Source organism: Crinia signifera, chromosome 1, assembly GCF_055691185.1.
Source record: "Crinia signifera chromosome 1, ASM5569118v1, whole genome shotgun sequence".
In the NCBI taxonomy this organism is placed as follows: domain Eukaryota; kingdom Metazoa; phylum Chordata; class Amphibia; order Anura; family Myobatrachidae; genus Crinia; species Crinia signifera.
Window position 1 is genome coordinate 1010733 of NC_139217.1, and position 144179 is coordinate 1154911.

General features: G+C 50.8%; 1 protein-coding gene across 2 annotated transcripts; it reads right to left on the reverse strand.

Moving 5' to 3' along the window:
* Positions 1-1154: 1154 nt before the first annotated feature.
* Positions 1155-95960, reverse strand: ADISSP (adipose secreted signaling protein). 2 transcript variants are annotated; one of them, XM_083158317.1, is made up of 6 exons: positions 95818-95960; positions 57471-57553; positions 45324-45466; positions 27289-27427; positions 10483-10605; positions 1155-2316 (listed from the first exon to the last, which is right to left on the reverse strand). In XM_083158317.1, the coding sequence occupies exons 2-6, from the start codon at positions 57487-57489 to the stop codon at positions 2216-2218; spliced, it is 525 nt and encodes a 174-aa protein (XP_083014443.1). In that variant the 5' UTR covers positions 57490-57553; positions 95818-95960; the 3' UTR covers positions 1155-2215. The 2 variants fall into 2 exon arrangements, with proteins under 2 accessions (XP_083014443.1, XP_083014493.1); XM_083158367.1 differs by having other exon boundaries at positions 95858-95894.
* Positions 95961-144179: the final 48219 nt, after the last annotated feature.

Genomic DNA, 144179 nt, shown 5'->3' on the forward strand with positions numbered 1-144179 from the left:
TATATATAGCACAAACATTACGGGGTGTGGTGCACTGACCAAATCAACATATAAGCGGAGTAGGAAAGTCGTTACCACGCACTCCATGATCATTCCTTCTAGGACAGGAATATGGGAACAATGCCGTTTCCTATAGTAACTGGGCAACATGACCTCGTGTCTGCACCAGAGAACAGTCCTGAGTAATTCCATACGTGTGTTCTCATGGCCCTAGCCGCGGTACACCACACAGCGGGAGACGCCTGGCAGGAGTGAGCCGACCTCTCCAATGCGCCATCTTTGCCATTTCACAATGCCACTATAACACAGAGGTGATGTTGCCCATAGCAACCAGATTATTTTGTTTTATAGAATGTGCTAAATAAATAAATAGAATCTGATTGGTTATGAGCAACACCCCCCCATCTTCACTGCCCCACACAGATATACAACTGCTCCCCAACCTCACCACATTGGGGGCACATATGTAATAAGGTATGAGTTCCCAGGACGATTTTACATGGTTACGAGCAGGACTGGGGACACAGAGAAGTGCCAGATTGTGTACTGCAGCCCAATGCTGGAGACAGTATAATCACTCACATAATGTCCTAAGCTCTGAGTACAGCAGTGTGCTGCATTCACAGGATTATGGCTTCAACAAGATGGCCGCTCCCATGATTGTGTGACACGTCACCTGGAATGCTTGGTGATGAGGAGTTTGGTCCCACTGCATCCATGCTGCATTCTTTAGCAGCAGGTATTCTGGAGATACAGCGGGACTGCGCCCCGGATGGTGGTGGTCGGGGGGTTAGGAAGTAAATGGGCAGTAGTGGAAGGGCAAAGGTCGTATAAATCCACCTATTATGGTGTTAGGTAGTATATGTCTCTAGTGGAGCCTCGTCCACTCACCTCCCACACCACCAGATAACAGCAGGTATTCTGGGGATACAGCAGGACTGCGCCCAGGATGGTGGTGGTCGGGGGGGGGTTTAGGAAGTAAATGGGCAGCACCGGGAAGGACAACGGTCGTATAAATCCACCTATTATGGTGTTAGGTCGGAGGTGTCTCTGGTGGAGCCTCGTCCACTCACCCCCCACACCACCAGATAACAGCAGGTATTCTGGAGATACAGCAGGACTGCACCCAGGATGGTGGTGGTCGGGGGGGGGGGTTTAGGAAGTAAATGGGCAGCACCGGGAAGGACAACGGTCGTATAAATCCACCTGTTATGGTGTTAGGTCGGAGGTGTCTCTGGTGGAGCCTCGTCCACTCACCTCCCACACCACCAGATAACAGCAGGTATTCTGGAGATACAGCAGGACTGCACCCAGGATGGTGGTGGTCGGGGGGGGTTTAGGAAGTAAATGGGCAGCACCGGGAAGGACAACGGTCGTATAAATCCACCTGTTATGGTGTTAGGTCGGAGGTGTCTCTGGTGGAGCCTCGTCCACTCCACCTCCCACACGACCAGATAACAGCAGGTATTCTGGGGATACAGCAGGACTGCGCCCAGGATGGTGGTCAGGGGGGTTAGGAAGTAAATGGGCAGCACCGGGAAGGACAATGGACGTATAAATCCACCTGTTATGGTGTTAGGTCGGAGGTGTCTCTGGTGGAGCCTCGTCCACTCACCTCCCACACCACCAGATAACAGCAGAAATAAAGCATGTAACTGTGTGTATATCAGACACAGGTCACGCAGGGAGACTCACATGTAACGTGTGACTATATCCTGCAGCTACATCAGCTCCTTCACCATCTGTCACACTGAGAACCCAGAAGTATGTATTACATTGTGCACGCTACAAGCATGAGCTCACTGTCCCTCTGTGGGGAGAGTATGTCATCAGTGACCGCATATATACATTACTAAATGTCACACACATTCCTGGCTTAGGTCAGTCATGTCACACGTGTGTCACGTGTGTGCCTGTTGGAGTACTGGAACAGATAGAGCGGGCATCCGTGTGTGGAGGTTGTGGGATAGCCTGGGAACATCTAACAGCTGCATAAGGCAGAGATCAACATGGACGCAGAGCTGCACGCACGGGGGGGGGGGGGGGGGCAGATACAGGGGGCATGTGCTGCAGCGGTCTCTCACCCCACATACACTCAGGACAGACTGAGCACTCTCAGCCAAAGGCCCTAGAACCATACAGAGTCCCCACATTCTCATGGCTATTAAATCTGGTTCTCTTCGGAAGCAGAGCTGCACCACATGGAGACCGCCTGTCAGTCAAAGCCATGCCAGTCACTCTGCTCAGAGTCATACTCCAGCTCCACGCCAATACACCGTACTCCGTCCAGCAGCATCGGGGTACCATGGTGGCGGTCTGCAAATAAAGAGGAGAACAATTATAGAAGCTCAAAACATCTGTATCTTGTAGAAAGTACAACTACAGGTCCCAGCAAGGCCATCTGGTTTGAAACTTACCTGGAAAGACCTTAACATGTATAGTTTGGAGCAGAGAAGGGAAAGGGGGGACATGATAGAAATCTTCACATATATCAAGGGCTTTAACATAGTACAGGTGGGAAATTTTCTTCAAAGGAAAAGAAGTAATAGAACACGAGGACATGCACTGACACTGGAGGGAGGAAGGTACAGGTGGGAGACATTAGTCACAGGAAGAGGAGCAGCAGAACACGAGGACATGCACTGACACTAGAGGGAGGAAGGTCCAGGTGGGAGACATTAGTCACAGGAAGAGGAGCAACAGAACACGAGGACATGCACTGACACTAGGGGGAGGAAGGTACAGGTGGGAGACATTCTTCACAGAAAGAGGAGCAGCAGAACACAAGGACATGCACTGACACTAGGGGGAGGAAGGTACAGGTGGGAGACATTAGTCACAGGAAGAGGAGCAGCAGAACACGAGGACATGCACTGACACTAGAGGGAGGAAGGTACAGGTGGGAGACATAAGTCACAGGAAGAGGAGCAGCAGAACACGAGGACATGCACTGACACTAGAGGGAGGAAGGTACAGGTGGGAGACATTAGTCACAGGAAGAGGAGCAGCAGAACACGAGGACATGCACTGACACTGGGAGGAGGAAGGTACAGGTGGGAGACATTAGTCACAGGAAGAGGAGCAGCAGAACACGAGGACAGGCACTGACACTAGGGGGAGGAAGGTACAGGTGGGAGACATTAGTCACAGGAAGAGGAGCAGCAGAACACGAGGACACGCACTGACACTAGGGGGAGGAAGGTACAGGTGGGAGACAGTCACAGGAAGAGGAGCAGCAGAACACGAGGACATGCACTGACACTGGGGGGAGGAAGGTACAGGTGGGAGACATCAGTCACAGGAAGAGGAGCAGCAGAACACGGGGACATGCACTGACACTAGGGGGAGGAAGGTACAGGTGGGAGACATTAGTCACAGGAAGAGGAGCAGCAGAACACGAGGACATGCACTGACACTAGAGGGAGGAAGGTACAGGTGGGAGACAGTCACAGGAAGAGGAGCAGCAGAACACGAGGACACGCACTGACACTAGGGGGAGGAAGGTACAGGTGGGAGATATTCTTCACAGGAAGAGGAGCAACAGAACACGAGGACATGCACTGACATTAGAGGGAGGAAGGTACAGGTGGGAGACATCAGTCACAGGAAGAGGAGCAGCAGAACACGAGGACATGCACTGAAACTGGAGGGAGGAAGGTACAGGTAGGATACATTAGTCACAGGAAGAGGAGCAACAGAACACGAGGACACGCACTGACACTAGGGAGAGGAAGGTACAGGTGGGAGACATTAGTCACAGGAAGAGGAGCAACAGAACACGAGGACACGCACTGACACTAGGGGGAGGAAGGTACAGGTGGGAGACAGTGCATGTCCTTGTGTTCTGCTGCTCCTCTTCCTGTGACTGTCTCCCACCTGTACCTTCCTCCCCCTAGTGTCAGTGCGTGTCCTCGTGTTCTGTTGCTCCTCTTCCTGTGACTAATGTCTCCCACCTGTACCTTCCTCTCCCTAGTGTCAGTGCATGTCCTCGTGTTCTGTTGCTCCTCTTCCTGTGACTGATGTCTCCCACCTGTACCTTCCTCCCTCTAATGTCAGTGCATGTCCTCGTGTTCTGTTGCTCCTCTTCCTGTGAAGAATGTCTCCCACCTGTACCTTCCTCCCCCTAGTGTCAGTGCATGTCCTCGTGTTCTGCTGCTCCTCTTCCTGTGACTAATGTCTCCCACCTGGACCTTCCTCCCCCTAGTGTCAGTGCATGTCCTTGTGTTCTGCTGCTCCTCTTCCTGTGACTGACACTAGGGGGAGGAAGGTCCAGGTGGGAGACATTAGTCACAGGAAGAGGAGCAGCAGAACACGAGGACATGCACTGACACTAGGGGGAGGAAGGTACAGGTGGGAGACATTCTTCACAGGAAGAGGAGCAACAGAACACGAGGACATGCACTGACATTAGAGGGAGGAAGGTACAGGTGGGAGACATCAGTCACAGGAAGAGGAGCAGCAGAACACGAGGACATGCACTGACACTGGGGGGAGGAAGGTACAGGTGGGAGACATCAGTCACAGGAAGAGGAGCAGCAGAACACGGGGACATGCACTGACACTAGGGGGAGGAAGGTACAGGTGGGAGACATTAGTCACAGGAAGAGGAGCAGCAGAACACGAGGACATGCACTGACACTAGAGGGAGGAAGGTACAGGTGGGGGACATTAGTCACAGGAAGAGGAGCAGCAGAACACGAGGACATGCACTGACACTAGAGGGAGGAAGGTACAGGTGGGAGACATTAGTCACAGGAAGAGGAGCAGCAGAACACGAGGACATGCACTGACACTAGAGGGAGGAAGGTACAGGTGGGAGACATTAGTCACAGGAAGAGGAGCAGCAGAACACGAGGACATGCACTGAAACTGGAGGGAGGAAGGTACAGGTAGGAGACATTAGTCACAGGAAGAGGAGCAACAGAACACGAGGACACGCACTGACACTAGGGGGAGGAAGGTACAGGTGGGAGACATTAGTCACAGGAAGAGGAGCAGCAGAACACAAGGACATGCACTGACACTAGGGGGAGGAAGGTACAGGTGGGAGACATTAGTCACAGGAAGAGGAGCAACAGAACACGAGGACACGCACTGACACTAGGGGGAGGAAGGTACAGGTGGGAGACAGTCACAGGAAGAGGAGCAGCAGAACACGAGGACATGCACTGACACTAGAGGGAGGAAGGTCCAGGTGGGAGACATTAGTCACAGGAAGAGGAGCAGCAGAACACGAGGACATGCACTGACACTAGGGGGAGGAAGGTACAGGTGGGAGACATTCTTCACAGGAAGAGGAGCAACAGAACACGAGGACATGCACTGACATTAGAGGGAGGAAGGTACAGGTGGGAGACATCAGTCACAGGAAGAGGAGCAGCAGAACACGAGGACATGCACTGACACTAGAGGGAGGAAGGTACAGGTGGGAGACATCAGTCACAGGAAGAGGAGCAGCAGAACACGAGGACATGCACTGACACTGGGGGGAGGAAGGTACAGGTGGGAGACATTAGTCACAGGAAGAGGAGCAGCAGAACACGAGGACATGCACTGACACTGGGGGGAGGAAGGTACAGGTTGGAGACATTAGTCACAGGAAGAGGAGCAGCAGAACACGAGGACACGCACTGACACTGGGGGGAGGAAGGTACAGGTGGGAGACATTAGTCACAGGAAGAGGAGCAGCAGAACACGAGGACACGCACTGACACTAGAGGGAGGAAGGTACAGGTGGGAGACATTAGTCACAGGAAGAGGAGCAGTAGAACACGAGGACACGCACTGACACTAGAGGGAGGAAGGTACAGGTGGGAGACATTAGTCACAGGAAGAGGAGCAACACAAGGACACGCACTGACACTAGGGGGAGGAAGGTACAGGGGAAATGTGAGGAAGAATTACTTCACAGAAAGAGTAGTAGATAAGTGGAATAGCCTCCCATCAGAGGTGGTAGAGGCAGATACAGTAGTACAATGTAAACATGCTTGGAATAGGCATATTGATATCCTTACAAAGAAATAAGGATAAAAAAGGGGCAGACTAGATGGGCCAAATGGTTCTTATCTGCTGTCACATTCTATGTTTCATAGTACAGAAGTAATGCACATGTGGCAATCATAACAAACCTGTGACTGCTAATGCACAGAGAGCAGCCCCCTACATCACGCCACAGCCGGCGCAGAGAGCAGCAGCCCCCATCACGCCACAGCCAGCGCAGAGAGCAGCAGCCCACATCACGCCACAGCCGGCGCAGAGAGCAGCAGCCCACATCACGCCACAGCCGGCGCAGAGAGCAGCAGCCAACATCACGCCACAGCCGGCGCAAAGACTCCGTTACGCCGCAGCCGGCGCAGAGCGTAGCCGCTCACATCACGCCACAGCCGGCGCAGAGAGCAGCAGCCCACATCACGCCACAGCCGGCGCAAAGACTCCGTCACGCCACAGCCGGCGCAAAGACTCCGTCACGCCACAGCCGGCGCAGAGAGTAGCCGCCCACATCACGCCACAGCCGGCGCAGAGAGCAGCAGCCCACATCACGCCACAGCCGACGCAAAGACTCCGTCACGCCACAGCCGGCGCAGAGAGTGGCCGCCCACATCACGCCACAGCCGACGCAGAGCCGCAGCCCACATCACGCCACAGCGGGCGCAGAGACTCCGTCACGCCATAGCCGGCGCAAAGACTCCGTCACGCCGCAGCCGGCGCAGAGAGCAGCAGCCCACATCACGCCACAGCAGGCGCAGAGAGCAGCAGCCCACGGCTGGAGCACAGACCTAACGTCACAGCGCAGAGACCCAGCGTCACACCACAGCCGGTGCACAGACCTAGCATCAGGCCACAGCTGGTGCAAAGAGCAGCAGCCCACGTCACGCCACAGCAGGTGCAGAGACCCATCCCAGAGAGTAGCAGCCCACATCACACCACAGCCGGCGCACAGACCCAGAATCACGCCACAGCCGGCGCAGAGAGTAGCAGCCCACATCACGCCACTGCCGGCGCACAGACCCAGCATCATGTCACAGCCAGCATAGTGAGCAGGGGCCCAGCGTCACGACACAGACAATTGGGTGGTTGTACTATGCTCCACTCCTAAAGGTGTAAAATGGTCTATGGTGCGGATTGATAACAGGAGATAAGTGTGATGGGTTAATGGATATTTAATGGTCACGATGCCGATCACATTAACATATGCACACAATTGAACAAAGTAAGAAATAGATTATTGGTTATCGTGCAGCTCTCATAGGACTTCCATGGACAGGCCCCTGTGGGAGCCTTACTGTGCGCTGCTGGACCCCTCCTACTAGCTGCATATAGCGGCAGGTCCCAATGAGAAACGCTCATATGGTATCATAGTATCTGGTCAGCACAACGTCTTCTTACTTTTTTCAGCTGTGTGCATATATATGATAATGTGATAGGTGTAATGGATATTTAATGGTAACGATGCCAATCTCTGGTTATCAATCCACACCATAGACAGGATTACACCTTTAGGAGTGGAGCGCAGTACAACCACCCAATCTATGCTTATACAGTCAGGCTGGTCACCTGCTGGTACCGCTGCTAACTCCGACCACCCCGACTGCCTAGCTCACCAACCAATTCTACTGTACGCCGAAGCGGCAATCAGACGGTCAGCTTACTGTACGCCGAAGCGGCAATCAGACGGTCAGCCTACTGTGCGCCGAAGCGGCAATCAGACGGTCAGCCTACTGTGCGCCAAAGCGGCAATCAGCCTACTGTGCGCCAAAGCGGCAATCAGGCGGTCAGCCTACTGTACGCCGAAGCGGCAATCAGGCGGTCAGCCTACTGTGTGCCGAAGCGGCAATCAGGCGGTCAGCCTACTGTGCGTCATAGCGGCAATCAGACGGTCAGCCTACTGTACGCCGAAGCGGCAATCAGACGGTCAGCCTACCGTACGCCAAACGGCAATCAGACGGTCAGCCTACCGTGCGCCACAGCGGCAATCAGACGGTCAGCCTACTGTACGACGAAGCGGCAATCAGACGGTCAGCCTACTGTGCGCCACAGCGGCAATCAGACGGTCAGCCTACTGTGCGCCGAAGCGGCAATCAGACGGTCAGCCTACTGTGCGCCGAAGCGGCAATCAGACGGTCAGCCTACTGTACACCACAGCGGCAATCAGACGGTCAGCCTACTGTACGCCACAGCGACAATCAGACGGTCAGCCTACTGTACGCCACAGCAATCAGACGGTCAGCCTACTGTACGCCACAGCGACAATCAGACGGTCAGCCTACTGTGCGCCGAAGCGGCAATCAGACGGTCAGCCTACTGTGCGCCACAGCGGCAATCAGACGGTCAGCCTACCGTGCGCCACAGCGGCAATCAGACGGTCAGCCTACTGTGCGCCGAAGCGGCAATCAGACGGTCAGCCTACTGTACGCCACAGCGGCAATCAGACGGTCAGCCTACTGTACGCCACAGCGGCAATCAGACGGTCAGCCTACCGTACGCCATAGCGGCAATCAGACGGTCAGCCTACTGTACGCCACAGCGGCAATCAGACGGTCAGCCTACTGTACGCCGAAGCGGCAATCAGACGGTCAGCCTACTGTGCGCCAAAGCGGCAATCAGCCTACTGTGCGCCAAAGCGGCAATCAGGCGGTCAGCCTACTGTACGCCGAAGCGGCAATCAGGCGGTCAGCCTACTGTGTGCCGAAGCGGCAATCAGGCGGTCAGCCTACTGTGTGCCGAAGCGGCAATCAGGCGGTCAGCCTACTGTGCGTCATAGCGGCAATCAGACGGTCAGCCTACTGTACGCCGAAGCGGCAATCAGACGGTCAGCCTACTGTACGCCAAACGGCAATCAGACGGTCAGCCTACCGTGCGCCACAGCGGCAATCAGACGGTCAGCCTACTGTACGACGAAGCGGCAATCAGACGGTCAGCCTACTGTGCGCCACAGCGGCAATCAGACGGTCAGCCTACTGTGCGCCGAAGCGGCAATCAGACGGTCAGCCTACTGTGCGCCGAAGCGGCAATCAGACGGTCAGCCTACTGTACACCACAGCGGCAATCAGACGGTCAGCCTACTGTACGCCACAGCGACAATCAGATGGTCAGCCTACTGTACGCCACAGCAATCAGACGGTCAGCCTACTGTACGCCACAGCGACAATCAGACGGTCAGCCTACCGTGCGCCGAAGCGGCAATCAGACGGTCAGCCTACTGTGCGCCACAGCGGCAATCAGACGGTCAGCCTACCGTGCGCCACAGCGGCAATCAGACGGTCAGCCTACTGTGCGCCGAAGCGGCAATCAGACGGTCAGCCTACTGTACGCCACAGCGGCAATCAGACGGTCAGCCTACTGTACGCCACAGCGGCAATCAGACGGTCAGCCTACTGTACGCCATAGCGGCAATCAGACGGTCAGCCTACTGTACGCCACAGCGGCAATCAGACGGTCAGCCTACTGTACGCCGAAGCGGCAATCAGACAGTCAGCCTACTGTACGCCACAGCAATCAGATGGTCAGCCTACTGTACGCCACAGCGGCAATCAGACGGTCAGCCTACTGTACGCCGAAGCGGCAATCAGACGGTCAACCTACTGTACGGCCACAGCAGCAGACGATCAGCCTACTGTACGCCACAGCACTCAGACGATCAGCCTACTGTACGCCACAGCAATCAGACGGTCAGCCTACTGTACGCCACAGCAATCAGACGGTCAGCCTACTGTACGCCACAGCAGCAGACGGTCAGCCTACCGTACGACGAAGCAGCAGACGGTCAGCCTACTGTACGACGAAGCAGCAGACGGTCAGCCTACTGTACGCCACAGCAGCAGACGGTCAGCCTACTGTACGCCACAGCAACCAGACGGTCAGCCTACCGTATGACGAAGCAGCAGTCAGCCTACTGTACGCCACACCAGAGTCGTTGTCGTCCCCCCCCCCCCCGTCCCCCCCCCGTCCCTGCGCTAAGCTACACATAAATTTGGCTCTCTGTGAAAGTGTCCATATTACTGTCCGTTCTGGACGATTCTTTTGCATAAATACAAAATGAGACGAGATCTTGTTCAGATTAGCCTGTCAGGAAATGGTGCATTACAGCTGTGCAGGAGAAAGGAAATGTATAATTATACTGCAGGCATTATATATAAATGCAGCCAACGCTGAACATTTCCAGCTAAAACGCTGATCTGTTTATGAAGAGCTTCCGCCTGTAACCAGAGGAGGATGCGTCTCTGTACAGCTCCGGAATAGTACATGTGCTGAGGGGAACGGTATATACTGTAGTGGGGACAGAGACCGTGATCCCCAGGACAGCCCGGGTAATGTAACTTGTGCTGCAGTGTGAGGTACAGAGACATGCCCCACCTCCCATTACCTAACTGTCCAATGTCCAGGCATTATTATAGAACATCTACATTGTAGTGTAGGGTGTGTGTGTACAGTGAGAGGAGCAGCAGGTGGAGAACATACAGGAGGACACACATACTCTCTTACCCAGAACGCGTGCCTGGACCACCACCTTGATGAAAGTCTTATCATTCACCTCACTGGCCAGGATAATCTCTTCCTTCAACACCCCTTCTTTATGTGCTGTGTACTCACAAGTAATGCTGTGTCCTGCAGAGAGAGAGCGCAGAAGCCGGTAAACCTCTAATCAGCCTCTGCTTTTTATCAAATCATTACTTAAAACATTATTTTTTTCCTTTTTTTTTTGTAAAATAATAATATACAAGCAACAAACAATAGTCACAGCAGTGCATCACACAAAGCAGAGAAATAGAACCCATTACAATGAAAGGACACAGCACAGGGATATCTGTGTACACACGGGCACTAAGTGCATATGACAAACCAAACAAAGGGAAACATATACAGTAGGTGAAGTGACAATGGGGTCATTCCTGGCCAAATCACCATCTCAGATGTTCATGGACTTTGGTAGGATGATAGACGACACAGTTACGGTCATACGTAATATTTAGCCCTCCAACCCTTCCAACTTAATAGAGGAACACGGCAGGGCTGCCCCTTATCCCCACTCCTTTTTGCAATCGCAGTCGAGCCCTTGGCCATAGCCATACGAGCATCACCATTGATACAAGGGATTTGCATTGGGAAAACAGAAATTAAAATTGCCCTCTTTGCCGACGATACTTTAATTTTCTTATCTAACCCCTCCCACTCTCTTCCGGCTGTGCTGCGCCTCATCGATTCCTTCAGCGAGATCTCAGGATATAAAATTAACATGTCAAAATCCGAGCTTCTTCCATTAGGTACTTCTAATCTTCAAGTATATCAATCTTTGAATTCCCCGATTCCTCTGTGCCATTCCCATTTTAAGTATTTAGGAATACAAATTAGTAATGACCTCTCTAAACTATATTCTTTAAATTATAACCCGATAATTACACATATTAAAACTAAGCTAGAGGCCTGGAAAGATCTTCCCCTTTCCTTGATTGGTAGAATGGCGATTATCAGATCGATAATTCTACCCAAAATCCTTTACTGTATGCAGATGCTCCCCATTTCTCTAAAAGCTACAGATATTAATATATTAGAATCAATATTTAACAAATTTCTTTGGAGGGGTAAGCGCCCTAAAATAGCAAAAAATAAACTTAAAGCCCAAACCCCAGACGGTGGCTTAGGATACCCTGATTTGAGATGTTACTCATTAGCTATACACTTTAGATACGTAGGGGACTGGCTTTTAAATAAGTCATCCTTTACAGATATAGAATTAGATAGTGAAATTTTTTACCCTTATTCACCAGGGGCCCTGCTCCAGACAAGACAAGGAGCTATATAGGGCAGTACGGATGGTGTAATGGTTAGCATTACTGCCTCACAGCACTGAGGTCATGGGTTCAATACCCACCATGGCCCTAACTGTGCGGAGTTTGTATATTCTCCCCGTACTTGCGTGGGTTTCCTCCGGGTACTCCGGTTTCCTCCCACAATCCAAAAATATACTGGTAGGTTAATTGGCTCCCAACAAAATTAACCCTAGAATGTCTGTGTGTGCATGTACATGTGGTAGGGAATATAGATTGTAAGCTCCACTGGGGCAGGGACTGATGTGAATGGTGAAATATTCTCTGTAAAGCGCTGCGGAATCTGTGTGCGCTATATAAGAAACTGCTAATAATAATAATAATAATAATAAATAATAATATACCGCCAGACATCAGAGACACTTCAGACTGTTCAGAGACACTTATAAAGCATGGTGTCAGATGAACCGAATATGTAAGTCTAACCCCCAAGAGACTTTATATATACCCCTATGGGGAAACCCAGCCTTCCCACCCTCCCTATTAGACAAGAGATTTAACATCTGGAGACGGAAGGGACTAGATATGACTAGTAAGATGTTTGATCCGGGAGGCCAACTTTTATCCTTTTCTGATCTTTCAGAAAAGTACGACTTGGAAAAATCTCACCTATTTATGTACTATCAGGCGAGGCATTTCTCGAGCCATACCAGCCCCAATATCCCCACACATACTCAAGTAATAATTTTTTCACAGATTCACTCGATAGACACTTTGTTGAGGTTTATCACTGTAAAGAAATACAAATTGAAATGTCTATATAACCTGTTAACTAAGAATTTGTTTTCTGATATACCACATTGGGCTGGGCTACTCGAGAGATGGCACGTTGATTTACCATATATTACTAGACTAGACCAGATTACTCATCTACAAACATCCTCAATGAAAGCTTTGAAATCAGCATACTTGCAGGAAGTTTTTATTCAAACCCTACACAGAGCTTACATCACGCCTTACCAAAGAAGACATATGAACACCGAGGAGTTGGGCCACTGTTGTAAATGTGGATCTTTTAAGGCTGATTTTGCTCACTGTATGTGGGACTGCTTCAAAATTAAAAGATTTTGGTGCAAAGTCTTGAATTTTATAAACTTGATGTTTTCAGTAAAATGGCCAATGTCCCCTATAGCATTTATGGGTTTATCTTTCCATGAGTGGCAATTAGAAAGGATTGATACCAGCGCTGTCCCTCTCCTTATAACTATAGTCACAACAGCCCGCAAATGTATTTTAATTTATTGGACAAAAAAAGCCGCGCCGAATCTTGCCCATGTTCAACAGAAACTCCTGCAATTCATGTATTTCGAAAGAAAATATGCTCGCCTAGACCAAATAAATGGACTCCGCAAATTTTTCTCTAAATGGCTGTTATTTATTAATACTTTAGAGGACAAAACTAGGCAAAGTATTATTTCAGAAATGAATGATTCTTGATATCTGGTTTTGTCTAATTTGAAAGGATGGATTCATGCTTATCCTTATTTTTGAGATTTTTCCATTCCTCTTTTCTGTTTTCTGTTTTGATTATGATTTAAAATGTATTTAAATGTCTCTGATATGAACAATGATATTAATATGACAATAACAAAAGTAATATGTACATAGGACCTTGCTTCTAGATCGGAACAACTTGCATTCCCCCAACCCCCCCCCTGAGTTTTCCTACCCCCCCTCTGTCTTCGTGTATATGTTTAGATGTATATATAGAATAGAGACTAAGGTAAAGTAATAGTGTAATATTAGTAGGGTGTGCAGTTTGAGGTTAATAACAGATACCGCAAAGAAAAATATATTTGGTGGGGTCGAATTAACAGAAAAAAACTTTTGTTCTCTGTATTTGCCCTTTTTAATCGGCTACATTTTAACTGATCCCATATCAACGACTATATTAAGACTGAAAAATTTTATTAGACTACACCCTGGTTTATATTTTTATTTTTATCATTATTTTAGTTCTGATATTTGAAAAATAAGTGTCATTTGAATGTCTGGAAAAGACTTACTTGTTGATGTATATCTGTATTATCAGTACTAAGTGACATATTACTTTATACATAATATGTTATACACCGACTTTTATGTTATATGTCTGGAAAATTTCAATAAACTATTAAAAAAAAAAAAAAAAAAAAAAAAAATATTTAGCCCTCAGTGTCCGTACAACAGGGTCACAAACATGACAACAAATGTAACGTTCTTACTTGCAATGTCACCAATAAATAACTTTGCTTCTAATTGTGGTAGAACCTTCATGTTGGTCTTGTTCTGAGGGACCATAGATTTCATAACAAAAATTGTTTTAGGTTTAAATATTGACCTGTACATGTCAAGGTCAAATGATGTGACCTTTGACCTTGAATATACAAGGAAGCAGTGGAATCTAAGACCACGCCTCTTGCATATCTAGATTGTCGCCACCTGTCACGGACCCAGATAAGTCAACCTGAGCAGCTCCGGCCGTGACTGGGGTTCACTTTGGACACACGGTCCCTATATAAGATATGCCGCCACCAATGCAAGCTTGAAGGACGCTTGCATACGTCCGGATACACAATACAATATATAAAAAGGTTATAGCGTAGGCCGCCCGTTCGGCTTAAGTCCTAAGATCACAAATTCAGAACTGGAATTATGAACGATTTATTCCAAGAAATACTTCAGAGCTCAGTGATAAAAAATGGTTACAAAGAGGGTTACAAAGATTTAAAAAGTACACACAAAAGACTACAACTCACACAAAATAAATGGGAATTAAAAATGACAGAACTGTATCTTACACACAAGTACTGATTCTGTAAAAATGAGGGGGAAAGGAAGACGACAACAACAACAGCATGATTATCCCACCCCTATCCCAGATACACTCAGATTTACTTACAGCGTTACAGGAAATATTATAGAAACCACTCATGAGCTCAAGTACTAATAACTAGGGAAACCGAACTAGGAAATACCGCACCCTCATTGGTCCGCCAGGAGCGGGCAATGCACACTCTGGCTAGCATACATATTGTCTAGCACTAGCATTCATGTCATCCTCTGGCAGGATCCCCCAAAACCACTAACCCTTCTAAATATGATGTCCTACAGGTAAAAAACGGGGACAGACGCTCCTCCGCCCAACCACTGAATATGGGGCACGATAGCGGGGACAGCAGCACCTACCTCCGACCATCCCCTGTATATGGGGCGTGATACCGGTCACAGCCGCACCTCCCCTGTACATGGGGCGCGATACAGCGGGATAGCCGCTCTTCTGCCCATCACCTGCATATGCAGCGTGATACCAGGGACAGCCACTCCTCTGCCCATCACCTGTATATGGGGCGTGATAACGGGGACAGCAGCTCCTCTGCCCATCCCGTGTATATGGAGCGCGATAACGGGGACAGCAGAGCTCCTCCACCCATCACTTGTATATGGGGCATGATGCCGGGGACAGACGCTCCTCCCCTGTATATAGGGCATGATGCCGGGGACAGAAGCTCCTCAGCCCATCACCTGTATATGAGGTGTAATACCAGGGACAGCAGCACCTCCGCCCATCACCTGTATATGGTGCGTGATAACGGGGACAGCAGCACCTCCGCCCATCCCCTGTATATGGAGCGCGATACCAGGGACAGCCACTCCTCTGCCCATCCCCTGTATATGGGGCGTGATACCAGGGACAGCAGCTCCTCTGCCCATCACCTGTATATGAGGCGTGATACCAGGGACAGCAGCTCCTCTGCCCATCACCTGTATATGAGGCGTGATACCAGGGACAGCAGCTCCTCTGCCCATCACCTGTATATGGGGCGTGATACCAGGGACAGCAGCTCCTCTGCCCATCACCTGTATATAGGGCGTGATACCAGGGACAGCAGCACCTCCGCCCATCCCCTGTATATGAGGTGTAATACCAGGGACAGCAGCACCTCCGCCCATCACCTGTATATGGGGCGTGATACCAGGGACAGCAGCTCCTCTGCCCATCACCTGTATATGAGGTGTAATACCGGGGACAGCAGCTCCTCTGCCCATCACCTGTATATGAGGTGTAATACCGGGACAGCAGCACCTCCGCCCATCACCTGTATATGAGGTGTAATACCAGGGACAGCAGCTCCTCTGCCCATCACCTGTATATGAGGTGTAATACCAGGGACAGCAGCTCCTCTGCCCATCACCTGTATATGAGGTGTAATACCAGGGACAGCAGCACCTCCGCCCATCACCTGTATATGAGGTGTAATACCAGGGACAGCAGCACCTCCGCCCATCACCTGTATATGGGCGTGATAACGGGGACAGCAGCACCTCCGCCCATCCCCTGTATATGGAGCGCGATACCAGGGACAGCCACTCCTCTGCCCATCCCCTGTATATAGGGCGTGATACCAGGGACAGCAGCTCCTCTGCCCATCACCTGTATATGGAGCGCGATACCAGGGACAGCCGCTCCTCTGCCCATCCCCTGTATATGGAGCGTGATAACGGGGACAGCAGCACCTCCGCCCATCCCTGTATATGGAGCGCGATACCAGGGACAGCCACTCCTCTGCCCATCCCCTGTATATGGGGCGTGATACCAGGGACAGCAGCTCCTCTGCCCATCACCTGTACATGAGGTGTAATACCGGGGACAGCAGCTCCTCTGCCCATCACCTGTATATGAGGTGTAATACCGGGGACAGCAGCTCCTCCGCCCATCACCTGTATATGAGGTGTAATACCAGGGACAGCAGCACCTCCACCAATCACCTGTATATGGGGCGTGATGACAGGGACAGCAGCTCCTCTGCCCATCACCTGTATATGAGGTGTAATACCGGGGACAGCAGCACCTCCGCCCATCACCTGTATATGAGGTGTAATACCAGGGACAGCAGCTCCTCTGCCCATCACCTGTATATGAGGTGTAATACCAGGGACAGCAGCTCCTCTGCCCATCACCTGTATATGAGGTGTAATACCAGGGACAGCAGCACCTCCGCCCATCACCTGTATATGAGGTGTAATACCGGGGACAGCAGCACCTCCGCCCATCACCTGTATATGGGGCATGATAACGGAGACAGCAGCTCCTCTGCCCATCCCGTGTATATGGAGCGTGATACCAGGGACAGCCACTCCTCTGCCCATCACCTGTATATGGAGCGCGATAACGGGGACAGCAGAGCTCCTCCACCCATCACTTGTATATGGGGCGTGATACCGGCGACAGCTGCTCCTCCTCTGTATATAGGGCATGATGCCGGGGACAGACGCTCCTCCCCTGTATATAGGGCATGATGCCGGGGACAGACGCTCCTCCCCTGTATATGGGGCGTGATGCCGGGAACAGAAGCTCCTCAGCCCATCACCTGTATATGAGGTGTAATACAAGGGACAGCAGCACCTCCACCCATCACTTGTATATGGGGCGTGATACCGGGGACAGCCGCTCCTCTGCCCATCACCTGTATATGAGGTGTAATACAAGGGACAGCAGCACCTCCACCCATCACTTGTATATGGGGCGTGATACCGAGGACAGCCGCTCCTCTGCCCATCACCTGTATATGAGGTGTAATACCAGGGACAGCCGCTCCTCTGCCCATCACCTGTACATGGGGCGCGATACAGCGGGATAGCAGCTCTTCCGCCCATCACCTGTACATGGGGCGCGATACAGCGGGATAGCAGCTCTTCCGCCCATCACCTGTATATGGGGCGTGATACCAGGGACAGCAGCACCTCACCCATCACTTGTATATGAGGCGTGATACCGGGGACAGCCGCTCCTCTGCCCATCACCTGTATATGAGGTGCAATACCAGGGACAGCAGCACCTCCACCCATCACTTGTATATGGGGCGTGATACCGGGGACAGCCGCTCCTCTGCCCATCACCTGTATATGAGGTGTAATACCGGGGACAGCCGCTCCTCTGCCCATCACCTGTATATGGGGCGTGATACCACGGACAGCAGCACCTCCGCCCATTCCCTGTATATGGAGCGCGATACCAGGGACAGCCGCTCCTCTGCCCATCCCCTGTATATGCAGTGTGATACCAGGGACAGAACAAAGGTAATTCCCTAGGGAATGTACAGGCGCTTTGACACGAGCTGCTGCTCAAAGGTGGGGGTAGTCACTCCCCACTAAAAAGACAAGAAAGGGAGACAAGCACAAGGCAAGTCGAGCAGCGCTATGAATAATTAAACCAGATGATTGGAAAGGTACAAATAATTTTTACTCACATAAAATACACAATAAAATATACAATATTACATAACAATAAATAGTATAGGGGGGTAATAAAAGTAAATTGTAATTAAGGTATAAAAGATGACCAAGCCTCAGTGGATTTGTGCAAAAATCAATGGAGAAGAAAACACTTTTTTTTTTTTTTTAATCTTTATTAAGTTTTATATTTACAAAATACAAACATTTTTCTTGCATTTGATTTCATTCACATCAGAAACCTATATACATTCATATTACCATACTTTACATCGTCAATTATACCTACTTACATACCTACAATTTGCGTGGGTGCCTTATTCTGTTTTATCGTTTTTTTAAAGTGCCTTGTGCCATACTATATCTTTTTAAGTCTAACTGCTCTATCCTCATCCCTACGCCTAGGTGCCGTTTTCCCCTTTCTTCTTTCCTATTCTTACTCCAACCTCCATCTTCCCTCAGCTCCTCTAAATTCAATGATTATTCCCCTATTGGACCCTTCATCTATTATCCATAATGGTAGGTGGTATCTTCTTTTCTATCACATGTATCCATACATAGTTTCTAACAAGAGATAAAGAGGGATAAAAAAAAAAAGGGGGGGGGGGGGTACACCATTTAGTGTTATACATACATAAATACTTATTTACAATTATAGTGTTTATTTACTCTCTCTGAAGTGATAATATATAGCATTTTTCCTTAGTGATTAATTACCTCTTTCGGGTAAGTGTTATATTTTCCTCCTAAATTCTTATGTGTTATTCAATATTTCCGCCTCCCGTCTCCTCTCCCCCTCCTCCCTCATTATCTACACCTTTTCGGGTTTCAGATCGTTAATCTCATGCAGGAAGGGAGAAGAAGAGGGGGCGGGAAAGCAGAAGCAGCGGATCTTGATCTTTTATCTATGTGTTTACTACTTACTGTGACTTAATTTTTTGATAAAGCGGTGACTGTATCCAGTGATTCCAAATTAAATAAAATTTATTAAGTGAGTTTCGAGTATGTGCTAACTTTTTCTCTTGTTGTATTGTGATGTTCAGACGCCTTTTCCATATTTCTATGTCCGGCGCCACATCTGACATCCACCTACCACCACTTTTGCAATTGCCATTAGGTTAATAATGTATGCTTTTTCGTTCTTATTCGCATTTCCGGGCACTATTCCCAATAGACAACATTTCTGGGTCATATTTTCCATTGGTATCCCCGTCCTGGTTATATTATGTTTAACCTTATCCCAAAACTGGGAGATTATATAACATTCCCATATTAAATGGATGAAGGTACCTGGGGAGTTTCTACATTTAGGGCAGGCCGATGAGCTTCTCCCTGCAAATTTTTCTAGTCTTATTGCGGTCATGTATGATCTGTGGAGGATGAAGAGCTGCGTTTGCTGAATTCGTAATGAGACCTTTGATAAAGCTGCAGGACGCAGTGAAACGCGTAAGGTGTTTTTACCAGCCTCTGGATTCTATACAAAATTGCCCTTAAACCGTGGATTTTACACTTGATACCTCCCTTTACAGCGGCGGACACCGTGCACAGCTCTGCCAAGGACTTCTGCTACTACCATCTCCAGCACACATGTGCTCTCCAATCACTGTGCACGGAAGCCGTTTCATCCATCTTCACCAGTGATACCCCAGGCGGTGGACTGCTGAAAAGTACTCCAGTGGTGCATCCTGCTCATCTCCCTATCTGGGTAATATTCCACCAGTGGGCTACAGCGACTATCATACCCTCCAGCGGCAAAAACAGCTATTCCGCATACATCGTGAGAACTCTTTCCACCTACCTGGGACCTGGTCAATCGTGTGGTAATATATACCCAATCACTACTAAAAGTGTTTTCTTCTCCATTGATTTTTGCACAAATCCACTGAGGCTTGGTCATCTTTTATACCTTAATTCCAATTTACTTTTATTACCCCCCTATACTATTTATTGTTATGTAATATTGTATATTTTATTGTGTATTTTATGTGAGTAAAAATTATTTGTACCTTTCCAATCATCTGGTTTAATTATTCATAGCGCTGCTCGACTTTACTTGTGCTTGTCTCCCTTTCTGATACCGGGGACAGCAGCACCTCCGCCCATCACCTGTATATGGAGCGTGATAACGGGTACAGCAGCACCTCCGCCCATCCCCTGTATATGGGGCGTGATAACAGGGACAGCAGCTCCTCTGCCCATCACCTGTATATGGGGCGTGATACCAGGGACAGCGCTCCTCTGCCCATCACCTGTATATGAGGTGTGATACCAGGGATAGCAGCTCCTCTGCCCATCACCTGTATATGGGGCGTGATACCAGGGACAGCAGCACCTCCGCCCATCACCTATATATTGGGCGTGATACCAGGGACAGCAGCTTCTCTGCCCATCACCTGTATATGAGGTGTAATACCGGGGACAGCAGCTCCTCCGCCAATCACCTGTATATGGGGCGTGATACCAGGGACAGCAGCACCTCCGCCCATCACCTGTATATTGGGCGTGATACCAGGGACAGCAGCTTCTCTGCCCATCACCTGTATATGAGGTGTAATACCGGGGACAGCAGCTCCTCTGCCTATCACCTGTATATGGGGCGTGATACCAGGGACAGCCACTCCTCTGCCTATCACCTGTTTATGGGGCATGATACCGGGGACAAACGCACCTCCGCCCATCACCTGTATATGGGGCGTGATACCGGGGACAGCAGCACCTCCGCCCATCACCTGTATATGGGGCGTGATACCGGGGACAGCAGCACCTCCGCCCATCACCTGTATATGGAGCGCAATACCAGGGACCGCAGCTCCTCTGCCCATCACCTGTATATGGGGTGTAATACTGGGGACAGCTGCCCGCCACACCTGTGTATGCTGGCAGGATAAGAACTTTCCATATAACACCAGAGTGGTGGCCACTCCCAGAGTGCTCAGACCAGAACACTAGAGGAGAGCTTGGTAAGTGGGGGTCTATAGATCGGCACAAGAACCGCATTAGACAGGACTAAGCCTGGTGCCTGATGGACGTCAGCTGCTATTTCCAGCCTCCGAGCTGGCATTTCTGCTGCCAGGTAAATGACATTACATTGCTATTTGCAGCAAGTTGTAATGAGTTTGCTGATCTTAAACCAATTTTCCCTGGGCCCAGAATCATTTTAGTAAATGTAGAGCTGTGTCTGCAGCAGGAAGGCATCTATTAGTGCGCTCTCAGCTTATTAAGACACATAATGTCTGTATGACTCACAGGGTGACAGTCCTGCTATGTACTAACACTGCGGAGGAGGAGGCAGTAACCATAGAGTGCCCGCTGTAAGGGTACATAGACTGACCAATGGCATGTGCTGGGGGTGGTGGGGGTTATGTACTGATTGTGACCGCTCCTGATACCAGGCGGTACCAGCCCTGCTATGTACTAACACTGCAGAGGGAGGAGGCAGTAACCATAGAGTGCCCGCTGTAACGGTACATAGACTGACCAATGGCATGTGCTGGGGGGGGGGGGTTATGTACTGATTGTGACCGCTCCTGACACCAGCGGTACCAGCCCTGCTATGTACTAACACTGCAGAGGGAGGAGGCAGTGACCATAGAGTGCCCGCTGTAACAGTGCATAGAATGACCAATGGCATGTGCTGGGGGGGGGGGGTTATGTACTGATTGTGACCGCTCCTGACACCAGCGGTACCAGCCCTGCTATGTACTAACACTGCAGAGGGAGGAGGCAGTGACCATAGAGTGCCCGCTGTAACAGTGCATAGAATGACCAATGGCATGTGCTGGGGGGGGGGGGTTATGTACTGATTGTGACCGCTCCTGACACCAGCGGTACCAGCCCTGCTATGTACTAACACTGCAGAGGGAGGAGGCAGTAACCATAGAGTGCCCACTGTAACGGTACATAGACTGACCAATGGCATGTGCTGGGGGGGGGGGGGGGGAGGGTTATGTACTGATTGTGACCGCTCCTCACACCAGCGGTACCAGCCCTGCTATGTACTAACACTGCAGAGGGAGGAGGCAGTAACCATAGAGTGCCCGCTGTAACAGTACATAGACTGACCAATGGCATGTACTGGGGGGGGGGTTATGTACTGATTGTGACCGCTCCTCACACCAGCGGTACCAGCCCTGCTATGTACTAACACTGCAGAGGGAGGAGGCAGTAACCATAGAGTGCCCACTGTAACGGTACATAGACTGACCAATGGCATGTGCTGGGGGGGGGGGTTATGTACTGATTGTGACCGCTCCTCACACCAGCGGTACCAGCCCTGCTATGTACTAACACTGCAGAGGGAGGAGGCAGTAACCATAGAGTGCCCACTGTAACGGTACATAGACTGACCAATGGCATGTGCTGGGGGGGGGGTTATGTACTGATTGTGACCGCTCCTGACACCAGCGGTACCAGCCCTGCTATGTACTAACACTGCAGAGGGAGGAGGCAGTGACCATAGAGTGCCCACTGTAACAGTACATAGACTGACCAATGGCATGTGCTGGGGGGGGGGGGGGGTTATGTACTGATTGTGACCGCTCCTGACACCAGCGGTACCAGCCCTGCTATGTACTAACACTGCAGAGGGAGGAGGCAGTGACCATAGAGTGCCCGCTGTAACGGTACATAGACTGACCAATGGCATGTGCTGGGGGTGGGGGTTATGTACTGATTGTGACCGCTCCCGACACCAGCGGTACCAGCCCTGCTATGTACTAACACTGCAGAGGGAGGAGGCAGTAACCATAGAGTGCCCACTGTAACAGTACATAGACTGACCAATGGCATGTGCTGGGGGGGGTTATGTACTGATTGTGACCGCTCCTGACACCAGCGGTACCAGCCCTGCTATGTACTAACACTGCAGAGGGAGGAGGAAGTAACCATAGAATGCCCGCTTTAACAGTACATAGACTGACCAATGGCATGTGCTGGGGGGGGGGGAGGGTTATGTACTGATTGTGACCGCTCCTCACACCAGCGGTACCAGCCCTGCTATGTACTAACACTGCAGAGGGAGGAGGCAGTAACCATAAAGTGCCCACTGTAACAGTACATAGACTGACCAATGGCATGTGCTGGGGGTGGGGGTTATGTAGTGATTGTGACCGCTCCTGACACCAGCGGTACCAGCCCTGCTATGTACTAACACTGCAGAGGGAGGAGGCAGTAACCATAAAGTGCCCGCTGTAACAGTACATAGACCATGGGTCCTCAAACTGCGGCCCTCCAGATGTTGTGAAACTACAAATCCCAGCATGCCTTGCGACAGTTTTGCTATAAGGGAGTGTTAAAACTGTGGCAAGGCATGCTGGATTTGTTGTTTCACAACATCTGGAGGGACGCAGTTTGAGGACCCATGACATAGACTGACCAATGGCATGTGCTGGGGGTGGTGGGGGTTATGTACTGATTGTGACCGCTCCTGTCACCAGCGGTACCAGCCCTGCTATGTACTAACACTGCAGATGGAGGAGGCAGTAACCATAGAGTGCCCACTGTAACGGTACATAGACTGACCAATGGCATGTGCTGGGGGTGGTGGGGGTTATGTACTGATTGTTACCGCTCCTGACACCAGCGGTACCAGCCCTGCTATGTACTAACACTGCAGAGGGAGGAGGCAGTAACCATAGAATGCCCGCTGTAACAGTACATACAGTACATAGACTGACCAATGGCATGTGCTGAGGGGGGGGGGGGTTATGTACTGATTGTCACGGCTCCTGCCACCAGCGGTACAGCCCTGCTATGTACTAACACTGCGGAGAGAGGAGGCAGTAACCATAGAGTGCCCACTGTAACAGTACATAGACTGACCAATGGCATGTCTGGGGGTGGGGGGGGGGTTATGTACTGATTGTGATCGCTCCTGACACCAGCGGTACCAGCCCTGCTATGTACTAACACTGCAGAGGAGGAGCAGTAACTAACCATATAGTGCCCGCTGTAACGGTACATAGACTGACCAATGGCATGTGCTTGGGGGGGAGGGTTATGTACTGATGGTTACTGCTCCTGACACCAGCGGTACCAGCCCTGCTATGTACTAACACTGCAGAGGGAGGAGGCAGTAACCATAGAATGCCCGCTTTAACAGTACATAGACTGACCAATGGCATGTGCTGGGGGGGGGGGGGGGGGAGGGTTATGTACTGATTGTGACCGCTCCTCACACCAGCGGTACCAGCCCTGCTATGTACTAACACTGCAGAGGGAGGAGGCAGTAACCATAGAATGCCCGCTGTAACAGTACATAGACCATGGGTCCTCAAACTGCGGCCCTCCAGATGTTGTGAAACTACAAATCCCAGCATGCCTTGCGACAGTTTTGCTATAAGGGAGTGTTAAAACTGTGGCAAGGCATGCTGGGATTTGTTGTTTCACAACATCTGGAGGGACGCAGTTTGAGGACCCATGTCATAGACTGAACAATGACATGTGCTGGGGGGGGGGGGGGGTTATGTACTGATTGTAACCGCTCCTGACACCAGCGGTACCAGCCCTGCTATGTACTAACACTGCAGAGGGAGGAGGCAGTAACCATAGAGTGCCCGCTGTAACGGTACATAGACTGACCAATGGCATGTGCTTGGGGGGGGGGGGGGGGGGGGGGAGGGTTATGTACTGATTGTGACCGCTCCTGACACCAGCGGTACCAGCCCTGCTATGTACTAACACTGCAGAGGGAGGAGGCAGTAACCATAGAGTGCCCACTGTAACAGTACATAGACTGACCAATGGCATGTACTGGGGGGTGGGGGTTATGTACTGATTGTGACCGCTCCTGACACCAGCGGTACCAGCCCTGCTATGTACTAACACTGCAGAGGGAGGAGGCAGTAACCATAGGGTCATTACTTATGTGCCCGCTGTAACCATAGGGTCATTACTTATGTGCCCGCTGTAACAGTACATAGACTAATGGCATGTGCTGGGGGGGGGGTTATGTACTGATTGTGACCACTCCTGACACCAGCGGTACCAGCCCTGCTATGTACTAACACTGCAGAAGGAGGAGGCAGTAGCCATAGAGTGCCCGCTGTAAAAGTACATAGACTGACCAATGGCATGTGCTTTGGGGGGGGGTCACTTGCAGCTGGAGGCGGTTGTTTTCCCCCCACAGTGCACAGTCGCTCCCATCTCTCTGATCAGCAGGCGCTAACATCGGGCGTTCAGGTGATGTGCTGGTCTGCATGAGCGACACTTACTGAGGAGGCCTCTTCTTATCCCCCATCTGCCCCGTCAGAAGGACTGATGTGTTGGTCTGCATGAGGGACACTTATTGAGGAGGCCTCTTCCTATCCCCCATCTGCCCCGTCAGAAGGACTGATGTGCTGGTCTGCATGAGCGACACTTACTGAGGAGGCCTCTTCTTATCCCCCATCTGCCCCGTCAGAAGGACTGATGTGCTGGTCTGCATGAGGGACACTTATTGAGGAGGCCTCTTCCTATCCCCCATCTGCCCCGTCAGAAGGACTGATGTGCTGGTCTGCATGAGGGACACTTATTGAGGAGGCCTCTTCCTATCCTCCATCTGCCCCGTCAGAAGGACTGATGTGCTGGTCTGCATGAGCGACACTTACTGGAGGAGGCCTCTTCCTATCCCCCATCTGCCCCGTCAGAAGGACTGATGTGCTGGTCTGCATGAGCGACACTTACTGGAGGAGGCCTCTTCCTATCCCCCATCTGCCCCATCAGAAGGACTGATGTGCTGGTCTGCATGAGCGACACTTACTGGAGGAGGCCTCTTCCTATCCCCCATCTGCCCCATCAGAAGGACTGATGCGCTGGTCTGCATGAGGGACACTTACTGAGGAGGCCTCTTCCTATCCCCCATCTGCCCCGTCAGAAGGACTGATGCGCTGGTCTGCATGAGGGACACTTACTGAGGAGGCCTCTTCCTATCCCCCATCTGCCCCGTCAGAAGGACTGATGCGCTGGTCTGCATGAGCGACACTTACTGAGGAGGTCTCTTCCTATCCCCCATCTGCCCCATCAGAAGGACTGATGCGCTGGTCTGCATGAGGGACACTTACTGAGGAGGCCTCTTCCTATCCCCCCATCTGCCCCGTCAGAAGGACTGATGCGCTGGTCTGCATGAGCGACACTTACTGAGGAGGTCTCTTCCTATCCCCATCTGCCCCATCAGAAGGACTGATGCGCTGGTCTGCATGACCGACACTTACTGAGGAGGCCTCTTCCTATCCCCCCATCTGCCCCGTCAGAAGGACTGATGTGCTGGTCTGCATGAGGGACACTTACTGAGGAGGCCTCTTCCTATCCCCCATCTGCCCCATCAGAAGGACTGATGTGCTGGTCTGCATGAGGGACACTTACTGAGGAGGCCTCTTCCTATCCCCCATCTGCCCCATCAGAAAGACTGATGTGCTGGTCTGCATGAGGGACACTTACTGAGGAGGCCTCTTCCTATCCCCCATCTGCCCCGTCAGAAGGACTGATGTGCTGGTCTGCATGAGGGACACTTACTGAGGAGGCCTCTTCCTATCCACCTGTGCAGCAGTCTCTAATCTAAACCACTTTGTAGACAGAGTAATGTAAACAAACACCAGGCACCAAGTGATCATAACCAGCGCACAGGCTGGAGAAACCTTATCCCCTAATATAGACAGGACCATCCACTGCTTATATGATGTATTCTGCCTGCAGATCACGAGTCCTGTGCCAGCTACAAACCAGTACATTGTAACGGGCATTACTCCAAACAGATCACAGAACCACAGTCACCATTTATGGAGGCAGAACTGGCGGGCAGCCTTGGCTCGTCACGCATCAGCTGCACATAGTGTGAGGGGATAACGGATCCAGACGAGTAAATGATTGGTGGATGCATTAGGACATTACACAGCCCGTCCCATCTCACTATGGTGGCAGATGCGGGATGCAGTTAAAATCCCAGGGGTCGGGATCCCGGCGTTCAGAATCCCGACACTTTCTCCCTCCGTGGGTGTCCACGACACCCCTGGAGGGAGAATAAATTAGCGTGCCGAGCGTAGCGAGGCACCGGGCCCGCTGCGTGGCGAGCGCAGCGAGACCGCAAGGGGGGCGATTCACATCCCCCCCTTGTCGGGATTTCGGCGGTCAGGATTCCGGTGTCGGGATTTTGAACGCCGGGATCCCGACCGCCGGGATTTCATACTGAATCCGCAGATTCCTATGGTGAGCGGGAGCCAGACACCAGCCCCAGCGAGACAGGACAGGTACTCATGTGGCGTCATGCCAGTCTCACCTTCAGGCAGCGCGGTGATCTTGGTTGCTCGGAGGTTCAGGTTAGGTAGAGGAACCACGGAAATGTTCTTTCCAAGTCGCTGCATTGAAGGCAAAGTAAAAGAAATCTCATATTTGTGCAGGATCTTCAGGAACCCGACCTGGAACACAGAAGGATTCCCTCATTATGAATACAATGTCCTATCAGGGGGGACAGTACAGAGCGTCAGACACACAGCATTAACTATGCAGGAGAACTACAGAACCTACGCATTACTATATAGTATACACACCATCATGCAGGTGAGGCTGTATAACCTGGGCCTCCTGCTCCGTCACCCTTATACATAATGTGGTACTTGTTTCCTAGCACGGCGCCCACATTTTCTACGTACGGTACCTTACATTCATTACTGTATTTTTCAACACACCCTGTACGTTACCTTGTGTTTTTTGTTTGCTATGTGCGGCGCTGCGGACACTTTGCGGCACCTTATAAATAAACGTACTACTACTTACAGATATCGCATGCCGCGTTATAGTGGCGTTCCCGCCCCTGTTGGATTCTCTCAGAAATCACTCTGGGGTGATTTTCTGTGACTAGTGGACGCATCACTCAGCTCCTGCTGCATTATTGATATACGAGATAGATATATATATTGATATGGCAGCATCAATGGATATATTCACGTTGCCTCAGTCCGAGGAGGAGGCGATTACGTTTTTTCAGGACCGTTGACTTCTCCCAGTCACACAGAATTGCGCAAATGGCCACATGATGCGCCTTGCAGTTAAGGAGGCGATGTGGCGGTGCCACGTGAAGGCGTGCCGACTTAAGGTCAGCTTGCGAGTGGCGCAATGGTTCCCTGGCTGCCGCTTACCGTTTCTCACATTGCTACGGTTCCTGTGCTCGTGGGCACAGGAGATGACGTCTGTGGAGTATTGTGCGCAGCAGCTCCACATCTCCAAGAAGACCACAGTGCTGTACAGCCGCTGGGTCAGGGAGGCGTGTGCCCTAGATGTAATGACGCAGCCACAGCGGCGCATCGGTGGGCCAGGGACTGCTCCCAAAGGCCGATTAGCTGTGTGTGAAAGTGTCCATTAATATTGTCTTTTTAATAGTTAGTTTTCTTAAGGTTATCGGGGGGGTTGCGGAATACATGTAAAGTAATCCGCGTGCGCTCGCCACACTATTTAAATTACACTCCACGCCGACGTGGATAGTGGGGGTATGAAAAGGTCAGAGGACGCGTTCCGCCGCCGCTCGCCGTGCTTCAGGGTGGCGTTGATACTGGGGTTGACGCTAAACAATGGCATAGGTGCATGTGCTTACAATTGTAAGCACCCATCACATCTCGTGGCATGGGTGCTTGTACAATGAAATATCGCATCGCATTTGGTGCCATGCGATCCCATGCAATATTTAATTGTATAAGCACTCCTGTGCACTTACTATGGACATCGCACATCACTATACACGCTACGCAATGCGATTTTCCTACGCAGAATAGCCCACTATCACAGCTATTTGCTTAGTGGGCGCCATGCTAGGAAACAAGTATCCATAAAGTCACCATGGTAATATGGAGGTGCTACTCTGTACTATAATCACCCAATGTGTGGGACCAGCAGGTCTCTTCTACACTGCATGGACTACTGTATGCGGGGAGACAGTGACTACCTACACAGAGCGCGGGACATGCTACTGTACGCGGGGAGACAGTGACTACCTACACAGAGCCCGGGACACGCTACTGTACGCGGGGAGACAGTGACTAGCTACACAGAGCCCGAGACACGCTACTGTACGCGGGGAGACAGTGACTACCTACACAGAGCCCGGGACACGCTACTGTACGCGGGGAGACAGTGACTAGCTACACAGAGCCCGGGACACGCTACTGTACGCGGGGAGACAGTGACTACCTACACAGAGCCCGGGACACGCTACTGTACGCGGGGAGACAGTGACTACCTACACAGAGCCCGGGACACGCTACTGTAAGCAGGGAGACAGTGACTACCTACACAGAGCCCGGGACACGCTACTGTACGCAAGGAGACAGTGACTACCTACACAGAGCCCGGGACACACTACTGTACGCGGGGAGACAGTGACTACCTACACAGAGCGCGGGACACGCTACTGTACACGGGGAGACAGTGACTACCTACACAGAGCCCGGGACACGCTACTGTACGCGGGGAGACAGTGACTACCTACACAGAGCCCGGGACACGCTACTGTATGCGGGGAGACAGTGACTACCTACACAGAGCCCGGGATATGCTACTGTACGCGGGGAGACAGTGACTACCTACACAGAGCCCGGGACACGCTACTGTACACAAGGAGACAGTGACTACCTACACAGAGCGCGGGACACGCTACTGTACGCGGGGAGACAGTGACTACCTACACAGAGCCCGGGACACGCTACTGTACGCGGGGAGACAGTGACTACCTACACAGAGCCCGGGACACGCTACTGTACGCGGGGAGACAGTGACTAGCTACACAGAGCCCGGGACACGCTACTGTACGCGGGGAGACAGTGACTACCTACACAGAGCCCGGGACACGCTACTGTACGCGGGGAGACAGTGACTACCTACACAGAGCCCGGGACACGCTACTGTATGCGGGGAGACAGTGACTACCTACACAGAGCCCGGGATATGCTACTGTACGCGGGGAGACAGTGACTACCTACACAGAGCCCGGGACACGCTACTGTACACAAGGAGACAGTGACTACCTACACAGAGCGCGGGACACGCTACTGTACGCGGGGAGACAGTGACTACCTACACAGAGCCCGGGACACGCTACTGTACGCGGGGAGACAGTGACTACCTACACAGAGCCCGGGATACACTACTGTACGCGGGGAGACAGTGACTACCTACACAGAGCCTGGGATACGCTACTGTACACAAGGAGACAGTGACTACCTACACAGAGCCTGGGATACGCTACTGTACACAAGGAGACAGTGACTACCTACACAGAGCCCGGGACACACTACTGTACACAAGGAGACAGTGACTACCTACACAGAGCGCGGGACACGCTACTGTACACAAGGAGACAGTGACTACCTACACAGAGCCCGGGACACGCTACTGTACACAAGGAGACAGTGACTACCTACACAGAGCCCGGGACACACTACTGTACACAAGGAGACAGTGACTACCTACACAGAGCCCGGGACACGCTACTGTACACAAGGAGACAGTGACTACCTACACAGAGCCCGGGACATGCTACTGTACACAAGGAGACAGTGACTACCTACACAGAGCCCGGGACACACTACTGTACACAAGGAGACAGTGACTACCTACACAGAGCCCGGGACACGCTACTGTACACAAGGAGACAGTGACTACCTACACAGAGCGCGGGACACGCTACTGTACACAAGGAGACAGTGACTACCTACACAGAGCCCGGGACACGCTACTGTACGCGGGGAGACAGTGACTACCTACACAGAGCCCGGGACACGCTACTGTACGCGGGGAGATAGTGACTAGCTACACAGAGCCCGGGACATGCTACTGTACGCGGGGAGACAGTGACTACCTACACAGAGCCCGGGATACGCTACTGTACACAAGGAGACAGTGACTACCTACACAGAGCCCGGGATACGCTACTGTACACAAGGAGACAGTGACTACCTACACAGAGCCCGGGACACGCTACTGTATGCGGGGAGACAGTGACTACCTACACAGAGCCCGGGACACGCTACTGTATGCGGGGAGACAGTGACTACCTACACAGAGCCTGGGATACGCTACTGTACACAAGGAGACAGTGACTACCTACACAGAGCCCGGGATACGCTACTGTACACAAGGAGACAGTGACTACCTACACAGAGCCCGGGACACGCTACTGTACGCGGGGAGACAGTGACAGAGCCCGGGACACGCTACTGTACGCGGGGAGACCGTGACTACCTACACAGAGCCCGGGATACACTACTGTACGCGGGAAGACAGTGACTAGCTACACAGAGCCCGGGACACGCTACTGTACACAAGGAGACCGTGACTACCTACACAGAGCCCGGGACATGCTACTGTACGCAGGGAGACAGTGACTACCTACACAGAGCCCGGGACACGCTACTGTACGCGGGGAGACAGTGACTAGCTACACAGAGCCCGGGACACGCTACTGTACGCGGGGAGACAGGGACTAGCTACATAGAGCCCGGGACATGCTACTGTACACAAGGAGACAGTGACTACCTACACAGAGCCCGGGACACGCTACTGTACACAAGGAGACAGTGACTACCTACACAGAGCCCGGGACACGCTACTGTACACAAGGAGACAGTGACTACCTACACAGAGCCCGGGATACACTACTGTACACAAGGAGACAGTGACTAGCTACATAGAGCCCGGGACATGCTACTGTACGCGGGGAGACAGTGACTACCTACACAGAGCCCGGGATACACTACTGTACACAAGGAGACAGTGACTACCTACATAGAGCCCGGGACATGCTACTGTACGCAGGGAGACAGTGACTACCTACACAGAGCCCGGGATACACTACTGTACACAAGGAGACAGTGACTACCTACACAGAGCCCGGGACACGCTACTGTACGCGGGGAGACAGTGACTACCTACACAGAGCCCGGGACACGCTACTGTACGCGGGGAGACCGTGACTACCTACACAGAGCCCGGGATACACTACTGTACGCGGGAAGACAGTGACTAGCTACACAGAGCCCGGGACACGCTACTGTACACAAGGAGACCGTGACTACCTACACAGAGCCCGGGACATGCTACTGTACGCAGGGAGACAGTGACTACCTACACAGAGCCCGGGACACGCTACTGTACGCGGGGAGACAGTGACTAGCTACACAGAGCCCGGGACACGCTACTGTACGCGGGGAGACAGTGACTAGCTACATAGAGCCCGGGACATGCTACTGTACGCAGGGAGACAGGGACTACCTACACAGAGCCCGGGATACACTACTGTACACAAGGAGACAGTGACTAGCTACATAGAGCCTGGGACATGCTACTGTACGCGGGGAGACAGTGACTAGCTACATAGAGCCCAGGATACACTACTGTACACAAGGAGACAGTGACTAGCTACACAGAGCCCGGGATACGCTACTGTACGCGGGAAGACAGTGACTAGCTACACAGAGCCCGGGACACGCTACTGTACACAAGGAGACAGTGACTACCTACACAGAGTCCGGGACATGCTACTGTACGCAGGGAGACAGTGACTACCTACACAGAGCCCGGGACACGCTACTGTACGCGGGGAGACCGTGACTAGCTACACAGAGCCCGGGACACGCTACTGTACGCGGGGAGACAGTGACTAGCTACATAGAGCCCGGGACATGCTACTGTACACGCAGGGAGACAGTGACTACCTACACAGAGCCCGGGACACGCTACTGTACGCGGGGAGACAGTGACTAGCTACACAGAGCCCGGGACACGCTACTGTACGCGGGGAGACCGTGACTAGCTACATAGAGCCCGGGACATGCTACTGTACGCAGGGAGACAGGGACTACCTACACAGAGCCCGGGATACACTACTGTACACAAGGAGACAGTGACTAGCTACATAGAGCCCGGGACATGCTACTGTACGCGGGGAGACAGTGACTACCTACACAGAGCCCGGGATACACTACTGTACACAAGGAGACAGTGACTACCTACATAGAGCCCGGGACATGCTACTGTACGCAGGGAGACAGGGACTACCTACACAGAGCCCGGGATACACTACTGTACGCGGGGAGACAGTGACTAGCTACATAGAGCCCGGGACATGCTACTGTACGCGGGGAGACAGTGACTAGCTACATAGAGCCCGGGACATGCTACTGTACGCGGGGAGACAGTGACTAGCTACATAGAGCCCGGGATACACTACTGTACGCGGGGAGACAGTGACTACCTACACAGAGCCCGGGACACGCTACTGTACGCGGGGAGACAGTGACTACCTACACAGAGCCCGGGATACACTACTGTACGCGGGGAGACAGTGACTACCTACACAGAGCCCGGGACACGCTACTGTACGCGGGGAGACAGTGACTACCTACACAGAGCCCGGGATACACTACTGTACGCGGGGAGACAGTGACTACCTACACAGAGCCCGGGACACGCTACTGTACGCGAGGAGACAGTGACTAGCTACATAGAGCCCGGGACATGCTACTGTACGCAGGGAGACAGGGACTACCTACACCAGGGGTGGGCAATTAGCTTCTGTCGGGGGCCGTATGAAAAATCTGAAGTGTGTCGGAGGGCCAAACCAATGATAACTTGAACTTAATATTATATGACTACCATTATAAAAAAGGGCATGTGACACGCATGTGACCAGACTCCACATGGAAGATGGCACCTGTCCTATGTCCTGATAATGGAATCAGCTGTGCGATATAAGATGCTGTAAATAAAAAAAAAGATCTCTTATATATTTAGCCAGATCCGTCACTCACAATCAGTGTAGGTAACGGTGGGCGGGCTTCCATGGGTAATTGACAGGCCCGTCCACGGGTAGCCACAATGCAAAACCTGGCCACTTCCGTTCTACACATCACCCCCTTGCCCTCCGTCCTACACAGCAGCTCCCACACTATCCGCCGCCACTCCCCATGACCTCCCAAAGCCCGCCCCACGGCTATACACCGCCCCCCACCCCCCAACACATCCCTTCCTACACACAACCTCCCAACACTTCCCATGCCCACCCATCCTCGCCCAAACCCCAGTCGCTCCTCCTCCCAGTATCAGTACAGCCATGCTAACCACTGCGTAACCTGAACGTCGCTGATCACCAGTCGCTCCTCCTCCCAGTATCAGTACAGCAATGCTAACCACAGCGTAACCTGAACGTCGCTGATCACCAGTCGCTCCTCCTCCCAGTATCAGTACAGCCATGCTAACCACTGCGTAACCTGAACGTCGCTGATCACCAGTCGCTCCTCCTCCCAGTATCAGTACAGCAATGCTAACCACTGCGTAACCTGAACGTCGCTGATCACCAGTCGCTCCTCCTCCCAGTATCAGTCCAGCAATGCTAACCACTGCGTAACCTGAACGTCGCTGATCACCAGTCGCTCCTCCTCCCAGCATCAGTACAGCCATGCTAACCACTGCGTAACCTGAACGTCGCTGATCACCAGTCGCTCCTCCTCCCAGTATCAGTACAGCAATGCTAACCACTGCGTAACCTGAACGTCGCTGATCAGTCACTCCTCCTCCCAGCATCAGTACAGCCATGCTAACCACTGCGTAACCTGAACGTCGCTGATCACCAGTCGCTCCTCCCAGCATCAGTACAGCCATGCTAACCACTGCGTAACCTGAACGTCGCTGATCACCAGTCGCTCCTCCTCCCAGCATCAGTACAGCAATGCTAACCACTGCGTAACCTGAACGTCGCTGAACACCAGTCGCTCCTCCTCCCAGTATCAGTACAGCAATGCTAACCACTGCGTAACCTGAACGTCGCTGATCACCAGTCGCTCCTCCTCCCAGTATCAGTACAGCAATGCTAACCACTGCGTAACCTGAACGTCGCTGATCACCAGTCGCCGCTCCTCCCAGTATCAGTACAGCAATGCTAACCACTGCGTAACCTGAACGTTGCTGATCACCAGTCGCTCCTCCTCCTCCTCCAAGTATCAGTACAGCAATGCTAACCACTGCGTCACCTGAACGTCGCTGATCACCAGTCGCTCCTCCTCCCAGTATCAGTACAGCAATGCTAACCACTGCGCAACCTGCACGTCGCTGATCACCAGTCGCTCCTCCTCCCAGTATCAGTACAGCAATGCTAACCACTGCGTAACCTGAACATCGCTGATCACCAGTCGCTCCTCCTCCCAGCATCAGTACAGCAATACTAACCACTGCGTAAACAGAACGTTGCTGATCACCAGTCGCTCCTCCTCCCAGTATCAGTACAGCAATGCTAACTAGTGCGTAACCTGAACGTCGCTGCTCCTCCCAGTATCAGTACAGCAATGCTAACCACTGCGTAACCTGAACGTCGCTGATCACCAGTCGCTCCTCCTCCCAGTATCAGTACAGCAATGCTAACCACTGTGTAACCTGAACATTGCTGATCACCAGTCGCTCCTCATCCCAGTATCAGTACAGCCATGCTAACCACTGCGTAACCTGAACGTCGCTGATCACCAGTCGCTCCTCCTCCCAGCATCAGTACAGCAATGCTAACCACTGCGTAACCTGAACATTGCTGATCACCAGTCACTCCTCCTCCCAGCATCAGTACAGCAACGCTAACCACTGCATAACCTGAACGTCACTGATCACCAGTCGCTCCTCCTCCCAGCATCAGTACAGCAATGCTAACCACTGCGTAACCTGAACATCGCTGATCACCAGTCGCTCCTCCTCCCAGCATCAGTACAGCAATACTAACCACTGCGTAAACAGAACGTTGCTGATCACCAGTCGCTCCTCCTCCCAGTATCAGTACAGCAATGCTAACCAGTGCGTAACCTGAACGTCGCTGCTCCTCCCAGTATCAGTACAGCAATGCTAACCACTGCGTAACCTGAACGTCGCTGATCACCAGTCGCTCCTCCTCCCAGTATCAGTACAGCAATGCTAACCACTGTGTAACCTGAACGTTGCTGATCACCAGTCGCTCCTCCTCCCAGTATCAGTACAGCAATGCTAACCACTGCGTAACCTGAACGTCGCTGATCACCAGTCACCGCTCCTCCCAGTATCAGTACAGCCATGCTAACCACTGCGTAACCTGAACGTCGCTGATCAGTCACTCCTCCTCCCAGTATCAGTACAGCAATGCTAACCACTGTGTAACCTGAACATTGCTGATCACCAGTCGCTCCTCCTCCAAGTATCAGTACAGCAATGCTAACCACTGCGCAACCTGCACGTCGCTGATCACCAGTCGCTCCTCCTCCAAGTATCAGTACAGCAATGCTAACCACTGCGCAACCTGCACGTCGCTGATCACCAGTCGCTCCTCCTCCCAGTATCAGTACAGCAATGCTAACCACTGCGCAACCTGCACGTTGCTGATCACCAGTCGCTCCTCCTCCCAGCATCAGTACAGCAATGCTAACCACTGCGTAACCTGAACGTCGCTGATCAGCAGTCGCTCCTCCTCCCAGTATCAGTACAGCAATTCTAACCACTGCGCAACCTGAACGTCGCTGATCACCAGTCGCTCCTCCTCCCAGCATCAGTACAGCAATGCTAACCACTGCGTAACCTGAACGTCGCTGATCAGCAGTCGCTCCTCCCAGTATCAGTACAGCAATGCTAACCACTGGGTAACCTGAACGTCGCTGATCACCAGTCGCTCCTCCTCCCAGTATCAGTACAGCCATGCTAACCACTGCGTAACCTGAACATCGCTGATCACCAGTCGCCCCTCCTCCCAGTATCAGTACAGCAATGCTAACCACTGAGTAACCTGAACGTTGCTGATCACCAGTCGCCGCTCCTCCCAGTATCAGTACAGCCATGCTAACCACTGCGTAACCTGAACGTCGCTGATCACCAGTCGCCGCTCCTCCCAGTATCAGTACAGCCATGCTAACCACTGCGTAACCTGAACGTCGCTGATCACCAGTCGCCGCTCCTCCCAGTATCAGTACAGCCATGCTAACCACTGCGTAACCAGAACATTGCTGATCACCAGTCGCTCCTCCTCCCAGTATCAGTACAGCCATGCTAACCACTGCGTAACCTGAACGTCGCTAATCACCAGTCGCCGCTCCTCCCAGTATCAGTACAGCCATGCTAACCACTGAGTAACCTGAACGTTGCTGATCACCAGTCGCCGCTCCTCCCAGCATCAGTACAGCAATGCTAACCACTGCGTAACCTGAACGTTGCCGATCACCAGTCGCTCCTCCTCCCAGCATCAGTACAGCAATGCTAACCACTGCGTAACCTGAACGTTGCTGATCACCAGTCGCTCCTCCTCCCAGTATCAGTACAGCAATGCTAACCACTGAGTAACCTGAACGTCGCTAATCACCAGTCGCTCCTCCTCCCAGTATCAGTACAGCCATGCTAACCACTGCGTAACCTGAACATTGCTGATCACCAGTCGCTCCTCCTCCCAGTATCAGTACAGCCATGCTAACCACTGCGTAATCTGAACATTGCTGATCACCAATCGCTCCTCCTCCCAGTATCAGTACAGCAATGCTAACCACTGCGTAACCAGAACGTCGCCGATCACCAGTCGCTCCTCCTCCCAGTATCAGTACAGCAATGCTAACCACTGCGTAACCTGAACATTGCTGATCACCAGTCGCTCCTCCTCCCAGTATCAGTACAGCAATGCTAACCACTGCGTAACCTGCACGTCGCCGATCACCAGTCGCTCCTCCTCCTCCCAGTATCAGTACAGCAATGCTAACCACTGCGTAACCAGAACGTCGCCGATCACCAGTCGCTCCTCCTCCCAGTATCAGTACAGCAATGCTAACCACTGGGTAACCTGAACATTGCTGATCACCAGTCGCTCCTCCTCCCAGTATCAGTACAGCAATGCTAACCACTGCGTAACCTGAATGTCGCTGATCACCAGTCGCTCCTCCTCCCAGTATCAGTACAGCAATGCTAACCACTGTGTAACCTGAACGTCGCTGATCACCAGTCGCTCCTCCTCCCAGTATCAGTACAGCAATGCTAACCACTGCGTAACCTGAACATTGCTGATCACCAGTCGCTCCTCCTCCCAGTATCAGTACAGCAATGCTAACCACTGCGTAACCTGCACGTCGCCGATCACCAGTCGCTCCTCCTCCTCCCAGTATCAGTACAGCAATGCTATCCACTGCGTAAGCTGAACGTCGCTGATCAGTCACTCCTCCTCCCAGTATCAGTACAGCAATGCTAACCTCTGTGTAACCTGCACGTCGCCGATCACCAGTCACTCCTCCTCCCAGTATCAGTACAGCAATGCTAACCACTGCGTAACCAGAACGTCGCCGATCACCAGTCGCTCCTCCTCCCAGTATCAGTACAGCAATGCTAACCACTGGGTAACCTGAACATTGCTGATCACCAGTCGCTCCTCCTCCCAGTATCAGTACAGCAATGCTAACCACTGCGTAACCAGAACATTGCTGATCACCAGTCGCTCCTCCTCCCAGTATCAGTACAGCAATGCTAACCACTGCGTAACCTGAACGTCGCTGATCACCAGTCGCTCCTCCTCCTCCCAGTATCCGTACAGCAATGCTAACCACTGGGTAACCTGAACATTGCTGATCACCAGTCGCTCCTCCTCCCAGTATCAGTACAGCAATGCTAACCACTGGGTAACCTGAACATTGCCGATCACCAGTCGCTCCTCCTCCTCCCAGTATCCGTACAGCAATGCTAACCACTGTGTAACCTGAACGTCGCTGATCACCAGTCACTCCTCCTCCCAGCATCAGTACAGCAATGCTAACCACTGCGTAACCTGAACGTCGCTGATCACCAGTCGCTCCTCCTCCCAGTATCAGTACAGCAATGCTAACCACTGCGTAACCTGAACAGTGCCGATCACCAGTCGCTCCTCCTCCCAGTATCAGTACAGCAATAAGAGGCTTCCTTCCAGATGAGCTCAGCTCCAATACATCACTAATGGGCTTTCTGGTCCTCATCCAACACTTCTAACAGTGCCTGGAATCACACAGGGGGGCGCTTCCAATGTGTGTGCGGGGGTTCCTCTGCTGGCTGACTTCTAATTAAAATGATAATATCATAGAGATCGTACCTATAACGGTCATCATTAACTGTATCAGGTCATTGTGATTTGTGTCATGAAACCTTAAGGAACAGATGTACAGTGTCATTACTGCTTGCTAATTAGAAGGATTTCATGCTAAGGAATATATCAGGACAGGCACACAATGCAGGAACCCCCCCCCCCCCCCCAAAAAAAAAAATTAGCAGCTCTGATAATCTATCAAACTTCCCCCATATCCCGCTCCCGAGAAATGCTGGATTACATGGACAGTGTTCTCCCCTCTCTGCTCAGTCAGAAGGACTAATGTGCTGGTCTGCATGAGCAACACTTACTGAGGAGGCCTCATCCTATCCCCGTCAGAAGGACTGATGTGCTAGTCTGCATGAGCAACACTTACTGAGGAGGTCTCTTCCTATCCCCGTCAGAAGGACTGATGTGCTAGTCTGCATGAGCAACACTTACTGAGGAGGCCTCATCCTATCCCCGTCAGAAGGACTGATGTGCTAGTCTGCATGAGGGACACTTACTGAGGAGGTCTCTTCCTATCCCCGTCAGAAGGACTGATGTGCTAGTCTGCATGAGCAACACTTACTGAGGAGACCTCATCCTATCCCCGTCAGAAGGACTGATGTGCTGGTCTGCATGAGCAACACTTACTGAGGAGGCCTCATCCTATCCCCGTCAGAAGGACTGATGTGCTAGTCTGCATGAGGGACACTTACTGAGGAGACCTCCTCTTCCTATCCCCGTCAGAAGGACTGATGTGCTGGTCTGCATGAGCGACACTTACTGAGGAGGCCTCATCCTATCCCCGTCAGAAGGACTGATGTGCTAGTCTGCATGAGGGACACTTACTGAGGAGACCTCTTCCTATCCCCGTCAGAAGGACTGATGTGCTAGTCTGCATGAGGGACACTTACTGAGGAGACCTCTTCCTATCCCCGTCAGAAGGACTGATGTGCTGGTCTGCATGAGCAACACTTACTAAGGAGGTCTCTTCCTATCCCAGTCAGAAGGACTGATGTGCTAGTCTGCATGAGGGACACTTACTGAGGAGGTCTCTTCCTATCCCAGTCAGAAGGACTGATGTGCTAGTCTGCATGAGGGACACTTACTGAGGAGGTCTCTTCCTATCCCCGTCAGAAGGACTGATGTGCTAGTCTGCATGAGCAACACTTTCTGAGGAGGCCTCATCCTATCCCCGTCAGAAGGACTGATGTGCTAGTCTGCATGAGGGACACTTACTGAGGAGACCTCTTCCTATCCCCGTCAGAAGGACTGATGTGCTGGTCTGCATGAGCAACACTTACTGAGGAGGTCTCTTCCTATCCCAGTCAGAAGGACTGATGTGCTAGTCTGCATGAGGGACACTTACTGAGGAGGCCTCATCCTATCCCCGTCAGAAGGACTAATGTGCTGGTCTGCATGAGGGACACTTACTGAGGAGACCTCATCCTATCCCCGTCAGAAGGACTGATGTGCTGGTCTGCATGAGCGACACTTACTGAGGAGGCCTCATCCTATCCCCGTCAGAAGGACTGATGTGCTAGTCTGCATGAGGGACACTTACTGAGGAGACCTCTTCCTATCCCCGTCAGAAGGACCCATGTGTTGGTCTGCATGAGCAACACTTACTGAGGAGGTCTCTTCCTATCCCCGTCAGAAGGACCGATGTGCTGGTCTGCATGAGCAACACTTACTGAGGTCTCTTCCTATCCCCGTCAGAAGGACCGATGTGCTAGTCTGCATGAGGGACACTTACTGAGGAGGCCTCATCCTATCCCCGTCAGAAGGACCGATGTGCTGGTCTGCATGAGCAACACTTACTGAGGAGGCCTCATCCTATCCCCATCAGAAGGACTGATGTGCTAGTCTGCATGAGGGACACTTACTGAGGAGACCTCTTCCTATCCCCGTCAGAAGGACTGATGTGCTGGTCTGCATGAGGGACACTTAATGAGGAGACCTCTTCCTATCCCCGTCAGAAGGACTGATGTGCTGGTCTGCATGAGCAACACATTCTGAGGAGGCCTCATCCTATCCCCGTCAGAAGGACCCATGTGCTGGTCTGCATGAGCAACACTTACTGAGGAGGTCTCTTCCTATCCCCGTCAGAAGGACCGATGTGCTGGTCTGCATGAGCAACACTTTCTGAGGAGGCCTCATCCTATCCCCATCAGAAGGACCGATGCGCTGGTCTGCATGAGCAACACTTACTGAGGAGGCCTCATCCTATCCCCGTCAGAAGGACTGATGTGCTGGTCTGCATGAGCAACACATTCTGAGGAGGCCTCATCCTATCCCCGTCAGAAGGACTGATGTGCTAGTCTGCATGAGGGACACTTACTGAGGAGACCTCTTCCTATCCCCGTCAGAAGGACTGATGTGCTGGTCTGCATGAGCAACACATTCTGAGGAGGCCTCATCCTATCCCCGTCAGAAGGACCGATGTGCTGGTCTGCATGAGCAACACTTACTGAGGAGGTCTCTTCCTATCCCCGTCAGAAGGACCGATGTGCTGGTCTGCATGAGCAACACTTACTGAGGAGGTCTCTTCCTTTCCCCATCAGAAGGACTGATGTGCTGGTCTGCATGAGTGACACTTACTGAGGAGGTCTCATCCTTTCCCCGTCAGAAGGACAGATGTGCTGGTCTGCATGAGCAACACTTACTGAGGAGGTCTCTTCCTATCCCCGTCAGAAGGACAGATGTGCTGGTCTGCATGAGCGACACTTACTGAGGAGGTCTCTTCCTTTCCCCGTCAGAAGGACAGATGTGCTGGTCTGCATGAGCGACACTTACTGAGGAGGTATCTTCCTAGCCCCCTTCTGCCCAGTCAGAAGGACCGATGTGCTTGTCTGCATGAGCAACACTTACTAAGGAGGCCTCTTCCTATCCCCCATCTGCCCCATCAGAAGGACCGATGTGCTGGTCTGCATGAACAACACTTACTGAGGAGGCCTCTTCCTATCCCCTGTCTACCCCATCAGAAGGACTGATGTGCTGGTCTGCATGAGCAACACTTACTGAGGAGGCCTCTTCCTATCCCTGTCAGAAGGACCGATGTGCTTGTCTGCATGAGCGACACTTACTGAGGAGGCCTCTTCCTATCCCCCTTCTGCCCCATCAGAAGGACTGATGTGCTGGTCTGCATGAGGGACACTTACTGAGGAGGCCTCTTCCTATCCCCATCAGAAGGACCGATGTGCTGGTCTGCATGAGCAACACTTACTGAGGAGGCCTCTTCCTATCCCCGTCAGAAGGACCGATGTGCTGGTCTGCATGAGCAACACTTACTGAGGAGGCCTCTTCCTATCCCAGTCAGAAGGACCGATGTGCTAGTCTGCATAAGCGACACTTACTGAGGAGGCATCTTCCTAGCCCCCCTTCTGCCCCATCAGAAGGACCGATGTGCTTGTCTGCATGAGCGACACTTACTGAGGAGGCCTCTTCCTATCCCCCTTCTGCCCCATCAGAAGGATTGATGTGCTGGTCTGCATGAGGGACAGTTACTGAGGAGGCCTCTTCCTATCCCCCGTCAGAAGGACTGAGGTGCTGATCTGCATGAACAACACTTACTGAGTAGGCATCTTCCTATCCCCTGTATGCCACATCAGAAGGACTAATGTGCTGGTCTGTATGAGCGACACTTACTGAGGAGGTCTCTTCCTCTCCCCGGCAGAAGGACCGATGTGTTGTTCATGCAGACCAGCACTTACTGAGGAGGCCTCTTCCTATCCCCGTTCTGCCCCATCAGAAGGACTGATGTGCTGGTCTGCATGAACAACACTTACTGAGGAGACCTCTTCCTATCCCCCTTCTGCCCCATAAGAAGGACTGATGTGCTGGTCTGCATGAGCAACACTTACTGAGGAGGCCTCTTCCTATCCCAGTCAGAAGGACCAATGTGCTAATCTGCATGAGCAACACTTACTGAGGAGGCCTCATCCTATCCCCGTCAGAAGGACCGATGTGCTGGTCTGCATGAGCAACACTTACTGAGGAGGCCTCTTCCTATCCCAGTCAGAAGGACGGATGTGCTGGTCTGCATGAACAACACTTACTGAGGAGGCCTCTTCCTATCCCCGTCAGAAGAACCGATGTGCTGGTCTGCATGAACAACACTTACTGAGGAGGCCTCTTCCTACCCCCTGTCAGAAGGACTGATGTGCTGGTCTGCATGAGCGACACTTACTGAGGAGGCCTCTTCCTAGCTCCCTTCTGCCCCGTCAGAAGGACCGATGTGCTGGTCTGCATGAGGGACATTTACTGAGGAGGCCTCTTCCTATCCCCATCAGAAGGCCTGATGTGCTAGTCTGCATGAGGGACACTTACTGAGGAGGCCTCTTCCTATCCCCCTTCTGCCCCATCAGAAGGACCGATGTGCTGGTCTGCATGAGGGACAGTTACTGAGGAGGCCTCTTCTTATCCCCCGTCAGAAGGACTGAGGTGCTGATCTGCATGAACAACACTTACTGAGTAGGCATCTTCCTATCCCCTGTATGCCACATCAGAAGGACTAATGTGCTGGTCTGTATGAGCGACACTTACTGAGGAGGTCTCTTCCTCTCCCCGGCAGAAGGACCGATGTGTTGTTCATGCAGACCAGCACTTACTGAGGAGGCCTCTTCCTATCCCCGTTTTGCCCCATCAGAAGGACTGATGTGCTGGTCTGCATGAGCAACACTTACTGAGGAGACCTCTTCCTATCCCCCTTCTGCCCCATAAGAAGGACTGATGTGCTGGTCTGCATGAGCAACACTTACTGAGGAGGCCTCTTCCTATCCCAGTCAGAAGGACCGATGTGCTGGTCTGCATGAGCAACACTTACTGAGGAGGCCTCTTCCTATCCCCGTCAGAAGAACCGATGTGCTGGTCTGCATGAACAACACTTACTGAGGAGGCCTCTTCCTACTCCGTCAGAAGGACTGATGTGCTGGTCTGCATGAGCGACACTTACTGAGGAGGCCTCTTCCTAGCTCCCTTCTGCCCCGTCAGAAGGACCGATGTGCTGGTCTGCATGAGGGACATTTACTGAGGAGGCCTCTTCCTATCCCCATCAGAAGGCCTGATGTGCTGGTCTGCATGAGTGACACTTACTGAGGAGGCATCTTCTTATCCCCTGTCTGCCTCATCAGAAGGACTGATGTGCTAGTCTGCATGAGGGACACTTACTGAGGAGGCCTCTTCCTATCCCCCTTCTGCCCCATCAGAAGGACTGATGTGCTGGTCTGCATGAGGGACACTTACTGAGGAGGTCTCTTCCTATCCCCGTCAGAAGGACTAATGTGCTGGTCTGCATGAGCGACACTTAGGGGATAGGAAGAGGCCTCCTCAGTAAGTGTCCCTCATGCAGACTAGCACATCAGTCCTTCTGATGAGGCAGACAGGGGATAGGAAGAGGCCTCCTCAGTAAGTGTCACTCATGCAGACCAGCACATTAGTCCTTCTGACGGGGATAGAAAGAGGCCTCCTCAGTGTCTGCCACATCAGAAGGACTGATGTGCTGGTCTGTATGAGCGACACTTACTAAGGAGGCCTCTTCCTATCCCCATCACAAGGACTGATGTGCTGGTCTGCATAGGAATGCATTTGCTCACACTGCATCAGACCTATACATCTTCCCTAATGGTGAGAGGTTTGTGCTCCCACAGATCAGATTAGTTGCTGCTAACATATAATAATTCTGACATCTCTCCATGTTCCTGTGTTTGGTGTTTATGTGGAAGCTTAAAAGTAAAAAGCTGTTTCAACATATCAAAGTCCAAGCAAAACCGTCTCCGTGGCCATAGCAACTACCGACATTCACCGGATATTAATGCAGGAGAGCGAGAGAGGGTTGTTTTCTCCAGCTCTGGCCAATACCCAGCTATGCTTTATACTTTACCCAGGACATGGAGGGACTAATTAACCTCATCCCCAGCCGAGGGGCTACAGTACGTTGGATGTCCCACGCCTCCTCCCCAGCCGAGGAGCTATGGCGGAGGTCCCACGCCTCCTCCCCAGCCGAGAGGCTATGGCGGAGGTCCCATGCCTCCTCCCCAGCCGAGGGTCTACAGTATGTTGGGTGGTCAGCCCTGTTAATCTATATGTCCCACACCTTCTCCACAGATAAGAAGTTATGGTGGATGGGCAGCCTGGTAACCTACAAGTCCCATACCCAGAACCTTCCTTCAGACTATGGTGGAGGCCTAGTACACAGTCACACAATAAATAACATTGATGGTTAATATTCTGGACACGGCCTATGCATTTACCTTGACTAAAAACAGTCCATCTTCTTCCTGAGAGACCATAACCACAGAGTCATGTAACTTCTCATCAAAGTGCACGTGGTTGTGAGCCCCCACCTCTGGGAAGTCTGCAGCAAATCGGACACCAGCCACTTTAGGTTTCACACCTGCAGAGGTAAAGGACACATTACGAGGAGGAGAATAACCCTCCAATCACTCACAGACAACAGGTAGGGAGAGAAACCAGGGGGAAACTCGTTCTTATACAGGAATCAGATAAATAAAATGACAAAAAGCAGCGCTAAATAATTGAATCAATGAGAATATTTAATAACAGTGATATACATAAACCACACAATTTAAAAACAATAAATTGAATAATAATGGACCCAATGGTTATAATCACCAATATATGTTAGATTTGACCTACACTGATCCAAGTTGATGTAAGAGATGGACTCCTTAATAGCCACTTTATGGTATCCTGATACGAGTTGTAATGGACTCAACCAAAGGCACAAGATGTAATTGGCCAACTCGAGAGTCCTCACTGCTGTGAGTGGTCAGGTGTCCATGTCAATTCAGGCAAGGGACTTCCAAAGATGAACAATGTCCGACCAGATTTGATAAGCAGGTAAGGAAAGATCCTCTCCTCAGGGGGTAACAGCCCGGTATGATAACCCTCAGATACAGACAGACCGAGCCATGCTGCCAGGTAACAGAACCACAGTGTGCTGCAGTAGATGCAGGAGGCTCCCTGGCTGCAGTGTAAGGTCAGACACCTCCTCAGGGGATAAGAGCCCGGTATGATAACCCTCAGATACAGACAGACCGGGCCATGCTGCCAGGTAACAGAACCACGGTGTGCTGCAGCAGATGCAGGAGGCTCCCTGGCTGCAGTGTAAGGTCAGACACCTCCTCAGGGGGTAAGAGCCCGGTATGATAACCCTCAGATACAGACAGACCAGGCCATGCTGCCAGGTAACAGAACCACGGTGTGCTGCAGCAGATGCAGGCGGCTCCCTGGCTGCAGTGTAAGGTCAGACACCTCCTCAGGGGATAAGAGCCCGGTATGATAACCCTCAGATACAGACAGACCAGGCCATGCTGCCAGGTAACAGAAACACGGTGTGCTGCAGCAGATGCAGGCGGCTCCCTGGCTGCAGTGTAAGGTCAGACACCTCCTCAGGGGATAAGAGCCCGGTATGATAACCCTCAGATACAGACAGACCGGGCCATGCTGCCAGGTAACAGAACCACGGTGTGCTGCAGCAGATGCAGGAGGCTCCCTGGCTGCAGTGTAAGGTCAGACACCTCCTCAGGGGATAAGAGCCCGGTATGATAATCCTCAGATACAGACAGACCGGGCCATGCTGCCAGGTAACAGAACCACGGTGTGCTGCAGCAGATGCAGGAGGCTCCCTGGCTGCAGTGTAAGGTCAGACACCTCCTCAGGGGATAAGAGCCCGGTATGATAATCCTCAGATACAGACAGACCAGGCCATGCTGCCAGGTAACAGAACCACGGTGTGCTGCAGCAGATGCAGGAGGCTCCCTGGCTGCAGTGTAAGGTCAGACACCTCCTCAGGGGATAAGAGCCCGGTATGATAACCCTCAGATACAGACAGACCAGGCCATGCTGCCAGGTAACAGAACCACGGTGTGCTGCAGCAGATGCAGGAGGCTCCCTGGCTGCAGTGTAAGGTCAGACACCTCCTCAGGGGATAAGAGCCCGGTATGATAACCCTCAGATACAGACAGACCAGGCCGTGCTGCCAGGTAACAGAACCACGGTGTGCTGCAGCAGATGCAGGCGGCTCCCTGGCTGCAGTGTAAGGTCAGACACCTCCTCAGGGGATAAGAGCCCGGTATGATAACCCTCAGATACAGACAGACCAGGCCGTGCTGCCAGGTAACAGAACCACGGTGTGCTGCAGCAGATGCAGGAGGCTCCCTGGCTGCAGGGTAAGGTCAGACACCTCCTCAGGGGATAACAGCCCGGTATGATAACCCTCAGATACAGACAGACCAGGCCATGCTGCCAGGTAACAGAACCACGGTGTGCTGCAGCAGATGCAGGTGGCTCCCTGGCTGCAGTGTAAGGTCAGACACCTCCTCAGGGGATAAGAGCCCGGTATGATAATCCTCAGATACAGACAGACCAGGCCGTGCTGCCAGGTAACAGAACCACGGTGTGCTGCAGCAGATGCGGGAGGCTCCCTGGCTGCAGTGTAAGGTCAGACGCCTCCTCAGGGGATAAGAGCCCGGTATGATAACCCTCAGATACAGACAGACCGGGCCATGCTGCCAGGTAACAGAACCACAATGTGCTGCAGCAGATGCAGGAGGCTCCCTGGCTGCAGTGTAAGGTCAGACACATCCTCAGGGGATAAGAGCCGGGTATGATAATCCTCAGATACAGACAGACCAGGCCATGCTGCCAGGTAACAGAACCACGGTGTGCTGCAGCAGATGCAGGCGGCTCCCTGGCTGCAGTGTAAGGTCAGACACCTCCTCAGGGGATAAGAGCCCGGTATGATAACCCTCAGATACAGACAGACCAGGCCATGCTGCCAGGTAACAGAACCACGGTGTGCTGCAGCAGATGCAGGAGGCTCCCTGGCTGCAGTGAAAGGTCAGACACCTCCTCAGGGGATAAGAGCCCGGTATGATAACCCTCAGATACAGACAGACCGAGCCATGCTGCCAGGTAACAGAACCACGGTGTGCTGCAGCAGATGCAGGAGGCTCCCTGGCTGCAGTGTAAGGTCAGACACCTCCTCAGGGGATAAGAGCCCGGTATGATAACCCTCAGATACAGACAGACCGAGCCATGCTGCCAGGTAACAGAACCACGGTGTGCTGCAGCAGATGCAGGAGGCTCCCTGGCTGCAGTGTAAGGTCAGACACCTCCTCAGGGGATAAGAGCCCGGTATGATAACCCTCAGATACAGACAGACCGAGCCATGCTGCCAGGTAACAGAACCACGGTGTGCTGCAGCAGATGCAGGCGGCTCCCTGGCTGCAGTGTAAGGTCAGACACCTCCTCAGGGGATAAGAGCCCGGTATGATAACCCTCAGATACAGACAGACCAGGCCATGCTGCCAGGTAACAGAACCACGGTGTGCTGCAGCAGATGCAGGCGGCTCCCTGGCTGCAGTGTAAGGTCAGACACCTCCTCAGGGGATAAGAGCCCGGTATGATAATCCTCAGATACAGACAGACCAGGCCATGCTGCCAGGTAACAGAACCACGGTGTGCTGCAGCAGATGCAGGAGGCTCCCTGGCTGCAGCGTAAGGTCAGACACCTCCTCAGGGGATAAGAGCCCGGTATGATAACCCTCAGATACAGACAGACCAGGCCATGCTGCCAGGTAACAGAACCACGGTGTGCTGCAGCAGATGCAGGCGGCTCCCTGGCTGCAGCGTAAGGTCAGACACCTCCTCAGGGGATAAGAGCCCGGTATGATAACCCTCAGATACAGACAGACCAGGCCATGCTGCCAGGTAACAGAACCACGGTGTGCTGCAGCAGATGCAGGCGGCTCCCTGGCTGCAGCGTAAGGTCAGACACCTCCTCAGGGGATAAGAGCCCGGTATGATAACCCTCAGATACAGACAGACCAGGCCATGCTGCCAGGTAACAGAACCACGGTGTGCTGCAGCAGATGCAGGCGGCTCCCTGGCTGCAGTGTAAGGTCAGACACCTCCTCAGGGGGTAACAGCCCGGTATGATAACCCTCAGATACAGACAGACCAGGCCATGCTGCCAGGTAACAGAACCACGGTGTGCTGCAGCAGATGCAGGCGGCTCCCTGGCTGCAGTGTAAGGTCAGACACCTCCTCAGGGGGTAACAGCCCGGTATGATAACCCTCAGATACAGACAGACCAGGCCATGCTGCCAGGTAACAGAACCACGGTGTGCTGCAGCAGATGCAGGCGGCTCCCTGGCTGCAGTGTAAGGTCAGACACCTCCTCAGGGGATAAGAGCCCGGTATGATAACCCTCAGATACAGACAGACCGGGCCATGCTGCCAGGTAACAGAACCACGGTGTGCTGCAGCAGATGCAGGCGGCTCCCTGGCTGCAGTGTAAGGTCAGACACATCCTCAGGGGATAAGAGCCCGGTATGATAACCCTCAGATACAGACAGACCGGGCCATGCTGCCAGGTAACAGAACCACGGTGTGCTGCAGCAGATGCAGGAGGCTCCCTGGCTGCAGTTTAAGGTCAGACACCTCCTCAGGGGATAAGAGCCCGGTATGATAACCCTCAGATACAGACAGACCAGGCCATGCTGCCAGGTAACAGAACCACGGTGTGCTGTAGCAGATGCAGGAGGCTCCCTGGCTGCAGTTTAAGGTCAGACACCTCCTCAGGGGATAAGAGCCCGGTATGATAACCCTCAGATACAGACAGACCGGGCCATGCTGCCAGGTAACAGAACCACGGTGTGCTGCAGCAGATGCAGGAGGCTCCCTGGCTGCAGTGTAAGGTCAGACACATCCTCAGGGGATAAGAGCCCGGTATGATAACCCTCAGATACAGACAGACCGGGCCATGCTGCCAGGTAACAGAACCACTGTGTGCTGCAGCAGATGCAGGCGGCTCCCTGGCTGCAGTGTAAGGTCAGACACCTCCTCAGGGGATAAGAGCCCGGTATGATAATCCTCAGATACAGACAGACCGGGCCATGCTGCCAGGTAACAGAACCACAGTGTGCTGCAGCAGATGCAGGAGGCTCCCTGGCTGCAGTGTAAGGTCAGACACATCCTCAGGGGATAAGAGCCCGGTATGATAACCCTCAGATACAGACAGACCAGGCCATGCTGCCAGGTAACAGAACCACGGTGTGCTGCAGCAGATGCAGGCGGCTCCCTGGCTGCAGTGTAAGGTCAGACACCTCCTCAGGGGATAAGAGCCCAGTATGATAACCCTCAGATACAGACAGACCGGGCCATGCTGCCAGGTAACAGAACCACAGTGTGCTGCAGCAGATGCAGGAGGCTCCCTGGCTGCAGTGTAAGGTCAGACACCTCCTCAGGGGATAAGAGCCCGGTATGATAACCCTCAGATACAGACAGACCGGGCCATGCTGCCAGGTAACAGAACCACGGTGTGCTGCAGCAGATGCAGGAGGCTCCCTGGCTGCAGTGTAAGGTCAGACACATCCTCAGGGGATAAGAGCCCGGTATGATAACCCTCAGATACAGACAGACCGGGCCATGCTGCCAGGTAACAGAACCACGGTGTGCTGCAGCAGATGCAGGCGGCTCCCTGGCTGCAGTGTAAGGTCAGACACCTCCTCAGGGGATAAGAGCCCGGTATGATAACCCTCAGATACAGACAGACCAGGCCATGCTGCCAGGTAACAGAACCACGGTGTGCTGTAACAGATGCAGGCGGCTCCCTGGCTGCAGTGTAAGGTCAGACACCTCCTCAGGGGATAAGAGCCCGGTATGATAACCCTCAGATACAGACAGACCAGGCCATGCTGCCAGGTAACAGAACCACAGTGTGCTGCAGCAGATGCAGGCGGCTCCCTGGTTGCAGTGTAAGGTCAGACACCAGGGGATAAGAGCCTGGTATGATAACCCTCAGATACAGACAGACCGGGCCATGCTGCCAGGTAACAGAACCACGGTGTGCTGCAGCAGATGCAGGAGGCTCCCTGGCTGCAGTGTAAGGTCAGACACCTCCTCAGGGGATAAGAACCCATGATAACCCTCAGATACAGACAGACCAGGCCATGCTGCCAGGTAACAGAACCACGGTGTGCTGCAGCAGATGCAGGCAGCTCCCTGGCTGCAGTGTAAGGTCAGACACCTCCTCAGGGGATAAGAGCCCGGTATGATAACCCTCAGATACAGACAGACCGGGCCATGCTGCCAGGTAACAGAACCACGGTGTGCTGCAGCAGATGCAGGAGGCTCCCTGGCTGCAGTGTAAGGTCAGACACCTCCTCAGGGGATAAGAGCCCAGTATGATAACCCTCAGATACAGACAGACCGAGCCATGCTGCCAGGTAACAGAACCACGGTGTGCTGCAGCAGATGCAGGCGGCTCCCTGGCTGCAGTGTAAGGTCAGACACCTCCTCAGGGGATAAGAGCCCGGTATGATAACCCTCAGATACAGACAGACCAGGCCATGCTGCCAGGTAACATAACCACGGTGTGCTGCAGCAGATGCAGGCGGCTCCCTGGCTGCAGTGTAAGGTCAGACACCTCCTCAGGGGATAAGAGCCCAGTATGATAACCCTCAGATACAGACAGACCGGGCCATGCTGCCAGGTAACAGAACCACGGTGTGCTGCAGCAGATGCAGGAGGCTCCCTGGCTGCAGGGTAAGGTCAGACACCTCCTCAGGGGATAACAGCCCAGTATGATAACCCTCAGATACAGACAGACCGGGCCATGCTGCCAGGTAACAGAACCACGGTGTGCTGCAGCGGATGCAGGAGGCTCCCTGGCTGCAGTGTAAGGTCAGACGCCTCCTCAGGGGATAAGAGCCCGGTATGATAACCCTCAGATACAGACAGACCGGGCCATGCTGCCAGGTAACAGAACCACGGTGTGCTGCAGCAGATGCAGGAGGCTCCCTGGCTGCAGTGTAGGGTCAGACACATCCTCAGGGAATAAGAGCCCGGTATGATAACCCTCAGATACTGACAGACCAGGCCATGCTGCCAGGTAACAGAACCACGGTGTGCTGCAGTAGATGCAGGCGGCTCCCTGGCTGCAGTGTAAGGTCAGACACCTCCTCAGGGGATAAGAGCCCTGTATGATAATCCTCAGATACAGACAGACCAGGCCATGCTGCCAGGTAACAGAACCACGGTGTGCTGCAGCAGATGCAGGAGGCTCCCTGGCTGCAGTGTAAGGTCAGACACCTCCTCAGGGGATAAGAGCCCGGTATGATAACCCTCAGATACAGACAGACCGGGCCATGCTGCCAGGTAACAGAACCACGGTGTGCTGCAGCAGATGCAGGAGGCTCCCTGGCTGCAGTGTAAGGTCAGACACCAGGGGATAAGAGCCCGGTATGATAACCCTCAGATACAGACAGACCAGGCCATGCTGCCAGGTAACAGAACCACGGTGTGCTGCAGCAGATGCAGGCGGCTCCCTGGCTGCAGTGTAAGGTCAGACACCTCCTCAGGGGATAAGAGCCCGGTATGATAACCCTCAGATACAGACAGACCGGGCCATGCTGCCAGGTAACAGAACCACAGTGTGCTGCAGCAGTTGCAGGAGGCTCCCTGGCTGCAGTGTAAGGTCAGACACCTCCTCAGGGGATAAGAGCCGGGTATGATAACCCTCAGATACAGACAGACCAGGCCATGCTGCCAGGTAACAGAACCACGGTGTGCTGCAGCAGATGCAGGAGGCTCCCTGGCTGCAGTGTAAGGTCAGACACCTCCTCAGGGGATAAGAGCCCGGTATGATAACCCTCAGATACAGACAGACCAGGCCATGCTGCCAGGTAACAGAACCACGGTGTGCTGCAGCAGATGCAGGCGGCTCCCTGGCTGCAGTGTAAGGTCAGACGCCTCCTCAGGGGATAAGAGCCCGGTATGATAACCCTCAGATACAGACAGACCAGGCCATGCTGCCAGGTAACAGAACCACGGTGTGCTGCAGCAGATGCAGGCGGCTCCCTGGCTGCAGTGTAAGGTCAGACACCTCCTCAGGGGATAAGAGCCCGGTATGATAACCCTCAGATACAGACAGACCAGGCCATGCTGCCAGGTAACAGAACCACGGTGTGCTGCAGCAGATGCAGGCGGCTCCCTGGCTGCAGTGTAAGGTCAGACACCTCCTCAGGGGATAAGAGCCCGGTATGATAACCCTCAGATACAGACAGACCGGGCCATGCTGCCAGGTAACAGAACCACGGTGTGCTGCAGCAGATGCAGGCGGCTCCCTGGCTGCAGTGTAAGGTCAGACACCTCCTCAGGGGATAAGAGCCCGGTATGATAACCCTCAGATACAGACAGACCGGGCCATGCTGCCAGGTAACAGAACCACGGTGTGCTGCAGCAGATGCAGGAGGCTCCCTGGCTGCAGTGTAAGGTCAGACACATCCTCAGGGGATAAGAGCCCGGTATGATAACCCTCAGATACAGACAGACCGGGCCATGCTGCCAGGTAACAGAACCACGGTGTGCTGCAGCAGATGCAGGCGGCTCCCTGGCTGCAGTGTAAGGTCAGACACCTCCTCAGGGGATAAGAGCCCGGTATGATAACCCTCAGATACAGACAGACCAGGCCATGCTGCCAGGTAACAGAACCACGGTGTGCTGCAGCAGATGCAGGAGGCTCCCTGGCTGCAGTGTAAGGTCAGACACCTCCTCAGGGGATAAGAGCCCGGTATGATAACCCTCAGATACAGACAGACCAGGCCATGCTGCCAGGTAACATAACCACGGTGTGCTGCAGCAGATGCAGGCGGCTCCCTGGCTGCAGTGTAAGGTCAGACACCTCCTCAGGGGATAAGAGCCCAGTATGATAACCCTCAGATACAGACAGACCGGGCCATGCTGCCAGGTAACAGAACCACGGTGTGCTGCAGCAGATGCAGGCGGCTCCCTGGCTGCAGTGTAAGGTCAGACACCTCCTCAGGGGATAAGAGCCCGGTATGATAACCCTCAGATACAGACAGACCGGGCCATGCTGCCAGGTAACAGAACCACGGTGTGCTGCAGCAGATGCTGGCGGCTCCCTGGCTGCAGTGTAAGGTCAGACACCTCCTCAGGGGATAAGAGCCCGGTATGATAACCCTCAGATACAGACAGACCAGGCCATGCTGCCAGGTAACAGAACCACGGTGTGCTGCAGCAGATGCAGGAGGCTCCCTGGCTGCAGTGTAAGGTCAGACACCTCCTCAGGGGATAAGAGCCCGGTATGATAACCCTCAGATACAGACAGACCAGGCCGTGCTGCCAGGTAACAGAACCACGGTGTGCTGCAGCAGATGCAGGAGGCTCCCTGGCTGCAGTGTAAGGTCAGACACCTCCTCAGGGGATAAGAGCCCGGTATGATAATCCTCAGATACAGACAGACCGGGCCATGCTGCCAGGTAACAGAACCACGGTGTGCTGCAGCAGATGCAGGCGGCTCCCTGGCTGCAGTGTAAGGTCAGACACCTCCTCAGGGGATAACAGCCCGGTATGATAACCCTCAGATACAGACAGACCAGGCCATGCTGCCAGGTAACAGAACCACGGTGTGCTGCAGCAGATGCAGGAGGCTCCCTGGCTGCAGTGTAAGGTCAGACACCTCCTCAGGGGATAAGAGCCCGGTATGATAACCCTCAGATACAGACAGACCGGGCCATGCTGCCAGGTAACAGAACCACGGTGTGCTGCAGCGGATGCAGGAGGCTCCCTGGCTGCAGTGTAAGGTCAGACACCTCCTCAGGGGATAAGAGCCCGGTATGATAATCCTCAGATACAGACAGACCAGGCCATGCTGCCAGGTAACAGAACCACGGTGTGCTGCAGCAGATGCAGGAGGCTCCCTGGCTGCAGTGTAAGGTCAGACACCTCCTCAGGGGATAAGAGCCCGGTATGATAACCCTCAGATACAGACAGAAAAGGCCATGCTGCCAGGTAACAGAACCACGGTGTGCTGCAGCAGATGCAGGCGGCTCCCTGGCTGCAGTGTAAGGTCAGACACCTCCTCAGGGGATAAGAGCCCGGTATGATAACCCTCAGATACAGACAGACCAGGCAATGCTGCCAGGTAACAGAACCACGGTGTGCTGCAGCAGATGCAGGAGGCTCCCTGGCTGCAGTGTAAGGTCAGACACCTCCTCAGGGGATAAGAGCCCGGTATGATAACCCTCAGATACAGACAGACCAGGCCATGCTGCCAGGTAACAGAACCACGGTGTGCTGCAGCAGATGCAGGCGGCTCCCTGGCTGCAGTGTAAGGTCAGACACCTCCTCAGGGGATAAGAGCCCGGTATGATAACCCTCAGATACAGACAGACCAGGCCATACTGCCAGGTAACAGAACCACGGTGTGCTGCAGCAGATGCAGGAGGCTCCCTGGCTGCAGTGTAGGGTCAGACACCTCCTCAGGGGATAAGAGCCCGGTATGATAACCCTCAGATACAGACAGACCAGGCCATGCTGCCAGGTAACAGAACCACGGTGTGCTGCAGCAGATGCAGGAGGCTCCCTGGCTGCAGTGTAAGGTCAGACACCTCCTCAGGGGATAAGAGCCCGGTATGATAACCCTCAGATACAGACAGACCGAGCCATGCTGCCAGGTAACAGAACCACGGTGTGCTGCAGCAGATGCAGGAGGCTCCCTGGCTGCAGTGTAAGGTCAGACACCTCCGCAGGGGATAAGAGCCCGGTATGATAATCCTCAGATACAGACAGACAGGGCCATGCTGCCAGGTAACAGAACCACGGTGTGCTGCAGCAGATGCAGGCGGCTCCCTGGCTGCAGTGTAAGGTCAGACACCTCCTCAGGGGATAAGAGCCCGGTATGATAACCCTCAGATACAGACAGACCGAGCCATGCTGCCAGGTAACAGAACCACGGTGTGCTGCAGCAGATGCAGGAGGCTCCCTGGCTGCAGTGTAAGGTCAGACACCTCCTCAGGGGATAAGAGCCCGGTATGATAATCCTCAGATACAGACAGACCAGGCCATGCTGCCAGGTAACAGAACCACGGTGTGCTGCAGCAGATGCAGGAGGCTCCCTGGCTGCAGTGTAAGGTCAGACACCTCCTCAGGGGATAAGAGCCTGGTATGATAATCCTCAGATACAGACAGACCGAGCCATGCTGCCAGGTAACAGAACCACGGTGTGCTGCAGCAGATGCAGGCGGCTCCCTGGCTGCAGTGTAAGGTCAGACACCTCCTCAGGGGATAAGAGCCCGGTATGATAATCCTCAGATACAGACAGACCAGGCCATGCTGCCAGGTAACAGAACCACGGTGTGCTGCAGCAGATGCAGGAGGCTCCCTGGCTGCAGTGTAAGGTCAGACACCTCCTCAGGGGATAAGAGCCCGGTATGATAACCCTCAGATACAGACAGACCAGGCCATGCTGCCAGGTAACAGAACCACGGTGTGCTGCAGCAGATGCAGGAGGCTCCCTGGCTGCAGTGTAAGGTCAGACACATCCTCAGGGGATAAGAGCCCGGTATGATAATCCTCAGATACAGACAGACCAGGCCATGCTGCCAGGTAACAGAACCACGGTGTGCTGCAGCAGATGCAGGCGGCTCCCTGGCTGCAGTTTAAGGTCAGACGCCTCCTCAGGGGTCTCGTCGTGCTCACATTACACAGGCTGCAGATAATAAGGTTATTGTCTGCTCACATACCACCTGCCTGCCATGGACAATAAGAGGCACAGCCTGCAGGATCGGAGCTTAGAACATTAGTGCGCAGGGACCACACCGCACAGGAACCAGAGCCACAGAGACAAGATGGACACACAAATACAGAGCAGGACAGGATTATACACGCACAGTGGTAACGTCACGAGTGAGGGTAAGACCAGGGTTGCCGACTTTTTAATGCTCCTCTCCGGGAGAAGCCCGGAGAGGAGACTTTGCTTACCCGATCAGGGGCGGGGCTTGACGGTGACGTCATTAAGCCCCGCCCCCACTGTGGGAAATAGTAGAAATGACTGATATCCATGGAGGGGGCGGGGCTAAAATGACGCGATTGTGCCATTTAAGCTCCGCCCCCTCCTCTGAGACCCGCGGATTGCGGCATTTACATGCCGCGATTCGGTGGGTTCAGGGGGGTCCCCCAGATTCCGGGAGGGTTGCCCACCCTTCAGAGGGGCCGGGAGGGGGACCCGATTTTCGGGAGACTCCCGGGAATTCCGGGAGGGTCGGCAACCCTGGGTAAGACATGTATGATATGAGGGCCCTGGGGAGTTACGTGCCAGTTCATTGTGTTAGACAGAAGAGGCAGCGACATCCAGTCATGCACTGATGAGCCCCCAATAACACTGCACCCCGGTCACTGTACACTGCAGCATATGTCAGCTGACCGCGCACCCCGGTCACTGTACACTGCAGCTTATGTCGGCTGACCGCGCACCCCGGTCACTGTACACTGCAGCATACGTCGGCTGACCGCGCACCCCGGCCACTGTACACGGCAGCATATGTCAGCCGACCGCGCATAGCTTTTACCTTTCTTAGCTGCAGCCATTTATGGTACCAGCCAGTCTTCTCAACCCGTCAGAAACAGCCCACCATCCTGGTCTCCGCTGAGCCTGGACAAGACAGAACATACAGTGAGAACCAGAGACCCAGCACTATTATAAGGAGAACCCCTCTACCCCAAATACAATGAGAACATACTATACCAATATATCACATTACACCATCTCACCCACCAGGGCCCGGGGTAACGGCAGTGAGAACCAGAGACCCAGTACTGGTATAAGGAGACGGCCTGGTGTGACATCACACACCCTCCCGTAATACAGGCATATCCGGCCTGGTGCTGATGTCACACACCCTCCCCTAACACAGGTGTATCCGGCCTGGTGCTGACGTCACACACCCTAACCTAATACAGGAATATCCGGCCTGGTGCTGACGTCACACACACACTCCCCTAATACAGGCGTATCCCGCCTGGTGCTGACGTCACACACACACTCCCCTAATACAGGCGTATCCCGCCTGGTGCTGACATCACACACCCTCCCCTAATACAGGCATATCCGTCCTGGTGCTGACGTCACACACCCTCCCCTAATACAGGTATATCCGGCCTGGTGCTGACATCACACACCCTCCCCTAATACAGGCATATCCGGCCTGGTGCTGACGTCACGCACCCTCTCCTAATACAGGCATATCCGTCCTGGTGCTGACGTCACACACCCTCCCCTAATACAGGCATATCCGGCCTGGTGCTGACATCACGCACCCTCCCCTAATACAGGTATATCCGGCCTGGTGCTGACGTCACACACCCTCCCCTAATACAGGCATATCCGGCCTGGTGCTGACGTCACACACCCTCCCCTAATACAGGCATATCCGGCCTGGTGCTGACATCACACACCCTCCCCTAATACAGGTATATCTGGCCTGGTGCTGACGTCACGCACCCTCCCCTAATACGGGTATATCCGGCCTGGTGCTGATGTCACACACCCTCCCCTAATACAGTTATATCCGGCCTGGTGCTGACGTCACACACCCTCCCCTAATACAGGTATATCTGGCCTGGTGCTGACGTCACGCACCCTCCCCTAATACGGGTATATCCGGCCTGGTGCTGATGTCACACACCCTCCCCTAATACAGGCATATCCGGCCTGGTGCTGACATCACACACCCTCCCCTAATACATGTATATCCGGCCTGGTGCTGACGTCACGCACCCTCCCCTAATACGGGTATATCCAGCCTGGTGCTGACATCACACACCCTCCCCTAATACAGTTATATCCGGCCTGGTGCTGACGTCACACACCCTCCCCTAATACAGGTCATATTTCTTTATTTAGAACTTGCAACAGAAAGGCATAAACATTTCATACAGAAAAACAAGTACATGCGATTATACATGAGCCCCTTTTCTTGAGTAAAAACATTGTCCATGAAAAGACCGTATAAAGTCCACTTACAACGGTCTTAGAATTTAAAAGAAAAGAAAAGCGGGCTTTTCACATGAATAATACACAATACATCAGCTGGAAACATAATGCATCATACAATATCACATAACACAACAAACCTATTTACATGCGGTATTTACAACTGCATGCAAGAGGAAATGATCTGGTGCTACAGGCATATGTAAAACCGCATATTTTGTGTAATGCACATCTAAGGGAGTGAAAGGATAGCAAAGCCACAAGCCAGAGAGACTACCGTAGGTCAGCCGCCCACTCAAGGGGGCCGAAGATGGCGCCACAGCCTGGCCCATCTCCCGGCCTCCATCCGGCGTCTCTCCAGATCCCTCAATTTCCACACCTCGTGCAAAATGTCAGTAACCACCACCACACAGGGGAGGACTTTCTGCCTAATGGATACCTGACACCGTGCATTCCACGTGAAATATCTAACAACTATGCTGACTAAGAACAAAGTGGATAACTCAAACCGACCCGGACGCTTGAACGCCCCATAGGCCCACTCCGGGTAACTAAGCCCCGAAAGGCACGGGATTCCCAAGGCCCTGGAAACACCCTTGTAAACCTCCACATTGAAGGGACACCTGAGCAAGAAATGGTCCATAGTCTCCTCCTCCCCCAGACACTCCTCCCGTGGACAACCACGATCATCGGCATTTCTATGCTTCAGGTTTCCCCTCACGTAAAGCCTCCCGTGGAAGGAGAGCCAGGCAATGTCTTGATATTTCAGAGGGATCCTCCCGGAATTAACAAGGGCCAGCCCCTCTGATGACAAATTACCCGGGCAGTCCCTCAGTGACAGCTGTTCCCGGAAGTGGGACTGCAAAACCTTCTTCTCCAGCTCCCTTCTAGAAGAACCTTTGACTGTTCCCGCTTCCAGGCCCCACCGCCTTGTCACTTTCAAGACAGGAGCCACGTAGGCCGGGAGGTATCCACGGCGGACTCGCAGGCTTTTAACACACCCTCCCTCTAACCATGCGTTGAGGAAAGGAGACACCCAGACTCTGAAACCTTCTACCCATCGAGGAGGAGCCTCTAATTGGAGGCTTGACAGATGTAATTTAATAAAGGTCATCAAAAAGAATAGCACCGGGTTGACCATACCCAGGCCTCCTTCCCTCCTCGACCTGTAGGTGACAGTCCTCTTGATCAGATTTAGTTTGTTTCCCCAGAGCATCTGGAAAAACAAAGCATAAATCTTCGCCCATCTCGACTCTGGCAAAAGGCACACATAGCTGACGTACAAGAACACAGGGATCAGGTAAGTCTTGATCAGGTCCACCCTTTCCCTGAGAGACAGCTTCCACCTCTTCCAGCGCTCTACCTTCTGGCCGGCCTCTACCAGTCTGGAATCCCAATTTCGCGTGGCGTAATCGCCCGGGCCAAATTCGATGCCTAAAACTTTGATCACCTGGCTCGCCCGGGGGAGACCATCCGGAAGGTCAAATTCCTGGCCCTCCTCCCCCATCCAGAAAACCTCACTCTTGTCCTGATTGACCAGGGAACCCGACGCCAACGAGTATTCCTGGATGGCCGATACCACCGCATCCGCCTCCGATGGGTCCGACAGGATGACGGTGACATCGTCCGCGTAGGCCACTGCCTCCAGCGAATGCTCCGGGCTCAGCTGGACTCCCCTCACAATGCCACCCTCCAGCCTTCTAATGAAGGGGTCGATGGCAAAAACATACAGGAGGGGGCTTAGAGGGCAGCCCTGCCGAACACCCGAATTCACTGAAAAGGTCGGACCTACCCAACCATTCACAAGAGGGAAGCTCTCGGCTTGCCTGTAGATTACCCGCAGCCAATTTACCACCCTCACTGGGAGGCCATACCTAGCCAGTAGAGCCCACAGGTATTCGTGGTTTACCCTGTCAAAAGCCTTTGCCTGATCCAACGCCAGCAGGTACTTTCCCCACTTCTCAGCCCTGCACCGCTCCACGGCCTCCCGGATGCCAAGGACAGCACTAAAAGTGCTCCTGCCTTTCACAGTGCAGTGCTGAGAAGGCGAAAGCAAAGACTCGGAAACTTCCATCAGTCTGTTAAAGAGCACCTTTGCCAGAATCTTCCTATCCGTATCGAGAAGGGCAATGGGGCGCCAGTTCTCAACACGGGACGGGTCCCTCCCTTTGGAGAGCAAGATAAGGGCGGACAATCTCATGGAAGGAGGGAGCAGGCCCTCACCCAGGCACTCATTAAACACTTCCACGAGACGAGGGGCCAAGAGGTCACAAAAACACTTAAAGAATTCGGAGGTTAACCCATCCGGACCTGGGGCCTTTTTCATAGACAAGGAGCCTATGGCCTTTTTGACCTCGTCCACAGTTATCTCCTCACCAAGGGAATCAAGAGCACTACCATGACTCTCGAGACCTGGCGTCTCCAAAAGAAACCGTTCCATCTTCTCTCTGATAGGCGGCTTCTCAGATAGAAGGTCGGAGTAGAAGGATTGCACAACTCCCAGGATGCCCTCCCGATCCTCGCGGAGGACACCCTGGCCATCATACAACCCTCTCACCTCCTTACAGTCAACCGAACTCCTGCAATTCTGGTAGGGATCAGGCGAGTGGTATTTCCCATAATCCCTCTCCAAAATCAAAGAAGCATATCGGTTGTACTGGTACTCCTTCATCTGAGCTTTCACCCGGGAGATTTCCCCACCATCACCCTGCTCAGAGATCAGGAAATCCAATTTCTTTCTCAAGGCACAGTAGACACGGTTCCTGACCAAGTTCTCTCTGGCTACGAGGTCGCGAAAAAAGCTGCGAGTCCTTTTTTTACATACCTCCCACCACTCAGACCTGTTCCAACCCGCCTCCAAAAGTGACTCCTGAGATTGAAAGAAGTCCCTGAAGGACTGTCTAACCTCTTCCCTCTCAAGGAGTTTGGAGTTCAAGCGCCAAAGGCCCCGGCCTTTCTGAGGGGACTCTGAGGCGTTCAAGGATACACACAGACAAACGTGATCGGAGAACTCTACCGGCCTCAGCTTGGGAACCGAGGTTTTCGAGCTCTCCTTAACAAAAACCCTATCTATTCTACTCCTACAACTACCTCTATGATAGGTGAAGGTGAACCCCGTGAGGTCTGGGGAGTGTCGAACGTGCACATCCACCAGACCCGACTGTCTAATCATACTCACTAGAAAGAGGGAGTCGTAGCCCAGAGTAGCCCTTGACCCTCCCCTGTCTTTGGGCCTAATTATGGTGTTAAAATCACCGCCAAAGACTATCTGCCGGGCTACGAAGAGATACGGTTTTATCTCTCTGAAAAGACACTTCCTGTCCCACTTAGTCTGGGGCCCATAGATATTAATAAGCCTCAGGTCGTGCCCCTTCAGATTGACATCCAAAACCATACACCTGCCTACTTGTACCTCGATGACTCGCTGGATGGTAACTTCGGTGGTAAAAAGAATCCCCAGCCCTCCGTACGGCTCGGCAGCCAGAGACCAGAAGGACGGCCCACGTCTCCACTCGGTTTTTGCCTTGTGAATATCCGCGAGCCGCCTCAATCTGGTCTCCTGCAAAAAAACAAAATCTACATTTAAGGAATTGAAAAAATCATAAGCTAACTGCCGAGCACGCACGGACAAGATAGATGCCACATTGTGTGTGGCAAATCTTATGGGCTGGGGGGCCATCCTTCAGAGTCACCGAGCGTAGGGACCAGATCACTTCCTCTTCACACGCTTATCCTGAAGGTCGTCATCCGACCCCCACCTCTTAACACTGACCCCCGGGCCGACATCCTCCTCCTCCACAATTGGCAGGATATCATCTTCCACCACCTCTATTATCTCGACAACCTTCTTGACTTCCTCAAGAACCCCCTTGTCAGGAACACCGCCCCCAGACACCTGAGCCAGCGATGCCCCCAGAGGTGTACCCTGAGGAGTGTTGTCGACCACCACGGGAGGACCTGGGTCGACATGAGGACCGATGAGGTTAGAGCCACCGGGATCCGGATCAGGGACAGCGCCAGACAGGGGAGGCCCCGCGACGCCTACCTGGCCGTCACCCTGTCACAGCTGAACCACCGGTCCCGTTACCTTCTGCTCCACCAGCACATCTTCCACCCCATCCTTCCTCAATTGAGGAGCCAAGTCCTCCACCGTGCATACTTTTTTCTGAACCCCAGAAGCGGCATTTTTCAGGAAGGACCTACACTTCAGGACAAAGGGCTCTACCCCCTCGTTTGCTTTCTCCTGGGCAAGGCTAGGCTGCTCATCCACCTTTCTTTTCTTCCTCAACCTCTGCCTCTTTGGCCTCAGCACAAGACTGCCGTCCGCCTCCTTCACCACGTCCCCTTCCTCCTCTGCCTCCTCTTCGCTTGCCAGGGAGAAAAAGCTGTTTGATAGGCTAATCTGCTTGTCCGCCTTATCCTTCTTTTTCTTCCCCTTCCCTTTCCCCACCAGCTGAAAAGGGGCATCTTCCACTCCGCTCTTCCGAGCCACCACCTTATCAGACACACCAGAGGGTCCCTCCACTACCCTCTGCAACTGGGAGGTCAGAGCCGACAGGGGGCCAGGATTGGGCTGCTGGGGCCCCCCGGAAAGGCCCGACTGGATCACGACTCCAGCCGACACCACCGATGGAGCCCCCACCAGCCCACCCTCCACCTCCACTGCCGCCCCCTCCATCTCCCTGTCTAAAGAGGTGTTGTGGAAAGCCATCGGGCAGCTGGAAAAGGCATGGCCATCATCCCCACACAAATTACAAACTATTTTGTCGCAATCTTTGGCCAAATGCCCGAGGCTATTACATCTTGAACACTTCTGGCTTGGACAGTCACGACTATAGTGGCGAAAGTCCCCACACCTGTGACACTCTCTGGGCTGACCGGGGTAAAAGCACTGCACCCTATCCTTGCCTATGAATGCAGCTGATGGTATGTGGCAACCCTCCCTTAAATTTGCATAGACCGCCCATGCCCCACCCCACACATCCCTAGCCCCTGGAACCTTCTCTAAAGGGGACAAAAGCTTCGCCCCATGCCTCTGCAGCCAGAAACAAATATCCGATGGGCTCAGGGACTCATTCCGAACGAGTACATTCACTTTAACTCTTTCTTGCCTGGTTATGGCATAGGCCTTAAATTTATTCCACCAGTCGTTATGCTTTACCTCCCCCCACTTGGACCAGAACTTTTGTAAACCGTAGTATGTCATGAAGCTGATATCAAACTCAGGGGCGCCTACCGGGTGTATACATGCAAAGAAATCCTCTTTCTTAAAGCCCAGAAGAAAGAGCCTATCCAGAACATCCGCAGAGGTGGGAGTTAGTCCCTCTGTCACCCACTTTAACTGGACGGCATTCCTCCTCTTTGCCGGCTGTCCCCACGTAGGCTTGGGCCTGGATGTCTCCACACGCACCGGACCTGCAGACAGAACTCCAGCGTAAGAAGCCACAGGCGGCACTACCACCGGTGCTACAGAAGACACCGGTGCCGCAGGGGCCACAGGAGCCGCTGAGGTCACAGTGCGCACAGGAGGCACCACCCGCACCGCCATACTGGGTCCACTGGCACCCCTAGTCAATCGCCTTTCACCTTCCCCTTTCTTCTGTTTTTCCTTAACAGTGGCACCATCGCCCGTACCCTGAATCCTAACTTTGTCCCCAAACACGGTCTCAACTATTACCCCTTTAACCGCGGACTGGACCTCCATCTCCTCTGATTGTGATACTGGACCCGGCACTCCCTCCCCCTCCAGTACCCGGATGTGGTCATAGAGAGAGTTCTCCCCTTCTGATCCCGTTTCCACCACATCCGACCCCCTGTTAGGGGGAAGTCCCGCGCTCTCTGCCACTTCTTTCCCCTGTAGTTCAGCTATTCTTAATCTCAGTACATCCTTCTCATTATTATTAACTTTTAATTCCGTTTGCAGTTCTTGGATCAACGCATTGAGCACCGGTCTCTTGGTGCTGAAGGCGTTGTTCCTATCCTTCTTTTTAATCGTAATTTTGTTCAGCAGTCTTATAGACCTAGTTTCCAGAGTCAGCAGTCTGGATTGCAAGTCCTGTATGCACACAAAAGTCTCATCCACAGGCTGGCCTATCTCCATGGCAACGGCTGCACCAGCCCCCTCCTCTGTGCTGGCATCTCCATTCACCAGCTCCCCCCCATCAGCCACTGCACACTGTACATCATTCTCTGATGCAGGCACAGTACACTGCCTCACGGCAATTTCAGGAGTCATTGGGCAGTTTATTATGACCCCTACTTCCAGGGCTCTCTGGGCACCCTCCTCCCCCGCCAGAGTTCCCCCGCCATCACACACAGACTTAAGAGCCGGCTCGGGGGTGGTGACGTCACCCGCCGACCAACTACACCCGGCGCCATCTTTACTTACACGGCCCGGGCTCACAGGCGCCACCTCGCCGCCTCCTCCCGCCGCATCCATGGAGCCATCAGACACCCTCCCTGCCGCCTGCTTCACTTTGTCAGCCGCTTGTACTTCAGCCGCAGATGCCGCCTCCCCGCTCGCTCGGTCTCCTTCTCTGACGTCACCCGCCGAGGCCCGCGAGCTGGCCGCATCTGCAGACAGGGACGCCAGCACATCGCCGCCGGTCAGACTCCTCTCCGGGGCCGCAGGTCTCACACCATTCTCCACAGCCTGCACCTCACTCCTCTCCACTTGCGCCGGACCTGCCGCCATCTCGGGCCCTGAAGTCAGCTCCACCTCAGCCTGCACTTGGGCAGCAGGTACCATAGTAAGGGGCACAAGCACCGCAGTCACATTAGCATCAACAGCCACAGTCTTGTTAGAGCCAGCACTCACAGGCAGCGCGCCATCCTTCTCCTCCCCCACCAATAAAGCCATATTCCCCGCAGATGTACCTTCAGAGTCACTGGTCACACTAGGCACTTCTCCAAACACTGTGGGCCCGGCATCCATCACAGCCGACCCACTCCCGCAGGAAAGTTCTCTGCCACCTTGGGGTCCTGCAGCAGGCACTTGGGGCTCACTTGTCACTGAGGCCAAAACCAGTACAGGCTGTAGCTTAGGTGGGGGGATAAGCAGCCTTCCGCTGGGTAGGATCAAGCTGACTTGAGAGGCTTTCACAGAATCTTGCCCATCCGAGTAGTTGGAACTTTCATCTGAATCACTCAGGGGGGCCCGTCCCGAGCTCTCCCCCTTAGGCATCTCCAAAACCCCCTTCCGGCCACCTGCCCCCGATGACATTGGGGCTAGGCCCGGACTGGGCCCGGCAGCCGGGGGGCTCTCCTGGGCAGCAGCCCCAGGAGGCTCCATAGCACTGGGGATAAATCCCCTAATCGAGTCCCAGGCTTTTCGGCCTACCCTGGAAGTCAGGAGCTCAGCAACACACAGCTCCTCCCCTAATACAGGTATATCCGGCCTGGTGCTGACATCACACACCCTCCCCTAATACAGGCATATCCGGCCTGGTGCTGATGTCACACACCCTCCCCTAATACAGGCATATCCGGCCTGGTGCTGATGTCACACACCCTCCCCTAATACAGGCGTATCCAGCCCGGTGCTGACGTCACACACCCTCCCCTAATACAGGCGTATCCCGCCTGGTGCTGACGTCACACACCCTCCCCTAATACAGGTATATCCGGCCTGGTGCTGACGTCACGCCCAATAATCGGATGCTGTGCAATCAGGTCTGAATGGGAACCAATGTTTGGCATGCTATGGGTAGTGGCTAGCATCGCTGGCTAGCTTGTTGCTGCACGGGGACACAATGAATTTCTATTCCCGATCTACAGTATCTCTGGCAGTATGTGACCAATCCAGAGGTCTGATTACCAGCACCGCATTCATTCCAGCAAATTGGATGATAATAGGAATTTAATACCTACCGGTAATTCCTTTTCACGTAGTCCTTATGGGATACTGGGAATGGTCTTAAGACATTGGGTATTAGAGGGTATCCGCAGGAGACAGGCACATCTATAACTTTGAAGCTGGGTGTACTGGCTCCTCCCCTCTGATTCCCCTCCCAGGAACCAGTTAATGGAAAAACTGTGCCCGAAGGAGAATGTACATATGAGAGGAATAACTTATATGTCACCTATGTAAACATAAGTGTGAATAGTGTGGTGAGATTCATGCCAGCACACCCGCATTCATCAAAAACAAAAAACAACTATAATACCACCAACTGGGTGGATTTTCTTTAACAAAGGTCACTGAACTAGACCTTAGAACCAGAAGACAATAAGTTAGCTTCTGAAGTTTATCAGCAGAAAAAAGCTGCAGCCAAACCCCCGCACAGGGCGGGCGCCCAGTATCCCATAAGGACTACGTGAAAAGGAATTACCGGTAGGTATTAAATTCCTATTTTCACTAACGTCCTTGATGGGATACTGGGAATGGTCTTAAGACATTGGGGATGTCCCAAAGCTTCCAGAAAGGGAGGGTACGTGCGGAGACTGCTGCAGTACTGCCTGCCCAAACTGGGTATCCTCTTTGGCCAAGGCATCAAACTTGTAAAATTTTACAAAGGTGTGTTGCCCCGACCATGTAGCAGCTCTACAGAGTTGCAGAGCTGACACACCCCGAGCAGCCGCCCAGGATGCGCCCACCGATCTGGTTGAATGAGCCTTTAAAACCGGAGGTGTCGGCATGCCTGCTGTCACATAGGCTTGTTGGATTGTAGTCCTAATCCATCTAGCAATGGATTGCTTAGATGCAGGGTGTCCTTTCTTTTGTGCGTCATACAGAATGAATAGACAATCGGTCTTCCTGATTCTTAACGTCCTCTGGACATACACACGCAAGACACGCACCACATCCAGGGATACCGGAATATCCAGCGAACTAGATGCAGACGGGACTACAATTGGTTGATTTAGGTGAAAGGAAGAAATCACCTTAGGGAGAAAACGCGGGTTTGTTCTCAACTCCGCTCTGTCTGAGTGGAAAATTAGATAGGGACTCTTACAGGAAAGGGCTCCCAATTCAGACACTCTCCTAGCCGAGGCTAGGGCCAAAAGGACCACCGCCTTCCAGGTGATATACCTCAATTCAATCGACTCCAACGGTTCAAACCAGGAGGATTGAAGGAAGTTTAGAACGACGTCCAAACTCCAAGGAGGTGTAGGAGGTACAAAGGGAGGCTGGATGTGAAGCACTCCCTGAAGGAAAGTTTGTACTTCCGGGATGACAGCCAATTTTCTTTGGAAGAATATGGAGAGGGACGAAATCTGTACTTTTAGTGAGCCCAGACGGAGACCCAAATCCAATCCCGCTTGTAAGAAGCACAATAACCTGTTCAGGTTAAATTTCGCAGGGGGGACCTTCTGTTCCTCACACCAACCCACGTACTTTCTCCAGATCTTGTAGTAGTGGGTGTTTGTCACCGGCTTTCTGGCCTGAATCATCGTGGTGATAACTGATGAATGCAGACCCTTCTGGGCTAAGATTTTCCGCTCAGCCTCCACGCCGACAAACGTAGCCGCCCTAAATCTTGGAAGACGCAAGGGCCCTGTGTGAGAAGATCTCTCCTTAGAGGCAGAGGCCAAGGATCCTCGATCAGCAGGCTCTGTAGGTCCGAGAACCAAGCCCTTCTTGGCCAGTCCGGAGCCACAAGGATGGCTTCCACTGCCTGACTTCGAACCCTTTTTAGAACTCTTGTCAGCAGTGGTATGGGTGGAAACAGGTACACCAAGGGAAACACCCATGGGATTGTCAGGGCGTCTATTGCCACTGCGCAGGGATCCCTGGTCCTTGTGCAATACATGGGGACCTTGTGGTTTAACCGGGATGCCATCAGATCTATCGATGGCTGGCCCCAACGGTCCACAATTGCTGCAAACACCTGTGAATTCAGGCTCCATTCCCCGGGGTGGAGGGCGTGACGGCTGAGAAAGTCCGCCTCCCAATTGTCCACACCCGGGATAAAGATGGCCGACAGCGCCACCACGTACCTTTCCGCCCAAGCCAGGATCTTGGAAGCTTCCTTCATGCAAGTCCTGCTTTTCGTGCCTCCCTGGCGATTTATGTAGGCCACAGTTGTGGCATTGTCGGACTGTATCTGGAGCGCCCGACCTTGGAGGAGATCCTGGGCTTGTAACACTGCATAGTATACAGCTCTCAGCTCCAGAATATTGATGTGGAGTCTCGCTTCCCACCGAGTCCACTGACCTTGAAAGGTTCTGTCCATGGTCACAGCACCCCATCCTTGCAGACTCGCATCTGTTGTGAGTCGCACCCAATCCTGGATGCCAAATCTCCGACCTGCAAGCAGGTTCGACTCCTGGGTCCACCATAGAAGGGACTGCCGGGATTGATGCGACAGAGAAATCCTCTTGTACATCAGGAGATGGGAGCCCGACCATTTTGCCAACAGATCCAGTTGGAACACCCTGGTGTGAAAGCGTCCGAACTGAATGGCCTCGAAGGTGGCCACCATCCTGCCCAATAGCTAGATGCATTGGTGAACCGACACCTGAGGCTTTGCCAAAATCACCATCACCAGGGATTGTATGGCTTCCATCTTCTCCCGAGGGAGGAAAATCCGTTTCAACTCTGTGTCCAGGAACATTCCCAGAAAGAGGATACGACGCGACGGCGTCAGGGAGGACTTGGGGATATTTAGGATCCACCCATGCTCGGATAAAACCTGCCTGGTTTTTGCTATATCCTGGAGCAGGACCTGTTCCGACCTTGCTTTGATCAGCAAGTCGTCCAGGTAAGGGATAATGTTGACACCCGACCTCCTGAGCAGTACCATCATTTCTGCCATCACCTTCGTGAACACACGCGGCGCTGATGACAGGCCGAATGGCAGCGCTCTGAATTGAAAGTGCAGATCTTTTAGCGCAAACCTCAGGAAAGCCTGGTGTGGACCCCAGATTGGTATGTGGAGGTAGGCGTCCTTCACATCCAGCGATGCTAAGAACTCTCCCTCCTCCAGGGTTGCTATTACTGCCCGGAGGGACTCCATCTTGAATTTGTAAACCCTTAAGAAAGGGTTTAGTGACTTTAAATTTAAATGGGGCGTACCGAGCCGTCCGGCTTCGGCACGAGGAACAGATTGGAGTAGTAACCCCTTCCTTGTTCCTCCAATGGGACAGGTGTGATGACCTGTGACGCTAGCAGGCGTTGTATTGCCTGTTGTAGGTTCACTCGATCTGCCTGTAGGGCCGGCAGACCTGATTTGAAGAACCTGTGAGGAGGAGGTCTTTCGAATTCCAACCAGTAGCCGTTGGTAATAAGATCTCTCACCCAGGAATCCAGGAGAGAGACTGACCACACGTGGGTGAAAGCTGACAGGCGACCCCCCACCTCGCAAGTGACTCCAGGGTCGGAACCCGAGTCATGCCGCAGGCTTAGAGGTGGTGGCATTAGCGGCACGATCTTGAGATCCTGTGCTGGCGGGCTTTCTGAACCTACCGCGGCCCCCTCTGGCGGCCGAGCTGGAGCCTCTCGCCCTCTGCCTGGGCCTGGAAGGCCGAAAGGACTGAGACGCCTGAAAGGACTGGGAAGCATGCCCCTGAAAGGGACGTTTTGCGTGAGTGGAAGCTGTCGGCAGAAAAGTCGACTTGCCGGCTGTAGCCTTGGATATCAGGTCGTCAAGTTCACTACCAAACAACTTTTCTCCCTTAAAAGGCAAACTCTCCACACTACGCTTTGACTCTGGATCAGCTACCCATTGTCTCAACCAGAGTGCCCTGCGGACCGAAACCGCCATTGCGAAAGAGCGAGCATTTATAGCTCCAAGCTCCTTTTGAGTGTCACACAGGATCTTTGCAGTATCCTGGATATGGCGAAGTCTCTCTCCGACCTGCGCCATTGACATATCGGCCAGCATGCCTTCCTGGATTTGAGAAGCCCATGTATAAATGGACTTAGCCATCCAACAACTGGCGAGGACAGGTCTCTGAGACGCCCCACTCGCTGTGTACATGGACTTAAGGGTGGTATCCAGCTTTTTGTCTGTACTATCCTTTAGTGTTGCTGCCCCTGGAACGGGGAGAACCACCTTTTTGGACAGTCTGGACACTGATGCATCCACAACCGGAGGCTCTTCCCACACCGCTCTAGTGGCGGGATCAAAGGGAAAGTTGGACTTACACCTTTTAGAAAGTTGGAAACGCTTTTCAGGTTGTTTCTAAGCCTCCTTAAACGTCTCATCAAGGTCAACTTGTTCAGGATAAACAATTTGCTGTTTCCTTTGGGACCCAAAAAACGGGTCACCTTCCTGCATGTCTGCTAAGGGAAGGTCTAACACTTCTCTTATTGCTGTAATAAGAGGTTCTGGGCCTCTAAGATGACTGTGAATCAGGGATCAGAGCCCCGTCGTCCACGTTATCATCTGTGTCGTCACCCGCCTGCAGATCATCATCTGAATCAGGCAACATGGCGGCCGCAGCATGCTTCCGTGACTGGCCCGCGGTGGTGTTTATATTATCCACCCGTGCGGCTAGAACTGATAAGTCTTGCTGCACCTGTTTGGTCTGCACTGTATTTGCAGCCAATTGAGTTGACACTGCCTGCAGCATGGTTTTAATGACTGCCGCCCACTCAGGCTCTTGTGAGTCTGATTGAGGAGTACCACTGATCTGGGGTGAAACCCCTGCCCCACTCGTTTGAGTGGACATACATTCCTCACAGGTAATCTGTGAGGTGGACTTAGGCACAAACTTGCTGCTGCAAATGAGACAGGTTAACTTCCTCACCATGTTGGAGGAATAAGTAACCTTTCTTCCACAAACACACCACAATCACAATGAAATAAAATATATATAATCAATGTGCAGTGTATAGCAGCTATATATGTGTGAGCTCTATCACTGGAAGTGTGTAGCTTAACAAGCCCGTGGGGGAGCGCTCAGATTACACTGAGGAGACCAGCACACCCTGTACAACCTGAACTCCTATTTAGGAGTTGGTAACACGCATAAACACAGAACAGTGTGATCAATTAAGCGATTTTAGCGCTAAATACACTTGCTGTTTTCTGCAGATTTCCTCTGTCCAACACCTCACCGCTGAGGAGTGATCTGGAGGCAGTAATGTCGCCCAGGGAGAAGCAGGAAGTAGTGTATGCGCGCTCAGAGCTCTGGCCTCGCTCCGCTGAAGCCCCGCCCCCCTGTGATGGAGCAGGGGCTTCACTGATCTTTATACTGGCGCTTGCTGTCAGTTTTAATGGCGCCCTTTACACTGAACAGCGTTTTAAGGTGGGATCTGCCCTGGTAGCCCAGGGACTGTCACCCGCAGCCAGTCTGTGACGGGGGGTCTGCGCAGCCCCTGTGCAGGGTACCGCGTCTGCCGCCGCCGCCGCCATCTTGCCGCACGATGAGCCGGGGTACCCCACTGTGGGGACCCCGGTTTCTACTCACCACAGACGTCTTCGGACTGTGTCAGGAGTGTGCGGCATGCTGGGGGTGAGTATCACTGCAGCGCAATGCCCGTGAGTACAAACACCCTCTCAGGACAGTGGTCCTGCAGCAGGGACAGCTCGGTACCTTAAGAGGCCTGCAGCTGAACCCTCCTCAACTGACTCCCACGAAGCAGGGATACTGTGAAGTCCAACACAGTAACCCCAAAATAATAAAAGAAAATAAACTGAAGACAAACTCTCTGGAGCTCCAGCAGTGTGCATCCTCTCCTGAGGGCACATTTTTCTAAACTGGTTCTTGGGAGGGGAATCTGAGGGGAGGAGCCAGTACACCCAGCTTCAAAGTTATAGATGTGCCTGTCTCCTGCGGATACCCTCTAATACCCAATGTCTTAAGACCATTCCCAGTATCCCATCAAGGACGTTAGTGAAAATCCCTTTAGGGTTTATGAAATTTGTTCTGGATTAAAAAAAATAGTCCCCAGTCTTATCAGTGACTGCCTATTACAAGGCTCATGTGTCAACACACACACACACACACACACACACACACACACAATAGTCCCCCAGTCTTATCAGTGATGCTACATATCAGTGACTGCCTATTACAAGGCTCATGTGTCACCTCTCACCAACACACACACACACACACACACTTACTGGCAGGACCGGAAGCGGCGGCTTCTGATCACCAGGGGGAAAGAACGCCAGAGCCCTCAAACACCTGGTAACAGGAGAGTGTTAGCAAGTGGTGCCAGAGGTGTCCCCACGGTCCTCTGCACCAGCGCTACAACTTTGATCAATGTCTTGCCCACATACCACTATTATACAGCCTCCTGCTCTCATGCACCCTCACTCCCTCCCAGTGGGAGGAGACTCTGACTACACACTTTTCCCCCACCCTCCTCCAGTTCTAGGGATGCCCAACGACCATCAATGATTTTGAATCATCGATGGTTTATGGCCGACGTTGAATACTTTTGCCATAGATGTGGGAGGACCAGATGGTTTCCCTACATCAATGGCAAAGGAGAACCGATTAAGTTTCAAAAGTCCCGCCACCTAGTTCTGATTGTCTCATGGCCTATTCAGTCAGATATAATGGATGACCATCAATAGCTACAACATTCGATGGTCATCCAAGTAATATTTTACTACTATTGATGGCAGTGTGCAAAATCGCCATCAATGCCAACCATCGATGGCGTCTGCACCAATGCCTATCCCTACTCAGCAACAGCCAAAAACCTTTACTACCCCTCATGCCCACACACCTTTATCACTGCCCTGCCTCCTGTTCTCCTGCCCCGTAACGTCCGCCAGTGGGGACCCGCTCACCCTGTGTTGCCCACATTCCCCTATCATGCTTTACCACCCAGCCTCCTGCTCTCATGCACCCTAACTCCCACCCAGTAGGAGGAGACACTGACTCAGGGCCACCATCCTGTACCCCTGTGCTGCCACGCTGGACCCTCACCCACTGGCAGAAGCTGCACAGTGTTCCCCGCCCTTCTCTTTAGTCCACCTTATGCCCACACAGCCCTATCACTATCTAGCCTCCTGTTTTCCTGTGTCGTGACCACAATACAAACAAATTGTATTAAATTAAGGGGGCATAGCCCCTTACGCCGGTGTGAAGAGCGCCCGTAGGGCGCGATGAATCACCTAGTTCGTAATATATGGCATTGTTCAACTATAATGTACCACATTGGTACGCCGCGTCAAGCTGAACAGAAGGCGCAATGGAAAAGCGGTATTCCAGGAGCCCAGAATTGCATACAAGTGCAGACAGGGGGAGACTGCACAATAGACCTGGTACTATACAACAGACCAGGCGGTACATCAGTATCAGATACACACAAGCGCAGACAGGGGGAGACTTGGTACTATACAACAGACCGGGCGGTACACCAGTATCAGATACACACAAGCGCAGACCTGGTACTATACAACAGACCGGGCGGTACACCAGTATCAGATACACACAAGCGCAGACAGGGGGAGACCTGGTACTATACAACAGACCAGGGCGGTACACCAGTATCAGATGCACACAAGCGCAGACAGGGGGAGACTGCACAATAGACCTGGTACTATACAACAGACCGGGCGGTACATCAGTATCAGATACACACAAGCGCAGACCTGGTACTATACAACAGACCGGGCGGTACACCAGTATCAGATACACACAAGCGCAGACAGGGGAAGACCTGGTAATATACAACAGACCAGGGCGGTACACCAGTATCAGATGCACACAAGCGCAGACAGGGGGAGACTGCACAAGAGACCTGGTACTATACAACAGACCGGGCGGTACATCAGTATCAGATACACACAAGCGCAGACCTGGTACTATACAACAGACCGGGCGGTACACCAGTATCAGATACACACAAGCGCAGACAGGGGGAGACCTGGTAATATACAACAGACCGGGCGGTACACCAGTATCAGATGCACACAAGCGCAGACCTGGTAATATACAACAGACAGGGGCGGTACACCAGTATCAGATACACACAAGCGCAGACAGGGGGAGACCTGGTAATATACAACAGACAGGGGCGGTACACCAGTATCAGATGCACACAAGCGCAGACAGGGGGAGACTGCACAAAAGACCTGGTACTATACAACAGACCAGGGCGGTACACCAGTATCAGATGCACACAAGCGCAGACAGGGGGAGACCTGGTACTATACAACAGACCGGGCGGTACACCAGTATCAAATACACACAAGCGCAGACAGGGGGAGACCTGGTACTATACAACAGACCGGGGCGGTACACCAGTATCAGATGCACACAAGCGCAGACAGGGGGAGACCTGGTACTATACAACAGACCAGGGCGGTACACAAGTATCAGATACACACAAGCGCAGACAGGGGGAGACCTGGTACTATACAACAGACCAGGGCGGTACACCAGTATCAGATACAAACGAGCGCAGACAGGGGGAGACCTGGTAATATACAACAGACCCGGGTGGTACACCAGTATCAGATACACGCAAGTGCAGACAGGGGGAGACCTGGTAATATACAACAGACCAGGGCGGTACACCAGTATCAGACACACAAGCGCAGACCTGGTACTATACAACAGACAGGGGCAGTACACCAGTATCAGATGCACACAAGCGCAGACAGGGGGAGACCTGGTACTATACAACAGACCAGGGCGGTACACCAGTATCAGATGCACACAAGCGCAGACCTGGTACTATACAACAGACCGGGCGGTACACAAGTATCAGATACACACAAGTGCAGACAGGGGGAGACCTGGTAATATACAACAGACAGGGGCGGTACACCAGTATCAGATACACACAAGTGCAGACAGGGGGAGACCTGGTAATATACAACAGACAGGGGCGGTACACCAGTATCAGATACACACAAGTGCAGACAGGGGGAGACCTGGTAATATACAACAGACCAGGGCGGTACACCAATATCAGATGCACACAAGCGCAGACCTGGTACTATACAACAGACAGGGGCAGTACACCAGTATCAGATACACACAAGTGCAGACCTGGTACTATACAACAGACAGGGGCAGTACACCAGTATCAGATACACACAAGTGCAGACAGGGGGAGACCTGGTAATATACAACAGACCGGACGGTACACAAGTATCAGATACACACAAGCGCAGACCTGGTAATATACAACAGACAGGGGCAGAACACCAGTATCAGATACACACAAGCGCAGACAGGGGGAGACCTGGTAATATACAACAGACCAGGGCGGTACACCAGTATCAGATACACACGAGCGCAGACAGGGGGAGACCTGGTAATATACAACAGACCAGGGCGGTACACCAGTATCAGATACACACAAGCGCATACAGGGGGAGACCTGGTCATATACAACAGACCAGGGCGGTACACCAGTATCAGATACACACAAGCGCAGACAGGGGGAGACCTGGTCATATACAACAGACCAGGGCGGTACACCAGTATCAGATACACACAAGCGCAGACAGGGGGAGACCTGGTAATATACAACAGACCAGGGTGGTACACAAGTATCAGATGCACACAAGCGCAGACCTGGTAATATACAACAGACCAGGGCGGTACACCAGTATCAGATGCACACAAGCGCAGACCTGGTACTATACAACAGACCAGGGCGGTACACCAGTATCAGATACACACAAGTGCAGACAGAGGGAGACTTGGTACTATACAACAGACCAGGGCGGTACACCAGTATCAGATGCACACAAGCGCAGACAGGGGGAGACCTGGTCATATACAACAGACCAGGGCGGTACACCAGTATCAGATACACACAAGCGCAGACAGGGGGAGACCTGGTCATATACAACAGACCAGGGCGGTACACCAGTATCAGATACACACACAAGCGCAGACAGGGGGAGACCTGGTAATATACAACAGACCGGGCGGTACACAAGTATCAGATACACACAAGCGCAGACCTGGTACTATACAACAGACCAGGGCGGTACACCAGTATCAGATACACACAAGCGCAGACAGGGGGAGACCTGGTCATATACAACAGACCAGGGCGGTACACCAGTATCAGATACACACAAGCGCAGACAGGGGGAGACCTGGTCATATACAACAGACCAGGGCGGTACACCAGTATCAGATGCACACAAGCGCAGACCTGGTAATATACAACAGACCGGGCGGTACACCAGTATCAGATACACACACAAGCGCAGACAGGGGGAGACCTGGTAATATACAACAGACCGGGCGGTACACAAGTATCAGATACACACAAGCGCAGACCTGGTACTATACAACAGATAGGGGCAGTACACCAGTATCAGATACACACAAGCGCAGACAGGGGGAGACCTGGTACTATACAACAGACCAGGGCGGTACACCAGTATCAGATACACACAAGTGCAGACAGGGGGAGACCTGGTAATATACAACAGACCAGGGCGGTACACCAGTATCAGATACACACGAGCGCAGACAGGGGGAGACCTGGTAATATACAACAGACCAGGGCGGTACACCAGTATCAGATACACACAAGCGCAGACAGGGGGAGACCTGGTAATATACAACAGACCGGGCGGTACACAAGTATCAGATACACACAAGCGCAGACAGGGGGAGACCTGGTAATATACAACATACAGGGGCAGTACACCAGTATCAGATACACACAAGCGCAGACAGGGGGAGACCTGGTACTATACAACAGACCAGGGCGGTACACCAGTATCAGATGCACACAAGCGCAGACAGGGGGAGACCTGATCATATACAACAGACCAGGGCGGTACACCAGTATCAGATACACACAAGCGCAGACAGGGGGAGACCTGGTCATATACAACAGACAGGGGCGGTACACCAGTATCAGATACACACAAGCGCAGACAGGGGGAGACCTGGTCATATACAACAGACAGGGGCGGTACACCAGTATCAGATACACACAAGTGCAGACAGGGGGAGACCTGGTAATATACAACAGACCAGGGCGGTACACCAGTATCAGACACACAAGCGCAGACCTGGTACTATACAACAGACAGGGGCAGTACACCAGTATCAGATACACACAAGCGCAGACAGGGGGAGACCTGGTCATATACAACAGACCAGGGCGGTACACCAGTATCAGATACACACAAGCGCAGACAGGGGGAGACCTGGTCATATACAACAGACAGGGGCGGTACACCAGTATCAGATACACACAAGTGCAGACAGGGGGAGACCTGGTAATATACAACAGACCAGGGCGGTACACCAGTATCAGACACACAAGCGCAGACCTGGTACTATACAACAGACAGGGGCAGTACACCAGTATCAGATACACACAAGCGCAGACAGGGGGAGACCTGGTCATATACAACAGACCAGGGCGGTACACCAGTATCAGATACACACAAGCGCAGACAGGGGGAGACCTGGTCATATACAACAGACAGGGGCGGTACACCAGTATCAGATACACACAAGTGCAGACAGGGGGAGACCTGGTAATATACAACAGACCAGGGCGGTACACCAGTATCAGACACACAAGCGCAGACCTGGTACTATACAACAGACAGGGGCAGTACACCAGTATCAGATACAAACGAGCGCAGACAGGGGGAGACCTGGTCATATACAACAGACCCGGGTGGTACACCAGTATCAGATACACACAAGCGCAGACAGGGGGAGACCTGGTCATATACAACAGACAGGGGCGGTACACCAGTATCAGATACACACAAGTGCAGACAGGGGGAGACCTGGTAATATACAACAGACCAGGGCGGTACACCAGTATCAGACACACAAGCGCAGACCTGGTACTATACAACAGACAGGGGCAGTACACCAGTATCAGATACAAACGAGCGCAGACAGGGGGAGACCTGGTAATATACAACAGACCCGGGTGGTACACCAGTATCAGATACACACAAGTGCAGACAGGGGGAGACCTGGTAATATACAACAGACCAGGGCGGTACACCAGTATCAGACACACAAGCGCAGACCTGGTACCTTTACAACAGACAGGGGCAGTACACCAGTATCAGATACACACAAGCGCAGACAGGGGGAGACCTGGTCATATACAACAGACCAGGGCGGTACACCAGTATCAGATACACACAAGCGCAGACAGGGGGAGACCTGGTACTATACAACAGACCAGGGCGGTACACCAGTATCAGATGCACACAAGCGCAGACAGGGGGAGACCTGGTAATATACAACAGACCGGGGTGGTACACCAGTATCAGATACACACAAGCGCAGACAGGGGGAGACCTGGTCATATACAACAGACAGGGGCGGTACACCAGTATCAGATACACACAAGCGCTGACCTGGTACTATACAACAGACCAGGGCGGTACACCAGTATCAGATACACACAAGCGCAGACAGGGGGAGACCTGGTCATATACAACAGACCAGGGCGGTACACCAGTATCAGATACACACAAGCGCATACAGGGGGAGACCTGGTACTATACAACAGACCGGGCGGTACACCAGTATCAGATACACACAAGCGCAGACAGGGGGAGACCTGGTACTATACAACAGACCAGGGCGGTACACCAGTATCAGATACACACAAGCGCAGACAGGGGGAGACCTGGTAATATACAACAGACCGGGCGGTACACAAGTATCAGATACACACAAGCGCAGACAGGGGGAGACCTGGTAATATACAACAGACAGGGGCAGTACACTAGTATCAGATACACACAAGCGCAGACAGGGGGAGACCTGGTACTATACAACAGACCAGGGCGGTACACCAGTATCAGATGCACACAAGCGCAGACAGGGGGAGACCTGATCATATACAACAGACCAGGGCGGTACACCAGTATCAGATACACACAAGCGCAGACCTGGTAATATACAACAGACCAGGGCGGTACACCAGTATCAGACACACAAGCGCAGACCTGGTACTATACAACAGACAGGGGCAGTACACCAGTATCAGATACACACAAGCGCAGACAGGGGGAGACCTGGTCATATACAACAGACCAGGGCGGTACACCAGTATCAGATACACACAAGCGCAGACAGGGGGAGACCTGGTCATATACAACAGACAGGGGCGGTACACCAGTATCAGATACACACAAGTGCAGACAGGGGGAGACCTGCTAATATACAACAGACCAGGGCGGTACACCAGTATCAGACACACAAGCACAGACCTGGTACTATACAACAGACAGGAGCAGTACACCAGTATCAGATACACACAAGCGCAGACAGGGGGAGACCTGGTCATATACAACAGACCAGGGCGGTACACCAGTATCAGATACACACAAGCGCAGACAGGGGGAGACCTGGTACTATACAACAGACCAGGGCGGTACACCAGTATCAGATGCACACAAGCGCAGACAGGGGGAGACCTGGTAATATACAACAGACCGGGGTGGTACACCAGTATCAGATACACACAAGCGCAGACAGGGGGAGACCTGGTCATATACAACAGACAGGGGCGGTACACCAGTATTAGATACACACAGGCGCTGACCTGGTACTATACAACAGACCAGGGCGGTACACCAGTATCAGAAACACACAAGCGCTGACCTGGTACTATACAACAGACCAGGGCGGTACACCAGTATCAGATACACACAAGCGCAGACAGGGGGAGACCTGGTCATATACAACAGACCAGGGCGGTACACCAGTATCAGATACACACAAGCGCATACAGGGGGAGACCTGGTACTATACAACAGACCGGGCGGTACACCAGTATCAGATACACACAAGCGCAGACAGGGGGAGACCTGGTAATATACAACAGACCAGGGCGGTACACCAGTATCAGATACACACAAGCGCAGACAGGGGGAGACCTGGTAATATACAACAGACCGGGCGGTACACAAGTATCAGATACACACAAGCGCAGACAGGGGGAGACCTGGTCATATACAACAGACAGGGGCGGTACACCAGTATCAGATACACACAAGTGCAGACAGGGGGAGACCTGATCATATACAACAGACCAGGGCGGTACACCAGTATCAGATACACACAAGCGCAGACCTGGTAATATACAACAGACCAGGGCGGTACACCAGTATCAGATACACACAAGTGCAGACAGGGGGAGACCTGGTAATATACAACAGACCAGGGCGGTACACCAGTATCAGACACACAAGCGCAGACCTGGTACTATACAACAGACAGGGGCAGTACACCAGTATCAGATACACACAAGCGCAGACAGGGGGAGACCTGGTCATATACAACAGACCAGGGCGGTACACCAGTATCAGATACACACAAGCGCAGACAGGGGGAGACCTGGTCATATACAACAGACAGGGGCGGTACACCAGTATCAGATACACACAAGTGCAGACAGGGGGAGACCTGGTAATATACAACAGACCAGGGCGGTACACCAGTATCAGACACACAAGCGCAAACCTGGTACTATACAACAGACAGGGGCAGTACACCAGTATCAGATACACACAAGCGCAGACAGGGGGAGACCTGGTCATATACAACAGACCAGGGCGGTACACCAGTATCAGATACAAACGAGCGCAGACAGGGGGAGACCTGGTAATATACAACAGACCCGGGTGGTACACCAGTATCAGATACACACAAGTGCAGACAGGGGGAGACCTGGTAATATACAACAGACCAGGGCGGTACACCAGTATCAGACACACAAGCGCAGACCTGGTACTATACAACAGACAGGGGCAGTACACCAGTATCAGATACACACAAGCGCAGACAGGGGGAGACCTGGTCATATACAACAGACCAGGGCGGTACACCAGTATCAGATACACACAAGCGCAGACAGGGGGAGACCTGGTACTATACAACAGACCAGGGCGGTACACCAGTATCAGATGCACACAAGCGCAGACAGGGGGAGACCTGGTAATATACAACAGACCGGGGTGGTACACCAGTATCAGATACACACAAGCGCAGACAGGGGGAGACCTGGTCATATACAACAGACAGGGGCGGTACACCAGTATCAGATACACACAAGCGCTGACCTGGTACTATACAACAGACCAGGGCGGTACACCAGTATCAGATACACACAAGCGCAGACAGGGGGAGACCTGGTCATATACAACAGACCAGGGCGGTACACCAGTATCAGATACACACAAGCGCAGACAGGGGGAGACCTGGTAATATACAACAGACCAGGGCGGTACACCAGTATCAGATACACACAAGCGCAGACAGGGGGAGACCTGGTAATATACAACAGACCGGGCGGTACACAAGTATCAGATACACACAAGCGCAGACAGGGGGAGACCTGGTAATATACAACAGACAGGGGCAGTACACCAGTATCAGATACACACAAGCGCAGACAGGGGGAGACCTGGTACTATACAACAGACCAGGGCGGTACACCAGTATCAGATGCACACAAGCGCAGACAGGGGGAGACCTGATCATATACAACAGACCAGGGCGGTACACCAGTATCAGATACACACAAGCGCAGACAGGGGGAGACCTGGTAATATACAACAGACCAGGGCGGTACACCAGTATCAGATGCACACAAGCGCAGACAGGGGGAGACCTGGTCATATACAACAGACCAGGGCGGTACACCAGTATCAGATACACACAAGCGCAGACAGGGGGAGACCTGGTCATATACAACAGACAGGGGCGGTACACCAGTATCAGATACACACAAGTGCAGACAGGGGGAGACCTGGTAATATACAACAGACCAGGGCGGTACACCAGTATCAGACACACAAGCGCAGACCTGGTACTATACAACAGACAGGGGCAGTACACCAGTATCAGATACACACAAGCGCAGACAGGGGGAGACCTGGTAATATACAACAGACAGGGGCAGTACACCAGTATCAGATACACACAAGCGCAGACAGGGGGAGACCTGGTACTATACAACAGACCAGGGCGGTACACCAGTATCAGATGCACACAAGCGCAGACAGGGGGAGACCTGATCATATACAACAGACCAGGGCGGTACACCAGTATCAGATACACACAAGCGCAGACAGGGGGAGACCTGGTAATATACAACAGACCAGGGCGGTACACCAGTATCAGATGCACACAAGCGCAGACAGGGGGAGACCTGGTCATATACAACAGACCAGGGCGGTACACCAGTATCAGATACACACAAGCGCAGACAGGGGGAGACCTGGTCATATACAACAGACAGGGGCGGTACACCAGTATCAGATACACACAAGTGCAGACAGGGGGAGACCTGGTAATATACAACAGACCAGGGCGGTACACCAGTATCAGACACACAAGCGCAGACCTGGTACTATACAACAGACAGGGGCAGTACACCAGTATCAGATACACACAAGCGCAGACAGGGGGAGACCTGGTCATATACAACAGACCAGGGCGGTACACCAGTATCAGATACACACAAGCGCAGACAGGGGGAGACCTGGTCATATACAACAGACAGGGGCGGTACACCAGTATCAGATACACACAAGCGCAGACAGGGGGAGACCTGGTAATATACAACAGACCAGGCGGTACACCAGTATCAGACACACAAGCGCTGACCTGGTACTATACAACAGACCAGGGCGGTACACCAGTATCAGATACACACAAGCGCAGACAGGGGGAGACCTGGTCATATACAACAGACAGGGGCGGTACACCAGTATCAGATACACACAAGTGCAGACAGGGGGAGACCTGGTAATATACAACAGACCGGGCGGTACACAAGTATCAGATACACACAAGCGCAGACAGGGGGAGACCTGGTAATATACAACATACAGGGGCAGTACACCAGTATCAGATACACACAAGCGCAGACAGGGGGAGACCTGGTACTATACAACAGACCAGGGCGGTACACCAGTATCAGATGCACACAAGCGCAGACAGGGGGAGACCTGATCATATACAACAGACCAGGGCGGTACACCAGTATCAGATACACACAAGCGCAGACAGGGGGAGACCTGGTCATATACAACAGACAGGGGCGGTACACCAGTATCAGATACACACAAGCGCAGACAGGGGGAGACCTGGTCATATACAACAGACAGGGGCGGTACACCAGTATCAGATACACACAAGTGCAGACAGGGGGAGACCTGGTAATATACAACAGACCAGGGCGGTACACCAGTATCAGACACACAAGCGCAGACCTGGTACTATACAACAGACAGGGGCAGTACACCAGTATCAGATACACACAAGCGCAGACAGGGGGAGACCTGGTCATATACAACAGACCAGGGCGGTACACCAGTATCAGATACACACAAGCGCAGACAGGGGGAGACCTGGTACTATACAACAGACCAGGGCGGTACACCAGTATCAGATGCACACAAGCGCAGACAGGGGGAGACCTGGTAATATACAACAGACCGGGGCGGTACACCAGTATCAGATACACACAAGCGCAGACAGGGGGAGACCTGGTAATATACAACAGACCAGGGCGGTACACCAGTATCAGATACACACAAGCGCAGACCTGGTACTATACAACAGACCAGGGCAGTACACCAGTATCAGATAAACACAAGCGCAGGCAGGGGCACAACATGTACAGGGAAGAGAGACCTCTTAGTTTATTAGAGAGGATCTTCCTGTGACAGAGGCTATAGCGTTAGCGCGCACACACACACACACACACACACACACAGCGTGAGCAGCTTTGCTAGGTGTGGCCGTGACTTCACCTCCGCACAGCTACACTACATAACCTTCCATACTGTACATGGCAGGGACTGACTACATTACAGCACTAGTTATGCAGTCATGCCTATGATATGTACATACACCCCGATCTGCATGTGACTATCATACTACAGATCACATGACGCTGTACAAGGTGACTCTGGCTTATCCCGGTGTCCTGCCACCCAGCCAGCACCATACAGTACCGGTACAGCAGATAACATACTGTACACACTCCCCACACGGGGCTACGTGACAGGTAACTAATGACAATGCATGGAGGTGGCCATATTGGGGCAGATGTATTCAGCCTTAACAAGAGATAAATGCAACGGTGATAGTGGGGCAGGTGTATGAACCAGCATTAACTGGGGGGGGGGGGATACGTTTTCCCCAATGTATTACTAGCGCACCTAACGTGCGCTAGTGACAGCCACCAAGTTGCGCTCGGCGGGGCTGTCCCCTGTAATCCCCCCAGTGATTAGCGGTCGGGGCGATGTAGTGACAGATTTCGCCAGCTCAGGGCTAGCGTTGTCCTATCCCCCACTGCGAGATGTCGGGAATGCCCAGACAGCCGGCCAGAGGGAGGAAAGCGCATCACGCAGGACACGGGGGAGCCGTTAACGCTGGGAATAACGGCTCTCCTTATTGGCTTGCTGGGGGTCAATACTAGAGTGACCAACGGGGGGTCTGGGTCATTATGGTGTAGGTATCAATTCCCAGACAGAAACATACCCCTGAATCATAAAACATAACAGACATGTTTATTATCTTCAAAACTCACACTGGCTGGCTGGCATCACACACTGGGGCACGGGCACTGATGATCGTGGCATCGCACACTGGGGCACGGGCACTGATGATGGTGGTATCGCTGCTCGTACATGCCACCACACACAATTTACTGTCTGCTGTCCTTCCTCCACTACTCCCAGCACGCGCCGTGGCGGCTAGCGGAGGTGGGACAGAGTGGGATGTCACGGCGAGCACTGAGCCACCCGCATCACCGCGTGCGTCACATGGGGGTGCGCTGCGGCTGGCCGGCATGACATCATTGCCAGGGCAGCGGCGGTGACTCAGGGAGATATGTATGCGGCGAATTCGGGTGAAAAGTATGTAAAGACCGTCCGTCGCCCAGCCCAGCTGAAAGCAATGCTGCTGCCCCTAGGCATAGGCCCTTGGCTGCCCTTCAATCCACCAAGAATTTTAGTTCGTTAAAACCGGGACTTTCCGCATCCCAGGATGGGTTTTGCCGGGACGCGGGATTTTAGGAGTCAAAACCGGGACAGTCCTGGGCAACCCGGGACGGTTGGTCACCCTAGTTAATACATTAGCCAATAACGGGTGCTTGTTTCTCCTCGTTATGCAGGAGAAGCCCTAAAGGAGGATAGTACATCTGCACCAACGAGAGACAAACGTCCAGCCAATCAGCTCCTAACTGCCATGTTACAGCCTGTGTTTGATAAAGTCAGTAAGGATGTGATTGGCTGGACGTTTATCTCTTTATCACACTTGTATTTATCTCGTTAAGGATTATTACATCTGCCCCAATACTCAGGTGCATGTAGCTGATCTATTCCCTAGCAATCAGCAAGGACACTGATGCCTCACACCTCAGTAATGTCAGTGGTACCTAAACCTCTAGACCAAGCTGGCCAAACTAGGCCTCGATCTAATAACAGGACTCATGTTCCAGGTCCCCTATCTGGTGCACAGGTGTAGTCATTACTAACTGTATCATTTGTTCCCCGTAATGCACTAATGTGTGCCCTATGTACGGCGCTGCCCCTGGTAGTACAATGACACCTCCTCTGCTTCCCTACATCCCAGCTGTATTGTGTACTGAGCATTGTGCTGCTGTTACCTGTGCTGCTGTAGTGTCCTGTGTCCCCTGTATTGTACTAATGTGTGCCCTATGTACAGCGCTGCCCCTGTTACTACACGGACACCTCCTCTGCTTCCCTACATCCCAGCTGTATTGTGTACTGAGCATTGTGCTGCTGTTACCTGTGCTGCTGTAGTGTCCTGTGTCCCCTGTATTGTACTAATGTGTGCCCTATGTACAGCGCTGCCCCTGTTACTACACGGACACCTCCTCTGCTTCCCTACATCCCAGCTGTATTGTGTACTGAGCATTGTGCTGCTGTTACCTGTGCTGTTGTAGTGTCTCAGTCACTGTAATGTTCTGTGTACCCTGTATTGTACTAATGTGTGCCCTATGTACAGCGCTGCCCCTGGTAGTACACGGACACCTCCTCTGCTTCACTACATCCCAGCTGTAGTGTGTACTGAGCATTGTGCTGCGGTTACCTGTGCTGTTGTAGTGTCTCAGTCACTGTAATGTTCTGTGTCCCCTGTATTGTACTAATGTGTGCCCTATGTACAGCGCTGCCCCTGGTAGTACACGGACACCTCCTCTGCTTACCTACATCCCAGCTGTATTGTGTACTGAGCATTGTGCTGCTGTTACCTGTGCTGTTGTAGCGTCTCAGTCACTAATGTTCTGTGTCCCCTGTATTGTACTGATGTGTGCCCTATGTACAGCGCTGCCCCTGGTAGAACACAGACACCTCCTCTGCTTCCCTACATTCCAGCTGTATTGTGTACTGAGCATTGTACTGTTACCTGTGCTGTTGTAGTGTCTCAGTCACTAATGTTCTGTGTCCCCTGTACTGTACTAATGTGTGCCCTATGTACAGCGCAGCCCCTGGTAGTACACAGACACTTCCTCTGCTTCCCAGCTGTATTGTGTACTGAGCATTGTGCTGCTGTTACCTGTGCTGTTGTAGTGTCTCAGTCACTGTAATGTTCTGTATCCCCTGTAGTGTACTAATGTGTGTCCTATGTACAGCGCTGCCCCTGGTAGTACACGGACACCTCCTCTGCTTCCCTACATCCCAGCTGTATTGTACTAATGTGTGCCCTATGTACAGCGCTGCCCCTGGTAGTACACGGACACCTCCTTTGCTTCCCTACATCCCAGCTGTATTGTACTAATGTGTGCCCTATGTACAGCGCTGCCCCTGGTAGTACACGGACACCTCCTCTGCTTCCCTACATCCCAGCTGTATTGTGTACTGAGCATTGTGCTGCTGTTACCTGTGCTGTTGTAGTGTCTCAGTCACTGTAATGTTCTGTGTCCCCTTTATTGTACTAATGTGTGCCCTATGTACGGTTCTGCCCCTGGTAGTACACGGACACCTCCTCTGCTTCCCTACATCCCAGCTGTATTTTGTACTGAGCATTGTGCTGCTGTTACCTGTGCTGTTGTAGTGTCTCAGTCACTGTAATGTTCTGTGTCCCCTGTATTGTACTAATGTGTGCCCTGTGTACAGCGCTGCCCCTGGTAGTACACGGACACCTCCTCTGCTTCCCTACATCCCAGCTGTATTGTGTACTGAGTATTGCGCTGCTGTTACCTGTGCTGTTGTAGTGTCTCAGTCACTGTAATGTTCTGTGTCCCCTGTATTGTACTAATGTGTGCCCTATGTACGGCGCTGCCCCTGGTAGTACACGGACACCTCCTCTGCTTCCCTACATCCCAGCTGTATTGTGTACTGAGCATTGTGCTGCTGTTACCTGTGCTGTTGTAGTGTCTCAGTCACTGTAATGTTCTGTGTCCCCTGTACTGTACTAATGTGTGCCCTATGTACAGCGCTGCCCCTGGTTTTACACGGACACCTCCTCTGCTTCCCTACATTCCAGCTGTATTGTGTACTGAGCATTGTGCTGCTGTTACCTGTGCTGTTGTAGTGTCTCAGTCACTGTAATGTTCTGTGTCCCCTGTACTGTACTAATGTGTGCCCTATGTACAGCGCTGCCCCTGGTAGTACACGGACACCTCCTCTGCTTCCCTACATCCCAGCTGTATTGTGTACTGAGCATTGTGCTGCTGTTACCTGTGCTGTTGTAGTGTCTCAGTCACTGTAATGTTCTGTGTCCCCTGTATTGTACTAATGTGTGCCCTGTGTACAGCGCTGCCCCTGGTAGTACACGGACACCTCCTCTGCTTCCCTACATCCCAGCTCTATTGTGTACTGAGCATTGTGCTGCTGTTACCTGTGCTGCTGCTGTAGTGTCTCAGTCACTGTAATGTTCTGTGTCCCCTGTATTGTACTAATGTGTGCCCTATGTACGGCGCTGCCCCTGGTAGTACACGGACACCTCCTCTGCTTCCCTACATCCCAGCTGTACTGTGTACTGAGCATTGTGCTGGTTACCTGTGCTGTTGTAGTGTCTCAGTCACTGTAATGTTCTGTGTCCTCTGTATTGTACTAATGTGTGCCCTATGTACAGCGCTGCCCCTGGTAGTACACAGACACCTCCCCTCTGCTTCCCTACATCCCAGCTGTACTGTGTACTGAGCATTGTGCTGGTTACCTGTGCTGTTGTAGTGTCTCAGTCACTGTAATGTTCTGTGTCCTCTGTATTGTACTAATGTGTGCCCTATGTACAGCGCTGCCCCTGGTAGTACACAGACACCTCCCCTCTGCTTCCCTACATCCCAGCTGTACTGTGTACTGAGCATTGTGCTGCTGTTACCAGTCACTTTAATGTTCTGTGTCCCCCGTCTTGTACGTCGCTGCCTACCACATGTGGCACTGTATAATTAATATTCTAATATGTATATATGGTGCATGATCACTAATACAATGCCTGGAATTCGCTGCCCGTTAGGAGTGCAGGTAAACACTCAGAGTATGGGGAAGTATCAGTGTGCCTCGCGCACTACACTATTCTCCCTCACAGACCAAGTACAATGGCAGGAGGACCAGAACGCTGACCTCAACCACACTCACAGAGGTCACACACTGCAGGGTCACAGACCAATCACATACCAGGGAGCAGGGCATCTACACCATGATTACCCCACCACTTCCCCTCTGACTCTGGTCTCCTAGTTCTCCTGCACCCACCATCTATCCCAAATCATACCCACAGGTTTGCAGCTCCAGGCTTTCATGCTCAGAGCAGATGACATGACGCGCCATGGCCCACAGACTGCAGGGAAAGTGCCTGGAGAAATGGCGTTACCAGTGTGGTAGGGCAGAGGCAGCACATGATGCTTCAAGGGGTAATCTGCACCCCCCAGGGCCTGCCACGTACAGCATTAGCCACTGTATAGCTGGTAACGGGGCACAGTAAGGACTGCAGGGGGTCATTCTGAAGCAGTCCCCAATCCTCCACTTCCACCCTTCCTCACCCAGGAATAAGACAGCTCTAATCTCTCATCACCGGATTCCCCTCACTCAGAAGAAGGCTGCTGCCAAACTAATCTTCCTCTCACACCCCTGCCGCCTCCGAATCCCCCTCCTCTGCCATCTGCTTCCAGATTCCAACTGCTCATTGGGGCAGATGTATTAAGCTTGGAGAAGAGATAAACTGGAGATAAAGTGGAGATAACATGGAAGAGATAACGCACCAGCCAATCAGCTGTGTTTGAAATATGACAGTTGGGATCCGATTGGCTGGTGCGTTATCTCCTTCCACTTTATCTCCAGTTTATCTCTTCACCAGGCTTAATACATCTGCCCCATTAACACTACTTCCACCCTCATGAGATTCATCCCAAATGTTCCCCCATCTCACAGCCCCGGACCTCCGCCTCCCTTCAGAAGTACCTTCTTCCCCCATCTCACAGCCCCATACCTCCGCCTCCCTCCAGAAGTACCTTCTTCCCCCCCATCTCACAGCCCCGGACCTCCGCCTCCCTCCAGAAGTACCTTCTCCCCCCCCATCGCACAGCCCCGGACCTCCGCCTCCCTCCAGAAGTACCTTCTCCCCCCCATCTCACAGCCCCGGACCTCCGCCTCCCTCCAGAAGTACCTTCTCCCCCCCATCTCACAGCCCCGGACCTCCGCCTCCCCCCAGAAGTACCTCCCCCCCATCTCACAGCCCCGGACCTCCACCTCCCTCTAGAAGAACCTTCCCACCCATATCTCACAGCCTCGGACCTCCGCCTCCCTCTATAAGTACCTTCCCCCCCCCCCCCCCCATCTCACAGCCTCGGACCTCCGCCTCCCTCTATAAGTACCTTCTCCCCCCCATCTCACAGCCTCGGACCTCCGCCTCCCTCTAGAAGTACCTTCTCCCCCCCCCCCCCCCCATCTCACAGCCTCCGGCCTCTGCCTCCCTCCAGAATTACCTTCTCCCCCCCCCCCCCCATCTCACAGCCTCGGACCTCCGCCTCCCTCTATAAGTACCTTCCCCCCCCCCCCCCCCATCTCACAGCCTCGGACCTCCGCCTCCCTCTAGAAGTACCTTCTCCCCCCCATCTCACAGCCTCGGACCTCCGCCTCCCTCTAGAAGTACTTTCTCCCCCCCATCTCACAGCCTCGGACCTCCGCCTCCCTCTAGAAGTACCTTCTCCCCCCCACCCCATCTCACAGCCTCCGACCTCCGCCTCCCTCTAGAAGTACCTTCTCCCCCCCACCCCATCTCACAGCCTCCGAACTCTGCCTCCCTCCAGAATTACCTCCCCCCCCCCCCATCTCACAGCCTACGACCTCCGCCTCCCTCTAGAAGTACCTCCCCCCATCTCACAGCCTCGGACCTCCGCCTCCCCCTAGAAGTACCTTCTCCCCCCCCCCCCCCATCTCACAGCCTCGGACCTCCGCCTCCCTCTAGAAGTACCTTCTCCCCCCCATCTCACAGCCACAGACCTCCGCCTCACTCTAGAAGTACCTCCCCCCTCCCCCTCATCTCACAGCCCTGGACCTCTGCCTCCCTCTAGAAGTATCTTCTCACCACATCTCACAGCCTCCGACCTCCGCCTCCCTCTAGAAGTACCTTCCCACCCATATCTCACAGCCTCGGACCTCCGCCTCCCTCTATAAGTACCTTCCCCCCCCCCCATCTCACAGCCTCGGACCTCCGCCTCCCTCTATAAGTACCTTCTCCCCCCCATCTCACAGCCTCGGACCTCCGCCTCCCTCTAGAAGTACCTTCTCCCCCCCCCCCCCCATCTCACAGCCTCCGGCCTCTGCCTCCCTCCAGAATTACCTTCTCCCCCCCCCCCATCTCACAGCCTCGGACCTCCGCCTCCCTCTATAAGTACCTTCCCCCCCCCCCATCTCACAGCCTCGGACCTCCGCCTCCCTCTAGAAGTACCTTCTCCCCCCCATCTCACAGCCTCGGACCTCCGCCTCCCTCTAGAAGTACTTTCTCCCCCCCATCTCACAGCCTCGGACCTCCGCCTCCCTCTAGAAGTACCTTCTCCCCCCCACCCCATCTCACAGCCTCCGACCTCCGCCTCCCTCCAGAATTACCTCCCCCCCCCCCCCCCCATCTCACAGCCTCCGACCTCCGCCTCCCTCTAGAAGTACCTCCCCCCATCTCACAGCCTCGGACCTCCGCCTCCCTCTAGAAGTACCTTCTCCCCCCCCCCCCCATCTCACAGCCTCGGACCTCCGCCTCCCTCTAGAAGTACCTTCTCCCCCCCATCTCACAGCCACAGACCTCCGCCTCACTCTAGAAGTACCTCCCCCCTCCCCCTCATCTCACAGCCCTGGACCTCTGCCTCCCTCTAGAAGTATCTTCTCACCACATCTCACAGCCTCCGACCTCCGCCTCCCTCTAGAAGTACCTTCTCGCCACATCTCACAGCCACGGACCTCCGCCTCCCTCTAGAAGTATCTTCTCGCCACATCTCACAGCACTGGACCTCTGCCTCCCTCTAGAAGTATCTTCTCACCACATCTCACAGCCTCCGACCTCCGCCTCCCTCTAGAAGTACCTTCTCGCCACATCTCACAGCCATGAACCTCCACCTCCCTCTAGAAGTATCTTCTCGCCACATCTCACAGCCCTGGACCTCTGCCTCCCTCTAGAAGTATCTTCTCACAAGCCTCTGACACGGATCCAGTCTCGCCCCAATGTGCAATCCTGCGAGATGGAGCCCCGATCACCTGACCAGTATAGAAGTGTGACCCCTCCTGCGATGTACAATCACTCCCATGTGAGCAGTGGCCACAGACTGTTGCGGTGTACAGTGACACAACCCTCTCAACAGGGGACGACTGGAGATCTCCAGCAAAGTTGTACACATGTTCGATCAGTGACTAGTGAATGGGTACAGATGGCATCCCAGCCAGTGTAGGTAGATTAACCCCCCACGCAATACCCCCATACCATGTACCCCCCCTCACCTAGCACCCTATACCATATACCACCCTCACCCAGTGTCCAATACCATAGGCCTTCCCATCCAGCATCCCATATACCCCCTCACCCTATACCACAGACCCCCTCTTACCCAATGCACGTACCATATACCTCCCTCACCCAGCACCCCATACATATATCCCCCAGCAGTCCCATACCATATACTCCCCCATTCAGCATCCCATACGATATACCCCCCTCACCCAGCGCAGGGACTGATATGTACCATACACCCCCTCTCACCCAACGCACGTCCCATATACCCCCCTCACCCAGCACCCCATATATCCCTCAGCAGTCCCATACCATATACTCCCCCATGCAGCATCCCCATACCATATACCCCCCTCACCCAGCGCAGGGACTGATATGTACCATACACCCACCCCACCCCCTGCCCCCACCCAACGCACATACCATATACATCCCTCACCCAGCACCCCATATATCCCCCAGCAGTCCCATACCATATACCTCCCCCACCAAGCATTCTGTGCCATATACCCTCCACCCAGCAACCAATACCGGTACTTATGTTAGTTGGCGACCCACTATAGTTAGTACGCTCATACCCCCACTATCCATGTCGGCATGGAGTGGATCTTATATAGTGTGGCAAGCACAGCGGGGGGGACGCGGAAAATAAGCAAAATAGCTTAGTGGGCGCCCAACTAAAATAAGTACCCCAATACCACCTACCCCCCCCTCATCAAGCACCCTGTACCATATAACCCCCCAGCACCATATACTATATTTAACCCCTCACCCAGCTGATTGGCTGCTGCATTATCACTTCTCCTGGCATAATACATCTGCCACAGTGCACCATATACCCCCCCCCCCAGCACAACATACTGATAGATAGATAGATAGATAGATAGATAGATAGATAGATAGATAGATTAATAGATAGATAGATAGATAGATAGATAGATAGACCTAACCCAGCAGCTGACTGGCTAACACACGGAGGGCAGAAGCCGACATACCCCTCCCCTCCCCTGACACACGGAGGGCAGAAGCCGACATACCCCTCCCCTCCCCTGACACACGGAGGGCAGAAGCCGACATACCCCTCCCCTCCCCTGACACACGGAGGGCAGAAGCCGACATACCCCTCCCCTCCCCTGACACACGGAGGGCAGAAGCCGACATACCCCTCCCCTCCCCTGACACACGGAGGGCAGAAGCCGACATACCCCTCCCCTCCCCTGACACACGGAGGGCAGAAGCCGACATACCCCTCCCCTCCCCTGACACACGGAGGGCAGAAGCCGACATACCCCTCCCCTCCCCTGACACACGGAGGGCAGAAGCCGACATACCCCTCCCCTCCCCTGACACACGGAGGGCAGAAGCCGACATACCCCTCCCCTCCCCTGACACACGGAGGGCAGAAGCCGACATACCCCTCCCCTCCCCTGACACACGGAGGGCAGAAGCCGACATACCCCTCCCCTCCCCTGACACACGGAGGGCAGAAGCCGACATACCCCTCCCCTCCCCTGACACACGGAGGGCAGAAGCCGACATACCCCTCCCCTGACACACGGAGGGCAGAAGCCGACATACCCCTCCCCTCCCCTGACACACGGAGGGCAGAAGCCGACATACCCCTCCCCTCCCCTGACACACGGAGGGCAGAAGCCGACATACCCCTCCCCTCCCCTGACACACGGAGGGCAGAAGCCGACATACCCCTCCCCTCCCCTGACACACGGAGGGCAGAAGCCGACATACCCCTCCCCTCCCCTGACACACGGAGGGCAGAAGCCGACATACCCCTCCCCTCCCCTGACACACGGAGGGCAGAAGCCGACATACCCCTCCCCTCCCCTGACACACGGAGGGCAGAAGCCGACATACCCCTCCCCTCCCCTGACACACGGAGGGCAGAAGCCGACATACCCCTCCCCTCCCCTGACACACGGAGGGCAGAAGCCGACATACCCCTCCCCTCCCCTGACACACGGAGGGCAGAAGCCGACATACCCCTCCCCTCCCCTGACACACGGAGGGCAGAAGCCGACATACCCCTCCCCTCCCCTGACACACGGAGGGCAGAAGCCGACATACCCCTCCCCTCCCCTGACACACGGAGGGCAGAAGCCGACATACCCCACCCCTCCCCTGACACACGGAGGGCAGAAGCCGACATACCCCTCCCCTGACACACGGAGGGCAGAAGCCGACATACCCCTCCCCTGACACACGGAGGGCAGAAGCCGACATACCCCTCCCCTGACACACGGAGGGCAGAAGCCGACATACCCCTCCCCTGACACACGGAGGGCAGAAGCCGACATACCCCTCCCCTGACACACGGAGGGCAGAAGCCGACATACCCCTCCCCTGACACACGGAGGGCAGAAGCCGACATACCCCTCCCCTGACACACGGAGGGCAGAAGCCGACATACCCCTCCCCTCCCACACGGAGGGCAGAAGCCGACATACCCCTCCCCTCCCACACGGAGGGCAGAAGCCGACATACCCCTCCCCTGACACATGGAGGGCAGAAGCCGACATACCCCTCCCCTGACACATGGAGGGCAGAAGCCGACATACCCCTCCCCTGACACATGGAGGGCAGAAGCCGACATACCCCTCCCCTGACACATGGAGGGCAGAAGCCGACATACCCCTCCCCTGACACATGGAGGGCAGAAGCCGACATACCCCTCCCCTGACACATGGAGGGCAGAAGCCGACATACCCCTCCCCTGACACATGGAGGGCAGAAGCCGACATACCCCTCCCACATGGAGGGCAGAAGCCGACATACCCCTCCCCTCCCACATGGAGGGCAGAAGCCGACATACCCCTCCCCTGACACATGGAGGGCAGAAGCCGACATACCCCTCCCCTGACACATGGAGGGCAGAAGCCGACATACCCCTCCCCTGACACATGGAGGGCAGAAGCCGACATACCCCTCCCCTGACACATGGAGGGCAGAAGCCGACATACCCCTCCCCTGACACATGGAGGGCAGAAGCCGACATACCCCTCCCCTGACACATGGAGGGCAGAAGCCGACATACCCCTCCCCTGACACATGGAGGGCAGAAGCCGACATACCCCTCCCCTGACACATGGAGGACAGAAGCCCCAGTCCCGTACCTGCCACAGACAGTCACATCCCCGGGCGGCCGACCACTACCTCCTCACTGTCCGCCTGTTCTCACGGACTGAGCCAGACGCCAGTTGCATCTCACTATGTACACAGCACTGTCTCCCTGGCCGCGCCCTCTCATTGGCCGCGCCTATACAGCAGCTGCTATTGGACCCCGCCAGTCGCCTGCGCCCGGCCCCCATCATCCTGCGCGTGCGAGGTCACCGCCGCCATGTTTTGGTTGGTGCGCGGATGTCGGAAACTTCTCAAGGTAAACGTGTCGCCGGCAGAGGGAGCCGCCATTTTGTAGGCTGCTTCCTTTCACCCGCTCCCACGCCTGCTGGGGGGTGCATACTCTGTCAGGATGTTATAATCATTAGGATTATAAACGCTGAAAGGCAATACTGAGTGGGTCTGTGGTGTTTGGTGGGTTTGCTCAGTTGATAGGCCTTTATATGGTCCCTTTATTGATGGACACATATGGTCCACGCCACAGTGGTTCCCAACCTGGGTCCTCAAGGACCCCCCAACAGTGCATGTTTTCCAGGTCTCCTCACAGAATCACAGGTGAAATAATTAGCTCCACCTGTGAATATTTCAAATTGTGTCAGTGAGTAATGAGTGCAGCTGTGCACCAGCAGGGGGTCCCGGAAAACGTGCACTATTGGGGGCCCTTGAGGAATGAGGTTGAAAACCACTGCTCTACACCATACTTGCCCATACCTCCCAACTGTCACGATTACAGCGGGACAGTCCCAATTTTCGGGACCTGGCCAGCTGTCCCACCCGTGTCAGGCATTGTCCCGCTGCAGGGGGTGGTAGTTGGGAGACCCCCCCAATCTAATAGAATAGACGCTGTGCGCATGCGCACAGCGTCTATTCTCGTATGAAAAATGAGGTTGCGGCTAATTAGCATAAGCCGCACCCTCATTTGCATATGTACCGCCCCCTTTTTGGACGCTGCCGCGCGAGTGTCCCTATTTCATCAGCACAGAAGTTGGGAGGTATGCTTGCCTAACTTTTAAAAACTAGTTTCAGGGAGATTATAGTTGGTAGTAGAAATTTGCACACATTTGTGTGTCATACTCCTCCCAAATGTTGTGCCTCAGTGGTGTAAATTCATCCATGTCGCCCGCAGGCAAGATAAAAGTTGGTAACCCCCATAGACAGATAGATAGCTTGCTAGAGAGATGGAGAGTGGGTACTTGTGTATTTGCAAGGCACCCAATTTACATACATAGTTCACCGTAGGAAAATCGCGTCTCATGCAATGCGATTTTTCATTGTATAAGCACTAGGGTTACCACCCGTCCGGGATTACTCCGGACAATCCAGTAATTAGGCCGGGTGTCCGGAGTCTGGACGGGTGGCATTCCCAGACTATACAATGTCCGGGAACAGGGCACAGCAGAGTCCGCAGCCGCTCGTCACTCCCCTAGTCTGACAGGCGGTGCACGTCACCACCCAGCGGTTTACACTAGTGCGCGGCGGCTGTGTATGGCGGAGGCCTCTCGGGAGCGTGCACGCTGTACTCACGCAGTGGAAGATGCTGCTTGGTGATAGTCTGCCAACCTGCAGGGTACATGGGGCCACACAGCACTGTCTGACGTCATTATGCCGCCTGGGTCTTGTTGGTAATAGCATTGTTAACGTTCACGGGGTACAGTGCGGGGAGGTAGCGGCGCATATGCGCGGGATGATGCCTGTGTGAAAAGCAGCTGGACCCATCACAGGACATTATCTACTTCTGATTAGTTTCCTGTGCTGGGTCCATCTAGCATATTTTTCAAAGGTGATATATTAATGAAAAGAAGAAATAAATGACAAAGCGATGCCTCCTAATCCATGTTCAGGCTGTCTGCTCTCCACCACAGGGTAACCTGGCTGCCGCTGGCTGTGGACACCACACCAGGCTGGCTGCCAGGCTGTCCCAGTGTCCTGAGCCCTAGGCTCCCCCACCCCTTTGCACTGCTCCAGCCCTGTATGGGCCTGTGACTGACTGTGGCTCCGTTCTTGTGAGCTGAGGAGGCCATGCCCTAGTAGGGCCCTCCTACTTCTCCACAGGGCAGACTGATACTAGAACAGGCTGGCTGTCCCAGACCCCAGTCCCAGTGTGCTAACTGAGTCCTCCTCCACCCACCCCTGCCCCATTTTGCAGTGCTCCAGCCCTGTGCCTGTGGCTGCCCCCCTGCCCTAGCAGAACCTAGGCTCCACTCCTACCTTGAAGCAAACCCTCTTTGCTCCTGCCCTGACTGAGTGGGACTGATTCTGAGGGATAAAGAGGGGTGTAGTGGGTCGCACAAGACACAATAATACAGAAAGTGGACCCCCTGAATTATAGTATTCTGAAATTCATTTAGACGTACGGGGGTGTGCTACCTCGGACATGGGAGTTAACAGGAAATGAGAAAAAGGAAAAAAAGATGTCCTGTATCGGTGCACCAAGATAAGAAATAAAATATAACTTTTATTATTTTCTTTTAAGAACTGCGAGATAAAATTACATATAATAACAAACAAGGGTGGGGTGTAACACACTTTAAAACCAAGGTGGCAGGCAGACGCTTGTAGTAGGGTATAGTGCAGTGGTCGCCAACCCGTCGCTCGCGAGCTACCAGTAGCTCGCCTGAGCAAAACGGGTGGCTCGACCACTGTTGCCCGCAAACACCTCCCGTCTGGCCGGCTATGTGTCTGGCACCTGCTCCCGCTTGTCTGTGGCTTGAGACGGGCGGGAGGGCAGAGTCACCATTTCACAAGCTGGGACTCATCAGCAACTGGTGCGCAGAGGGTCCCTGCAGTGTATGTGATATCAGCGGCGGGGTCCCTGCGGCGGATGGGAACTACTAGTTCCCATCCGCCGCAGGGACCCTGCTACTCGCTTCACATATGCCACAGGGACTTCCTGCCTGCCGGCTGCTGCTGAGTCCCAGCTTCTGAAACGGTCACCCTGCCCTCCCGCCAGCCTCACAGTATTTCTGCAGCCAGTGGCCTCCTTGCTCCCATTGGTGAGTTGTGGGAGCGGCAGCGCAGTTCGGGCAGGGACATTCTCTTAGCGCACAGTCACGCGGGGCACGGCAGGCAGGCACCGCCGCACTCACCAGTGAACTTGGCTGCGCTGTCCCCTGTCATAGCCGCAGCGTGTTCTCATTAGCAAAAACTTCTCAGGCTTCAGCCACATTCTGGCTGCCAGTGCCCACTGTCACAGCCGCAGCATGTCCGCCCACTACTAGGATCAGCAGTGGGATTAGTACAGCACAGATATTGGATCCTGCAACCCAACGTGGGTCACTAGTGTGCAGTGCCTGAACTCTGGCTACACTGCACTTCAGGACAAACATCCCCCCATCTGTGCTGCCTTCTCTTATTCCTGGCTGCTGCCTGGACCTCACAAAACAATCTGTACCCACATACAACAGTGCTGCTTGGGAAACATAGTTCCTGCTGCCATAAGCACAGTGCCCACCACAGCTGCCTGGCAACCTTTCACCCACTCCTGCCACCACACATGCATGTTGAGAGGAGCAAGTAGACAGCCCTGGTACACAAAGCACTCTCACTACAGTGGTGTGGTTACCATTTCCCGGGAGCAGCCCTATTGCCTGGCATGCACAGGGGGGTCACTGTACCTAGAGCAAATGGGGTGGATAGTTACAGGAGCATGGAGGGTAATATAAGAGGGGTGGGGGCTTGGACCATTGGGGTGATGGAGGTAACAGTGATACAAAATATGAGTGTTTTCTGCCATAGCAGGTGCTGAGGTTGTGGGAGGAAGCATTAATAATGGAAGTCTGGGGGGGAAATAATACAGCTTGCATGCTACTTACAGTATGTGGATATGTACTGGGCATTATGGTGTGTGGCATGTGGTGTGTAATGGGCATTACGGTGTGCGGCATAGTATCAGAGGCATTGGTCAAATTTTAGTAGCTCTCCAGGAGTTTTTTTTTGTCTTTTTTTGTCGCGAGTAGCTCTCGCTCAATTAAGGTTGGAGACCACTGGTATAGTGTATGTACTGATTTCACTTTGAACGGTGTGCTCTTGGTCCGTACAGAATTAACTGACAGACCCAATATTGATACTGGTAATATGAGCGGGTTAATAAACCTCTTTAATAGATGCTCTGATTACCACAATATCACTTGTGCCAGCTGGATTAAAGCATCAGTGGGAACGTAGTGGCAGGATGGCGGGGATTGACATACACTTGATTTACACAGTGTATGAGTGAATGTCACTGTGACCGGACGCCTGCCCTTAGCTCTGGCTACGCCCTTCGGGTCCACAGATAGCGGTACCAGGTCTCACGGGACCGTGCCAATTGGGGATTCCCTGTTACCGTCAGCAACCGCCTGTTACTGACTCCGCCCACTACGCAGTGGGCGGGGTATCGCTGCCACCACCAGACTCTTTATACGTGGCGCCTGGAACCACGGTTACCTCCTCAGGACCAACCGCTGGCACCTGAGTACTACCTGCGGGAGTGTATGCGTCGACGCGCTGCTGACACACTCCTGGCTGGCGTCAGTGGCTTCCCCTCTGGTTCACGGACCAGACCTCTGCTTCGGTAGCTGGCAGAGCGGAGCTTGGAGGACGCTGGATACCTTTACCCAGAACAGCCGGAGAACGGAATTATTGCGGTAATTCTGTTAGTCGCAAGATGGCAGAGACGTCTTGAGGCAAGAAGATGTTTATTTGCTCAAAGTTCTTAAAAGAACTCTCTCCTAGAATAGGAGAGTGCAGCATACAGCAGAATGTTTACAGCAGGACAGGTAGAACAGAGTACAACAACTTGGGCTCACAGGCCCTGCTTATAAGGACAGAAAACACACTGACATTGTCAGATCCTCCCCCATACATTTACAATTTGCATCTCAATCTGACATGTTACTTCCAGTGCATAACGAACCAAGATTACATACTACAAAGGATGAGTCCAATTTCCTTAGGATATATAACTTCCAGGAACAGGGGAGATATTTATCTCCTGGACATGTTTACATAAAGAAACACAAATGTCTGCATTACCAACACCTCACACAGGATGGCCTGGGTTCAGTGACCCATCACAGACACAGAGCCTACTCCCTGCTGTGTTTTGGACGCTCACAGACCTTCTGACAAGAGGGGCAGATTAGCATCTCATTTCCTTATCACCAAGATTTGCTAAATTCCTTCCCCCAGAAATGTACAAAGTGCACTGTAAGTCCAGAATGCATTCCTCAATATTCAATACAATATACACAATATATGATGCAGTCCTAGCTCAGTGCCAAACATATATTTCATAAGTACATATAATCTGTGCCTGGTGCCCAGCAGCAGGCCACAACTTACATCAGCACTGCAGAAGGGGTCCTGTCCCAGCTCAGTGCTACTCATACAGTTTAAAACATGTCAAGTGCCCTTGTTCTGAATAACGGCAAAGCACGGAGAGTTAACCCCTTCAGTGCTGTAGCCGCCATTAACCCCGTGTGCCGGGCTCTCCGGCCACACTTCTTCCCCCCCCTTCAAGCGGGAAACCAGAGGGCCATGTCCCAACGACTTGGCTCCTGGTCCCGCAGCCCATTTGGGGGTTACTGGGAGTGCCTGGGGGTGTTAGCCCCCAGCCTAGACAGTTCCTCCAGACTGCAGTGGGCCATATAAGGTTGGTGCTGAAAGTCCACACAGTCACCACAGTGTCCAAGTCCAAGGCCCCACAACAACAGTCCGTCTGTTTCCCCCAATGAAGGGGGCAAACCTTCATCAGGTGGGTTTTCCTTCACCCCAGTGGGGTGCCAGTGGCACCATCTGTGCCAAAGCTGGTCTGCTGCATACACAATTGCCACCCAGTGTGTCCAAATTGTGGCATACCCCACCTCCCACCATAGCAGTATTCTGCTCACAGAAGCCACAGGGTGCTCCTGCCCACATGGCTCCTCCTGACTCAGTACTGCTGCCAGTCCGTGCAGTGACGCAATAGTCCGTACCACAATGTCCTGGTAATAAATATGCGTCATCAGCACTGGAGCTGGTACCGGAGCCTCCTTCAGCGACTGGAATGCCAACTCACAAGCAGGTGTACAGTCCACTGTCTTGGGAAGACCCTTCCTAGTCACTACTGTAAGGGATGTCACTACCAAACTAGAGTCAGGGACAACTGGTTTGTAGGGCCTTACAGTTTCTAAGGTCAGTACCTGTCTGGGGGTTGTGGGCCGGGGACAGCCTCTGGTCGTCTCTACCTTCACTGGTCTGGGCCTACCCCTGTCTCCTCCCACACTATCCTCCAGGCACTGCACCCCTGTCACTTCTCCCGGGCACCCGTCTGCAACAACCGTCAGACCTGCCCTTTTGTCCTCCTCAAAGGACCTACGTCTTGGGGAACCCACCCTCTCTGGTGTATCCCCTTCTACCTTCCTGACTACCCTGGGCCTGAACCCTTCCTGCCCGGGCACACTCCCCACCCCCACCCCATCAAGGCCGCTGCGAGCTTGGCACCGTATGCCTGTCAGGGATGGGTCAGAGAACGGAGCCTCCTGAACCCCCTGCCAGTGCCCCTCACTTTCTCCTAAAGGGGGACACTCTACAGGGGTAGCTAGGTTGGGATGTCTAGGGTCATTCTGGTTTGGGTCAGTCATGTAGAGGTCAGTGTGGACACTCATACTCACCGCTGGAGTTGGCAAACCACTAGGAACAGGAGCATCGCTGGGCACCCTTACAGGACACAACAAGCTGGCACACACATCCTCTGCGTTGCTAGGGGACGTAGGCACACCAGAGGCAAAAGGCATGCTGGGGAGATGCGCTGATCTAGCCGCTGTAGTCTTTTCCTCTGGGCTTGTTGATGCTGTGGTTGGCTGTGCAGGCAGTTGTCTGGCCGCTGTGGTCTTTTCCTCTGGGCTGGGCTGTGCTGGTGTCGATGGTAAGGACGGTAGTCTGGCAGCTTGACTCCAGGCGATGGCGTTAGCAAATGTAGTAACGATTCCACCCCCAAGATCATTCCCCAGGACTACATCTGTTGGGAGGCCATCCATGACGGCAACATCTCGCAACTCTGGTCCAGCCCCCCAATCCAGGTAGACTCTGGCCATGGGTACCTCTCGCTCCGCTCCATCTGCCATTGTAACTTTGGCAGTGCGACCCTGCAAGATTGCAGCAGGATCAATCAGTCTGGGGCTCACCACAGTGATTGAGGCCCCAGAGTCTCTCAGGTCTTCCCCCTGCAGGTGCCCCACTTGGACCGACTGCAGGTGCCGCCACATATTCCATAGAGGCCGCATGGCCATGCAGGTGACTCTATCAGCAGAGTCTGCCTGCTTCTCACCACACTCCATCGGACTGACTGGAGGGGGTACAGTCTCTGTGGGCTCATCTCCACGGGTCAAGCAAGCAAGCCGGGATCCAGCATTCGGATTGGTAGCGCGAATCTGGGGTGCCGGCAGTGTGGGACAGTTCATCCTCAGATGTCCGATTTTCCCACAGCTGTAGCACTTCTTGACCAGGTGTGGCTCCGATGATCCCTGATTACTCGCAGGGACGCTGCGGGGCGATTGCTGGCCAAGAGCACCCGGGTTGGAAGATGCTTGCTTTGGGGGGCGATGAGCTGAAGAGGGGTGTCCCCCTGGTGGTAAAGTCCTTTGTAGTGGGCTGCTACTTGGACGTTTCAGCCCCTGTGACCGAATTGCCACATACTTGTCCGCTAGCTGGGCAGCCATCTTTACACTGGGTGGCTCCCGATCTAGCACCCACTCCTTCACTTCCTGGGCACACCTGCGGTAGAACTGCTCCCTGCAGATCAAATCAATCAGGGTGTCCCAGGTTGTGGCCTCCGATTCCTTCACCCACTTCACCAAGTACTGCCGCAGCTGGGTGGCAAACTGCTCGTGGGTGCTGCCCGGATTCTTTGGCAAGTCCCGAAACTTTTTCCTGTAGGACTCAGTTACAAAAAACCGTTGGAGGAGAGCCTTGGCGACAACATCATAGTCCCCACAGTCCTCATTGGCCACTCCTCGATAGGCCTCCAAGGCCTCTCCATGCAGGGTGGGCACAAGGTGTCTTACCCACTCCTGTTTGGGCAAATCATGTAGTTTACAAGTCCTCTCAAAAACTTGCAAATGTCCATCAATGTCCCCATCGCTGTCGGCAAACTTGGCAAACTGAATCCGTCTCGCTCGGGGGGTAGCAGCTGACAACGGCGCCCGGGGTACCACAGCCTGTGGTGCCCGCTCCGCATGCCACATCCGAATGATGAGCATGCGTTCTTGTTCCGTTGCCCTCTCCCCTAATTCCGCTAGCCGATCCGCTAGGCTATCCGCGCCGTCCACCCTGGGACGCGGGGATCCTGGCCCTGCTAGGGAATGTTGGGAAACATGGCTGCTGCTAGAGGGGGCGGGGCTTGTGAGTCTCACCGGGTCCAGATGAAGGTCCTCTGTGTGGCTGTCCTCCTGGACACGGTCAACATCAGCGTGCTGCACCTCCTCCCGACTCGACTCCTCCAAGCGCTTGAGCGCCGCCCTCATTTCGTTTACAGTTGCTTTGGAAGGGATATCCACACCCTTCTCCCGACACATGATCTCGAGGTCATCCTTCGACATTCCGCTGAAGTCCGCCATCTTGTGCGTTCTCCTGGCTGCAGTTACTCCTCCCTGAGTAACTCGGCTTCTCCAATCGGGTAACCGGAAAGCCGCCTGGGATATCCCACTGCTGCCACCAATTTCTGTGACCGGACGCCTGCCCTTAGCTCTGGCTACGCCCTTCGGGTCCACAGATAGCGGTACCAGGTCTCACGGGACCGTGCCAATTGGGGATTCCCTGTTACCGTCAGCAACCGCCTGTTACTGACTCCGCCCACTACGCAGTGGGCGGGGTATCGCTGCCACCACCAGACTCTTTATACGTGGCGCCTGGAACCACGGTTACCTCCTCAGGACCAACCGCTGGCACCTGAGTACTACCTGCGGGAGTGTATGCGTCGACGCGCTGCTGACACACTCCTGGCTGGCGTCAGTGGCTTCCCCTCTGGTTCACGGACCAGACCTCTGCTTCGGTAGCTGGCAGAGCGGAGCTTGGAGGACGCTGGATACCTTTACCCAGAACAGCCGGAGAACGGAATTATTGCGGTAATTCTGTTAGTCGCAAGATGGCAGAGACGTCTTGAGGCAAGAAGATGTTTATTTGCTCAAAGTTCTTAAAAGAACTCTCTCCTAGAATAGGAGAGTGCAGCATACAGCAGAATGTTTACAGCAGGACAGGTAGAACAGAGTACAACAACTTGGGCTCACAGGCCCTGCTTATAAGGACAGAAAACACACTGACATTGTCAGATCCTCCCCCATACATTTACAATTTGCATCTCAATCTGACATGTTACTTCCAGTGCATAACGAACCAAGATTACATACTACAAAGGATGAGTCCAATTTCCTTAGGATATATAACTTCCAGGAACAGGGGAGATCTTTATCTCCTGGACATGTTTACATAAAGAAACACAAATGTCTGCATTACCAACACCTCACACAGGATGGCCTGGGTTCAGTGACCCATCACAGACACAGAGCCTACTCCCTGCTGTGTTTTGGACGCTCACAGACCTTCTGACAAGAGGGGCAGATTAGCATCTCATTTCCTTATCACCAAGATTTGCTAAATTCCTTCCCCCAGAAATGTACAAAGTGCACTGTAAGTCCAGAATGCATTCCTCAATATTCAATACAATATACACAATATATGATGCAGTCCTAGCTCAGTGCCAAACATATATTTCATAAGTACATATAATCTGTGCCTGGTGCCCAGCAGCAGGCCACAACTTACATCAGCACTGCAGAAGGGGTCCTGTCCCAGCTCAGTGCTACTCATACAGTTCTTGTTCTGAATAACGGCAAAGCACGGAGAGTTAACCCCTTCAGTGCTGTAGCCGCCATTAACCCCGTGTGCCGGGCTCTCCGGCCACAGTCACTCTGACTCCCTCAGGAGAATCCCTTTCTAAGCCACTGTCCCTAGTACTGTTCGCCCATTGTGGACACATTCTATCAGATAGAAACGTGATCTCCCATCGGCTGCAATGCCTGCCTAGTAGGGGAGTCCGTGTGCTAGATAGGTGCCACCTGAGTAATTTCACTGTGCTAGTCCAGTGGAGTCGCCTCCAAAAGGACCTAGCTGGCTGCAGTGAACGCCCTTAGAAGGGCTATAGCGGTAAAGCACTAGTTCAACAGATAATACATCAATATGAAAAATAATAAGCAACTACAAACATCTGCCCGTGCACCGCTAGCCGGCACGCGCTTCGCAGATTTCAGCTTCCTCAGGGCCAACCTGCCTGAGTGATTACAAGGGTTTATATACCATTGGTACTGTGGTATTGATAGAGTGAATCTTACTAAACACTATATTGTCTATATAAGCTGAATATTCCTTTTAGTAAGATGTATTATGTGTTATTAGAATTATAGCAAATGTGTGTTCATCTTCAAGAAGCTGAAATAGTTAATCTTTATGTATAGTCAGCTTGTCCTTAGTTTTACTAGAATCCCAATTAAAATGGATATGAACCAGCTGTGGGATGTAGGAGAGGACCACATTCCTAAACATAGATAAGAAAGAGAAAAACATGCAATCCCATTTAGGGCCTTATTTTGGTTCATTCTTTCTGACAAAATCCTTCTTAGATGGGCAAAACCATGTGCACTGCAGGTGGGGCAGATGTAACATGTGCAGAGAGAATTAGATTTGGGTGGGGTTTTACTTCAAAGTGAGATCTATATTGCAGTGTAAAAATAAAGCAGTCAGTATTTTCCCTGCACAGAAACAAAATTACTCACCCAAATCTAATTCTCTCTGCACATGTTACATCTGCCCCCCCTGCAGTGCACATGGTTTTGTCCATCTAAGAAGGATTTTGTCAGAAAGAATGAACCAAAATAAGGCCCTTAATGAGAAGAGTTTTGATGAAATCCATATGCCTTTGTGAAGTGACTTAGAAATACTCCCATCATTAGAAGTAATCGCCTATGTTATCGTCAGAGATACCACGTTCTTTCACGCTGAACCAAAGTTTTAATTGTAACCCCACCTTTGGGGTGTGTTGAATATGAATATGTATGTTTTCTTTAACATCTCCCCCTTGCTGGGAGGAAAGCAACAGTATGTTAAAGTATAAATATGAGATACTGAGCACATTAAACAAAGAACTTTCCAAGCTTCCCTGACGTCAGTCTATCTTTGTGGTCCTGTGATTTCTGAAAACGGCTGAGGCTCAAATTACTTTTTCAATGGGGAGCTCGTCTCGGATGAAGATTTAAAGAAAGAGACGTCTGAATTGTACTGCTCTCTGGTGAAGGGGACAAAGATTTATGACATTTATCCCGGGTGAGTGAAATCTGTTTTTGATTTTAAAAACTATTTTACTCAGTCAGATCTCTTTGTGTCATATCCTTAGCAGAGCAAAAAATAAAAATACATTTGCGTTCTTACTTGTACGCTTCATTATATAGTACCCGAAATCTATTTCAGAAATCACACAGCCTTAAGTATAGCTGTAAAATTTTTTGTACTGTTTTGTACTGTGTTTGTATTGTCATTGTAACTTTGTGTTTACTGTGTGTCAGTATTTGTATGTTTCATGTTGTATGATTGATAACCATCTTCACGAGGTTTGACAGTTGATCAATATATATTGGGTATTACTTCTGGTTAACGCCCAATTGAAGGATCTAAAGCGTATTTGTTTGTTTGTTTGTTTGGTAAACACAATATAAGTCATAAGGTGTAAAAGTCTTCACAAGACCGCTAAGACTTTTCTTTGATGAATGCTGTAATAGGCTGCACCTTCCTTTATCAAAGACTGACACTGGAAGTCACTGTGAACCAATTAGGGTACAGCCCTTATGAAACTAAAGGCCCCCATACACTATGCGATTTTGGTCCGATTTCATCCGATTTCGTATGTGTGTGATATCTGATCCGATCCGATGCGCGGTCCCGTGCGCATCGGACCGGATCAGGGAGGTCGGACGGTCTGTACATACGATCACGTCCGACCTCCCTGTATGCATATGCCTGCCACCTGACAGGCATATGCATGCAGACACCGGGCGGGCAGCGGGTCCCTGAGAACCGGCTGACTGACCGGGTGGTGGTGCGTGCGGCCAGCGGTGGTGGGGGCGGGCGGCGGGTGCGGTGAGCGCTGCTGACCTGGCCGGGCAGTGTACTTACACATAGCAGCAGCGGGGACGGGCAGCGCAGTGGCGGCTATTATATTTTGAAAATACTTGTCAAATGACCGGCCGCTCTCTGATTGGCTGAGAGCTCTCCGGCAAATCAGAGAGCGGCCGGTCATTTGACAAGTATTTTCAAAATATAATAGCCGCCACTGCGCTGCCCGTCCCCGCTGCTGCTATGTAAGTAAGTACACTGCCCGGCCAGGTCAGTCAGCGCTCACCGCACCCGCCGCCCGCCCCCACCACCGCTGGCCGCCCCCACCACCGCAGCCGCCGCTGCCCGCCCCCACCACTGCCGCTGCCTGCCCCCACTACTCCTCACCGCCCTGCAGCTCCCCGGGTTTTTTTTAACATGGGATAAATCGCATGCGATTTATCCCATGTAAAAAATGGCACATCAAGTGCCAAATTGTATGTGAGCCTCCCGGGGAGCTGCCGGGCGGCTCGCAGGTAAATTGGGTCCGACTTGTCCCTAGGACAAGTCGGCCTAATGTATGGGGGCCTTAAGTGTGTTTATGTACATGTACTGTTTTGCCTGATTACCTGTCCATTTGTCATTTAAACATCAATAAGTGTAAGGTGTATATAAATCAAGATAAAACTGGAGTAGCCAAAGGCTAATCTGTCTCTTTGGAGATTGCCAGGCAAATGATTCTTGAAAAAGCCCTTATGATATAGTGTTTTGTGTTTATGTATTTATGTCTCTTCCAGTAGAACATGTCTAGAGTGTATATATAGAGCCAAAATTGATTACAGTAATACAACAAGCACATTTTAGAACAATAAGCGAAAGAATTGATCTTGATGGCTCAGATTTGATTTTAAGAGTGGGGTGTCGTTTATTTTGAAACCAGAGGTTCTTCAACATTGAATTGGAAAGCATTACCCAAGCTGCCTTGAATTATTACCAATAGAGAAGTGGATATTTCAAATAATTTGCCCAAACAGTTATTCTGGGTTGATACTCATAAGATAACATTCTGTGCACTTTGTTAGGTGATCAAACAAACCCACACTTCAGCGGTGGAGAAAGTGCTCAGAACAGGGTGCCTGCCTAGGTTATGAAAGTGGTATCATTGTATTGTCCTGATAAGTGGTTATGATTTCTTTTGCTTAGATTGAAAACAGGGAACTGAAAGCCGCATCTATATTAAACCTTCATCCAATAGGGCACAGTTTTACCTTTCTGCACAACGTTACACACTGCTTTACGCACGTGGATAAAGGCCACACCCACACGAAGTAATTAATCCAATGGGAGTGAACAGTGTAAAGTTAATGGAGCGCTCCCCCCTAGAGGTTGTGGCAGAAAGGGAAGGTAAGAAATCGATCAAATCGATTGGCTCGATTTTAAGAAGGGCTAATTTGCCTAAGGATGGAACTTTAGATCCTGTCGTGTGGAAACGATTCCAAGTGACGAACGCTCATTGGCTACAGAAAAAAGGTTATATAGATACAGTTAATATATGGCTTACAGTATCACAGGAATTAGATGATGCAAAAAAACGGGAAAAAGAGGTGCCATTTGAAAGTCCACCACCATATCACTTACCAGGACCTAATGCACCACCACAGGTGGATAATGCACCATTTGTACACCAACCACCACAGGTAGATAATGCACCATTTGTACACCAACCACCACAGGTAATTGAGCAACCCCAGGCAGTTGGGGGACAGAACATAGAAGAACCAGACGGGCTCACAGCAGGGGGCACCACAACCACAATTACAACAGCAGGTAGAAATACAGCTGGTATAGCCAGGTCAGGCATGGGGACTGAGGAATTGTACCCAACTTCAGATTTGCAAGCCCTTAAAATTGGAAATTATTATCCACAAAGGAAGTGTCCAATATGTGTGTTTTGTATACCAGAGGGAGACACAAAATGTCCTAATTGTGGGAATTGGGTGGGATCAGAGGTTTTACCATGTGACCCAGAAGTAAGATCTGTAATAAGGTTAAAAGATTACAATCAAAGTCCACCCAGAGAAGGGTTATCTGAGGCTAGGACACGCAAACAAACAGAATTCTATGGAAATCCAGTTCCTAGTGACAGGCCTGGACAGTACCCAGTCAAAATGTATAGTCTTCCACGCAGTAGTGTGTCAGCATCACAATCAGATAATTCCATGTACCCAGTTAGAGTAACCTACCACCCGCAAATGGTTGCAAATGATGCGGGCCAACAGGTACAGCAATTAGTTGAGAGACAGAATTATGTCCCGTGGTTTGCATCTGACCAAATGAAAGTTGTAAATGATGTACCTGATATAAGAAAGAACTCATTAGAATATGATGAAAAAAATCAGACAGGCTATTATCATACACAGACCATGTTGGGTAGATTTAGAACAGGTTGTGAGAGCAACCGCTGGTACTGGGGAATGGAATATAACCCCAGGTTACCAGCCTTAGTGGATATACCACAAAGTAAGTACACAACAGAAAGTGGGGTACAGTTAGGGGACCGAGTGACTCACATATGTCATAGATTGGCAGCTCAGGCACCAGCACAACCAGATTTACAACAAAAGCAAATGACAGTAATGGAATACCATGACAAGGTTGTAACTAAGCAAGAGAATGAAGGTTACCCACTTGACAATCCAGTTAATGAAAAACTGTTTAAATCTAAGTTTTTGTATGGACTTCGTCCTGAATTGAGAGCACAATTGTTTATTATAAGACCCGAAGTTAACTTTATGGACATAAGTGCAATCTTACAGATTCTGGAAGGCCTGGAAGATACGGAGAGAGAGAAAAAAGAGAAGAAGCGCAATAAGACACCAATTGTTCAGGTTAATGTCGTTCAACCTTGGAACCAAAAAGACCCTACTAAAGGTCCAAAGATGACAGGTACCAAACCACCAATGGTAAGACAGGTACAACGTGATTCTGAGGGAAATGACATGACAGGGAGATGCTACTGGTGCCGATCCATGGGGCATATTAAACAAAATTGTCACAAGTATCAAAGATGGCTACAAGGTAAGAACAAGACAGATGGCTTACCTTATACAAAACAGGCATGACAATTTCAGAACCCAAAAGGCGTAGCAGCATTCCACCTTGAAGAAAAGATAAACTCTCCCAAAGGTACGGTCTCTCACTCTTCCCACAGGACACAAACTTGAATGCCTAATTGACACAGGTGCTAGTCTCACTGTACTGAGAGAAGAAGAAGTTCCAAGTGAACTACTGTCCAGAGACATTATACAAGGTACAGGGTTGGGTGGACAGCCACTTCCACTTAGGAAGAGTAAGCCAACTCCTTTACTTATCAATGATGAATGCACGCCTATACCTATTGAATTTCTTACCTCATCTACATGTCCAGTAAACTTGTTGGGAGCTGACATTCTGCAAGTAATGCAAGCTGTAACGATCAGATCAGGTGACCGATCAAATTAACGTATGCCTCCTGTTATGATTATCTGTCCGGTCAATGTATGTCTGATATTGGTGTAATAGTTATGTCTCCTGTGAGTATTGGAATCAGGACATGTCTTGTATGTAAACTGTAGGTGACCCTGGTTTGAGTTTGAGGCCTGTATCCCCTCAGTGTGACATCTGTGGACTCCTCCAGAGTTAGGATGTAAGATAAGATCTGAGCCCCTCATAAACCATGGTCCAGGAGAAGAGGTTAGAGTTTGTCCCCTTCCTTCACATCTCTTATCAGTGGGTCTGCTATGCAAGGAAGGAGGATCAATCACTTTGAAAACAGCAGACTGTAAAAAATACATTGCCAGGGACCTTCCACACTCCTTCAGCATGGAAAGAGTGGAATCCCAAGGGTGGGAGGGATGAGGGAGTCTGCAAGGTATAACTAAGACCTTTCTCCCTATAGTCAGTGTCACTACCTGGGGGTCGAGCAAGCAGGCTGTAGGCGACGAGAGATTTCTTGTGGAGGACCCCCCCACTTCAGGATTGTAGGATACGGTTCTGTCTTTTTTTCCTTTTATTTTATTTCTGAAATTTGCATTTAAAACTTGTGTGTACTTTTAAAATCATTGTAAAATCTTGTAACTATTTTCTAAAGCTCTGTAGTATTTCTAGGAATAAATAATACATATTCCCAGTTCTGGTTCTGTGTTCCTAAGACTCATTAGCCTCGGAAGAGAACGGCTGAAAAACGTTACCATTGTTATCTTGTATTGTGTGGTCAGGGGCGAGCCAAGCCGCCCCTTGCGCAGTTTCAGGCGCTAAAATCAGGTTTTGGCTGGTGGCAGTGTACCTCAAGGAAAGGACCCGAGTGTCCTGAGTGAACCCCAGTCACGGCCGGCGCTGCTCAGATTGACGTATCGGAGCAGGCGACCGGTGGGTCTGTGACATTTGGTGGCAAGCGGTGGGGTGGAGAATTCATTTTTCTCTTTAAGAACTTAAGTGAGTGTGGGTAGAATTTTGTGAGAAATACCCACATCACCAGAATCAGAACTCAGAGCTTTACTATAGTTTTAAAAGTCACACAGTGAGTGCAATTTCTGTTCCCCTCCCTTCTCTTGTTTTCTTTACTATCATTTTATTTGACAAGTGTGAGACTCAGGATGTCTGATTACCGGATGATGAGACGTGATGATCTGGCGACTATATGTGTACGGAGGGACATCCCTTGGTCTGGCCTGAGTAAAGAACTGATGATAAAGGCACTCATGGAAGCCGATCGGGTTCTAGCTGCCTGAGGAAGCCAGTCCAGGGACACTCCTACTCCAAGGGCTCAGTTGGCACAAGACAACCCAAGTGATGCCCTGCCAGGGTCAGATGCATCTGCTGGCAACAGTGAGTCTACACTGCAGAGTTACCATCAAACTGCTGTCAGGCAAATGAAGGAACTGGACCCCACAATGGCCGTGCAGCTTATGCAGCTAGAGGCTGAGCAGCGCAGAGCCGAGCTAGAGGCTGAGCAGCGCAGAGCCGAGCGAGAGGCTGCAGAGCGTCAGGCGGAGCGTGAGTACCAGTTGGAACTGGTGAGGCTCAGCGGCCAGAGCGCTGTTGGTAACCCGGGTAGGAAAAAGCCCCGGCATGACCAATTTCCCGTGCTGGAGAAAGATGGTGACCTGGATACTTTCTTCAGGAGTTTCGAAAAGACTTGCCGGCAGTTTGCACTGGACCCCAGTGAATGGGCAAGTTATTTAACCCCTGGGCTGAGGGGAAAGGCTTTGGATGCATTTGCTGACCTTCCCCAGGAGCTGGATGGAGATTATACTGCCATAAAGAAAGCCTTGCTACAGCGTTTCAACATCACCCCTGAGGCATACCGACAGAAGTTCAGAGACTTAAAGCGCAGCCCCTCTGATACCTATGGGGGCCTGTTAGCACAACTGTCAACCCTATTGCATCAGTGGGTTGAGGGCTTGCAAGTAAAGGACTATGATAAATTGAAGGACCTATTTTTGCAAGAGCAGTTCATCGCACTCTGCCCAGCTGAGGTTAAAGAGTGGGTCCTGGACCGGAATCCCGAATCAGCAGAAAAGGCTGCCACCCTGGCAGACCAATACACCAGCACCAGGGCTTCTGTGGCAAAGAAGACCTGGGGGACGCCCGGGCAAGTCAGCTGGAGAGAGCGGAGACCCGGAGACTCGCCCCAGCAGCTCTCTTCAACTAAACCAGCAGCCGCTGCATTTGTTGGGGGGGTGGGGGGACAACCTGTTTTGGCAACCAGCCGCAGGTGTTTTATTTGCGATGAAGTGGGGCACTTCCGTTCCCGTTGCCCCAAGAGGAACTCTCCTGTGGGGGGCCCAGCCGTGAAACCTATGCCTGCCATCCTGTGTGTAGGAGGACCCCAGGAGAGACCCCGGGACAATCTACAACCAGTCCAGGTAGGACAAAGGGTGGCGCTTGGGCTATTGGACTCAGGTGCAGATCTGACTCTCATAGATTCAGCATTGGTGGGCCCAGAGAACATCATCCCAGGAAAGACTATTGCTGTACGGGGGGTGAGTGGGGTCCACCCTGATGTTCCTATGGCCAGGGTATACCTTGATTGGGGGGTTGGAAGAGGCATCCGTGATGTTGGGGTGCTGGACAATCTACCTGCCGGTGTGCTTTTGGGGACTGATCTTGGAAAGATGCACACTGCCTATGTCAATGAATGTGATGTTGGTACTGACTCTGTGTTACTAGCTAACCCTTCTGTCCCTCAGGCGACCCCTGCTGAGCTTTACAATCGTAATGTAAATGTATGTGAGGTTGCAGATTTGTGTTTAGCAGAACCTAACCCTTTGCAAATGTACAGGGGGGAAGTGGGTCACAATGCCTGTACTAAGGTAGAATTATGTGATGTATCGTTACCAGATAATGTTGCGAAAGCACCAGTATCAGGGGTTGTACAGAATACTGAGCCAATCTCTGTGTTAGCAGTTCAGACAAGGAGAGCTGCAGCCCAGAACAGCTGTGATTTAACCCCTGCCTGTGTGGAAGGGGACTCCCTGGAAGTGGATACCCCTCCACCCCCCTCCCCTCCTGTTGAAGTCTCCAGTTCAGATGCTGTCCTAGAGGAGGGGGGGGGGGGCTTGCCTGCCTTGTTTCCCCACACTGATCAGCTGCTCAGAAGTGAGGCATTCAAAGCAGAACAGCAGACCGATCCCAGCTTGGCCGCTCTCAGAGAGCAAGCCAAGGAGGTCCCAACGGGGAATGGCTCAGTCAGAGTTTATGTAGAAAATGGGCTGTTATATCGTGAGCCACCTTCCTCAGAGGACCCTGAAGATGAAGGTCCTAACAGGCAGCTGGTGGTTCCACAGGCTTATAGGGAAGGGTTAATGAAAATAGCTCATGAAATTCCCTTAGGCGGACATATGAATCCGAAAAGAACTCAAGCTCGTTTGAGGCCCAATTTTTTCTGGCCTAACATGGGGAACGATGTACCTAATTACTGTCGCTCCTGCCATGCCTGCCAGTTAGCTGGGAAGCCCGGTGACCAAGGCCGAGCACCTCTCATTTCATTACCACTTATCGCAGAACCCTTTGAGCGGGTTGGTGTAGATCTTGTGGGGCCCCTCGCTATCCCCAGCAGCTCAGGGAAACAATACATTCTCACTGTGGTGGACTACGCCACGAGGTACCCTGAAGCTGTAGCACTCTCCTCCATCCGCGCAGACAAAGTGGCGGATGCGCTCATATCCATTTTCTCCAGGGTGGGGTTCCCAAAGGAGATGCTAACTGACCAGGGTACTCAGTTCATGTCCAAGCTCATGCAGAGTCTCTGTAAGAGGATGCAGGTGGATCACCTAATCACCTCTGCCTATCACCCCCAAACGAACGGCCTCTGCGAACGCTTCAATGGTACCCTAAAACAGATGTTGAGGGTCTTTGTGGAGTCCCAGGGAAGGGACTGGGAAAGGTTCTTGCCGCACCTCCTGTTTGCATACCGGGAGGTGCCTCAAGAATCAACGGGCTTCTCCCCCTTTGAACTCCTGTATGGGCGCCGTGCACGTGGACCCCTGGATTTGATTAGACAGGAGTGGGAGGGGAAGTTGGTCACCCCGGAAACATCCGTGGTGCACTATGTGGTGCAATTCAGGGAGAAAATGCAGTTCCTAATGGAAATGGCACAGAGCAACCTGTAGGCTGCACAGACCAAGCAAAAACAATGGTACGACCGACAGGCTAGAGAGCGTATCTTTGAGGTGGGGCAAAAGGTATTGGCTCTGGTTCCCATGAGACAGAACAAGCTGCAGGCTGCCTGGGAGGGTCCCTACACTGTAATACAACGTATCAAAGATGTTAATTACATTGTGGAAAAAGGGGAGGGACGTAAGAGGCAGAAGATGTATCATGTCAACATGCTCAAACCTTATCACGAAAGGGGGGCTTGTGTGTTTGCTGTGTGTAGTTTGCCTGAGAATGAGCAAGGAATTGACCCCCTGATGGATTTAGCAGCTGCTGCTAAGGAGGGGCGATCCCTGTCTGATGCCCACTTCAGTGATAAACTGACAGAGGCACAGCGAGCACAGCTCACTGACACACTGCAGCCCTACAAGTCCCATTTCACAGGGAAGCCTGGAAAAACACACTTGGTAACTCATCATGTAAACACAGGTAGTCAGACCCCCCTCAGGCAGCCAGCATACCGGGCTTCTCCTGAGGTGCTGGAAGCCATGAAGAGGGAAATTGATGAAATGCTGCAGCTGGGGGTGATTCAACGGTCTCACAGTGCTTGGGCTGCCCCAGTTGTACTGGTCCCAAAGAAGTGTGGGGGCACCCGCTTCTGTGTAGACTATAGAAGGTTAAATGATGCCACTGTGTTCGATGCCTATCCCATGCCCAGGATAGATGAACTGTTAGATCAGCTGGCCCAGGCACGTTACATCACTGTCATGGATCTGAGTAGAGGATACTGGCAGATCCCACTGTCACCGGAGGCCCGTGAGCGGTCTGCATTTATCACACCATTCGGCCTGTTTGAGTTTCTGGTCATGCCCTTTGGAATGAAAAATGCACCTGCGTCCTTTCAGCGCCTGGTTAATGACCTGCTGGAAGGCCAGGAGACACATGCCGTCGCCTACCTGGATGACATTGCGGTGTTCAGTCAGACCTGGGAAGAGCACCTGATCCATCTGAACAGTGTGTTAAGTAAAATCACGGGGGCCGGGTTGACGATTAAACCAGAGAAATGCCAGCTTGGGCTGGGTGAGGTACACTACCTGGGGCACTGTGTTGGAGGTGGTACCCTTCGCCCAGAGTTAAGCAAAGTAGAGGCTATAACGGAGTGGCCCACTCCCACAACCAAAAAACAGGTCATGTCCTTCCTAGGTACTGCTGGGTATTACCGAAAATTTGTACCCCACTACAGCACTCTAGCAAAACCACTGACAGACTTAACCAAAAAGAAGTTGCCCCAGGTGGTCAATTGGACAAAGGAATGTGAGGGGGCATTTTTGGCGCTGAAGTCCGCATTAGCTAAGTCACCTGTGCTGCAGGCCCCAGATTTCCAAAAGAAGTTTGTAGTGCAGACTGATGCTTCCAATTATGGGCTAGGTGCTGTGCTCAGCCAAGTCAATGAGAAAGGAGAGGAGCATCCCATCCTGTTCTTAAGTAAGAAATTGCTTCCCAGAGAAGTAGCCTATGCCACCGTGGAGAAGGAGTGTTTGGCGATTGTGTGGGCTCTCCAAAAACTCCAGCCATATCTGTACGGACGTGACTTTTTAATAATTACAGATCACAACCCATTGGTATTTCTGAATAGAGTTGCCGGAGATAATGGTAAACTGCTAAGATGGAGTTTCATACTGCAGCAGTACACTTTTACCATCCAGCACAAAAAGGGTGCCCACCACGGTAATGCGGATGGACTCTCACGGCGAGGAAGTGAATAGCGCACTGAGGAGATGGTGACGTGGGTCACCACCTCTGTGCGCCATTTTAAAAGGGGGAGGTGTAACGATCAGATCAGGTGATCGATCAAATTAACGTATGCCTCCTGTTATGATTATCTGTCCGGTCAATGTATGTCTGATATTGGTGTAATAGTTATGTCTCCTGTGAGTATTGGAATCAGGACATGTCTTGTATGTAAACTGTAGGTGACCCTGGTTTGAGTTTGAGGCCTGTATCCCCTCAGTGTGACATCTGTGGACTCCTCCAGAGTTAGGATGTAAGATAAGATCTGAGCCCCTCATAAACCATGGTCCAGGAGAAGAGGTTAGAGTTTGTCCCCTTCCTTCACATCTCTTATCAGTGGGTCTGCTATGCAAGGAAGGAGGATCAATCACTTTGAAAACAGCAGACTGTAAAAAATACATTGCCAGGGACCTTCCACACTCCTTCAGCATGGAAAGAGTGGAATCCCAAGGGTGGGAGGGATGAGGGAGTCTGCAAGGTATAACTAAGACCTTTCTCCCTATAGTCAGTGTCACTACCTGGGGGTCGAGCAAGCAGGCTGTAGGCGACGAGAGATTTCTTGTGGAGGACCCCCCCACTTCAGGATTGTAGGATACGGTTCTGTCTTTTTTTCCTTTTATTTTATTTCTGAAATTTGCATTTAAAACTTGTGTGTACTTTTAAAATCATTGTAAAATCTTGTAACTATTTTCTAAAGCTCTGTAGTATTTCTAGGAATAAATAATACATATTCCCAGTTCTGGTTCTGTGTTCCTAAGACTCATTAGCCTCGGAAGAGAACGGCTGAAAAACGTTACCATTGTTATCTTGTATTGTGTGGTCAGGGGCGAGCCAAGCCGCCCCTTGCGCAGTTTCAGGCGCTAAAATCAGGTTTTGGCTGGTGGCAGTGTACCTCAAGGAAAGGACCCGAGTGTCCTGAGTGAACCCCAGTCACGGCCGGCGCTGCTCAGATTGACGTATCGGAGCAGGCGACCGGTGGGTCCGTGACACAAGCCAAGATTGAATATACAGAGACAGACATCAAATATAAATCTAATATATCCAAGGACTTACTACCTCAAATAGAGGCAGCTGTGTACAGTATGTGTTTCTCTCCCAGTCATCTATTACAGATTCTGCTGAAGTTATCCTCCCAGACTGGATCACATCCCAAGTGCCTGACAAGCTGTGGTCTAAGGGAAAGATGGACACTGGCAAGCTGAACGTACAACCTGTCCAACTGTGATTAAAGCCAGGAACAGTACCAGTATCCGTAAAGCAATATCCACTGAATCCTGATCAAAGAGCCGCCATCACCAAACAACTACAAGCTTATCTACAGTCCGGCATCATTGTACAATGTAGATCCCCATGGTCTACTCCTTTATTTCCAGTGAAAAAGAAAAATATCACCGGTTCTGAAGAGACCCAATACAGAATGATTCATGATCTAAGAGAGGTCAACAAGAGACTGTTAATTAATTGTCCCATTGTGCCTAATCCACACACCTTGCTGAATCAGATCCCACCATCAGGAGCATGGTTCACGGTGATAGATCTGGCGAATGCTTATTTCTCGATACCCATCACTAAAGACTCTCAAGAACTGTTAGCTTTTACACATGATGGCAAACAATACTGCTGGACAAGATTGCCTCAAGGGGGCGCCACTAGCCCCAGTGACTACTCTGAAGCCATGTCACTGGTTCTCCAGGCTTGGAGACCCTTGTACTCAGAAGAAACTCAACTTATCCAGTATGTCGATGACCTCTTGTTAACTACAACAACTCAAGACAAATGCTAGCAAGAAACAGTGTCTCTACTCAAGTTCCTGGAAGAACAAGACTACAGGGCTTCAAAAGATAAACTACAGCTCTGTAAACAAAAGGTTGTCTTCCTTGGGCATTGTATCTCTCAAGGCATCAAACACCTGACAGAAGACAGGAAGAAGCTAATACTACAAGCTAAAATACCAAAGACTGTGAATCAAGTCAGGTCATTCCTAGGCCTGGTGGGCTACTGCAGGGACTGGATACCTCTTGCATCAGTTTACATGCAAACATTATACAATGCAATCAAAACAGAGGGTCCACATCCAACAGATGAAGACATGGCTCAAGCAGTTCAGCAACTAAAGTTGGCCATTGCCTCTTCACCTGCCCTAGGCCTGCCAGACTATTCTAAACCTTTCACCTTATATTGCCATGAGGAAAGTGGACATGCTTTGGGAGTGTTAACACAGATCCACAGAACAAGACAAAGACCTCTTGCCTACTATTCCAGCAGGCTTGACAATATCATTCAAGGATCACCTACATGTATTAAAGCTGTAGCAGTGGCTGCTGTATTGAAGAACAAGTGCACAGACATTGTTCTTAATCATGAACTAACCATACAAGTACCACATGCTGTAACAGAAATCCTACAACAAGCAAGAACCAAACATCTTTCAGCAGCTAGACTCACCAAGTACGAAGTGTCCCTATTGAGTGCAACCAATGTGACAATCATGCCCCCAGCCCTGTTGCCAGAACAGAAGGAGTATGAACATCAATGTTCAAAAGGAGGGAGAATGAGGGGACAAGCACCTTCTGTCAGCACAGTAACATCTACAGCAGCTCAGAGAATGGAAGTAGATCCAGAAGGTGAAGGTGAGGACAAAGAGGAAAATACTTGTACTCAAAATTTTTCACATGACTGTCTTGCTTTGATGGAACAAGAGACCCTGACATTGCCACACGTCCAAGATATGCCCATACCCAATGCTCATTACGAACTATACGTTGATGGGTCCAGATACTATGAAAATGGCACACCCTACACTGGATATGCCGTCACTACCGACACTGAAGTAGTAACTTCTGGAGCCCTACCAGCACACTTATCAGCACAAGCAGCTGAACTTGTGGCCCTTACTAAAGCATTGGAGCACGCAGAGCATACAACAGCGAACATTTATACAGATTCCAGATACAGCTGGGGAGTGACAGTGGACTATGGGTTGATCTGGAAAAGCAGAGACTTTAAAACAGTTACAGGTAAACAGATACAGCATGCTGACCTCATTAAAAAAAAACTTTTCCAAGCATTAATGAAGCCACACAAAGTTGCCATCATCAAGATTCAAGCACACACAAAGAATCAAACAAAAGAAACAAGAGGAAACAATCTTGCAGATGCAGAAGCTAAGAGAGCAGCAAAAGCCCAGCCAGTAGGAAAAAGACACTACTTGGTTATGACAGAAACGGGAGAACCACAACACATGGCAGATATGCAGCAATTAAGGAAATTCCAAGACCAAGCAGGTCCAGTGGAAAAAGCAGAATGGCAAAGGAAAGGAGCAGCAAAAGATGAAGAAACGGAGCTTTGGAAAAGAGATGAACTGTTATGCCTACCCAGAGTACTCTACCCAGCTATGTGCCAAATTACTCATGGACAGACCCACCTTGGGAAGGATCAAATGACTGCTATTACTAATGAGAGATGGATAGCTCCAGGATTCCAATCAGCAGTAGCACTTCACACACAAGCATGCTGGATTTGTGGATCAAGCAATCCAGGGACAAGAGTAAAAACTCCACAAGGGGCAATACCAAAAGCAACAGCTCCTTTTCAGAGACTGCAGATTGACTACATTCAGATGCCTAAGTGTGGAGTGTATGAATATGCACTTGTAATAGTCGCCATCCTGACTAAATGGGTGGAGGCTTATGCAGTGGCAAAGGCCACAGCAAGGAACACAGCTAAGGAAATCCTCTCAGAAATTGTCTGTAGATATGGTGTCCCAGATGTCATTGAGTCAGATAGGGGTACACACTTTACAGGTGAAGAAATGAGACACATAATGCAGGATTTAGGCATACAACAGGCTTTTCACACTGCGTACAGGCCAGAAGCGAGTGGTCTCGTTGAGAGAACGAACTATACTTTGAAATCCAAGATTATGAAGGCAATGAAAGACACAGGTAAAACATGGGTAGAATGTTTACCTTTAGCACTCTTTAGCATGAGGACCATGCCTCACAAAAAGTCAGGATACTCTCCATATGAGATTCTGTTTGGTAGCATACCTAGGATAGGATATTACTACCCACAAGAGCTTGTGCATAAACATGCAGATCTAACCTGTTATGTAAAATAACTAACTAAAAGACTAACTGAACTTCATGTTGCAGCTTATGCTTCACTTCCAGATTCTACAGCAGAGAACAATCCTCATCATCTCCAGCCAGGAGATTGGGTGTATCTCAAAAGACACGTTCGAAATCGCTTGAGCCCAGATATGATGGTCCATTTCAGGTCCTACTGACTACACCAACATCAGTGAAGTTAGAAGGAAGGGATACTTGGGTACACTCATCCCATTGTAAACAATTACGAGTTAAGTTTGATGATGCAGTTTGCGGAGATGTTATTGGTGCCCAAATCTGATAAAAGTCTGTGGGGATGTATTCTGTGTTTGGCAACCACAATAGTGGCAATAATATGGTTATGTACAGTACTAGAGGTACCAGATTATGCTAATAACAACAGCACAGTACAAGTTACCTCTATAGTCTATCCCAAACCACATTATGGCCCTTATTCTGGTTGGTGCGGTAATATCCGCGTGCGTTTGTGCCGCCGATGTTTTGTGTCTGCGCATGTGCAGAGGCGTCTCTGCGCATGTGCGAGCGGGGCGTACGGCCAAATCCCGCATGAAATGTGAACACTCCGAACAGGGGGTGGAGAGGGGTGTTAGGGGTTTTTGGGCTCATTACCATATGCATACGCCCCGCGTTTCATGGGCGTTCATAGGTCGTGACGTACGTGTAGGGGGCAGACATATGACATCGCCGGATGTCAGCTGCCCGCCCAGATCCCTGCTTTTGCACGGAAAAATGTCCGTGTGGTCTGAGGTTGCAGGAGCTGGTGGACCACTCGGTCCTGCATTCGATGGTCTGCGATCAAATGATGGGGGAGGTTCCCTGAGATGGAGGAGGCGTATTCCATGAAAAATACACGTGCGGTCCGTTCGGCCAGCTTGTTACCGCGTACGGACGGAGTTGGCGATTTGTATGGAAGGCGGCGTTTCGCACGCACGGTCCTGGCCGCATATTCAGATCCGGCCGCACTGATCAGAATAAGGGCCTATGTGAGAAAAAGGGAAGTAGTAAACCCTAGCCATGAATGTAGAAATTTACAACTCATCTCATAGTGTATTTGTGAGTATTGTGGACAGCCACCTGAGGAAACATGCATAGAATGGTGTAAGGCCCCTACTGGAGAAAACCAAAATCTGTTGTTGCAATTGCATAATTTGGTAGGGAATGCCCTTAACACAAATTGTTGGATCTGTTCACATGGTCCTACTTCAGGAGGGGGAGGAGAGTGGACATTCGTCCCCATCACATTTGATGAATGGACACTATTTAATGATGACCGCACAGATGATACCCCATTCAAGGCATCAGTAAACCAATACTTACGCAAGCAACCACCTAAGTTGCTAACACACCTAGTTACCCCAAACGTATCTTGTTGCATTCATTTTAAGAAAAGAAAAAGTGAAACCATAACTGATTATGGTGAAACATATCTCCCCTCAGACACCTACCTGGGAAGATTTTACCCTTGCACAAAGGCCCCTTTCCGAGTTGGTTCTATCCCTTATACTCCCAAACCAGGAGTACCTCCATATCAAGTATTTTCAGCACCAACTCGGAGGGATCCTGTGCGAAGGAAAATGATAAATGTTGGAGTATGGCCAGGGCCAGGATTCCCTGACTGGTTGAATGAAACAGGAAGCAATTCCAACGAGTTTGTAATTGATAATCTAACGATAGAAAGAGGATTGGGTAACTTAAGGAAAATGTGGGACCACATACCTCAAATTCTCCCAAAGAACTTGTATTTTTTATGTGGGAAATACGCCTACAAGTGGCTTGTTTATGGACATTGTACCCTAGGACGCATAGTACCTGCAGCGCAAGTGATAGAGCATGAAGATCTAAAAAACATAATCAAAGGCCAAGAAGGCCAGGTAGGGAAGTATAATCCCATACACAGGGACAGAAGGAAAATAAAAGAAGCAGGGAAAAAGGCAAGAAAGCTAATCTACACACCCTGGCATGAGAGAATGGGATTTTTGGACCTATTTGGGTCAAATTCATATTATAGAGTTGAATCACCTGCAATGTTATTAGATAACATTACTGAAATATATGATAACACCTTTAGATATGTAGGTAGAGAAATCCAAGAGGTAAAGAAAGAACAGTTACAACACAGAATGGTTCTGGACCACATAACGGCACAGACAGGAGGCTATTGTATGACCTTATATACTCAGACAGGAATATTGTGCGGTACATTTATTACAAATGAGACTGACAATGCTCAAGAGACAATAGAAAAACATGTACAGTCCTATAGTGTAACCCGCTGCTCTGCGGGCCCCCGTACGGTGTCCTGTAAGTTCAAGTGTTGAATGTTGTTGTCATGGTTATCATCTAAGCGTGTGTCCATAGGTGGGCGCGCCCATGACGCCCGCATCTGACCACACGCAACCAATGACGATCAGTAACCATGCCAACCGCAAACAACATTATGCCTAGTCACATGCGAGCGGACCAGGACGGACGCACGACATAGGCGCACCCACCTATGGACACACGCTTAGATGATAACCATGACAACAACATTCAACACTTGAACTTATAGGACACCGTACGGGGGCCCGCCGAGCAGCGGGTTACACTATAGGACTGCACTTCCTGCCGGACTTCCCGGGGGCGCGTCCTCCTAGACGCACCACGATTGGAGCATACCACAGTACCAATGGTGTATAAACCCTTGTAATCACTCAGGCAGGTTGGCCCTGAGGAAGCTGAAATCTGCGAAGCGCGTGCTGGCTAGCGGTGCGCGGGCAGATGTTTGTAGTTGAGAAAAAAGAATTCAAACTACAAAGTCGTGCGCTGATTAGCAGCCACGGTAACCACCTCCAAAAATATTGAATAACCAATTCAACAAATAGACATACAATACCAAATGGGGTTTTTGGCAGGTTTCCACGGCGCTACTTGTCAAACAAATGGGGTTCCTCAATATAGTGTACCCAAAAATGAAAAGAATTTACAATAGTGTAATATTGTTAGATTTAAAAGGTGTAATAGACTTTGACCATAATTGTTAACTCGTACCAGATGGTTATGTCTACGCATTTAAGTAGACATAAGCGTTTTTTAAATGAGGGACAGGATATCGTCACCAAGGATAAATAACCTCTTCTTGTCTTCTCCTTATAACGAATAGTCACTCATATGGGATGGAAAAAGGACATCATGGTGCAGTATATCCAATTTATTTACTTAAAACATATAAAATACAGGGATGTGAATCTTAAGACTCTCACCATTCAGTGTTGCCCACAAGAAATTTGCAGACAAATAAAGCATGTGATGTAATCGCTCTCAGGCGTCCCCGGATGCTGAATTCGGTAAGAATGTCCAAAAGAAACCTTCTCCCTGTCACCAGAATTTGCCAGGCAGCCGACCGGTATCGATACCTTGCGGTATCTTCCTCAGGGCATATGGTTCTGGCTGTTTGGGGGGAGATATTTATACCTCCCACACTTCACAATTAAAAAAAGCATAATACCAGACACAGACATACTAACCGCTAACATCCTAACCGAGAATACTAAAAAACAGCATGAGTCCATTCCATGTATTCCGCTTGACGGCGTTGATTGCTTCTGTTGTGCAGGCACGATGTTTTTACCGCGACTTCCGGTCGCGGCTTGAAGCGGAAGTGACGTTTGCGTGTCACCGTCTACTTCCGGCTTGCGTGTCATCTGTCGGAACTTCCGGTATCGTATATTCCAGTCCTGCGCGATGTTAGGTTCCATGTGCAAATCTGCGTCTTTTAAGAGGGTTCCTCTTTCAATACATATTGCATCAAGTTCCCATATAAAGTGCGGATGTGCCTTTATATGTGTATTTACCTCAAAACATGGTAAAAAAGATGATAAAAAAGGGGGATCAATAACAGATATAAGCAGAATAAAAACAATCATAAAAACCACTTTGTTTCAAAATCTTTGTTAAGACCAAATGGAACCAGGGTGTTAAAATTAAAAATTGTTGTCATCTCTCTCTTTGCTAATTTTTTCGATAGATCTCCACCTCTTATATCTGGAATTTTTTTTTGTAATACAAAATTTTTTTTTATATGTGAAATATTACAATCATGATGCAATTTAAAATGTTCGGATAATGCATGTACTACCACCCCCTTTTTAATATTTCTAAAATGTTCTCCTAAACGAATCTTAAAAGCTCTACTAGTTCTACCAATATAAAATTTGTCGCATGTGCATTGAATTGCATATATGACACTGGAAGAATTACAGGTTAAAAAATCTTTGATTACATTTTTTTTTCTATTTATATCAACTTTTTCTATTTTCATCCCAAAGGTATTTGTGACATTTTTACAACCAACACAACTTCCACAATGATAAAAGCCTTTTGAGGTAATTGTGGACTTTTTGGGGGAAGTGGAACAAAGACTCTGTACTAATTTGTTCTTTAAATTTGGAGCACGTCTGAAAATTACATTGGGGTTGGATGGTATTTTACTTCCTATTACTGGATCTTTGCTGAGAAGTCCCCAATGTTTTTTTTAAAATTCTTTTGAGCTAAAAAGCCAGGATGAGACAGAAAATCTGGAAACCACTCAACCTTTCAAACCCAAATCAAAATTCAATCCCACATATCTGAGGGGTTGTTTTTTAGAGTCTTTTAATACTTTAGTAATGGACGATATAAAAAAACTTAATCCCAATAAAATTAAACATAATCTTACACTAAAGGAAAAAAAAAGCTCTAAAAAGTTTAACAGAAGACAAAAACTTGATAATAAAGCCTTCAGACAAGGGGGGGGGGATTGTGTTGTTAACCAAAAAAAACTACGAAGACGAAATTCTAAAACAATTATCAGATATAGGGACATACAAAAAAATTAGAAATAATCCAACTAAGAAAATTAATGATTCCCTAAAAATCCTGATTGAAAAATATGAGAAAAAGGGAACTCTGTCTGAAAATGAATCTAAGTTTCTTTATATTGATGAGCCTATTATCACTACTATCTATATCTTACCAAAAACACACAAGGACCCTATAAACCCCCCTGGAAGACCAATAATTGCAGGGATTGACTCAGTAACATCGAACATCTCCCTGTTTATTGACTTCCATCTTCAACCCCTAGTGTTAAAGAATGCCTCACATCTAAAAGATACCCTTGATGTAATTAATTTCTTAGAGAAAGTGGAATGGCATGATGACTGCTATCTTGTAACTGCCGATGTGTCTACATTGTACACAATAATAGAACATCAACAGGGAGTTAAAGACGTCAAAAATGCACTTCAAGGATCTAACATGGAGAGAAACCTACAAAACTTCATAATTGAGGGAATAGAGTTTATACTCCATAATAATTACTTTGTCTTTAAAGAGGATTTTTATTTGCAGAAAAGAAGGACAGCTATGGGCACCAGGTTTGCCCCCAGCTACGCAAACATCTTTATGGGTGCGTGGGAGACCGAATACATCTGGTCCCACCACCCATACGGGGCAAACCTGGTGTCCTGGCGTCGTTACATAGACGACATTTTATTTATGTGGAGGGGTGATAAAGAAACCCTACAACAGTTCTGTATATACTGAAAGGGAAAAAGGGGATGTGGGGATAAATCAGTGCACTGGTACAGATTTTTAGGAGATGAGGATTAGTATGTTCAGATCCACAGTGTGGTCAGAGTATAAATACAAGTTTACAAAAAACTTGTTATAATTAAAGATGTGGAGGTGCTCCCTTGAGAGTAAACACAGAGTATTTAAAGAGACGAAGAAAAAAGACTCTCTTTTTGTTGGGGCACTCTTAATTAAATAGTTTCTATATTTCAAAAATTAGGGTATTATGTAGAGCAAAGTCAAGGTGACACCAAAGTTCTCACATATGCAAGGATTGTCAGTACTAGTGATACGTTTATGATATGTTCTGGGATTATGACCAGAAGAAAAATGGAAGTTTAATAAGATTTACCTTTTAATTGAAAAATCTTTAAAATAAGCACTAGACATGGACACACAAACAAATAACATAAAAATATTGTGAAAAAAATGTGGTTTGTATGCTAGTTATCCCCAAGGTTTTTAATGATTTATTGGATGAGGTCCATTCAATATGTTTCAGGGATGCACTCTCTCTGATGGATATGAGTATATTGTCCCTACACACTAGGAACAATCATGCAATATTAACCATCTGAGGGAGAAAGATGCCAGCAATAATTCACCAATTGTACATTGAAACGTTCAGTACATGGTTGTTTTTTTGAACGTGATCAGAGTTACAATTTCCCAAACTGGGATTGGATATACGTTAAATTGTGTACAATAGTGACAATGGAAGAAGTAATAGGTAGCGTATGTACACACTGCCCAATCGTCCAATCTGCTCCCAGGTCAACTGGTTAATGGATCAGAGAGAGTAATAGTGCTAGCAATACTTTTCAACAAATTAATTATCTCAGTGTTAGAAAACAAAATTCTTGAGTATAATAATTTTCACAATAAAACTTTTTTATAAAAACTTAGCGAAATATAAGTAGATCTCTGCTTGTTGGTGCTGTTGCCTCTGAGGCAATAAGCAGAGATTTTTTATGTTTTTTTGGTCTCCTCCCACAGAGAAAAGAGAAAAGAATGAGAAGTGGAGGAGTTTGATAGTGGTAGAAAAACAATTCCCCTAGGTGACAAATCAAACGCTTTATATACCTATAGTATAGAAATGAACACAATTGTTCTTAATCAGGTCTCCCTGAGTGTTACTGGTCGTGTTCATCCATACCAGTTACCACTCAATGTATTAAGTGGACCCTTTGAGGTATTGCGTGCAGTCAAACCTTTAATCCCTATTGAACCCCTTGAGGTGGCTGCTGCCCAGCTGTATATACCTATAACAATGTTAGGGGTACAGTGATTTCCTGCAGTGGGGTCACCCCCTCTGTGTACTCAACAGGCCCAAATTTTGTTAGCTTCCGCTAGCATATAATAATGCTGGGGGGCTTTCAGGTATTGCGGGTGAGCGGACCTCAACCTAGGGGTTTTAGAAGGGATGGAGGGAGGGTGGCTGCTGCCCAGCTATGTATACCTACAACAGTATTCTGGGGAACATTGGTTTCCTGCAGAGGGGTCACCTCCTCTGTGTACTAAAATGCCCCAGATTTCTGTCAGCTTCCGTTAGTGTCAATTTGGCACTGAGGGGCTTAAAGGTATAGTGGGTGAGCGGACCCTCCAAAATTGTTTGTTTATTGGAAATAACAGTAGGAAAGATAGTACAGCATGTAATTTTGACAGATGAAAAGTAGAGATCAGAAATGCTGAATAAACTTTTTAACCATATATTAAAATATATATCTCTAAGACACTGGTTCAAGCATTAGGCATAGTATGTTTCCCCTCACTGTCAATACAATCTATTACAATAGCGCAGAATAGGGGGTATTAGGAAGGAAGTATAGATAGGAAAAAAGATAGAGGAGAACAAAAAAAGGGAGGAGACCAATGTTACCTCACACTTCACCCCGGGGGTCAGGCTCTATGACCTCGCCCGGGTATGCCACTGTAATGTTGCTGTCTGCTTTTAATATGTAGTCCTGAAATGGCTGGAACAGGAATGTACTTCCTAAGCCCACTCTGTCTCAGCGTGTCGACCAGATTGCTGAGGGATGTAGTATGTCTCAGGGGCTATATTGTAGTCCTAGCAAATCAGTTTTTGTCAAGGTTATAGCGGAAAATGCAGTGAGTCTATGGAGCCCAAAGGCTCAGTGTGTCGACACAATCAGCGTGTCGACTAAAGGCTGCTGGGTCAAAAGGTATTCCTGTGGAGCCTGCTTGTCATCTCTCGTCGGGGCTGTAAGGAGTGTTTATAGGCAGCAATAATATCCAGGCTGCAGCGGGAGTGTATATGCGGGGTCCTGCCGGTTCAGCGTGTCGCTCGGTCAGGTGGCTGGATCAGAAATCTGTATTCAGCGCCTTGTGATGGCCCCGTGTATCAGAGCTATGGTGAATTCCTCCAGGCAGCGTGCCAGTTGTGTGTCGCTGTCGGGTTTCACCGCCGCTCCCTGTGCAGCAAATGTCAGCGACAGAGGTCAGGTGGGAGGTAGCTGTCGGGACACCCTCAAGTGTCTGGGTGTCACGGAGCGCTGTTAATAGCGCATTTCTAAGTCTACAAACGATCGTTTCGCCGTAAGGCTTTATCAATGTGTGTGGGGATAAGAGAGTTTGTTGCACTTAAATGGCATATGGTTGCAGGTAAATCTAGTGCTGATTGGATGGCTGAGGAAAAGGGGAGTATGCTAATCACACCTTCACCTGTTTGCTAATTGGGAGTATGCTAATCACACCTTCACCTGTTTGTCTTGGAGGAAAGGGTGTATATGTCATTTACATTAGTAGGGAGAGATTCTTGCGTTTTACTTGATTGATTTAGTACATGTGCAAAAACTAGAAAACTATTCTATTGAGGTATTTAATAGGAATATAATAGCGTCCCCAATAGAGTATGCAAACCCATTTGAGAGTAAGAGAGAAAGAAGGTTTATTCTGAGGTATGTAAATGAGCATTTGGTGCTCAAACAGAGGGCAATATGTTAGTATTTTTATAGACATTATAGATTGGAATCCCTTAAAGAGACGGATTTATTAAAAAGGCATTTGACCTGCTGTGGATTGACCTGCTGTGGTCTGATGACATAAAATTTTTTTCATATGTGGATAGACTGAGTGGCTGAACATGTCCACATTATTTCTAGATAGCCTGAGCCAGTTATGTAGATATATATCTCTCTTATTCTCAACACTATTACTGGAGGGTGACTGAAGTTTTATACCTCATATATAGTTTTAGTAGTTTATTATTACGGCCAAATAGATAGTGTTGAGAATTGAGGTTCTGTCAGACCAATTTGTCTTATAGTGTGTGGTGGTTTGAAGAATATATGTTAAACCAATCTGTCTTATGGTGTGTAGTGATTTGTAGGATATGTGTTCATACAATTACTGACAAGTGGGTATTAAGCTGCTCTATTTTACCTAGGTTATCAGTTTAAGCTACTTCGACCCTCATTACATATTGGACTCTGTGGGGAATGTTTAGAAATAATTAGCAATATGTAGTTATCCAGATAAATGATAATTGGGAAGAGATAATGTCCCTGGTATCAAATAACTGTAAACACTAAAGAAGATATGTTAAATCCAAGATTCACCGTCCTTGTAGGGGGATGGTGGAAGAGAGATATATGCGTGTGAGATTTGATAAAATTTCACCCCAAAAAAGATCCGAATGTGTTGCTTTCATTCAGTCCCCAGGGATTGGTGGTATTCATCTCAAAGATCCATTTGCATTCCTTCCTGAGGAGTTCCTTTGTGATGTCTCCACCTCGGATTCCCAGTCTTACACTTTCCAGGCCAAATATTTTGAAACCCTGAGGGGATCCTCCATGCTTGGTCAGGAAATGTCTGGCTACCGAGGTTAGTTTTTTCATTTTGCTTCTGTCCGACTCGGCATTACGGATGTTGCCTACATGTTCAAGGAGTCTTTGTTTAAGTTTACGGCTGGTCATGCCGACGTAATTCATTCCGCATGGGCACTCTAAGCAGTATACTACTCCTAGTGTTTCACAGCTCATAAAGCTTTCGATTTTCAAGGTTTTACCAAATCGATTGGTGACACTGTTCTTTTTCATGATGTAGCTACATCCTTTGCATTTTCCGCATGGAAAAGTTCCAGTTATTTTGGGTTTAAATTTTGGGATCTTCTGGAAGTGACTCTGTACCAGTCTGTCCCTCAGGTTTTTGGCCCTCCTCCAGCTAAATTGTGGGCCCATCGCCGTGATGGTATCGAGATCTGGGTCCATCTGTAGGACTGGCCAATGCTGCTTTATGATGTTCTGAAGATCTCTCCATTGATCACAATAGTTTGTAATAAATCTGGTTACTGATTCCTTTTTCTGTTTTTTGTTCTTTGGAAAAATGAGATCATCCCGTTCCTGGTTTGTGGCAAGATCTTTTGCCCATTTCACCGATCTCTTGCTGTATCCTCGTTCGACCAATCTTTGGGTCAGTTCAACACTTTGGTCTAAGAAGATCTCTTTAGTCGAACAGTTCCTCCTCAATCTTAAGAATTCTCCCTTGGGGATATTCTTGATCGTCGGAGGAAAGTGTGAACTTCCTTGAAAGAGGAGGCTATTGGTGGCCGTCTCCTTCCTGTATAGTTTTGTCAGGAGTTGGTTTTTGTCCGAGCGGTAGATGGTGAGGTCCAGGAATGTGATCTCATTTCTGCTAATGCAATGGGTAAGTTTAAGGTTGAGGACATTACTGTTGAGTCTGTCTATGAATTGTAGGAGACTTGTGTGGTCACCTTGCCATATCAACATAATGTCGTCTATGTACCTTACCCAGGTAACTATTTTACTTGTGTACTTTTCGTTGGTATCCGAGAATACATGTTCCCTTTCCCACCATCCGAGGAACAGATTGGCGTAAGTGGGCGCACATGCCGCGCCCATAGCTGTCCCTCGGATTTGCAGGTAGTACTTGTCGTCAAATGTAAAACAGTTCCTTTCAAGGACAAATTGCAGTAGCGAGATTAAGAATTCCCCAAAGTCATCAATGCCTTCCATGGTAAGGAAATATCTGATGGCTGTTAGTCCCAGATTGTGGGCTATACTAGTATAGAGGGACTCTACGTCCAGGGTAGCCAGCAATTGGTCTTCCTCTAGATAGATGTCGTGGACTCTGGCCAGAATGTCTCTTGTGTCCTGTACATAAGATGGTAGAGTCATTTTTTTCACAATATTTTTATGTTATTTGTTTGTGTGTCCATGTCTAGTGCTTATTTTAAAGATTTTTCAATTAAAAGGTAAATCTTATTAAACTTCCATTTTTCTTCTGGTCATAATCCCAGAACATATCATAAACGTATCACTAGTACTGACAATCCTTGCATATGTGAGAACTTTGGTGTCACCTTGACTTTGCTCTACATAATACCCTAATTTTTGAAATATAGAAACTATTTAATTAAGAGTGCCCCAACAAAAAGAGAGTCTTTTTTCTTCGTCTCTTTAAGTTCTGTATATACCTCAACACCAACGACAGAGGAATCAACCTCACTTTTGACATAAGTCAAACTAATGTAAACTTCTTGGATCTGGTGATCTATATTGAAGACAATATGGTGAAAACTAAAAATTATATAAAACCCACAGATTCAAGAACGTACATTAACAAAGACAGTTGTCATTACCAAAGATGGCTGAACACTATACCAGCCTCACAGTTCAAAAGGTTACGCAGAAACTGTACGGAAGTAGCCACCTACAAAAACCAAGCAGATGAAATGAAAAATAGTTTCATCCAAAGTGGCTATGACAAAGACTTTCTAGAAGAAGTCACGAGTGAAATAGAAAATTGCAATAGGAAAGACCTTCTGGTGGTAAAAGAAAAACAGAAAGATGAAACAGACCGTTTCAAATGGTCTTTTACGACTAACTACACCACCCAACACCTAGAAGTCAAAAGAATTTTAAAAAAACATTGGGGACTTCTCAGCAAAGATCCAGTAATAGGAAGTAAAATACCATCCAACCCCAATGTAATTTTCAGACGTGCTCCAAATTTAAAGAACAAATTAGTACAGAGTCTTTGTTCCACTTCCCCCAAAAAGTCCACAATTACCTCAAAAGGCTTTTATCGTTGTGGAAGTTGTGTTGGTTGTAAAAATGTCACAAATACCTTTGGGATGAAAATAGAAAAAATTGATATAAATGGAAAAAAATTTTTAATCAAAGATTTTTTAACCTGTAATTCTTCCAGTGTCATATATGCAATTCAATGCACATGCGACAAATTTTATATTGGTAGAACTAGTAGAGCTTTTAAGATTCGTTTAGGAGAACATTTTAGAAATATTAAAAAGGGGGTGGTAGTACATGCATTATCCGAACATTTTAAATTGCATCATGATTGTAATATTTCACATATAAAAAAATTTTTTGTATTACAAAAAATAATTCCAGATATAAGAGGTGGAGATCTATCGAAAAAATTAGCAAAGAGAGAGATGACAACAATTTTTAATTTTAACACCCTGGTTCCATTTGGTCTTAACAAAGATTTTGAAACAAAGTGGTTTTTATGATTGTTTTTATTCTGCTTATATCTGTTATTGATCCCCCTTTTTATCATCTTTTTTACCATGTTTTGAGGTAAATACACATATAAAGGCACATCCGCACTTTATATGGGAACTTGATGCAATATGTATTGAAAGAGGAACCCTCTTAAAAGACGCAGATTTGCACATGGAACCTAACATCGCGCAGGACTGGAATATACGATACCGGAAGTTCCGACAGATGACACGCAAGCCGGAAGTAGACGGTGACATGCAAACGTCACTTCCGCTTCAAGCCGCGACCGGAAGTCGCGGTAAAAACATCGTGCCTGCACAACAGAAGCAATCAACGCCGTCAAGCGGAATACATGGAATGGACTCATGCTGTTTTTTAGTATTCTCTGTTAGGATGTTAGCGGTTAGTATGTCTGTGTCTGGTATTATGCTTTTTTTAATTGTGAAGTGTGGGAGGTATAAATATCTCCCCCCAAACAGCCAGAACCATATGCCCTGAGGAAGATACCGCAAGGTATCGATACCGGTCGGCTGCCCTGCAAATTCTGGTGACAGGGAGAAGGTTTCTTTTGGACATTCTTACCGAATTCAGCATCCGGGGACGCCTGAGAGCGATTACATCACATGCTTTATTTGTCTGCAAATTTCTTGTGGGCAACACTGAATGGTGAGAGTCTTAAGATTCACATCCCTGTATTTTATATGTTTTAAGTAAATAAATTGGATATACTGCACCATGATGTCCTTTTTCCATCCCATATGAGTGACTATTCGTTATAAGGAGAAGACAAGAAGAGGTTATTTATCCTTGGTGACGATATCCTGTCCCTCATTTAAAAAATGCTTATGTCTACTTAAATGCGTAGACATAACCATCTGGTACGAGTTAACAATTATGGTCAAAGTCTATTACACCTTTTAAATCTAACAATATTACACTATTGTAAATTCTTTTCATTTTTGGGTACACTATATTGAGGAACCCCATTTGTTTGACAAGTAGCGCCGTGGAAACCTGCCAAAAACCCCATTTGGTATTGTATGTCTATTTGTTGAATTGGTGATTCAATATTTTTGGAGGTGGTTACCGTGGCTGCTAATCAGCGCACGACTTTGTAGTTTGAATTCTTTTTTCTCCACTGTTTCTATTTCACCAAATCATTCTACAATTTGTGCTGCTATGTTTAAATTCAGAGATGAACGTTTAAAACGCCTGAGCGATTTGTTTTCTAAAAAAATAGATGACATCGAGGTGATCGATGAAAGTCTAGAAGGAGTTCTGGACAAATTAGAAAGAGCACTACTAAAAGAAAGTCAAATTATATGGGAAACAGCAACGTTAGAAAAATACCTATCATTGGGAATTATCCCTAAAGGACTGCAAATAGAAAAGAAAGCTAGTTTTTCTACTTCTAGCATTATATTTGCAAAAAATTGGGAAAAAATACTGTTTAATTGCTCATGTGATCTCATTAACCTAATCCTGAATGAGAGAAAAGGGGACCTTGAACTCCTAGGTAAAGAAATCAAAGATCTTAAAGAAATGGCAGTACCATTCAAAGATCTACCTGACTTCAAAGAAAGGGAAAAAAATATTTGTCAAAAAATAGAAAAAAATGAAACTATTATAATGAACCGCAAATTAAAAAAATTACAAAGAGATATGAAAGCCCCAGAGGAAATTGAAAAAGAACCCCCAAAACCTAAGGAGAGAGAAAACCCAGTCAATCAACATAATACAAATACCCTTAAAAAAAACCCATATAAAAAGAATCCTTACAAATTCAACAAAAAGATTTATAAACCCAATTATGATAAATCTCAACAATATAATAATAAAAATAATTGGAGAAATCACACAGACGATCGACCGAACTATAGGAACAATAGAGGAGAATGGAGAGATAGACATACCATGATTAATCATCCCTCAATTGAAGTACAAAATACCCACACCCCTATAAAATGGAGAAATAGATTTTCTGTGTTAGATCACCCCCCAGTTGAAAAGAGAGATTCCTATACCCCCCAACACCATCATTTTTTGGACCAAAGAGGAAACCAAAAACATTGGAGATAGTTAAAAACAGGAAAAGGGGTAAAAGAGGTGGAAAATTGGGAAAAAAGAAATACACAAAAGTAAAAAAACAAAAGAAAAGGTCACTAAAAAAAACGCAAAACTGGGGAAGTTGAAAAACCTGAGACAGTTAAAATCTTTAATTTAAGTGACCATCTTCTACTAAAAGAAGAAAGGTCAGTCCTTGAAAAAGGTTTGAAGTTCTGCCCGTCCACTCCAGCAAATCCCTTTGACATCTTTGTGGATTTGCAAAAATTTTTAAGAAAATTAACTTTAAAAAAAAATTTTGAGCTAAAAAGCCAGGATGAGACAGAAAATATGGAAACCACTCAACCTTTCAAACCCAAATCAAAATTCAATCCCACATATCTGAGGGGTTGTTTTTTAGAGTCTTTTAATACTTTAGTAATGGACGATATAAAAAAACTTAATCCCAATAAAATTAAACATAATCATACACTAAAGGAAATAAAAGCTCTAAAAAGTTTAACAGAAGACAAAAACTTGATAATAAAGCCTTCAGACAAGGGGGGGGGGGATTGTGTTGTTAACCAAAAAAAACTACGAAGACGAAATTCTAAAACAATTATCAGATATAGGGACATACAAAAAAATTAGAAATAATCCAACTAAGAAAATTAATGATTCCCTAAAAATCCTGATTGAAAAATATGAGAAAAAGGGAACTCTGTCTGAAAATGAATCTAAGTTTCTTTATATAGATGAGCCTATTATCCCTACTATCTATATCTTACCAAAAACACACAAGGACCCTATAAACCCCCCTGGAAGACCAATAATTGCAGGGATTGACTCAGTAACATCGAACATCTCCCTGTTTATTGACTTCCATCTTCAACCCCTAGTGTTAAAGAATGCCTCACATCTAAAAGATACCCTTGATGTAATTAATTTCTTAGAGAAAGTGGAATGGCATGATGACTGCTATCTTGTAACTGCCGATGTGTCTACATTGTACACAATAATAGAACATCACCAGGGAGTTAAAGACGTCAAAAATGCACTTCAAGGATCTAACATGGAGAGAAACCTACAAAACTTCATAATTGAGGGAATAGAGTTTATACTCCATAATAATTACTTTGTCTTTAAAGAGGATTTTTATTTGCAGAAAAGGGGGACAGCTATGGGCACCAGGTTTGCCCCCAGCTACGCAAACATCTTTATGGGTGCGTGGGAGACCGAATACATCTGGTCCCACCACCCATACGGGGCAAACCTGGTGTCCTGGCGTCATTACATAGACGACATTTTGTTTATGTGGAGGGGTGATAAAGAAACCCTACAACAGTTCTGTATATACCTCAACACCAACGACAGAGGAATCAACCTCACTTTTGACATAAGTCAAACTAATGTAAACTTCTTGGATCTGGTGATCTATATTGAAGACAATATGGTGAAAACTAAAAATTATATAAAACCCACAGATTCAAGAATGTACATTAACAAAGACAGTTGTCATCACCAAAGATGGCTGAACACTATACCAGCCTCACAGTTCAAAAGGTTACGCAGAAACTGTACGGAAGTAGCCACCTACAAAAACCAAGCAGATGAAATGAAAAATAGTTTCATCCAAAGTGGCTATGACAAAGACTTTCTAGAAGAAGTCACGAGTGAAATAGAAAATTGCAATAGGACAGACCTTCTGGTGGTAAAAGAAAAACAGAAAGATGAAACAGACCATTTCAAATGGTCTTTTACGACTAACTACACCACCCAACACCTAGAAGTCAAAAGAATTTTAAAAAAACATTGGGGACTTCTCAGCAAAGATCCAGTAATAGGAAGTAAAATACCATCCAACCCCAATGTAATTTTCAGACGTGCTCCAAATTTAAAGAACAAATTAGTACAGAGTCTTTGTTCCACTTCCCCCAAAAAGTCCACAATTACCTCAAAAGGCTTTTATCGTTGTGGAAGTTGTGTTGGTTGTAAAAATGTCACAAATACCTTTGGGATGAAAATAGAAAAAGTTGATATAAATGGAAAAAAAATTTTAATCAAAGATTTTTTAACCTGTAATTCTTCCAGTGTCATATATGCAATTCAATGCACATGCGACAAATTTTATATTGGTAGAACTAGTAGAGCTTTTAAGATTCGTTTAGGAGAACATTTTAGAAATATTAAAAAGGGGGTGGTAGTACATGCATTATCCGAACATTTTAAATTGCATCATGATTGTAATATTTCACATATAAAAAAAATTTTTGTATTACAAAAAATAATTCCAGATATAAGAGGTGGAGATCTATCGAAAAAATTAGCAAAGAGAGAGATGACAACAATTTTTAATTTTAACACCCTGGTTCCATTTGGTCTGAACAAAGATTTTGAAACAAAGTGGTTTTTATGATTGTTTTTATTCTGCTTATATCTGTTATTGATCCCCCTTTTTTATCATCTTTTTTACCATGTTTTGAGGTAAATACACATATAAAGGCACATCCGCACTTTATATGGGAACTTGATGCAATATGTATTGAAAGAGGAACCCTCTTAAAAGACGCAGATTTGCACATGGAACCTAACATCGCGCAGGACTGGAATATACGATACCGGAAGTTCCGACAGATGACACGCAAGCCGGAAGTAGACGGTGACACGCAAACGTCACTTCCGCTTCAAGCCGCGACCGGAAGTCGCGGTAAAAACATCGTGCCTGCACAACAGAAGCAATCAACGCCGTCAAGCGGAATACATGGAATGGACTCATGCTGTTTTTTAGTATTCTCTGTTAGGATGTTAGCGGTTAGTATGTCTGTGTCTGGTATTAGGCTTTTTTTAATTGTGAAGTGTGGGAGGTATAAATATCTCCCCCCAAACAGCCAGAACCATATGCCCTGAGGAAGATACCGCAAGGTATCAATACCGGTCGGCTGCCTGGCAAATTCTGGTGACAGGGAGAAGGTTTCTTTTGGACATTCTTACCGAATTCAGCATCCGGGGACGCCTGAGAGCGATTACATCACATGCTTTATTTGTCTGCAAATTTCTTGTGGGCAACACTGAATGGTGAGAGTCTTAAGATTCACATCCCTGTATTTTATATGTTTTAAGTAAATAAATTGGATATACTGCACCATGATGTCCTTTTTCCATCCCATATGAGTGACTATTCGTTATAAGGAGAAGACAAGAAGAGGTTATTTATCCTTGGTGACGATATCCTGTCCCTCATTTAAAAAACGCTTATGTCTACTTAAATGCGTAGACATAACCATCTGGTACGAGTTAACAATTATGGTCAAAGTCTATTACACCTTTTAAATCTAACAATATTACACTATTGTAAATTCTTTTCATTTTTGGGTACACTATATTGAGGAACCCCATTTGTTTGACAAGTAGCGCCGTGGAAACCTGCCAAAAACCCCATTTGGTATTAGATGTTTGTAGTTGTTTATTATTTTTCATATTGATGTATTATCTGTTGAACTAGTGCTTTACCGCTATAGCCCTTCTAAAGGCGTTCACTGCAGCCAGCTAGGTCCTTTTGGAGGCGACTCCACTAGACTAGCACAGTGAAATTACTCAGGTGGCACCTATCTAGAACACGGACTCCTCTACTAGGCAGGCATTGCAGCCGATGGGAGATCACGTTTCTATCTGATAGAGTGTGTCCACAGTGGGCGAACAGTACTAGGGACAGTGGCTTAGAAAGGGATTCTCCTGAGGGAGTCAGAGTGACATTCACCCATACACTGTGTAAATCAAGTGTATGTCAATCCCCGCCATACTGCCACTACGTTCCCACTGATGCTTTAATCCAGCTGGCACAAGTGATATTGTGGTAATCAGAGCATCTATTAAAGAGGTTTATTAACCCGCTCATATTACCAGTATCAATATTGGGTCTGTCAGTTAATTCTGTACGGACCAAGAGCACACCGTTCAAAGTGAAATCAGTACATACACTATACCCTACTACAAGCGTCTGCCTGCCACCTTGGTTTTAAAGTGTGTTACACCCCACCCTTGTTTGTTATTATATGTAATTTTATCTCGCAGTTCTTAAAAGAAAGTAATAAAAGTTATATTTTATTTCTTATCTTGGTGCACCGATACAGGACATCTTTTTTCTTTTTCTCATTTCCTGATTCTGAGCCCTCCGGTGTTGTGTCCGGCAGCTGCTGCTCTGAGTGAGTCCTGACTGGCCCTAAACCCTCCACTACAAGCATGTTATTCCCCCATGGCATCGATCATGAAGGCCCTGGCATTGAGCATGAAGCCCTTAGCAAATAACATGTAGGTAAGTGGCACTTATATGTATATGTAATAGGCATTACAGTCTGTGGTATAAAATGTAATGGACATAATGATGTGTGGCATAATGTGTAATGGGCATTACGGTGTGGAATAATGTTTAATGGGCATCACGGTGTGAGGCATAAGGAGTAATGGGCATTACAGTGTGAGGCATAAGGTGTAATAGGCATCATGGTGTGTAGCATAATGTGTAATGGACATCAAAATGTGAGGCATAATGTGTAATGGGCATTACAGTGTGAGGCATAATGTGTAATGGGCATTACAGTGTGAGGCATAATGTGTAATGGGCATTATGGTGTTTAATATAGCGTGTAATGGGCATTACGGCTTTATAATGTTTAATGAGCATTATGGTGTTTGGTATAACATGTAATAGGCATTACGGTGTTTGGTATAACGTGTAATGGGCATTACGGTGTTTGGTATAACATGTAATAGGCATTACGGTGTTTGGTATAACGTGTAATGGGCATTACGGTGTTTGGTATAATGTGTAATGGGTATTACGGTGTGTGGTATAAAATATAATGGGCATTCTGATGTGTGGCATAACATGTAATGGGCATTATGGCATGTGGTATACTAGGTAATGGGTGTGTGACATGTAATCGGTGTTACAGTGAAAATTTTTTTGACGCGCGCCTTCGGCGCACACTGTCCATTTTGTCCCTCCGTTGCAAAAAAAAAATTGTTGAGTCCTGGCATAACGTGTAATGCCCATTACTGTGTGTGATGTAACATGTAACTGGCATTATGGTGTGCAAAATCAATTGAAGCAAAGGTAAAAAAAAAAAAACATAAGGCAGGTCAAGGTGCGGGGCTGGGGGCGGGTCAGTGGGTGGGCTGTGGGTGTGTCAAGGGGTGGGCCACTTTCCCGGGAATCTCTCAACACAAAGGTGGTAACCCTAATAAGCACCCATGCGATGAGATGTGATGGTACTTCATTTTAAAAGCACCCATGCACACCCCCCCTATCCATGTCACCCGAAGCGTGGCGAGTGCAGCGAGCCCCTCAAGGGGACGCGGTTACGCATCCTCCCAACCTTTTCATAGCCCCACTATCCACGTCAGCGTGGAGTTGATGTTATTAATTGTGGCGAGCCCTGCGAGGGGACGCGGAATACATGTAAAGTTATGCGCTGCGCTCGCCAAGCTTCGGGCTCGGTGGCACGCTACGCTCGCCACACTTTATAAAATCAACTCCACGCCGACGTGGATAATGGGGGTATGAAAAGGTCGGGAGGAAGTGTAACCACATGCGCTCACCACGCTTCGGGTGCAACAAAAGCAAATAGCTTAGTGGGTGCCCTGCAAATACACAAGGGTACTTGTTTCCTATCTGGGCGCCCAGGTTTTCTACGTACGGCACCGTAATGAAATCGGATCGCATCGCATCGGATTCGGTACTCGATGATGTACGATGGTATACGATGCGATGCGATCCGATTCGATTTCCCATAGGAAACAATGTGAAATGGCTCAATTTAGCCAAATTATCATAGGAACAATAGTAAATGGGCCAAAAACACCCCCAAAAGTAGTTGACGCCACCCCGCCATCAACGTGAACCCGAAGCGTGGCGAGCGCAGCGAGCCAGCGTCCTCCGACCTTTTCATGCCCTACTATCCACTAGGGCGTGGAGTGAGAATAGAATAGTGTGGCGAGCGCAGCGAGCCACCGAGTCCGAAGCGTGGCGAGCGCAGCGAGCCCCGCGAGGGGACGCGGATACCTTTACAGGTAAACGCTTTCCTTCGCGGGCTTCCCAGGTGTCCATGGCGACGCGGAGTGAGATAGTATCAGGGATATAGATAGGCTGTCAGTATGAGGTGAGTGTGGGATCAGGCAGATCGAGATGGGTAAGAGTGGAATCAGGTAGTGAGAGTGGGATCGGGCATAGAGGGATGAGGTGAGAGGGGGATCGGGCAGAGAGAGGAAAGAGGTGAGAGGGGGATTGGGCAGTGAGAGGGGGATTGGGCAGTGAGAGGGGGATTGGGCAGTGAGAGGGGGATTGGGCAGTGAGAGGGGGATCGGGCAGTGAGAGAGAGGTCAGGCAGAGAGGGATGTGGTGAGAGAGGGATCAGGCAGAGAGAGGGATGAGGTGAGAGGGGGATCAGGCAGAGAGAGGGATGAGGTGAGAGGGGGATCAGGCAGAGAGAGGGATGAGGTGAGAGGGGGATCAGGCAGAGAGAGGGATGAGGTGAGAGGGGGATCAGGCAGTGAGAGGGGGATCGGGCAGAGAGAGGGATGAAGTGAGAGGGAGGTCAAGCAGAAAGAGGCATGAAGTAAGAGGGAGGTCAGGCAGAGAGAGGGAAGAGGTGAGAGGGGGACCAGGCAGAGAGAGGGAAGAGGTGAGAGGGGGACCAGGCAGAGAGAGGAAAGAGGTGAGAGGGGGATCAAGCAGAGAGGGAAGAGGTGAGAGGGGGATCCGGCAGAGAGAGGGAAGAGGTGAGAGGGGGATCCGGCAGAGAGAGGGAAGAGGTGAGAGGGGGATCCGGCAGAGAGAGGGAAGAGGTGAGAGGGGGATTGGGCAGTGAGAGGGGGATTGGGCAGTGAGAGGGGGATTGGGCAGTGAGAGGGGGATCGGGCAGTGAGAGAGAGGTCAGGCAGAGAGGGATGTGGTGAGAGAGGGATCAGGCAGAGAGAGGGATGAGGTGAGAGGGGGATCAGGCAGAGAGAGGGATGAGGTGAGGGGGATCAGGCAGAGAGAGGGATGAGGTGAGAGGGGGATCAGGCAGTGAGAGGGGGATCGGGCAGAGAGAGGGATGAAGTGAGAGGGAGGTCAAGCAGAAAGAGGCATTAAGTAAGAGGGAGGTCAGGCAGAGAGAGGGAAGAGGTGAGAGGGGGACCAGGCAGAGAGAGGGAAGAGGTGAGAGGGGGACCAGGCAGAGAGAGGGAAGAGGTGAGAGGGGGATCAAGCAGAGAGAGGGAAGAGGTGAGAGGGGGATCCGGCAGAGAGAGGGAAGAGGTGAGAGGGGGATCCGGCAGAGAGAGGGAAGAGGTGAGAGGGGGATCCGGCAGAGAGAGGGAAGAGGTGAGAGGGGGATCCGGCAGAGAGAGGGAAGAGGTGAGAGGGGGATCCGGCAGAGAGAGGGAAGAGGTGAGAGGGGGATCCGGCAGAGAGAGGGAAGAGGTGAGAGGGGGATCCGGCAGAGAGAGGGAAGAGGTGAGAGGGGGATCAGGCAGAGAGAGGGATGAGGTGACGGGGATCAGGCAGAGAGAGGGATGAGGTGACGGGGATCAGGCAGAGAGAGGGATGAGGTGAGAGGGGAACCAGGCAGAGAGAGGGATGAGGTGAGAGGGGACCAGGCAGAGAGAGGGATGAGGTGAGAGGGGGACCAGGCAGTGAGAGGGATGAGGTGAGAGGGGGATCAGGCAGAGAGAGGGATGAGGTGAGAGGGGGATCAGGCAGAGAGAGGGATGAGGTGAGAGGGGGATCAGGCAGAGAGAGGGATGAGGTGACGGGGATCAGGCAGAGAGAGGGATGAGGTGAGAGGGGGACCAGGCAGAGAGAGGGATGAGGTGAGAGGGGACCAGGCAGAGAGAGGGATGAGGTGAGAGGGGGACCAGGCAGTGAGAGGGATGAGGTGAGAGGGGGATCGGGCAGTGAGAGGGATGAGGTGAGAGGGGGATCGGGCAGAGAGAGGGATGAGGTGAGAGGGGGATCAGGCAGAGAGAGGGATGAGGTGAGAGGGGGATCAGGCAGAGAGAGGGATGAGGTGAGAGGGGGATCAGGCAGAGAGAGGGATGAGGTGAGAGGGGGATCAGGCAGAGAGGGATGAGGTGAGAGGGGGATCAGGCAGAGAGAGGGATGAGGTGAGAGGGGGATCAGGCAGAGAGAGGGATGAGGTGAGAGGGGGATCAGGCAGAGAGAGGGATGAGGTGAGAGGGGGATCAGGCAGAGAGAGGGATGAGGTGAGAGGGGGATCAGGCAGAGAGAGGGATCAGGGTGAGAGGGGGATCAGGCAGAGAGAGGGATCAGGCAGAGAGGGGGATGAGGTGAGAGGGGGATCAGGCAGAGAGAGGGTTGAGGTGAGAGGGGGATCAGGCAGAGAGAGGGATGAGGTGAGAGGGGGATCAGGCAGAGAGAGGGATGAGGTGAGAGGGGGATCAGGCAGAGAGAGGGATGAGGTGAGAGGGGGATCAGGCAGAGAGAGGGATGAGGTGAGAGGGGGATCAGGCAGAGAGAGGGATGAGGTGAGAGGGGGATCAGGCAGAGAGAGGGATGAGGTG

What these genes read in the sequence shown, in the direction of transcription:
- ADISSP (XM_083158317.1), bottom strand. An exon ending in ATGGACTGTTTTTAGTCAAG is followed by an intron (nt 27,428 to 45,323) that starts GTAAATGCATAG and finishes TCTGTGTTCCAG; the next exon opens with GTCGGGTTCCTGAAGATCCT. An exon ending in GGTCCAGGCACGCGTTCTGG is followed by an intron (nt 2,317 to 10,482) that starts GTAAGAGAGTAT and finishes CTTTATTTGCAG; the next exon opens with ACCGCCACCATGGTACCCCG.